The sequence below is a fragment of the Electrophorus electricus genome, chromosome 16 (assembly GCF_041902795.1).
Source record: "Electrophorus electricus isolate QZ-2024a chromosome 16, ASM4190279v1, whole genome shotgun sequence".
Classification (NCBI taxonomy): Eukaryota; Metazoa; Chordata; class Actinopteri; order Gymnotiformes; family Gymnotidae; genus Electrophorus; species Electrophorus electricus.
This window is the reverse complement of record NC_137512.1, coordinates 2,370,388-2,514,566: the sequence shown is the minus strand read 5'-3', so window position 1 is coordinate 2,514,566 and position 144,179 is coordinate 2,370,388. Positions and strand designations below refer to the sequence as shown.

General features: G+C 38.1%; 8 protein-coding genes and 3 long non-coding RNA genes across 28 annotated transcripts; 2 read left to right on the top strand and 9 right to left on the bottom strand.

Annotated features, from left to right (window-relative positions):
* Positions 1–4,324: 4,324 nt before the first annotated feature.
* Positions 4,325–17,532, bottom strand: LOC118242291 (uncharacterized). Its single transcript, XM_081698459.1, has 6 exons — positions 17,461–17,532; positions 16,916–17,243; positions 6,684–7,024; positions 6,303–6,419; positions 6,089–6,126; positions 4,325–5,958 (listed from the first exon to the last, which is right to left on the bottom strand). Exons 1-6 carry the CDS (start codon positions 17,528–17,530, stop codon positions 5,824–5,826), a joined length of 1,029 nt encoding a protein of 342 aa, XP_081554585.1. The 5' UTR covers positions 17,531–17,532; the 3' UTR covers positions 4,325–5,823.
* A 15,451-nt stretch (positions 17,533–32,983) lies between these two features.
* Positions 32,984–38,243, top strand: LOC145651626 (uncharacterized). 2 transcript variants are annotated; one of them, XR_014117388.1, is made up of 5 exons: positions 32,984–33,048; positions 33,194–33,538; positions 33,739–34,354; positions 34,528–34,571; positions 35,214–38,243. It is a non-coding gene; the product is annotated as an uncharacterized LOC145651626 (long non-coding RNA). The 2 variants fall into 2 exon arrangements; XR_014117387.1 differs by having other exon boundaries at positions 33,194–34,354.
* A 190-nt stretch (positions 38,244–38,433) lies between these two features.
* Positions 38,434–41,992, bottom strand: LOC118242284 (uncharacterized). Of its 4 annotated transcripts, XM_081698753.1 has the most exons (8): positions 41,915–41,992; positions 41,365–41,697; positions 40,709–41,056; positions 40,236–40,346; positions 39,983–40,020; positions 39,689–39,778; positions 39,285–39,381; positions 39,095–39,208 (listed from the first exon to the last, which is right to left on the bottom strand). In XM_081698753.1, exons 1-7 carry the CDS (start codon positions 41,982–41,984, stop codon positions 39,334–39,336), a joined length of 1,038 nt encoding a protein of 345 aa, XP_081554879.1. In that variant the 5' UTR covers positions 41,985–41,992; the 3' UTR covers positions 39,095–39,208; positions 39,285–39,333. The 4 variants fall into 4 exon arrangements, with proteins under 4 accessions (XP_081554877.1, XP_035388170.2, XP_081554878.1 ...); XM_081698751.1 differs by lacking the exon at positions 39,285–39,381 and having other exon boundaries at positions 38,434–39,208; XM_081698752.1 differs by having other exon boundaries at positions 39,073–39,381.
* Positions 41,993–53,451: 11,459 nt separating this feature from the next.
* On the top strand, positions 53,452–138,803 carry LOC118242262 (EF-hand calcium-binding domain-containing protein 9-like). Of its 13 annotated transcripts, none has more exons than XM_081698762.1 (6): positions 53,452–53,594; positions 57,294–57,387; positions 57,497–57,630; positions 69,764–69,912; positions 70,367–70,537; positions 70,808–72,446. In XM_081698762.1, exons 3-6 carry the CDS (start codon positions 57,621–57,623, stop codon positions 70,946–70,948), a joined length of 471 nt encoding a protein of 156 aa, XP_081554888.1. In that variant the 5' UTR covers positions 53,452–53,594; positions 57,294–57,387; positions 57,497–57,620; the 3' UTR covers positions 70,949–72,446. The 13 variants fall into 13 exon arrangements, 4 of the variants coding, with proteins under 4 accessions (XP_081554888.1, XP_081554887.1, XP_081554886.1 ...); XM_081698761.1 differs by having other exon boundaries at positions 53,452–54,121; XM_081698760.1 differs by having other exon boundaries at positions 53,452–54,121; positions 54,483–57,387.
* LOC145651739 (uncharacterized) lies at positions 61,293–67,154 on the bottom strand. Its single transcript, XM_081699334.1, has 8 exons — positions 67,038–67,154; positions 65,503–65,563; positions 65,004–65,348; positions 64,306–64,416; positions 64,166–64,188; positions 63,299–63,464; positions 62,239–62,584; positions 61,293–61,440 (listed from the first exon to the last, which is right to left on the bottom strand). The coding sequence occupies exons 1-8, from the start codon at positions 67,050–67,052 to the stop codon at positions 61,293–61,295; spliced, it is 1,215 nt and encodes a 404-aa protein (XP_081555460.1). The 5' UTR covers positions 67,053–67,154.
* On the bottom strand, positions 89,881–92,847 carry LOC118242257 (uncharacterized). Its single transcript, XM_035531977.2, has 5 exons — positions 92,640–92,847; positions 92,021–92,356; positions 91,542–91,658; positions 91,289–91,326; positions 89,881–90,514 (listed from the first exon to the last, which is right to left on the bottom strand). Exons 1-5 carry the CDS (start codon positions 92,845–92,847, stop codon positions 90,365–90,367), a joined length of 849 nt encoding a protein of 282 aa, XP_035387870.2. The 3' UTR covers positions 89,881–90,364.
* LOC118242290 (uncharacterized) lies at positions 93,535–99,009 on the bottom strand. Of its 2 annotated transcripts, none has more exons than XM_081698755.1 (6): positions 98,904–99,009; positions 98,391–98,738; positions 97,570–97,905; positions 96,237–96,353; positions 95,632–95,675; positions 93,535–95,517 (listed from the first exon to the last, which is right to left on the bottom strand). In XM_081698755.1, the coding sequence occupies exons 1-6, from the start codon at positions 98,959–98,961 to the stop codon at positions 95,395–95,397; spliced, it is 1,026 nt and encodes a 341-aa protein (XP_081554881.1). In that variant the 5' UTR covers positions 98,962–99,009; the 3' UTR covers positions 93,535–95,394. The 2 variants fall into 2 exon arrangements, with proteins under 2 accessions (XP_081554881.1, XP_081554882.1); XM_081698756.1 differs by having other exon boundaries at positions 95,641–95,675.
* LOC145651686 (uncharacterized) lies at positions 101,835–102,306 on the bottom strand. The gene is made up of 3 exons (XR_014117533.1): positions 102,190–102,306; positions 101,992–102,035; positions 101,835–101,868 (listed from the first exon to the last, which is right to left on the bottom strand). It is a non-coding gene; the product is annotated as an uncharacterized LOC145651686 (long non-coding RNA).
* LOC145651673 (uncharacterized) lies at positions 109,495–112,258 on the bottom strand. The gene is made up of 6 exons (XM_081698754.1): positions 112,153–112,258; positions 111,639–111,986; positions 110,818–111,153; positions 110,435–110,551; positions 110,221–110,258; positions 109,495–110,090 (listed from the first exon to the last, which is right to left on the bottom strand). The coding sequence occupies exons 1-6, from the start codon at positions 112,208–112,210 to the stop codon at positions 109,956–109,958; spliced, it is 1,032 nt and encodes a 343-aa protein (XP_081554880.1). The 5' UTR covers positions 112,211–112,258; the 3' UTR covers positions 109,495–109,955.
* LOC145651675 (uncharacterized) lies at positions 114,948–115,552 on the bottom strand. The gene is made up of 3 exons (XR_014117496.1): positions 115,436–115,552; positions 115,238–115,281; positions 114,948–115,114 (listed from the first exon to the last, which is right to left on the bottom strand). It is a non-coding gene; the product is annotated as an uncharacterized LOC145651675 (long non-coding RNA).
* On the bottom strand, positions 121,630–134,832 carry LOC118242304 (uncharacterized). The gene is made up of 6 exons (XM_081698758.1): positions 134,761–134,832; positions 134,216–134,543; positions 123,988–124,328; positions 123,607–123,723; positions 123,393–123,430; positions 121,630–123,262 (listed from the first exon to the last, which is right to left on the bottom strand). Exons 1-6 carry the CDS (start codon positions 134,828–134,830, stop codon positions 123,128–123,130), a joined length of 1,029 nt encoding a protein of 342 aa, XP_081554884.1. The 5' UTR covers positions 134,831–134,832; the 3' UTR covers positions 121,630–123,127.
* Positions 138,804–144,179: the final 5,376 nt, after the last annotated feature.

Sequence of the window (144,179 nt, the reverse complement as noted above, 5' to 3'; positions counted from 1 at the left end):
GAACTTGAATGCATATAACACAGTGACTGAAGGCTTTTCTCAGCAAAAATTATGTTTTGATCTACTGCCGTGCTACATAGTGTTGTTACTATGCATAAACATTTACCCAGTTACATGTATGTTAAAGATTAACCCTCTGAGGCCAAACAGGCAGCTAACGATGGGAAAAGCATGTTGTAATATTATAGGAATTAGAATGCAATACTATTTATAGAAAATTATATATTAATTACAACAAAAACATCTTGAATCTTGTGAGCTTTCACTTGTAGCTCATTTCATAGGGTCAGTGTTCCACAGAGCCAGAGGAGGGGGTCTGAAACCATTTCAGGTAAAAGCTTTAGCTGAACGCATTACATCAGCATTTCTTCAATTAGCTCAGATAAACGTAAAAGTAGCTCATCAGAAAAAAAGAACTTGAAAGGGAAGATAGAACAATCAGCTCTCAAGTACTGAAGTACTGATGTAGCCTTCTCTTCTTACAGCATAGAATGGTATGGATAAACAGTCCCACATACTCCAAAAGCTGTTACCAGGCAGATTATAAGGGGATCAATAGCTCTTGCTGTGTAATAGGAATAAATAAGAACTGCATTTGCATTGATACAAAAAATTCAAAGCACTATAATATCATAAAAAATCTCTAAACTTTTTTCAACTAAACCATCCAATTATCCACATAACCATACATATATAATTAACTAGGAACTGAATAGTGAAATAGGAGTAGGAACATTACAATAATTTAAATGTCAAATATTTAGTTTCTTTTGGGTATGATGTAAACAAATGAATAACAGAATTAATTTTTGTTAAGTTTATTAAATAAGGAAAGGCATAGATTACATAAATATAATGAAATGAAAAGACACACTAGCTGAAAATATATAATGGATTCAAACCCATACTCGAATATGGTTTTCCTTTGCTAAAAACAAGTGTTCACAAAATGTGTTCACATGTGATTTACATTTCTGGTCTCCTTTGCATATCTACATATGATTTAATGTTGTTATGCCAACACAACAAAGACAAAATAATTATAAAAATAGACAGGGAAGCACATTTGGTTTGTATTTTGTATATTAAAGTACAGTAATAAGTGATATGAAACAATAATGTGGTTGATGACTTCAAAACAGTAATAGAGCATTAGGTCCTTTCACATTTATCCCAAGTGACTTACAATTATGACTGAGTACAATTTGAGCAATTGAAGGTTAAGGCCATTGCTCAGGGGCCAAACAGTGGTGGGGCTTGAATCCACAACCTTCCAAAGACAAGCCAAGTACCTTAACCATTTAGCTAGCACTACCACATACAGCACACAGCCCTGCAGTACACATAGTTTAATACTTGATTTGTATTACAATGATACAAAAGAATAACTGGTCTTTCCTGTTCACATGAGTCTATAATATCTATAAAATCTTGACTGGGTTTGTAATGTCTGGCTTCTTCTGTATGTGTTACGGCCATTAATGTTCCATTTACTGCTCTGTTCTAAACTCTCTTACTTGACTAACTGCCAAATCCTGATACTACAGCAACACATCTCATGATATTTTTAGAAAATAATTTAAGATCACGTGTTTCTTTTTCTTCTTTCTCTTTTCTTATATGGCCATCTATCCTTACTCATAGGTGGATTAAAGCATCACTCATGATGACATCACATGACATGACATGACCCAAATCATCTGGCCAATGGGCTCACAGACTCATGACATGACCCAGATCACCTGGCCAATGGACACACAGAGTTACCACCAAAAAGGAAGAGCTCCACCTTTAATGGCAGTCTGGAGGGCTCCGTCAGGGGCCTTGAGTGTCCTTCCTTAGACCCTCAGCCCTTCACCTCTGCTTGTCCACTTGTCAGTATTATTGCCGCATTTTATTTAGCTTTGTTTAATCATGTCAGCTTTGTTTAATCATGTCAGCTTTGTTACATCTGTCATTTGGTTAGCCTTGTTACCTTTGCTAGCATTGCAATGTTGTGACTTTGCTAGTATTGTTACCATCTAAGCATACACTCTGCTTTCTAGTTTTGACTGTATCTCACCTTGCACTGTACTTCTGTGGTCTGTTGCCCAACGAGGTGTCAGCTCCCCCTGTATCTCCTAGGAGGGAGGTCTGGGTAGAATGTGCACATACCTACATTTCATCACCAGGTATTCTTATTGTCAAGACGGTCTAGTATATAGGTGGACACCACCGCCTGGATGCTTTGGACAGTGTAGTGAAGGGTAGCCGGTAGAATTCTTTCTGTTGTTCCAGTCTAGTTGGGATAGATGTTTAATATCTCAGTATAGGCTAGTCTAGATTGTTTGTTTTTTTCTTTGGTTGATATGCTTTCTCCTAGGTCCACAACACCTACCACCCACCCACCAAATAGAATAATGAACAGACAATTCAAAAGATCTATGAAATTTAAAAAAAATAAATTAATAAAATAATAATAATAATAATAATAATAATATTTTTTTGTGACATGAGCAGTTCCTCCACATTTGAAAACAAGATAAGATTTATTAAAACAGTGTGGCCTCAGGGTGAGATTATCATAAATATCTACAAAATGTACAAGCAGAAAAGGAATTAACAGAGCACAATTAGATTTCTGGATCCTGAGATTCCTTCAGACTATACTACATGAGAGGTTCAATGTGAAACCACTCATAACAAATCTTGACTCTCTACAGTACATCTATATTTCTTAGGATCAGTCATTCGCCCCTTATATCTGTTCATTCATTTTTCAGTAAAGTGTGCAGAAGGATCAGAAGCACAAATAAGAGCGCATCGTTATCTTAGGCAGTCTCACTGAAAGCTCGGGCATGTGTAAGCAGTCACGTCACCACTTCACCATCATCTCACCACCATAAAATAAAGCTTCATATTTAAGGATCCAGCACCGACTCTCAGTCTGTTTGTGCTGAACGCTGTGATTGCAAAAGCCTGTGTTGATAAAGGAAAGGAATGCATATGCATGTTGATGATGTCTGCATATTAAATAACCAAATTATCAAATTATAGACGTGGATGGGGACATTACATGAGACTTAAACATTTCTAGTCAATATTTTCCCAAATAGAAATTTAAACATTTTACACACTGTGAAGCAGAACTGGTGCTGTGTAAAGGCAGTACTTGCTAAATTTGTAAATTATGCTCATCAGCAGGGCAAAGAGATTTAATCAAATAAGATTTGGTCAGTAACAGTGGGACATCTGATATCAGAGTACATGCAGTCTTGAGGCCGTTCCTTCGCCCTGTGATTTCTTCCGGTTTTCCTCTCATTAAAATGCAGGGCAGCATAACTCAGCTCCACACTATCATGGTCCTATTGCAATGAACACGAACAGACTTAGGTTGTGCCTTCATCGGGACATTTCACCAATCCATGCCTTTGCTATTACCTGTCACAGGGTCTGGAGGGCATATCTACAAGTCATTTTAAAGGTCTGTTCATATACAAGCAGGCTTATCCATCCATGTGCACTCCAGCCATATGATCTGGGTGAAAGAGCTAGATGAAATAGCTGGGTGTTGTCCTTCATTAATATCTTTAATCAGTTCAGTAAGCAGAATGGTGCATCACAAAAATGGCACATATGTCTGTTGTATTATTTCTTGCATGCTCTGAGAATGCTACAGAGCATGATGGTTGTAAGGTTTTCGCTTCACCTAACACCCTTATATATATTCCCTCATTACAAAGGGGATTACAATTAAATTCAGCTGTACTATAAAGAATGTATGTTTACAATGAAACCTTCTCCTGCCATACACATATCGTAACTGTAATTATTAAAGCATGGCTCCTTTACTCACTGTAATTGTTGCTGGCAGTTTGAGCATGCATTGTGTTTGTCTGGGATTAGAAATTATTATATACAGTTATAATTAGATAATTGTGCAGGTCCATAAGGGCCACAACACCAGCCCTTTGTTCAGGCTGTGCAACATGCATTCAACTCAAAGGCGTCTTCACTCAAGATTTGGTCCAAGTTAATTAGCCAACATGCTGCCTGGGTTTTACTACAGCGTTCAGTATCTGAGCAGGCGGTCAACACCCAGCAGGCAGACACTTCATCAGCAAGCCTAGCAGGCAGACACCTCCTCAGCAAGCCTAGCAGACAGACACTTCCTCAGCAAGCCCAGCAGGCAGACACTTCCTCAGCAAGCACAGCAAGGTCCTCACGCTGCATTATTTGTCGGTTAGTCATTCTGTGAAATTCAAAATGTTGACAGGAGAGCAAGATGCCGTTGCAAGAGGAGGTATTATTTATTAAAGGAATAAACTCAAAAACAAACCCAGAAACACAAAAACCAAGAATGGAGAAAACAAAACACTACTTTTATTTACACAAATTATTTATTTATAGACCAGTGAGAATACCTTAAAGTTAATTATGTTGTATACTGGTAGTCAGAGTAAGGATCTAAGAACCAGGGTGATGTGTTCTCTTCTTTTGCTCCCTATGGGAACTCTGGCAGCAGCATTTTGAATCAAATTAGGATGTTTGGTCTTTTTTGGTAGTCATATTAGAAGGCCTTTATAATAATCAACCCTGCTAGAGATAAAAGGATGGATCAGTTTCTCTCGATTTGGCTTTATCAGGAAATTTCTGATATTGATGTTCTTAAGGTGTTAAAATACTGATTTAGTAACTGATTTTTCTGTGACTTCTAAAACTGAGATTAGAGTATATAAGATTGTGAGCTAGCTCTGTAGAGTTTAGCAGTTTTGAGCCTAACCTTTATTTAGCTGCAGAATGTTTTAGTGCATCCAGTTAGTGATGTGTGCAAGATACTTACAAAGACAGTCAAGGGAAGCATAGCTGTTTGGGGAGATGGCTAAGTAAATCTGAGTGTTGTCTGCATAGCTGTGGCAAGATAGCCCAAAAACTTGTAAGATTTAGCCAAGATGAAGTATGTATAATTAAAAAAGAGTGGCCCAAGACTCAAACCCTGGGTGACACCATAAGTCATGACATTATTTCAGAAACATTATTTCTAAATCAACAAAGTAATTTCTCTGTTTCAGCATAAACTGTTTCTAAGAGTCCAACCCACTACTCAGGTCTATCAATAAGAATGTTATGGTCTAGGGTATCAAAACCTGCGCTGAGAATGAGCAGTACATTTTTCAGGTGGTTTGCTATTGAATGGCATCATATCAAGCCACATCAGGCTGAAACTGATCTCAGCCACTCTGGCTTCTAAGATCCTGCAGAAACATCTTCACACACACACACACACACACACACAGGAAACCAGATTAGTTTTTAACACTGAAAAAAAGAACAAACCTGACCCTCGATTTAGCGATGTAATCTAAGTAACAATCAGATGCGAGTACACGCTGGTTTCCAACTGACCTCACCCTCTTTTCTTTATTTTGGTTTTGCTATATGAGAAGTGCATTACTGCGTAATTCAGCTCCTCTTCTCATAAGACTTATGGCTTATGAGAACTTTGAAGGTCATATGTGATCAAATTATATATTTTTTTGTCATTAATATGTTTGCATTTGTACATTGTTCAGTTATTTCTCAAACGTTTCAAAACACCCAAAACAACTCTGGGTGATAGAAAGTCTGGAAAGACACCAGTTCCATTTTTAGAATCTTCTAAAATGAAAACTGCATTTGTCATTTTTAAGATTCTCCCTTAGAAAGGTTTCCAAATGACAGTGAGACTGCAATGCTGAATTTTTTTATTGACAGTAATAAAAATTACTGAAAATAAAAATTTTCCTTAACTATGCTTAATTAATTACCAAATTAATACCAATAACTGACTTAGATGTCAGAAAATTAATCTGTAGCAGCAGAGTACAACACTTCAGAGTACACGCGGCGTTCAGTCTGTCCTCTCTTCTCCCGCCTTCGTCTGGTTTTCCCATCAATGAAATGTAAGGCAGAATAATTCAACTCCACAGCATCATGGTCCTGTGGAGATAAAATTAAAACATAATACAGTACTTCTGCTGCATTACAACTGTGATTTTGATTTCTACTCTTAGGTGATGTTATGTCATGCACAGCTGTATATGCAGCTGTTGCAGAGAGTTCAGTTTACCTGACTGGTGGTCTTCATTTTCATAACACCATGTCTCACTGTAGTGGGACAAACAGCAATTTTACAACTTTATCAGTTTTATGATGCAAGTCTTATCTTTCCAGTCTGTTTAAGTAACTACACTGGTTAACTTAAGAGATACATTTCAGGAGTAGATATTTCTGCTTTTAGGTGTTGTTTAAGGTTTAGCTACACAACATTAATAAACACTCACCACTACAGTGTTTATAGTTTATCCTTTTACAGATTAAAACTGCTTGAGCAGAAATGACAAGCACACACAATCCCAGAGCTGTTCCCAGGAAGATCACTACAGGATCCAGAGGACTAGCTTTGGTATAAAAAAACAAAACTGTAAGCAGATGCACACGTATAAGATCACAAATGTTCATGCAGGAAGCTTTTTGTGCTGCTGACCTCACCATCACAATCATCAAGTGTCAACAACAATTAGTATAATAAAATCAGTAGTCTAGATTTTAATGTGTCAGCTACCAAACAATATACAAAATACTGTAATGTTTAGCACTATTTAGGTAATAATACTAGATAATCATCTCATTAATAGATTCATTAAAACATTAATATAACTTACACATATATACTGTCGTTCCATTTCCAAGAAGGATCTTGCCACAGGTGGTCACAGCGCAGTAGTAAGTGCCAGTATCAGAGAGGCTGAGGACACTCTTGGAGAGGTCATACACACAGCTGTGTGGAGAAGAGCTGATCTCACACTGATGGCTGCTGTTGTGATGAGTGTAAATGATTTCAGGATGGGATTCACCTGCAGCAGCTCTGAACCAGAACACTCGGAGTTCTGCTGTTCTCCTCTCAGAGAGGATGGTGCACTGCAGAGACACTGACTCTCCTAGGGAAACCCTGCCCAACACTGGACTTTGGACCACCGATATGGTTAATTCTGGATTGCCTTTTCGAAAAAACAGAGATTCTGTAAGGTCCCTTAGACACACATAATATACTAGCAATAGCCAGGTACAGTACAGTAAGAGCCATAAACCGATTTATAGTAAAGCATTCTAACAGAGCTCTCTGGAGGCATTAATTTATTTACTTGTTTTAAATGTTATTGAGCTTGTACTGTAGTCCAGACATAGATTTGACAAACAAGTCAAGTACAGTCAACTACAGAAAAGTTGCTATCCAACTGTTCAAAAGAGAATCCAACTCAACTTTAAATCAGTGTAAATAATACATAGGATGTATGATTATCTGGTAATCTTGCCATCTTTAAAGCACCTTATAAAGAAAGGACTTTAACCCTAATCCACGATGCCATAAAGGCTGCCAAAGAGCTCTGGTAGAGATTACTGCACTGCACAGACACTGCATTTTGTGCTAACAGCAATAAATAGTATTAATAAATGCAGTGTGCGATATCTTTAGTAATTATAGCAATCTGTCAAATAAATCCTGAAGAGGGATTTAAAAACAGCAAGAGTCATCTGACTTTAGATGAAAAAATTAGATGACTACCTGTCACAGCTAAAAAGGTTCCAGTGGAAAACTCAGTGGTTTTCATCAGAACTACACCACAGAAGTAAAGTCCTCCGTCGTCTTTAGCAGCATGTAGAATAGAGAAGGAAATGTTGGTCTTAGTCCTCTCTAGCTTCAAGTGTGACTTATTGTACTCAGATGAAATGATGACTTCCATGAATGGACTCTGTACCGCAATGTTGAGAATCTGCACCCCAGTCTGTTTGTACCAGACCATGGATTCTGCACTGTGCTTCTTTGCAAATGTGCAATGAAATGTAACAGTTTCACCCAGTTTAGCTGAGATAAATGATGGCTTCTGGTAAAGATCCACAGCTTGAGCAAAGTCTAGAAAAAGAGTTGACGTTAGACTGAACTAAACATCAAAAAAGCTTTTGTGAATTTTGTTAAACATGAAAATCTAGAATCAACCTACAATGAAAAGGTGAACGTCTAGTACATTAAAAGGGCAGTAAAAATTAGTTTAGAAGGGCAGTAAAACTTACTTATAAGGTTCCATAAAATAAAAATCCAGACTTGAGCCATTTAGATTTTTTACTTGGTCCTTTACCTTTGCTTTAAGTAAATCTCCAAATATTTGAAGCCTGCTGCCCTCAGAAAACACGTCCCATTGGCTGTCACAGGTCACATGCCATTGTGACATTTCCATGCTCTTTGGGCACCAGAGACCAGTGTTGAAAAGAGCTTAGATAGAGATATGCAGAATACGAGTTCTCTCACTTGAGGTTTTTTGTAAAAATGTACTCATCAGAATCCATTTGAGGAAGAATTTGTTTAAATTAAAAATGTTGAATTGTGTTTTTAAATTATAATGTGGGCTAGAGTCCAATGTTCCATTGAATATTGATCTGAATATATTGTTCTAGGGCAGTTGCCCAATCCTGACAAATCGAAAATTAACACAATAACAATTTCACCCCCACCATTTCAACAGTTTAGGGTGTGTCATGCTCTAACTTACATATTTTGTTGATTACCAGATGACTGTCTTTGGGGTCTGTCTTTTGAGGCCAAACAGGCAGCTAACGATGGGAAAAGCATACTGTAATATTATCAGAATTAGAATGTAATACTGTATATAGAAAATTATATATTAATTACAATAAAAACATCTTGAATCTTGTGAGCTTTCACTTGTGTCTCATTTTATAGGGTCAGTGTTCCACAGACCCAGAGGAGGGGGTCTGAAACCATTTCAGGTAAAAGCTTTAGCTGAACGCATTACATCAGCATTACTTCAATTAGCTCAGATAAACGTAAAAGTAGCTCATCAGAAAAATAACTTGAAAGGGAGGATAGAACGATCATCTCTCATGTGCTGAAGTACTGATGCAGCCCACGTTAATGCAGTGTAATGTTTTAGCCCAGATGGCACCCACCTGCATAAGAGCTGAATTTTTTTAAAATGCTGTTCTACTCTTTTTTTTGTGACGTGTTTGATCTAAAATAAAATATCACTACAAAATAAAAGGAATAACTCCGAACAGTAATCCACATGCTGTCCCCAACAGAACATGATGAAATTAAGATTACAAACACACACGCGCGCGCGCACACACACACACACACACACACGCGCGCGCGCACACACACACACACACACACACACACACACACACACACATTTATTAACATGAATAATTAAAAATGTACATTCTTTTCCTTAAAAATATACTTCAGTATCAGTAAAAATATTAGGAATTGAAAATACTTAGGAAAGTACAAATTAAATGTTTAGCTTTCTAAGTCACTGTCACTGTGACGTGGGTGGCATAGAGGAATTGTGAGTCGAAGTTGCACTAAGAGGTTCTTTATTTTCCATTTTCAATAAAATAGCGATGACAAGTCTAGGTGTTGTCCAGGATCGGAGCAGTGTTACACCAGTAGACGAGCGTGGTCTTGACCACTAATGTGCAGCGCTGTCCCTCCGAACCTGTGGGTTTATAAATACTGCGCAGGGTTAATAAGATGCAGGTGTCTCCTGTCAGAACACAGCTGATTATGAGCGGGGGAGGCAAGTGATACGGTCCTGGTCTGACAGAGGCGTGTCCCCCCCGGTAGGGGACTGGACTACCGTGACAGTCACTTGCTAATTGTTCTATCTTGCTCGCTTTCTTGCTTATCTAGTAGCTAAGGCAGCTAACTGTAACTAAGGAAAATTGCTATAATAAAATCTTAACTACAGCTAACAGAATTATCTACTAAACCAGTAATATTTGATTAATTATCACTTAAATTCTTAAGTGCTGTATGGGCAAAAAGTAATTTCCTAAATTAAGTCATCCTTATTTATTTATAATAAATGCTTATTTCTTATATAAGTAATCCTTATTTATTTATAATAAATGCTTATTTCTTATATAAGTAATCCTTATTTAGTCAGCTTTTTACCAAGTGTTTCCAGAAATTGAGTGTACATAATGAGTGAGAAAACACATGGGAAATGTAAGTTAATGAAATCGGCGATGCTTCTTAACAGTGGAACTCGTCACTATTTGAGAGTACAAGCTGTTTTGAAGTTGTTCCTTCTCTCCATGTTTTCTTTTCTTATTGGTTTGCCTGTCACCAAACAGTAAGGCAACAAAGTTCAGCTCCAGGACATCCCTGTTCTGTGGACGATAGCAGGACGGCTGAACTGTAGGACCGTTATTGCACCTCAGTGTGACTCTGCAGCCACAAACCTGATGCTAAAACATCTACCAATGATGTAAAATATATTTGAGATAAATAATGGTACTTCATAGGCTGAATTTGTTGCCATGGTATCTTCTGGAAGTCTTACTGAAACTGAGAATATCTTTATTTATGTCACGGTACGGCCCCTCTCCCCTCAAGCGTGTGCATGCCTGTGCGTGTCTGTGCGTGTCCGTATTGCCACGCCCTCTTTAACAATGGCTAGAAGAGCATTAACATCAACAATGACCAACAGCTCTGCACACAATGACGAGGGTTTAAGTACACAAAAACACACAAGGTGCAGGTGTGTGCAGGCATGGTTACAATCAAAAACCCTCCCACTGCACGTGGCGGGCCAAACCACGTGATCCGTGAGAGGCGAGCATTCCGTGACACCCACATAATCATACATATGTAATTAACCCGGAACTGAATATTAAAATAGGAGTAGGAACATTACAATAATTAAAATGTCAAACATTTAGTTTACTTTTGGTATGATGTAAACAAACGAATAATAGATTTATTTTAAGTTTATAAAATAACTAAAGGCATAGATTTCATAAATATAATGAAATGATAAAACACTACCTGAAAATATATAATGGATTCAAATCCATACTCAGATCTATTGGTTTTCCATTGCTAAAAACAAAAGTGTTCACAAAATGTGTTCACATGTGATTCACATTTCTGGGCTCCTCTGCACTTCTACACATGATTTAATGTTGTTATGCCAACACAACAAAGACAAAATAATTATAAACATGAACAACGAAGCACATTTGGTTTGTATTTTGTATATTAAGGTACAGTAATAGGTGATAAGAAACAATGATATGGTTGATGACTTTAAAAATAGTAGTATAGAATTGGGACAGTTATGTCCATACACATACATCACAAGGCCCAGTAGTACACTTAGTTTAATACTTAATATTTACTACAATGATACAACAGAATAACTGGTCTTGCCTGTTCACATATGTCTATAATATCATGGTTGTAAACTTCCATGATACTTGTCTTGCTACCAAATCCTGATACTGCAGCAGCATATGTGATGATATTTGTGGAAAATCATTCAAGATCACATTCACATGTCTGTGATAAATGTTGCTTGCTAACATTTTCTAATATATTTAAACACTTACTCAGACTCAGTGTCATTCCATTTCCAAGAAGGATCTTGCCACAGGTGGCCACAGTGCAGTAGTAAGTGCCAGTATCAAAGAGGCTGAGGACACTCTTGGAGAGGGCGTACACACAGTTGTGTGGAGAAGAGCTGATCTCACTCTGACGGCTGCTGTTGTGATGATATATTTAATTCTGCATGATCTAGCTGTGTCATGATATGCATGATCCAAGTCTGTTCCTGTGACTCAGATGTTGGACCAGCCTCCAAACCCACCACTGGATGCCACAGCCGTGCCTCCAGACCCCCCGGACCCGCTGATCACCACATCCGCACCCCCAGACCCACCACTGCTTATTGCCACAGCCGTGCCCCCAGACCCCCCTGACCCGCCGCCACTCACTGCCACAGCTGTGCCCCCAGACCTGCTAGTTCCTGTTCCTGGAGTGGAAGAAGCCACTTCACAAGTCCCTATACCTCGTGCCAGGCCTGTTCCCATGGTTGCTCCTGGAAGTTCTGTAGAGACACGGACTCTCCTGAGACAACCCTCCCCAGCACTGAACTTTGGACCACTGATATATTTAATTCTGCATGATCTAGTCAAAATATATTAAATGTTTATAATTCAATATTTATTGCCCTAATGAACATGGAAACATAAAATAAGCTGTTTCTTTTCTGCAAATCATATTTGCAAAAAGGGGTCTTGTGACGTAAACAGCACAGAGGAAGCGAGAGGCGAGGTAGAACATACTTGTTCTTTATTTTCCATAAGTTCTCTATAATTACACAACCTGGATTAGGTTATAGGTGATAGGCAGATCTAGTTTAGTGAAAAACCTGGCTCCTCTCAGCTGTTCCAATGCTGCTGGAACCAGGGGGAGGGTATATGGGTACTGCACCAACAGTTTGTTGAGGCCCCAATAGTCCATGCAGGTTCTTAGGCCCCCGTCCTTCTTCTTTACAAAGAAGACTCTGGCTGAGGCTGGAGAGGTAGAGGGATGATGTACCCTTGTTCCAGAGCCTCCGTGATGTACTGGTCCACCGCCTGTTCCTCCTCCTGGAAGAGGGGATAGAATCTGCACCTGGGGGGTTTTGCCCCCTCCTTGAGGGTTATAGCACAGTCTCAGTCCCAATGGGATGGAAGCTGTGCTGCCTTCAAGGGTCTAAATACCTGCGCCAAGTCCTTGCGCTCTTGGGGAATGGAGATTGGTCTATCGGCTCCTGGGCTCTATATCGAAGTTGCTCGTAGCAACATCGCCTTGTTCGCGAAGCACTTCAGGCTGCATAAGGGCGGCCACCGCAGGACTCGATTCTCCTTCTAAATCACCTGCAGGTTGTGAGTAGGTTGTGAGTCATCAGCCATGGCAGCCCTAATGTGATAGAGTGGGAGAGGGATGGAAGGAGTGAAAAGGTGATGCACTCTGAGTGTCCATCTTGGGTGATGAGGAGTACACAGGGAGTGACATGTGTGATGTAGCCAGAACCTACCGGGCCCACGTCCAGGGCTTGTACGCTTAGCAAAGAGGGTAAAGTGATTGCCTTAATCACCAACCTCTTAACGAAGCCCCAGTCCATGACATTACTCGCAGCCCCCGAGTCAGCTAGGGCAGATTCGGAAAGCAACCTAAACTTATATGACACCTCTCCCGGCAGTTTAAACATGGAGCGAGATGGGGAACAGCTCACCGTGTTGTTGCCTCTCCACTGATCTCCCCTCTTGGGCTGTACCCCTGCTTCATCCAGCTGCATGGGCCCCTCCGGGTTGTCGTTCAGCCTCGCATAGTGGGGAATTCCATTGTATACACTGACATTTTTCTTGGAGGAGGCGGTCGTACCTAATGGCGAGGTGAACCACCTCGTTCAATGTGCTAGCCTCCTGCTTGCAGGCTAGTTCAGGCTGTAGTTCTGCCCTTAACCCATGGACAAAAGTGGCAGTCTACATGGGTTTGTTCCACCACGTCCCCCCTGCCAGAGTCTGGAACTCCATAGCGTACTCTGCTGCTCTGCTGATCTTAATCCCTGTTTTAAACGTAGCAGCATTTGTCCACAGAGCCTCCCTTGGCATGGATGGTTAAACACCGCTCGCATCTTTCCCATGAAACCCACGTAATCATTCAGTAATGCCAAATTGTTAGTAACCAGATCCGCTTCCCAGACGTGAGCATTACCCGTGAGCCTGGAGATGATGTACGATGCTTTGGCACAATCGGATAACTACAGCTGATAACCGAAAAACAGTTTGCAATGCACTATGAACCCATCGCAGGTTTCTGGATCACCTCCATATGCCTCTGAGGAGGCAATTAAGCCTCTTACCCCTTCAGGTATAGAAGGGCTGGCAGGGGAGGTAGTTCATCCCTCAGGGCTCAAGGCCAGGCGGTTAACAAACTGGCTGAGGGTCTGCACCATCGATCGAACTTCCCCGATTTCCTGCTTTTGAAGTGGCACCATCTGAACAACCAGCAGGGGAGTCCAGTTAGGACTGCTCGCTTCACTTCCTGAAGGCTGCACATTTTGTGATGTAGGTGGCGAGAGGCGAGGTAGAACTTACTTGTTCTTTATTTTCCATAAGTTCTCTATAATCACACAAAACAATTCCAGGTTGAGTATCCTTGTGGGTAGCATTTGCACCAATGCGCACTGAAGGTCTCGTCCGCTAATGCGCAGTGCTGTCTTTCTGAACCTGCAGGAATATATAGTGTATAGAGTATATTATTACAAATGTTTAGAAATTCTCCCATAAGACAAACATCTAATAGTATTTTGAATCAAATTTATTTGCTTTATTACCTGATACAGTCAAAAATGTTCCAGTGTTAAATGTAATTTTGTTGGACAGAAGCATTCCATAGTAGTATGTTCCTTCATCATCTGTAGTAGCCTTTGGAATATGCAGAAAAATACTGCTCTTTGTCCTTGTCACAATTAGTCCCTCCCATCTTCCGGGTTCCATGTTTTCCCTGTTTTGTGTATTTTAGTTCCATGCCATAGTTTCATTTTATCCACGCCTTCTTTGATTGCTTACACCTGTCCCTCGTTTCCAACTTAAGTTCATATATTTAAACCCTGTCATATGCCCTGTGTTTTGGCTGTTCATGGTTAGGTTTATTATATATAAATGCTTGTATGTAAGTTTGTACTCCATGCCTTTGTGTTTCTTAGCCTTTGTTATAGCCTGTTTTCCCCTGTTAGCCTTCTTGTGTTTTTGTTGATCATGTATCCCCGTGCTCTCTGTGTTGTTAAAATGACCCTGGACTGCTACAATGACTCTGGTTGTGGATTTGCCCATAATAAATCTCCACACATGCATCCACCTCCTCACCACCCACGTTTACAGTCCTTTCCACTTTAAAGCCAAATTTGTTGAATACAGGGAAAACAATAGTGTCTATCCATGCTTCCTGCATTCCAATATCCTGAGGCATTTATCCTGGTGTTTGCTTGTACCAAACCATATCTAACCCCACTGTTTTTTTTTTGTTTTTTGGGGGGTTTTATCTGTAAATGTGCACTACAATGTGACAGATTCCCCAGGCTTAGCTGAGACATAGGGAGGCTGATAAAGTGTCAGAACCTCTGGCTGACCTAAAAATGAGGTTTGACCTGTCCTAGCTTAGCATACATGGCAAATCTCATATTAGATCTGTGTAGATCTAATAGTAACTCTAAAAGCTTCCAGCAACAACATATTGTTTTATTACAAAGAGGACTACAATTAAGTTCAGCTGTATTTATTTCTACACTGAAACGTTTTCCTGCCATACAAATATTGTAACTGTAATTATTAATGCATGTTTCCTTTACTCACTGTAATTGTTGCTGTCAGTTTGAGCATGCATTGTGTCTGGGATTAGATCTTGCACAGAGAGATCTGAGCTCCTCAGAGTTCCTGTCACTATTTTTAGGACTCATATTTCACAAAAATATCTCACTTTTGACCGACCACTTTTATCTCCATGCTACCTCTGAAACTTGAGCAAAACAAGTTTCACATAGCATAACATTACTGCTTTTAAATGCTTTTAAAGTGATAAGAGCAGACCAGAGCATTTGCACACATTTCCACAAAAAAATATACAAAATATGAAATTACAATGTATAAGATATACCTGATTGATTTTTCTCACTGTAGCAGTGCTTTGTTTCTCTGGAGGGAAAAACAAAAAAACAAACAAACATCCATCTGCTTTCACTATGTGTAGTGAATATATCTTTTACCTTATTGAATAAAACATTGCACATTGTTTTTTATTGACATATTTAAACATATGGCTCTTAAAATACATATAATTCTAAAATGTCAAATATCTTTTTTTTTTTCAAATGGAGAAGGCACATTCAGTTATTTTAACACTTACCACTCCTGGGTCGACAATTTCTCCATTTACAAATTAAAATGGCTTGAGCAAAGATCACAATTAAGCAAGCTCCCAAAGATGCTCCCAGCCAGATCACTGCAGGACCAACAGTCTTGGCTGTAGAAAAGGAATGATCACAAAACAGGATGAAATGTTACTATTCTTGTGGTAGTGTCAAGGTAAAAAGCTGAGATAGCTCAAACACATTAACCATAAATAATCTGCAAACACACAAATAGGCCACACGTGATCTTTAATCTGTTTGTAAATATCAAACCATTTGAATAAAATAGTCTTTGGTGTCACTGAACAACTCAGTGCTGCTAATAAACAGAATGATGGATTTAAGGACTTCAGTTTGCACAACACTGCATTAATGTTAGCCTTATATTTAATACTGTGACTGTATTTCATCACATGACCAATGAATATAGAATTTTAAGAATTTCATACAATACCAAAAGGTATTTAGATGCTTACTCAAATCTACTGTCGTCCCATTTCCAAGAAGGATCTTGCCACAGGTGGCCACAGCACAGTAGTAAGTGCCAGTATCAGAGAGGCTGAGGACACTCTTGGAGAGGTTGTACACACAGCTGTGTGGAGAAGAGCTGATCTCACACTGATGGCTGCTGTTGTGATGAGTGTAAATGATTTCAGGATGGGAGTCTCCTGCAGGAGCTCTGAACCAGAGCATTCGGAGTTCTGCTGTTCTCCTCTCAGAGAGGACGGTGCACTGCAGAGGCACTGACTCTCCTGGGGAAACCACACCCAGCACTAGACTTTGGACCACTGATACTTGATATTTATCATTTTTATTTAAATATCCTGTTAAGAATAAAATACATAGACAATAAGACACAGCTATATAATCTATACTATATAAACATTTAGATTTTCCTACCTTTGTAAACATCATAAGTCATAAAAAGTAAACTGTCTGTCTTACATGCAACAAACCCTAACATATTTCAACATTCTTTAACATATTTCATATAAGAAAATATACACTTGGGTCATAACATAATAATGCACAAAATGTGCAAGTTATTTGAAAATTATTTTGGTGTTAAAATGAAATAGGCCTTTAAGAAAAAAAAGGTTATAGTGGCCAAAAGGTATAACTTCTTAGCTTTCACTGATAACAATGCTCCCTTTCCAAACACAATCTCAAACCTTCTAATACCACAGTAATACATGGCTTCATCTGAAGGTTCAATGCTAGAAATATTCAAATGACAGAACCCTCTTCCATTCACAACAAGGAACTTTGGAGGTTTAAATTCACTGTAGTAAGAGGAAGCCTCTACTGATTTCTGAGTCATGGCCATTATACGAGGCTCCTGTCCTGTTTTTTGCTGGGACCAAACGATGGGATCGGTGTTGTCCTCTTCCAGCAGAAAGCACTGGAGAGTCACATTCTCTCCAAATGCAGCAGTGGTCACAGAGTTCAGCTGATTGACACCTTTTGCCCAAAGAATGAAACCTTGGTTCATGCCAAAGGTTACTCTATAAACCATGTGCAAAGGTACTTATTTGTGCAGATGAAAAAGACATGTATCTTAGGAATGCATGTGCCTTCGGCTGAATAGGGCCTAAAACATTACTGAACGTGTAAATATTGTTGAGAGAAAAACTTTGAAAAATCTAGCATAATTACTGCAAAAGCAGATGGTACTCACCTATTTCACTAGAAAGAACCGCAGTGAGACACATCAGGACCATTCTCCAGATGCCCAGGTCCTGTTGCATGGTGTGTTTGCTTGATAAACTGCCGAAAGGTCAAACAGCTTCATAAGTTGACGTAAATTATTTACATCACATACTTCCTGTGTTTTTCCTCCAATTAGAAACTGTAACAAAAATGCTGTACAGTCCCCTTAAAAACATTTTTTGTGTCATATGTTGTTTCAGTTCTTCAAGTTAAGTTGTTTATTATTTGACACATTCGTGGGATAAGAGCTCTTTGATAGTTTTGTATAATAATATTTATTAGTATTTCGGACAAATTTATTATACAGTGGCAAACTATCATTATTCCACTGAAAACAGAGCCTTTCTCAATACTTCCAGTAAAAAAAAAAAAAAAAAAAAAAAAAAGAAAGAAAAAGATTCAGCTCATTTTTTCGACATCACAAAAATGGCTTTAACCTATCATGGTCCAATATGCTAATTAGAATGCAATGTAATGGGTAAAATACGCATAACATATTAATCACATGTCCCAGATCTTTAGGGATTACATAAAGTCCTATCCCCTAACTCTCCCCATTTATCTTCACTACCCATGAATGAAACTCACTTTGAAGCCCATCACATCACAAGCTTTCATCAATTAGACATTAGAAAGTATGAAACATTAACTGCCACCATAGTGACCTTCCTGGTGACCAACTGGTACTATATAGCATTACTGATACTATTAATCACTACTGATACTGCATGTTCAGTGTCACCAGTTCCACATTGTTTTACATGTAAGTTTTACTGTAATCATACAGCCAAAGAAACACCGCCAAATTAATACAGCTGAAAATCAAATCAGATCTGACTTGGTCTCTCTGGTGACTAAGGCCAGAGCAAACACCACTGGTACTGTTAATGCATGCTCAGTGTCTCTGGCTCCATCACTGCACTACTCACACTCAAACTCATTTACACTATACATACATTAAAACACACCAACAGTACCATACATGCATTAAGAAACACCACTGTTCACCTCCTGCAGCTAACACCACCTTTATAGTCCCTCTCTACACAGCTATAACCTACTGCACTCATTTATATTTCACCCCCAACTTCAACCACAGCAACCAGCTAGCACTTTTATCTACATATCTACCATCTATTTTCATCTGACAACTCCAACAGTACAGTTTTATCCAGTAGCCTCTTAAGCTAAACTCCAGCAGGGAAGTACTTGACTACAGACCTACTTGGCTTTATCGTTACTGGCATACTATGTGATCGCCAATCGTCATCAAATGCATATTTCATTAAATTCATATTTTGTGCTCAAATGGAATCATTAGTTCAATAAAATAAACTTCGCTCACCCTCTGAATACAACATCATGTCCTGCCTCGGAGCAGTAAATTGTTTATCTACAGCCAGTTTCCAGTCTCATACTTTATCCCAATACTGGCACTGCTAACTTGTAGCTACACACTAATCCTCTTTCTTTCTCTCACAAACCTGATAGAGCTTCTTCACACTTTTACTCCTGCATTTGAATAAGCAATTAAGTAACTGAATTTACTCAGTTGTTTTCTCTCTGTATTAGGTCTTTCTATTTCTGTCTGTTGTTAATACTTAACAGAGACTCAGTTCCTTTGCGTTATCTGCAGAATACCAAATCGTACCATACCATAGTCATAAATAACCATACCTTATTTATTCAACTTATTTTTAGCCTCATTTTCAGTCCATTCAAACAGTATTAGAATCAGAATCAGAGTTATTATGTTTTTCTTAATACTTTAATATTATTGAGTTTTCCAAACTATACCCATGCTCGAACAATTATGAGGTTCATTTAATGTGAGTAGCTGTCAGATTGTCAGGGGTATTAAGATGTGACAATGACTGTGGTCAGGATCTCTGTTTGCTAGCAGTAACATTAACTAGCCTTCAAACCAGATGACAAATATCATGCATAATGTTTAAATGTAAAGCCGAGTCTTATTGACAATGTTTTGTCATGTTTTGACGTGAGTCGCTCCTATTATTCTAATCACAGAGAATGACGATGTAAATCAAAACTAAAAAATAAATTAAAAGACTGAAAAACTATACCTGTCTACTTCAGAGTTAATGTCAGATGTAATTTTCAAATTTGTTTGTTTGTCTCTTTTCTTAAAACTTGTAATTCATTTTCATTATATTTAATTTGACTATTATACCTTAGTTTTAGTTATGTTTCAGTGACTGGAGATCAATTTTAATTTTATTGTAATTGTATTATCTTTCATTTGCATTCAACTAGTCACAGGGCAGAGACCCCACACACATGAGCACCAATCTCAGATCTCGATCATCCCACACCTACCAGTCCTTCCAATCACATCCTGGTTTACTTTCATCAGAATACTGATTATCACTTACACACACCTGTTTCCAAACCCCTCCCTCATACTTAAAGTCCTCCTCCACATGACACTTCAGGTTACCTGCTCATCCAGCCAAATACCTGAAGCAGGTCTGTGTGTTCTTGTTATTTTTGCTTGCTTTGTCTTGCTCTGAATTAAGCCAGCTCATTTGAATTTTGCTCATGCATTGTTTCTGTTTGCACAATGTCACAATTTTCATATTTAGTCATGTAGTCAGTTATTTTACCTCACTTTTCACAGAAGAAAGTTAAACAGTGGTTTTGTTAGAGTTTCCGTTTTCAAAAATGAGTTCATTATTGCGTGTTATGTTATCATTTAATAATCAACATATAAAAAATACTGATGATCAAAGACTTACTATCAAAATATTTGCTGAATAAATTTAAGACTGCCCTATCTGTGATGAATGTGAGCTAATTATGGCCTACTATCAGTAAAACACATTGCTAGCCATTTGCTGGCATTAATTAAATATTGAGAGTATTCTAGTACAATAAAAAAATTATACAAAAGCAGGTAGTACAGATAAGTGGACAACATCAACAGCTATCTATCTAAACATGCTAACTATCTAATCATCCTAACTATCTAACATTCTCATAAATCCATAATTGCACAGTTTTGGTGAACAGACGACTCCTCCTTGGAATTCAAGTCAGTCTAAGGTTCAAACAGGTACATATTTGTATTATTTTCCCTGTAGTGCCTCAATTTTTCAATAGTGTAGTATACTAGAACTAATAGCATGAAGAGGGTTTTGGCATTTTTGTGCAGTCGCGGAGACCTCTGAAGTTAGCACCACATTAGTGACATCACAATCTTACCTTGTCCAAATTATGCTGACCAGGTCATACAGAGTTAACCTAATCAGTGGTAGATTTGTTTAGAATTTATTGTTTGTGGAGTTTTTATGTGGTAGGTGTTCAGAAGGCAAAAGGAATACAACCACCACATATTCCAGTAGGTCTGAGCTCACTTTTTCGGTTCATCAGCATTTTATTACATCATTATTAGAACCGTGCACTATTAGTCGACGTGAGGCTTGTTTTGGATTGATGCTGGAATTACACACTGAGCTGCTCTCATGATTCCTTCATCCATGTGAGAGCTGAGATGTGACCTGAATGGGAGGCAGGGTGGTGTTTTACCAGATCAGTTGTTGAGACTGGGAGAGTCACTGCTAAACTGAGACTGATGGCTAAGAGACTCTTTGTATCATTTTCTTCTCTTTTTCACTCCTCCACTGCCCCCTCCTCCCTCTCTCTCTCTCTCTCTCTCTCTCTCTCTCTTTCTCTCTCTCTCTCTCTCTCTCTCTCTCTCTCTCTCTCACTAGGGGGAACAATAAAATTATAAAAAATTATACTTGTGCATGAATGTTCCTTACATTTGATCTAAATGCAATTAGTCAATGGAAATATATAAATATTAAATATATAAAAAGTAATATCTGTATAAATAGCATAAATTATATAATTTCTGCATGTATTATATTTATGAATATATTGATTTTTTTTGTTATATCACAGTCCAAATAGTGTTTGGTAATGTATGTCTTTTCAGTAAATAGTGTTGGTGTTGGTGTTGGTGTGTGTGTGGGGGGGTGGGGGGTGGGTGTGTGTGAGCATTCTTGATTTTACTTTATTTCTAAATATCAGTCATTGAGAACATCTGGTTTTCAAAATGTTGAAAGGCTTTTAAAAGCTTTCAAATGTAATTTTTTTTCATTCTCCATCTGATTTTAATTATGTTAATGTTGTGTGTGGATTTTATTGTATCTTGTGTGCTACACTACAGTTTTACTACAACTTCATATTTATTTAAAGTACACTGCAGGTTCTTCATGGAATATTCTGCATTTCTACATACTTATATACACATATGTATGCATTATTTATATATATATATATATATATATATATATATATATATATAACGGGGTTGGCTTTGGGCTTGCGTGTGTGTGTATATGAAACCCAGGCTTTGATGTGCTAGTGGTCACCCCAGGTTTGTGTGCTGACATGTTAAGGCTGTAGTTGGTGGTTTCACAGCTCTGTGCTGGTCTCTATTCTTTGCTCCCTCACCCACCCTCTATACCAAACAGTTTCTCTGCTTCAACTCAGTAGGCCACTTTGAACACCCCACACGACTTTCTCAGAACAACGACCCATGTTTCCCTCGTCAAAGTTTCCACAGGATGCACAGAGCTATTCTTAAAATGGTCATTTGTTTCAGAAACATTTCAAATGCTAAGCAAATCTATAATAAACAAAGTGAAAGTAGTTTTGCTTTGACCTTCACAGTAACTTGGATGTTTGGGTATTTTGATCGGCTAGGTTTCTGATAATTCAACAGATATCTTTTACTTCCATTTAGGTTTTTGCAATCTTATTTTCATATATTCATTCTTATGCATTTAACGCTTGGCTGAAAGAGAACATCTAGCATGCAGAAACCCAATTAGGTTAAACGTTTAACGTATTTGCTAGAATATAATTAAGTATCAAAAGTAAAACTTTAATTCCTCATGTTTGAATGGGAGTTTATTTCAGGGACACATGATTCAATGTGGGCAATTTATTTCAATCCAACCTATTTCTAATTTCAAATTACTATACTTAGATTTACATATGGGAGAATGAAATTGATTAAATAGAATTAAATAGATCTCTTTTAAGTGTAACAGGCTAACAAAAGAAGTGCCTGAACACCTAAAAATATTACAGCAGGGCATTGGTAGATAACTTGTTCTCTTCACCACCATTTTTTCGTGTGTGTGTCTGCGCATGTATGTTTGTTAAGGTACATTACTGAATATCCCACTGCCGATGGGTAACGGATAATTATATACACAGTTTGGAACTAGAATTGTGCAATATAATTGACTACTGAAACATGACCTTTTGTGACGGAACGAGGCTGAAGCAGGATGTGGGGACGAGGCACGTTGAGACAAATGCATTGTTAACACAGAACACCTACACTTAGCACACATGCTAAAGTATATCATACACCGACAAACATACGACAATACAAGAGAGATTTATATACACACTTGACGATTACACACAACAAGGATCAGGTGGGCGACAGGAGAGGGTGTGGCACTACAGACTAACGAACACACGCACAGAGATGTTTGAGGAGAAGGAAGGGGCTGTATCATGACACCTTTAGACTACATAAGTCATGTCAATTTTCAATTTTGGGATGAATTAGCAAACATTAGAGACTCAAAAAACAGACAGACAGAACTGCCAACAAGGTTTCCAACAGCAGACAGATAGACCAGAGTGTTTATTGTATTGACTACAAATGATTGCCACACACACAACAAGTGTCTCGCTCACTAGAAAGGCCATATGTGCCTTCATCCAGAACTCAGTTGAATGCTGGAGTTCAACTCTAGAAGCCAACTTATGAACACTCGCCAGATTCCCATAAAGTGTGATATATGCCAAGATGATGAACTGCTGTTCTGCATAGAAGTATAAATGGGGCTACATTATAACATGAATGGTGATCTTCTTAAAAACAGAAGCGTCACCATCACCCGTTCCGCTCAGTGCTCAGAGTCTCATGGCCTCATTCCTGTTTACTAGACCAGCGACACTCAAGCTGCAGGGTGAATAATACAGAGGAAAGCAGTGAATATAGCTGACAAATGCACACACACACACACACACACACACACACACATACACAGACACACACAGTTGGTATATTGGTGCGATAAATATAAACATGAAACAACAGATTTATTCAGATATAAAAACCAAAGAACCATAAGAATGGTTTTCTAGTAATGATTATGCAATACAAAAAAAATCAAAGATAATTGAAGTATATTAAATAATGAATATTATAGAATATTATGTTATATAGTGCAACAAAAACATTTACTAACCTTTTACATGTATGGCATTTAGCAGACACTCTTATCCAGAGCGACTAACAAACGTGCTTTGTCATTTACTCATAGAATACATCCTAGTACTATATAGTAGGTTATAGTCCAATATACTAATATACCAACACTGTAGAAATACAGGGATCAATGTTAATGCCTAGAAGTACCACATACATATAAACTCTATAACAGACAACAATAAGTGCAATACACAATACATTACAATGAGTACTACCGTTCCAGTTACTCATAGGAACAGGATTAGCAGTCATTTAAATATTCCACAAATAGTCTTCAGGCTGTGTTTCAGGACTGCAAAGAGACTCTGCTGTTGGGACAGCCAGTGGAAATTCCTTCCACCACCTGAGAGCCAGGACAGACCATGTATTAAGATATTTTATCTAAGGACATGTCTTGCTTTAACGTCCTCATGACTGACCCTGTGCATTGTGGATTAGTTAGTTATGGATTTGTTTTATATATGTGATAACAAGTGCACTGGTGTAAGTCTATGCAAAACACCTTCAGTCCAGACTAGGCAGATAAGGAGAGATCATTGTTGATAGACTTTACTCACACAGAGCTACTCCAGTTCATCAATAGCTTCTGTTAAGTGTACTCTCAACTCATCAAAGGTGATGCATAGTATGTTAGTATCTAAGTGTTAGTTACACTAAAGGTATTTATGTAGTTTAATTAATGAAGCCCAATAGTTTAATGCATAAAGTTTTTATGTATTTATTTTTATTTGCATAATATTATTTCAATATCATGTTTCAATCATTTTTGGTCTATTAGTTTTTACATTTATCGGCTGTTTCATGCTTATCAAATCAATATGTGCACTGTGTGTATGTGTGTGTGTGTGTCTGTGTATGTGTGTGTGTGTGTGTGTGTGTGTGTGTGTGTGTGTGTTTGTGTGTGTGTGTGTGTGTGTGTGTGTGTGTGTGTGTGTGTGTGTGTGTGTGTGTGTATTTAACAGTTATATTTGCTGCTGCTTTCCTCTGCATTGTTGACCCTGCAGCTTGAGTGTCTGGTAAACAGGAAAGTGGCAGCGAGATCTTGTCACTTTTGCAGTGAACAAAAACCACACCGATTGTTCCACTCTGATCTTCTTCTGTTGATAATTTCCATACTGTCATTCTACCTTTGGTGAATGTTTCTCACCAGATATCGCTGTACTCATGACACATCACTGTACTCATGTTAATAATATAACACCCCCCACTTTTTAAGAAACCTTTTTTTTAAATACATAAACTATATAATCTATTTGCTGCTTGTCTCTCTCCATCAGTGGTGCATTTCTAGCCACTGCTGTACTCTGGATGTTTGTGGATGTTGGACCACACTCATCTCAGCTGTGATGCTGACATGCGCAAAACTGCAGCACTAATGCTCCTGACACTAGAAAGAAACTTTTAAGAAACTAACCAATGATGACTTGCACAGAGGATGATTGACATTCTGCTGTTGGCACCAAATCAAATGGTCATTCTTTGAACATACATATGCATTGTGTATGCGTGCGTATGTGTGTTTTAAACTTTTAATGGATTCATTCATACTGCTAAAATACAGTTTTGTTTATTATTTACTATTTAGAGATTTGTCTCCATATATCTCTGTGTTCTGCTCCGGTAGGGAATAGATCAACACCTCAGCCTCCCTCAGCTAGGCTTTGCTCTACTAATACATGTAGAAGACTCTCAAATACATTTTGAAAGCATCTTTCTTAGCACAACCTGTATATTATCAGAGTGGTTAAAGCTTCCTACTCTGAAACTCCAGAGCCTGTTCTGGGTTCAAAAAGATGCTTTTCTGCTGCATAGTTCATATTTTTATTCAAGGTCATATTTTACTCACATTCTAATGCTTTTGAAATGATTAGTTGCTTTAGTGCAGACAGTTAGTGCTGCTTTTAAATGTTTCTGTTGGGTTTGGTCATGTGCATGACAGCTAAGAGCAAAGAAAAAAAGAAGCAAAATCATGTGTCCACGACATGTGTCCAGGGTGTAAGGCCTCACCCTGCGTGTGTCTGTGGAACAGATGCTGAACAAAACTCGGCCTGAACTTCCTGAAAGTGTTGACAGTTTTAAGGTCAAAGCTTGTTTATAGCAGTAGCCATATCATTTATGAAACTGTTAATCAAGAAGTGCTTATCAGTTGAAGTACATGGATCTTAGATCCCACCTTGTGGTCATGAACAGTACTGCATTTGCTATTCTTACATGCAGTTGTTATGCAAGTCTTTTTATGAGTGATCTGAAGAGATGTCATTCACTACACTCTGTGTGTTATACTGAGGTCTGGTACAATTTGGGTTAAAAAATATATATATATATATATTTTTATATAATAAGCTGAATAATGAAAGTGGTGAAGAATGTAGCTCCTTGACCTATTATGACATTAGTCTGAATGCCTCTCTCAGTCTTCTTGGATCTCATAATTACATCTGGGGGAAAAAGGGAATCCTAGAGTAAGTTAGTACTTGAAATAACAAGTATTTGTACACCCATGGCTACGGTGATGGACAGGAGAAGAACCATATGGGGATGCACAGAGCCCTTTTCTGTTTGCTGTTTCCTGCTTTCACTGAGTTTAGCAGCTCTCTATTTCAAACTAGACTAAAAATGCTCCCACATGCCTGTTTAACACACCTTCTGATGGTATTGGCTAATATTTGCATTTTTTTATATGTATCTGCATGTGTGTGTTTAGAGCTTCTTAACTCACTTAAGTCACAGAAGAATAAAGAATAAAGAGAAAAAAGGAGAAGGAGAATAAAACTGAGTGAAATGGAACTAAAACTAAAAGTATAACCAGCATCTACTCTGCAATGCAGCTCACGGTCTTCTCAACCCTGTAGAGTAACAGCTCTGTTTCAGCACCATGGACAGAGACACATCAACACTATGATGCATCTACAAAGTCAAATGTTATAGAAATTTCAACAAAAGTCCTTGCAGACACTGAAATATTTCCACTCAGCCTGCACAAGCTCTATTTTACACATGCTGCTTGAAAACTGTTCTTTGTGAGTTAAAAGGAAGAATGAAGTATAGAGTTAATTCTGCTTGCCTGTGGTCTGTGCTTATCAACCATAAACAAGGGTCTAATATTACAGAGTTCAAATGTAATTCAAAGGTGGAATTGCTGCATGTTCACTGCGTGGAAGACTCCAGCATCCTCAGTATCCACTCTTGGGATTCACATCTGAAGGCTGGAGTCACGGTGCCAGCTGGTGGTTAGGAGTTAAGATGGAAGATCTGATGATGAGAATTCACAGAGGGATTGTTGATGTGTCTTCTATAGTACGGTAACATCACCAAGGTCACAGATTGATGAGTAACAGGGAACAAATAATAAATTGGTTAAATAAATAAATGGGTGATACTGGCATGGAATCTGGCAGCCTAGCCGTCTGCTGAGGTGTGGTTTGTCGCACCATCAGTACAGTACTGAGCAGTAACAGAAGGAGATACGAGGAAAGTAAAAATAACAAATGTCTTCTGTCTACTTCTTTCTTTTTTCTCCACTTTTTGTATTTGAATTTTCTTTTTCTACTTTCTGCATTTAACAGAGAAGGAAGGGAGAAAAAAATCCTCCCAATTAAAAACAATAAGAAAAGGAAGCTTCAAAAAGAAACCACTCATGAGGTTTAAACTTTATAAGATACTGTTTTGACTTATGCAACACTAACACCAATATGTTATAACATATGTTATGTCTGCTGGAGACACCAAGACTTAACAAAAGTAGCCCTTTTATAAACACGCAATCACCTGCAGGCGATCACGCTGATGACTGATTTCCAGTGCGTTGTCTTCCTCTGGTGGCGAGAAGGTGATCATACACCCAGTCAAGAATACCTCTCATGTCTTATTGTCTAATATATTAAGTGATTGAACAGTCTTCCAAAAGATCAGAAAACTGCTCTATGTTGCTAAGATACATAGAAACAGCAAAGAGAACATGAACACTGGTACAAACATTATTGTAAAATGTATTCCAAATGTCTTTTCTGGCCAGCCAGTCACCCACAATTCTGTGCTTTGATTTGCATAGTTGTTTGCAAGCTAACACTAACCACCACATACCACTGAGAAATATGTGTCTGTCTCTTTCTGACAGACACAGTATCTTAGAGGATTGTAAAGTAAGATCCTGCTTGTTTGCTGCACAGAGACAACCTCAATAAAGTTTATGCTTAATTAGTATGATTATGATAACCCTTACATTCATGATGCATTCACAATGTTATAGCGGTTCTTTTATAATGTATATTATGTGTGCTGGGGACATTTTTGCAATCAAAATTTAATCTTTAAATATTTGAAATATTACCAAGGACCCTCCCAAACACATCTTCATAAGATGTCTGTGGACACCCTGCAGACCTTTGTCCTTCATGTCTGAAATATTGATCTTCACCAGTTCTGTATTTTCATGAGATATTTTGATTTAACTATCCTAACTGGCAGACCCCACTCCTGGTAGCAGAATGTGTAAAGCAGTAAACGTAGCCAACACAAAATGAGAAATTAAAATTCTGCACTAAATCAGTCTAATCTGGATTCGATCTTAGCTCAATGCTATGTATATGGGAAAGTACAACAAAAAGGAACAGAATTTTAAATGAAATATAAAAAAAACAGCAGTAGCTATTACTGTATGTGACTGCAAACACTATGTACTATTCGCTCACCTGGTAGAAAGTTCTCCTAGAGCTGTTACTGCTTTACTGTAAGTATTTAGACATAGAATTCTCATGAAATAACATTTCTGAATGTTCCATTTTTGAACATTTTACATTATAACTGTCACTCTCAATACAATTCATCAGCACTCTGACCTAGACCTAAAACATGAGTAATATGTATCCATAGGTGCTTATGTGGATCTACTGTTGAAAATGTCAAGGTAAATCTTAATGTTCAAGAGAATAAACACAATTTGTCATCTGCTGCAGCAAAACGGCATCTTAGCCTCCCCTTCAATGTTCTATATGATAGGCACATGTATTTTATGAAGGAATTGCCTTATGCAGAAAAATCTAGTTTAACCATGTAAAGGACACTAAGATAAATTAAGAGTGTAGAGTGTTGGTTAAAACTTTGTTATATATGTGTAATATTTAGCAGGATATTAAGGGTTATACACATCGGTCTACTTTTGTACAACACTGTCTTCATTATGCATGTCTGTTGCATGCTGTAGATATTCACTACCACCATGGTGTGCTGGTCATTAGCATGGGTCTGGCACTGGCTGTGTCTGTAGTCTGGAATCTCACTGTTTGCTCCAGCAGCAGGACAAGGAAGTGCTGCAAATGTGAGTTAATTCAGGTCAACAAACCTGTCAGTGATTTATCACTTGGTAGAATATCTGACATCTGTTTCCCTTTTTCATGACTTTCAAGGCAAAACAACCCAGTCAGACAACATCAAAGAGGGAGAGAGACCACGAGGCCAGGTATGCTACTGTATGCTTGTTTCACTGTACCTGGATCAGTTTTCATTTAACCAAATTCACCCAGTTGAGTTGCACTTTTTTCTTTGCTACCTACTGGGCTGCAACACAACTTCCCTTGTTTGTGTGAAAAGGATCCTGGTACTAAAGAGGTCTGTTATGCTGCATTACAGGTCTCTGAGGACAAGATGCAGAAAACAGGGCATCAACAAAATGAGTACACCCATGTGAGATTCTGGCCTGTTTGAGTGCAGGCCAGTTATATCACAAAACAGGCAAACTCATTTGGTTCACTGATAAATCAGTCATTCTCAACTACACCATCATTCACAAAATCAAAGTTCTCAGATGGAGACACCTGTAATTCATCCTACAAAATCAGGCCCTGTTCAGACACACCACACTCTCCCGTCTGCTCTGTGAGAGAGAAAACATTGTCTGTCTGTACATGGCTCAGTTCAACAACAAACACAGACATATGTCCAGATAATTTGTGTTTACACTTGATGTATATGTGGATAATCCCTGTCTCTATTGTCATGCATGCCCAAGTGTACTTAGGTTGTACGACACAAGTGCCAACACAAGCCAACCCCTGACCCTTATGTTTCTATTCTGATAATAACATGGCCAAGTTTTCAGAGTAAAGGTTAAGGGCCTGTGAATTTGTAAATATTATTATTAATCTAAATTAACTTTATTTGAATAACTTGTGTGTCATTTTCTAAATTAATGAATATTATATGAACACACACACAAACACATGTATGAATGTGGGCATAAGGTAAGTTAGCAAATATTAATTAATTTAAAATAATAATTTATTAATGTAAATAGCCTTGGAGAGTTAGAGATCAAAATAGATTTTTATGAGAAAGGCTGTTCCTTTATAAAACACTTGTGGCTGTTATAGAAGAGAAAGCTTCTATGATGATCACTTTATTTAAAGCAAAGAGGCACAAAGATACTTGCTTGACTTGGCTGTTTTTGGGGTTCCTGACCCTTTTCCACTACTGGTAGGCTCTATTGGGTGGAACTCTCCATGTACAAAATTGCTCAGAAGGTTTCGTTTTATTATTATTATTATTCAGTTTTCTTTCTTTCTACAGCTCAGATTGCTAATGGTAGTGTTAGAGTGGAGTGGACCTTTTTATAGCCAGTAGCAGAGTCACTCAAAAACCAAACCATGCCAGATGGTATGTGATTGGCTAATGCTGTAACACAGTGGGGTTCACTATTTTATGGAACACTATTGAAAATATGACAACAGCCAGACTATCTTAAAAAGGTTTTATTGTGTATGTTGTCTCATATTTAATTTTAAAGTAAAAAACAAAACAACAAGAATAATATTCTGGGATTATGAACTATGGAAGTCTATGTTAGGATTATGAATTGTAGAAGTCTTTGTAAGATCTGTTTTGCTGGTCCCATCTGTAACTCCACAACATCTTTGTGGAATTTTGTTTTAGAATCTGTAAACTAGCGGCAGCTGTAAAGGAATTATCAGAAGTATCTGAAAGGACTAATCAGTGGTTGTGGATGAGGAGAGCAGGTTAGTTGGGGAAATAAATAAACGTGGAATGGCTGAGGCCTTACAGTGTTTAGAGCAACATTTTCCCAAAACTTAGCAGATACAATTGCTGTTTCAGAAACATATGTTGTGTAAAGTATTAAAAATCATATAAATAAATCAATCAGATCTACATTAATAACAGGGATGAGGAATTAAATATTACTAATTCAATATAAACAAAAATGATAAATTGAGTTCTTGAGGGAAAGAGGAAGGTGTCACGGTATGGCCCCTCCCCCCGAACGTCTCTTTGTGTGGGTGTGTGTTCGTCAATGTGGCCACGCCCTCCCAGTGTCTCACACCTGCTCCTCATTGTGTCATTAGTATACGTGTATAAATGGTTATCGTTTATATGTCTGTATTGTTTGAACCCAATAGTCTGCGTGATATGTCGAATGTGTTATATGTGCAAATAAAACGTGTATTCTTGTTTATGCGGCTCGTCTCCGTATCCTGCTGAACCACCTGGTCACAGAACCACCGACCGACGTAGGATGCCTGGGAGAGGAAGTAAACAAAGGAAGGGTAGGAAAGGACAGAAACGCCCTCCCACAGCCCTCGCAGGGAAGCCCTCCATATTCCTGGGAACACTCCTGACTCCCACAGCAGGGGAGATTGCCACTGGGGGAGTTGGGGGGTGCCCTGGGTGTGGTCCAGGTACGGACCTGATGGGGTCATACAGACTCACGTCGGCCTAACGGGACTGGTACAATGATGATCCCCCAATGGAGGTGGAGGAGGTCCTCTATGGGGATTCACTCACTGCATGTGACATTCAGTCTATTGTCTCTGGGAACGACGAGCCTCCGGCATCTATGATGCCGCCCAAGGCTCTGCCCAGGAGGTATCGCCTAGGCTCAAGCAAGCCAGCCCATGCAACATACCTGCAGGTGACCTCATTCGAGGAGGAAACTCCCTTCTGTAGGGCTCACAGCCCTGGAACCCGTGTACCCGTACCGAAACTGGGAGTGTATACATCCCTTTGAGTATTGGTTTCCTCTAAAGACTCTGCCTTTAATAAATTGTCACTGCCAAGCAGTGAGACTAAAACATTATATTGTGCTTTATGAGATGTACACTATTCACAACCTCTGGGCAAATAAAAAGAAACTATTAAAGAAAAACAATGTTGAACAACATCATAACTATGTGTATACTAATTATTAGATCTGAGCACCACTTCTAAATGTGATTGGGGCCTGATTTGCTGTTGGTTGTTCTTGCTACTCTATAGGAAATAGAAGTGCAGATAATGATCTCTCACCCGAAACAGGGTGGTGGAGGGGTGCTGGTTGGATTATATTTGGCCAGAGGTGCTCCACTCAAACCACTAAACCAGTTCTATCACCTTATTGCGAGAACGCAGTTTTAGACCTTGTGGTCACTGTGAATATAGACATAGGAAAAAACTCACAAGTTTAGACTGATAGTGTCTGATAATACACTTCCTATAGGCCAATACAGAGGTGAAACTTTTTTAACCAAAATATTCTAATGCTCAGTGTTATGAAATACATACAAAAAGAAAACAGTGCTACAATAATACATTTCCAGTAACATGGGAGCTCCTATATTAAGCTTGTACTAGCAGACACCAAAATGGCTGTAAATGACAGATACCAAAAAATTCTGCAAAAACACTATGACCCATAACAATAAAAAATAGTAAGCACACTTACAAGGAGATTGAAACACAGCAACATAATCTGCCTAAATAATCTTGTCTGTGTAATATAGATATTACATTATGAAGACACTTATACTCTGCTCCTGACAAATGTGTTATTAAATCTTGAGTGCTTCAGGCTCACAAACCTTAGAGCTGTCACAGCAAGAGAGTCATGCACATTTACTCACACACACACACACACACACACACACACACACACACACACACACACACACATACAAGTAAGTATAAGTAAGTAACATGAGTCTCATCCACGTTTCTAGGAGTCCTACTCTGGGTTGGATGAGTGTAAGTGTGTTTAAAACCAAACAAGGTTGTAAGAATACAGGACAGAACAGGACCATATGACTTTTGCCAGCCAATGAGATTTTGAGTCATGAGACCTGAAAGCTCATGAAGTTTAATTAGTTTGTCAGTTGCTTTTTTTCAAATCGTCTCTTCTGAGGTCTGAGCGTTACTCTGCAATAATGATAGCAGTCTGGATACTTATATTTTTGAGCTACAAGACATGTACGGTTCCAAATCTTTACCAGTGTTTATAAATACATCTGTTACTGTACTTTATGATGTTGGATTAATAATCAATATACATTATTTGCTTTGGATGAACTTTTGTCCACATTTTTTTCATTATTGACTGGTTTTAATTTTATAGGTCCTATTCAAACTACAAACGCTGCTAAACAAGAAGTCATAAATGCACCTGGGAAAAAGATCACTCTTAACTGTACATTGAAAATGATATCCAGTGATGCTGTTTACATTTGGTACAAGCAAAGACTGAACCAGGAGCCTCAGCAAGTAGTAAAAATGAAAACAAATAAACAGGCCATATTTTCTTCTCCATTCAACAACTCCAGAATTACAATCACATGGATTAATAGCACAAATGTTTTGACTATTCAAAATGCTACGACACATGATGAAGGAATTTATTTCTGTGGAATACCAAATGCAACAACGGTTCTCTTTTCCTCTGCTACCTTTGGCAGTGTAACAGGTAATTAAATGTTTTATTTTAAACTTCTTAACACTGGATTATAACTAAAGCACCAAGCACTTATTGTTTTAATATCAAAACTACAGATGTTTTATGAAGAAGCGAATTAAAATCCTGAATAAACACGAAGAAATTTCAGTCAATAAAGTGCAAAGTGATATAAGATACAAATTTTATAAAAGCACCTGCTAATTCTTTAGTTGTGAAGTTGTTCAAGCATGTGAAGGAACCCAAGATGAACTAAGAGCTGACACTGTTTGTGTTTTATTGATGAGGACAAAAAGCCAAACAAACAGAGTCTGATTGTGCAGGACACTGCAGGTTAGATTCCTCAAAAACAGACCAGTCAAGCAAGTATCTTTCTTTTATCTTTAAATAAAATGATTATCAATGTTTTTTTTAACATCATTCAAGTTTCTGTACGATAGTCGCAAGTCACAAAAATCTAGTACAATCATCCGAATATCACCAAGAAAAACTAAGATTGTACAGTATTTGTATTATATTCATCAGCCTATCAAGAGTAATCCACATTAGTGTGTCAAATTTCAGCATCAGAGTCAGTTCCCCAAGGAATTGTCAACTCAAGGCTTATATTGGAGAATAATTATCTGAAAAAATAAAAAAAAAACAAAATTATTATATATAACACTTTAATTTCACTTTAATTTTATATTCAACTTAATATTTATAAAAATTATTTTACAGTAAATCTTGTAGTGATCTGTCTTGGAGCAGTGCTGGGAGTGTGTGCGGCTGTTATCATTGCTCAAGCTATAATCATTTGTAAGATGAAAAACTCTGAACACGGCAATGGTAAGTGTTCATAAAGGGTAGGGGGCTCAGCCTATTCTAATTCATGACTTCATACTATTTTTATCTTTAAGAAATATTGAAATTATTGATAAGAATTTTGCAACAAACCTGGCATACAGGTAATGTTCTCTGATCCAATAACATTTAATTCTGTATTCTTTCCCTAACCACAGCGAGACCTCAACAAGGTAGTGTGATGGAGAAAACCACCAGTCAGGTACAACTTATGCACTTGTGTTTTCAAGCCATTAAATATATAAATATAATGCTTAGCAACTAGCCAATCATAGACATGACAACAGTAGATGTTACATTAGCTACTTTTTTTAATTAGCATAAAATGACATGCACCCCATATTAGAAAAGTCCAGATTTGAAAGTAAGGATTTCTATTTAGTGATGTGGGTCTACCGTGATAAAATATGCTGTATCTCACATTATGAATATTTGTTTAATTGCTTTGTTTCAGACAAAGCAGACAAAGCAGAATGATGAGCTACTATAATATTAGTCTAATCAAAAACAGTATTAAGATCTGTAAATCTTAAAAAGCAATTTACTGACTTTTATCAATTTAAATCTATGACATCTTTTACTAAGAATGTTTCTGGCTCAGCTCAGCTTCCTCTGTTTCATATCTGTGGAGCTGAAATAGTTTATAGCTGTAGTCTATTTATGGAATCATTGACACACATGCATGAAGTTATTGTGGTGGAGATGTATGAGACATGCAACACTGCACTGCTGTAGAGGAGGAGGAGAAGGCAACTCACTGTCTCTGTGTTTCAGACTAGTAGTCATATTCTAAATAAGGATACGAATGACAGTAATGTTCACTAAACAATGTTCATTTCCACAGCCACATGATACTGAAGAGCTTAATTATGCTGCCATTCATTTCAATGAGAGGAAAACCAAAAGAGGGCAGGTGAAGAGAGGACAGCCTGAATACATCATGTACTCTGAAGTGAAACGTTCAGGTCTTACTGACTATCATCTAGATTATTAGGTCTCTTCCCTTCTATAATCCTAAATGAAGTCTGGATACATTATCTCTTTACTGGCACATTCAGTGTTGTAAAGGAGGTGCTGTGTAACTCTGTAATCTCTAAATCTTTTCTCTCCATTCATCTGCTTTCTCATCTTTAAGGTATGTTGTGTTTCTGTTGGTTGTGCCACATTTGTCTTAGAGAACCACTGTGCTCAAAAGTGGGTGACAGATAAAGAATATCCACAATGTTATGAAGCCCCAGATTGCTGATGTAGAATTAAAAGAAGATTAGGTTGTGTGCCGTCTATGAAAATGTGTTGTTAGGATGTTTTAGTAAAGTAGCGAAAGGTCGTGATTTTTCATTCGAGATGCTTTGCATGTTCTATAGGCTGAACCGGACCTGTAAATTGGAACTGATTCAGATTAATAAAGAAAAAAAATGTGAACCAAATTTAGTCCAAAGCAAATAATCTAGAGATTAGTAATCAAGGTTTAGAAAGTACAGTAACAGTATTAGTAACAGTATAAAGTACAGTATTATCATTTATGCCTCTTTATGTTATAATATTATGGAATATTCTAAAGCATGCACGTTTTTAAAATGATCATGGTCCTTACATAAAATCCTGAATAAATACTAATAAATTTCAGTCTATAAAGTGCAAAGTGATATAAAATACACATTTTATAAAAGTACCTGCTAATTTTTCAGTAGTGAAGTTATTCAAGCAAGATGAACCCAAGATGAACTAAGAGCTGACACTGTGTTTTATTGACCAGGACAAAAACATGGTCAATAAATAAAGCCTAACAGGCTGTCAGGCTGACAGTGCAGGACAGTGCAGGTTGGATTCCTCAAAAACAGACCAGTCAAGAAAGTAGATTTTATTGTCTCTTTGCTTTAAAAAGTGATCACAGAAGCCTAGATTTCAAGAGTAATTTGCTTTTTAGTACAGATGCATATATATTTGTGTTTGTTTGTGCTGTTGTTTCATTTTCCCTAAAATCTCAGAGTGACACTTGTATCCTGCTTTGTATATTGCCCTGCGCAGTCACATAAGTTATGAATGATTATTTTGTCTGTAGTTTTTTCTTTAAAATGCCCTGTACCTTTGTACAACACTATCTTTGGACAACACTATGCATGTCTGTTACATGCTGTAACCTTGTTACCTTTGCTAGCATTGCAATGTTGTGACTTTGCTAGTATTGTTACCGTCCAAGCATACACTCTGCTTTCTAGTTTTGACTGTCTCTCATCTTGCACTGTACTTCTGTGGTCTGTTGCCCGGTGAGGTGTCAGCTCCCCCTGTATCTCCTAGGAGGGAGGTCTGGGTAGAATGTGCACATACCTACATTTTCAGTTGTTGTTCTTTCTGTTGTTCCAGTCGAGTTAGGATAGCTGTTTAATATTTCAGTATAGGCGAGTCTACACCGCATTCCAGAGTATTATGCAAACTGGATTTATGTGTCATAAAGATTTAACTTTTTGTTTTTCACTTAAACTCATGGATGGTATTGTGTCTCAGGGCTCTTTGCATCAATGAAATCAATCTCAGACACCTGTGATAATTAGTTTGCCAGGTGAGCCCAATTAAAGGAAAACTACTTAAGAACGCCGTGCCACATTACTAAGCAGGCCACAGGTTTCAAGCAATATGGGAAAGCTAAAGGATCTCTCTGCTGCCAAAAAATGTCAAATAGTGCAGTGCTTTGAACAAGGTATGAAAACATTAGCTATTTCCCGAAAACTTAAGCATGATCATCGTATTGTGAAGAGATTTGTGGCTGATTCAGAGCACAGACGGGTTCATGCAGATAAAGGCATAATGAGGAAGGTTTCTGCCAGACAAATTCATGGGATTAAGAGAGCAGCTACTAAAATGCCATTACAACACAGCAAACAGGTATTTGAAGCTGTTGGTGCCTCTAGAGTCCTGCGAACCTCAAGAGACTTGCAGTTGTGCATAAACCTACTTTTCTGCTAGCCCTAACCAGTGCTCACAAGCAGAAACAGTTGCAGTGCACCCAAACATACATGAAGAATAATTTTCAAACAGTCTTGTTTACCGATGAGTGCCGTGCAACCCTGGATGGTCCACATGGATGGAGTAGTGGATGGTTGGTGGATGGCCACCGTGTCCCAACAAGGCTGTGGCGTCAGCAAGAAGGTGGCAGAGTCATGTTTTGGGCCAGAATCATGGGGAGAGAGCTGGTAGGCCCTTTTAGGGTCCCTGAAGGTGTGAAAATGACCTCGGCAAAGTATATAGAGTTTATGACTGACCACTTTCTTCCATGGTACAAAAAGAAGAACCTTCCGTAGCAAACTTATCTTCATGCATGACAATATCATGCTGCAAAGAATACCTCTGTGTCATTGGCTGCTATGGGCATAAAAGGAGACAAACTCATGGTATGGCCACCATCCTCCCGTGACCTCAACCCTATTCAGAACCTTTGGAGTATCCTCAAGCAAAAGATCTATGAGGGTGGGAGGCAGTTCACATCAAAACAGCAGCTCTGGGAGGCTATTCTGACATCCTGCAAAGAAATTCAAGCAGAAACACTCCAAAAACTCAAGTATAATGGATGCAAGAAATGTGAAGATGATATCAAAGAAGGGATGTTATGTTATCATGTAACTTGGCCTGTTGTTTTTTATTGAAACGGCTTTTGATTTCAGTAAATGTGACCTCTGAATGCTGCAAGTTCAACAAATGACCATTTTCAGTTCTTTACAACCTATAAAATGTTTTGAAACTCTGTTGTGCATAATAATTTGGAACAGTGCATTTTGAGTTTCTTTATTTTTGAAAAAATACTGTTATCATTAGGAGGTTTGTTTAATAAAATTTGATTTAAACTAACGGTTAATGACTTGAAAATTATACTGACTGTCATTTGCATTGACCATTTATGAAAATCAGATAAAAATATAATTTGCATAATAATTCAGAAAGCGGTGTAAATTGTGTTGTTTTTTTTGTTTGTTTGTTTGTTTTTTCTTTGGTTCATAACCTTACTCCTAGTTCCGCAACAACCACCACCCACCCACCAAATAGAATAACAAACAGACAATTCAAAAGAATGATCTATGAAATAAATTTATTATTTTTATCGTGACATGAGCAGTTCCTCCATGTTTGAAAACAAGATAAGATTTATTAATAGTGTGGCCTCAGGGTGAGATTGTCATAAACAGAGCACAATTTGATTTTTGGATCCTACATTTACATTTCTTAGGATCAGTCATTTGCCCCTTATATCTGTACATACATTTTTCAGTAGAGTGTGCAGAAGGATCAGAAGCACAGATAAGAGCACATCATTAGCTTAAGCTCACTGAATGCTCGGGCATGTGTAAGCAGTCACATTATCATTTTACCATCATCTCACTACCAGCAAATAGAGCTTCATATTTAAGAATCCAGCACCGACTCTCAGTCTGTTTGTGCTGAACACTGTGATTGCAAAAGCCTGTGTTGATTAAGGAAAGGAATGCATGTGCATGTCATTGATGTCTGCATATTAAACAACCAAATTATCAAATTATAGACGTGGATGGAGACTATGCATGGGATTTAAATATTTCTAGTCAATATTTTCCCAAATAGAAATTAAAACATTTTACACACTGTGAAGCAGAACTGGTGCTGTGTAAAGGCAGTACTTGCTAAATTTGTAAATTATGCTCATCAGCAGGGCAAAGAGATTTAATCAAATAAGATTTGGTCAGTAACAGTAGGACATCTGATGTCAGAGTACATGCAGTCTTGAGTCTGTTCTTTCTCCCTGTGATTTCTTCCAGTTTTCCTCTTGTTAAAACGCAGGGCAGCATAACTCAGCTCCACACTATCATGGTCCTATTGCAATGAACACAAACAGACTTAGGTTGTGCCTTCATCGGGACGTTTCACCAATCTGTGCCTTTGCTGTTACCTGTCGCAGGGTCTGGAGGGCATATCTACAAGTCATTTTAAAGGTCTGTTCACATACAAGCAGGCTTATCCATCCATGTGCACTCCAGCCATATGATCTGGGTGAAAGAGCTAGATGAAATAGCTGGGTGTTGTCCTTCATTAATATGCTTAATCAGCTCAGTAAGCAGAATGGTGCATCACAAAAATGGCACATATGTCTGTTGTTTTATTACTTGCATGCTACAGAGCATGAACGTTGTGAGGTTCCCACTTCACCTAACACCCTTATATATTTTCCTTCATTACAAAGGGGACTACAATTAGATTCAGCTGTACTATAAAAAATTTAGTTCTACAATTAAACTTTCTCCTGCCATATAAATATTGTAACTGTAATTATAAATGCATGTTTCCTTTACTCACTGTAATTGTTGCTGTCAGTTTGAACATGCATTGTGTTTTTCTGGGATTAGAACTTGCAGAGAGTGGAGTTGAGCTCCTCAAGGTTCCTGTCTATTTTTTTCACAAAAATATTTCACTTTTGACCTACCACTTTTATCTCCATGCTACTTCTGAAACTTGAGCAAAACAAGTTTCACATAGCATAACATTACTGCTTTTAAATGCTTTTAAAGTGATAAGAGCAGACCAGAGCATTCGCACACATTTCCACAAAAAAATATTACAAAATATGAAATTACAATGTATAAGATATACCTGATTGATTTTTCTCACTGTAGCAGTGCTTTGTTTCTCTGGAGGAAAAAACAAAAAAACAAACAAACATCTATCTGGTTTCACTATGTGTAGTGAATATATATTTTACCTTATTGAATAAAACATTGCACATTGTTTTTTATTGACATATTTAAATATATGGTTCTTAAAATACATATAATTCTAAAATGTCACATATCATTTTTTTTTTCAAACGGAGAAGGCATATTCAGTTATTTTAATGAACACTTACCACTGCTGGGTCGACAATTTCTCCATTTACAAATTAAAATGGCTTGAACAAAGATCACAATTACACAAGCTCCCAAAGCTGCTCCCAGCCAGATCACTGCAGGACTCAGGGCTGTAGAAAAGGAATGATCACAAAACAGCATGAAGTGTTACTATTCTTGTGGTAGTGTCAAGGTAAAAAGCTGAGATAGCTCTAACACATTAATCATAAATAATCTGCAAACACACAAATAGGCCACACGTGATCTTAATCTGTTTGTAAATATCAAACCAATTGAACAAAATAGTCTTTGGTGTCACTGAACAGCTCAGTGCTGCTAATTAACAGAATGATGGATTTAACGACTTCAGTTTGCACAACACTGCATTAATGTTAGCCTTATATTTAATACTGTGACTGTATTTCATCACATGACCAATGAATATAGAATTTTAAGAATTTCATACAATAACAAAAAGTATTTAGATGCTTACTCAAATCTACTGTCGTCCCATTTCCAAGAAGGATCTTGCCACAGGTGGCCACAGCGCAGTAGTAAGTGCCAGTATCAGAGAGGCTGAGGACACTCTTGGAGAAGTTGTACACACAGCTGTGTGCAGAAGAGCTGATCTCACACTGATGGCTGTTGTTGTGATGAGTGTAAATGATTTCAGGATGGGAGTCTCCTGCAGCAGCTCTGAACCAGAGCACTCGGAGTTCTGCTGTTCTCCTCTCAGAGAGGACGGTGCACTGCAAAGACACTGACTCTCCTGGGGAAACCACACCCAGCACTGGACTTTGGACCACTGATACTTGATATTTATCATTTTTATTTAAATACCCTGTTAAGATTAAAATATATAGACATTAAGACACAGCTATATACTCTATACTATATACACATTTAGATTTTTCTACCTTTGTAAACATCATAAGTCATAAAAAGTAAACTGTCTATGTCTTACATGCAACAAACCCTAAAATATTTCAACATTCTTTAACATATTTCATATAAGAAAATATACACTTGGGTCATAACATAATAATGCACAAAATGTGCAAGTTATTTGAAAATTATTTTGGTGTTAAAATGAATTAGGCCATTAAGAAAAAAAAAGAGTTATAGTGGCCAAAAGGTATAACTTCTTACCTTTCACTGATAACAATGCTCCCTTTCCAAACACAATCTCATACTTATTTGTGCCACAGTAATACATGGCCTCTTCTGACGGTTCAATGCTAGCAATGTTCAAATGACAGAACCCTTTTCCCTTCACAATAGTGAACTTTGGAGGTTTAAATTCACTGTAGTAAGAGGAAGTCTCTACTGATTTCTGAGTCATGGCCATTATACGAGGCTCCTGTCCTGTTTTTTGCTGGTACCAAACGATGGGATCGGTGTTGTCCTCTTCCAGCAGAAAGCACTGGAGAGTCACATTCTCTCCAAATGCAGCGGTGGTCACAGAGTTCAGCTGATTGACACCTTTTGCCCAAAGAATGAAACCTTGGTTCATGCCAAAGGTTACTCTATAAACCATGTGCAAAGGTACTTATTTGTGCAGATGAAAAAGACATGTATCTTAGGAATGCATGTGCCTTCGGCTGAATAGGGCCTAAAACATTACTGAACGTGTAAATATTGTTGAGAGAAAAACTTTGAAAAATGTAGCATAATTACTGCAAAAGCAGATGGTACTCACCTATATCACTAGAAAGAACCGCAGTGAGACACATCAGGACCATTCTCCAGATGCCCAGGTCCTGTTGCATGGTGTGTTTGCTTGATAAACTGCTGAAAGGTCAAACAGCTTCATAAGTTGACGTATCTTATTTACATCACATACTTCCTGTGTTTTTCCTCCAATAAGAAACTGCAACAAAAATGCTGTACAGTCCCCTTAAAAACATTGTCTTTTTTTGTGTCATATGTTGTTTTAGTTCTTCAAGTTAAGTTGTTTATTATTTGACACATTCGTGGGATAAGAGCTCTTGGATAGTTTTGTATAATAATATTTATTAGTATTTCGGACAAATTTATTATACAGTGGCAAACTGTCATTATTCCACTGAAAACAGAGCCTTTCTCAATACTTCCAGTAAAAAAAAAAAAAAAAAAAAAAAGAAAGAAAAAGATTCAGCTCATTTTTTCGACATCATAAAAATGGCTTTAACCTATCATGGTCCAATATGCTAATTAGGATGCAATGTAATGGGTAAAATATGCATAACATATTAATCACATGTCCCAGATCTTTAGGGATTACATAAAGTCCTATCCCCTAACTCTCCCCATTTATCTTCGCTACCCATGAATGAAACTCACTTTGAAGCCCATCACATCACAAGCTTTCATCAATTAGACATTAGAAAGTATGAAACATTAACTGCTACCATAGTGACCTTCCTGGTGACCAACTGCTACTATATAGCACTACTGATACTATATAGCACTACTGATACTGCATGTTCAGTGTCACCAGTTCCACATAGTTTTACATGTAAGTTTTACTGTAATCATGCAGCCAAACAAACACAGCCAAACTAACACAGCTTAAAATCAAATCAGATCTGACTTGGTCTCTCTGGTGACTAAGGCCAGAGCAAACACCACTGATACTGTTAATGCATGCTCAGTGTCCCTGGCTCCATCACTCCACTACTCACACTCAAACTCATTTACCCTGTACATACATTAAAACACACCAACAGTACCATACATGCATTAAGGAACACCACTTTTCACCTCCTACAACTAACACCACCTTTATAGTCCCTCTCTACACAGCTATAACCTACTGTACTCATTTATATTTCACCCCCAACTTCAACCACAGCAACCAGCTAGCACTTTTATCTACATATCTACCATCTATTTTCATCTGAAAACTCCAACAGTACAGTTTTATCCAGCAGCCTCTTAAGCTAAACTCCAGCAGGGAAGTATTTGACTACAGACCTACTTGTCTTTATCATTACTGCAATACTATGTGATCGCCAATCGTCATCAAATGTATATTTCATCTTGTTCATATTTTGTGCTCAAATCGAATCCTTAATTCAATAAAATAAACTTCGCTCACCCTCTGAATACAACACCATGTCCTGCCTCGGAGCAGTAAATTGTTTATCTACAGCCAGTTTCCAGTCTCACAGTTTATCTCAATACTAGCACTGCTAACTTGTACTTACACACTAATCCTCTTTCTTTCTCTCACAAACCTGATAGAGCTTCTTCACACTTTTCCTCCTGCATTTGAATAAGCAATCGAGTAACTGAATTTACTCAGTTGCTTTCTCTCTGTAATAGGTCTTTGTATTTCTGTCTGTTGTTAATACTTAACAGAGACCCAGTTCCTTTGCCTTATCTGCAGAATACCAAATCGTACGATACCATAGTCATAAATAACCATACCTTATTTATTCAACTTATTTTTAGTCTCATTTTCAGTCCAGTCAAACAGTATTAGAATCAGAATCAGAGTTATTATGTTTTTCTTAATACTTTAATATTATTGAGTTTTCCAAACTATACCCATGCTCGAACAATTATGAGGTTCATTTAATGTGAGTAGTTATCAGATTGTCAGGGGTATTAAGATGTGACAATTACTGTGGTCAGGATCTCTGTTTGCTAGCAGTAACATTAACTAGCCTTCAAACCAGATGACAAATATCATGCATAATGTTTAAATGTAAAGCCGAGTCTTATTGAAAATGTTTTGTCATATTTTGACGTGAGTCGCTCCTATTATGCTAATCACAGAGAATGACGATGTAAATCAAAACTAAAAAATAAATTAAAAGACTGAAAGACTGAAAAACTATACCTGTCTACTTCAGAGTTAATGTCAGATGTAATTTTCAAATTTGTTTGTTTGTCTCTTTTCTTAAAACTTGTAATTCATTTTCATTATATTTAATTTGACTATTATACCTTAGTTTTAGTTATGTTTCAGTGACTGGAGATCAATTTTAATTTTATTGTAATTGTATTATCTTTCATTTGCATTCAACTAGTCACAGGGCAGAGACCCCACACACATGAGCACCAATCTCAGATCTCGATCATCCCACACCTACCAGTCCTTCCAATCACATCCTGGTTTACTTTCATCAGAATACTGATTATCACTTACACACACCTGTTTCCAAACCCTTCCCCCATACTTAAAGTCCTCCTCCACATGACACTTCAGGTTACCTGCTCATCCAGCCAAACACCTGAAGCAGGTCTCTGTGTTCTTGTTATTTTTGCTTGCTTTGTCTTGCTCTGAATTAAGCCAGCTCATTTGAATTTTGCTCATGCATTGATTCTGTTTGCACAATGTCACAATTTTTATATTTAGTCATGTAGTCAGTTATTTTACCTCACTTTTCACAGAAGAAAGTTAAACAGTGGTTTTGTTAGAGTTTCCGTTTTCAAAAATGAGTTCATTATTGCGTGTTATGTTATCATTTAATAATCAACATATAAGAAATACTGATGATCAAAGACTTACCATCAAAATATTTGCTGAATAATTTTACGACTGCCCTATCTGTGATGAATGTGAGCTAATTATGGCCTACTATCAGTAAAACACATTGCTAGCCATTTGCTGGCATTAATTAAATATTGAGTATTCTAGTACAATAAAAAATGTGTGCAAAAGCAGGTGGTACAGATAAGTGGACAACATCAACAGCTATCTATCTAAACATGCTAGCTATCTAATCATCCTAACTATCTAACATTCTCATAAATCCATAATTACACAGTTTTGGTGAACAGACAACTCCTCCTTGGAATTCAAGTCAGTCTAAGTTTCAAACATCTTTGTATGGTACATATTTGTATTATTTTCCAAGTTTTGCCTCAATTTTTCAGCAGTGTAGTACACTAGAACTAATAGCATGAAGAGGGTTTTGGCGTTTTTGTGCAGTCGCGGAGACCTCTGAAGTTAGCACCAAATTAGCGACGTCACAGTCTTACCTTGTCCAAATTATGCTGATGAGGTCATACAGAGTTAACCTAATCAGTGGTAGATTTGTTTAGAATTTATTGTTTGTGGAGTTTTTATGTGGTAGGTGTTCAGAAGGCAAAAGGAATACAACCACCACATATTCCAGTAGGTCTGAGCTCACTTTTTCGGTTCATCAGCATTTTATTACATCATTATTATAACTGTGCACTATTAGTCGACATGCGGCTTGTTCTGGGTTGATGCTGGAATTACACACTGAGCTGCTCTCATGATTCCTTCATCCATGTGAGAGCTGAGATGTGACCTGAATGGGAGGCAGGGTGGTGTTTTACCAGATCAGTTGTTGAGACTGGGAGAGTCACTGCTAAACTGAGACTGATGGCTAAGAGACTCTTTGTATCATTTTCTTCTCTTTTTCACTCCTCCACTGCCCCCTCCTCCCTCTCTCTCTCTCTCTCTCTCTCTCTCTCTCTCTCTCTCTCTCTCTCTTTCTCTCTCTCTCTCTCTCTCTCTCTCTCTCTCTCACTAGGGGGAACAATAAAATTATAAAAAATTATACTTGTGCATGAATGTTCCTTACATTTGATCTAAATGCAATTAGTCAATGGAAATATATAAATATTAAATATATAAAAAGTAATATCTGTATAAATAGCATAAATTATATAATTTCTGCATGTATTATATTTATGAATATATTGATTTTTTTTGTTATATCACAGTCCAAATAGTGTTTGGTAATGTATGTCTTTTCAGTAAATAGTGTTGGTGTTGGTGTTGGTGTGTGTGTGGGGGGGTGCGGGGTGGGTGTGTGTGAGCATTCTTGATTTTACTTTATTTCTAAATATCAGTCATTGAGAACATCTGGTTTTCAAAATGTTGAAAGGCTTTTAAAAGCTTTCAAATGTAATTTTTTTTCATTCTCCATCTGATTTTAATTATGTTAATGTTGTGTGTGGATTTTATTGTATCTTGTGTGCTACACTACAGTTTTACTACAACTTCATATTTATTTAAAGTACACTGCAGGTTCTTCATGGAATATTCTGCATTATTACATATGTATGCATTATTTATATATATATATATATATATATATATATATATATATATATATATATATATATATATATATATATATATATATATATATAACGGGGTTGGCTTTGGGCTTGCGTGTGTGTGTATATGAAACCCAGGCTTTGATGTGCTAGTGATCACCCCAGGTTTGTGTGCTGACATGTTAAGGCTGTAGTTGGTGGTTTCACAGCTCTGTGCTGGTCTCTATTCTTTGCTCCCTCACCCACCCTCTATACCAAACAGTTTCTCTGCTTCAACTCAGTAGGCCACTTTGAACACCCCACACGACTTTCTCAGAACAACAACCCATGTTTCCCTCGTCAAAGTTTCCACAGGATGCACAGAGCTATTCTTAAAATGGTCATTTGTTTCAGAAACATTTCAAATGCTAAGCAAATCTATAATAAACAAAGTGAAAGTAGTTTTGCTTTGACCTTCACAGTAACTTGGATGTTTGGGTATTTTGATCGGCTAGGTTTCTGATAATTCAACAGATATCTTTTACTTCCATTTAGGTTTTTGCAATCTTATTTTCATATATTCATTCTTATGCATTTAACGCTTGGCTGAAAGAGAACATCTAGCATGCAGAAACCCAATTAGGTTAAACGTTTAACGTATTTGCTAGAATATAATTAAGTATCAAAAGTAAAACTTTAATTCCTCATGTTTGAATGGGAGTTTATTTCAGGGACACATGATTCAATGTGGGCAATTTATTTCAATCCAACCTATTTCTAATTTCAAATTACTATACTTAGATTTACATATGGGAGAATGAAATTGATTAAATAGAATTAAATAGATCTCTTTTAAGTGTAACAGGCTAACAAAAGAAGTGCATGAACACCTAAAAATATTACAGCAGGGCATTTGTAGATAACTTGTTCTCTTCACCACCACTTTTTCGTGTGTGTGTCTGCGCATGTATGTTTGTTAAGGTACATTACTGAATATCCCACTGCCGATGGGTAACGGATAATTATATACACAGTTTGGAACTAGAATTGTGCAATATAATTGACTACTGAAACATGACCTTTTGTGACAGAACGAGGCTGAAGCAGGATGTGGGGACGAGGCACGTTGAGACAAATGCATTGTTAACACAGAACACCTACACTTAGCACACATGCTAAAGTATATCAAACACCGACAAACATACGACAATACAAGAGAGATTTATATACACACTTGACGATTACACACAACAAGGATCAGGTGGGCGACAGGAGAGGGTGTGGCACTACAGACTAACGAACACACGCACAGAGATGTTTGAGGAGAAGGGAGGGGCTGTATCATGACACCTTTAGACTACATAAGTCATGTCAATTTTCAATTTTGGGATGAATTAGCAAACATTAGAGACTCAAAAAACAGACAGACAGAACTGCCAACAAGGTTTCCAACAGCAGACAGATAGACCAGAGTGTTTATTGTATTGACTACAAATGATTGCCACACACACAAGTTCTCAAGTGTCTCACTCACTAGAAAGGCCATATGTGCCTTCATCCAGAACTCAGTTGAATGCTGGAGTTCAACTCTAGAAGCCAACTTATGAACACTCGCCAGATTCCCATAAAGTGTGATATATGCCAAGATGATGAACTGCTGTTCTGCATAGAAGTATAAATGGGGCTACATTATAACATGAATGGTGATCTTCTTAAAAACAGAAGCGTCACCATCACCCGTTCCGCTCAGTGCTCAGAGTCTCATGGCCTCATTCCTGTTTACTAGACCAGCGACACTCAAGCTGCAGGGTGAATAATACAGAGGAAAGCAGTGAATATAGCTGACAAATGCACACACACACACACACACACACACACACACATACACAGACACACACAGTTGGTATATTGGTGCGATAAATATAAACATGAAACAACAGATTTATTCAGATATAAAAACCAAAGAACCATAAGAATGGTTTTCTAGTAATGATTATGCAATACAAAAAAAATCAAAGATAATTGAAGTATATTAAATAATGAATATTATAGAATATTATGTTATATAGTGCAACAAAAACATTTACTAACCTTTTACATGTATGGCATTTAGCAGACACTCTTATCCAGAGCGACTAACAAACGTGCTTTGTCATTTACTCATAGAATACATCCTAGTACTATATAGTAGGTTATAGTCCAATATACTAATATACCAACACTGTAGAAATACAGGGATCAATGTTAATGCCTAGAAGTACCACACACATATAAACTCTATAACAGACAACAATAAGTGCAATACACAATACATTACAATGAGTACTACCGTTCCAGTTACTCATAGGAACAGGATTAGCAGTCATTTAAATATTCCACAAATAGTCTTCAGGCTGTGTTTCAGGACTGCAAAGAGACTCTGCTGTTGGGACAGCCAGTGGAAATTCCTTCCACCACCTGAGAGCCAGGACAGACCATGTATTAAGATATTTTATCTAAGGACATGTCTTGCTTTAACTTCCTCATGACTGACCCTGTGCATTGTGGATTAGTTAGTTATGGATTTGTTTTATATATGTGATAACAAGTGCACTGGTGTAAGTCTATGCAAAACACCTTCAGTCCAGACTAGGCAGATAAGGAGAGATCATTGTTGATAGACTTTACTCACACAGAGCTACTCCAGTTCATCAATAGCTTCTGTTAAGTGTACTCTCAACTCATCAAAGGTGATGCATAGTATGTTAGTATCTAAGTGTTAGTTACACTAAAGGTATTTATGTAGTTTAATTAATGAAGCCCAATAGTTTAATGCATAAAGTTTTTATGTATTTATTTTTATTTGCATAATATTATTTCAATATCATGTTTCAATCATTTTTGGTCTATTAGTTTTTACATTTATCGGCTGTTTCATGCTTATCAAATCAATATGTGCACTGTGTGTATGTGTGTGTGTGTGTCTGTGTATGTGTGTGTGTGTGTGTGTGTGTGTGTGTGTGTGTGTGTGTGTGTGTGTGTGTGTGTGTGTGTGTGTGTGTGTGTTTGTGTGTGTGTGTGTGTGTGTGTGTGTGTGTGTGTGTGTGTGTGTGTGTGTATTTAACAGTTATATTTGCTGCTGCTTTCCTCTGCATTGTTGACCCTGCAGCTTGAGTGTCTGGTAAACAGGAAAGTGGCAGCGAGATCTTGTCACTTTTGCAGTGAACAAAAACCACACCGATTGTTCCACTCTGATCTTCTTCTGTTGATAATTTCCATACTGTCATTCTACCTTTGGTGAATGTTTCTCACCAGATATCGCTGTACTCATGACACATCACTGTACTCATGTTAATAATATAACACCCCCCACTTTTTAAGAAACCTTTTTTTTAAATACATAAACTATATAATCTATTTGCTGCTTGTCTCTCTCCATCAGTGGTGCATTTCTAGCCACTGCTGTACTCTGGATGTTTGTGGATGTTGGACCACACTCATCTCAGCTGTGATGCTGACATGCGCAAAACTGCAGCACTAATGCTCCTGACACTAGAAAGAAACTTTTAAGAAACTAACCAATGATGACTTGCACAGAGGATGATTGACATTCTGCTGTTGGCACCAAATCAAATGGTCATTCTTTGAACATACATATGCATTGTGTATGCGTGCGTATGTGTGTTTTAAACTTTTAATGGATTCATTCATACTGCTAAAATACAGTTTTGTTTATTATTTACTATTTAGAGATTTGTCTCCATATATCTCTGTGTTCTGCTCCGGTAGGGAATAGATCAACACCTCAGCCTCCCTCAGCTAGGCTTTGCTCTACTAATACATGTAGAAGACTCTCAAATACATTTTGAAAGCATCTTTCTTAGCACAACCTGTATATTATCAGAGTGGTTAAAGCTTCCTACTCTGAAACTCCAGAGCCTGTTCTGGGTTCAAAAAGATGCTTTTCTGCTGCATAGTTCATATTTTTATTCAAGGTCATATTTTACTCACATTCTAATGCTTTTGAAATGATTAGTTGCTTTAGTGCAGACAGTTAGTGCTGCTTTTAAATGTTTCTGTTGGGTTTGGTCATGTGCATGACAGCTAAGAGCAAAGAAAAAAAGAAGCAAAATCATGTGTCCACGACATGTGTCCAGGGTGTAAGGCCTCACCCTGCGTGTGTCTGTGGAACAGATGCTGAACAAAACTCGGCCTGAACTTCCTGAAAGTGTTGACAGTTTTAAGGTCAAAGCTTGTTTATAGCAGTAGCCATATCATTTATGAAACTGTTAATCAAGAAGTGCTTATCAGTTGAAGTACATGGATCTTAGATCCCACCTTGTGGTCATGAACAGTACTGCATTTGCTATTCTTACATGCAGTTGTTATGCAAGTCTTTTTATGAGTGATCTGAAGAGATGTCATTCACTACACTCTGTGTGTTATACTGAGGTCTGGTACAATTTGGGTTAAAAAATATATATATATATATATTTTTATATAATAAGCTGAATAATGAAAGTGGTGAAGAATGTAGCTCCTTGACCTATTATGACATTAGTCTGAATGCCTCTCTCAGTCTTCTTGGATCTCATAATTACATCTGGGGGAAAAAGGGAATCCTAGAGTAAGTTAGTACTTGAAATAACAAGTATTTGTACACCCATGGCTACAGTGATGAACAGGAGAAGAACCATATGGGGATGCACAGAGCCCTTTTCTGTTTGCTGTTTCCTGCTTTCACTGAGTTTAGCAGCTCTCTATTTCAAACTAGACTAAAAATGCTCCCACATGCCTGTTTAACACACCTTCTGATGGTATTGGCTAATATTTGCATTTTTTTATATGTATCTGCATGTGTGTGTTTAGAGCTTCTTAACTCACTTAAGTCACAGAAGAATAAAGAATAAAGAGAAAAAAGGAGAAGGAGAATAAAACTGAGTGAAATGGAACTAAAACTAAAAGTATAACCAGCATCTACTCTGCAATGCAGCTCACGGTCTTCTCAACCCTGTAGAGTAACAGCTCTGTTTCAGCACCATGGACAGAGACACATCAACGCTATGATGCATCTACAAAGTCAAATGTTATAGAAATTTCAACAAAAGTCCTTGCAGACACTGAAATATTTCCACTCAGCCTGCACAAGCTCTATTTTACACATGCTGCTTGAAAACTGTTCTTTGTGAGTTAAAAGGAAGAATGAAGTATAGAGTTAATTCTGCTTGCCTGTGGTCTGTGCTTATCAACCATAAACAAGGGTCTAATATTACAGAGTTCAAATGTAATTCAAAGGTGGAATTGCTGCATGTTCACTGCGTGGAAGACTCCAGCATCCTCAGTATCCACTCTTGGGATTCACATCTGAAGGCTGGAGTCACGGTGCCAGCTGGTGGTTAGGAGTTAAGATGGAAGATCTGATGATGAGAATTCACAGAGGGATTGTTGATGTGTGTTCTATAGTACGGTAACATCACCAAGGTCACAGATTGATGAGTAACAGGGAACAAATAATAAATTGGTTAAATAAATAAATGGGTGATACTGGCATGGAATCTGGCAGCCTAGCCGTCTGCTGAGGTGTGGTTTGTCGCACCATCAGTACAGTACTGAGCAGTAACAGAAGGAGATACGAGGAAAGTAAAAATAACAAATGTCTTCTGTCTACTTCTTTCTTTTTTCTCCACTTTTTGTATTTGAATTTTCTTTTTCTACTTTCTGCATTTAACAGAGAAGGAAGGGAGAAAAAAATCCTCCCAATTAAAAACAATAAGAAAAGGAAGCTTCAAAAAGAAACCACTCATGAGGTTTAAACTTTATAAGATACTGTTTTGACTTATGCAACACTAACACCAATATGTTATAACATATGTTATGTCTGCTGGATACACCAAGACTTAACAAAAGTAGCCCTTTTATAAACACGCAATCACCTGCAGGCGATCACGCTGATGACTGATTTCCAGTGCGTTGTCTTCCTCTGGTGGCGAGAAGGTGATCATACACCCAGTCAAGAATACCTCTCATGTCTTATTGTCTAATATATTAAGTGATTGAACAGTCTTCCAAAAGATCAGAAAACTGCTCTATGTTGCTAAGATACATAGAAACAGCAAAGAGAACATGAACACTGGTACAAACATTATTGTAAAATGTATTCCAAATGTCTTTTCTGGCCAGCCAGTCACCCACAATTCTGTGCTTTGATTTGCATAGTTGTTTGCAAGCTAACGCTAACCACCACATACCACTGAGAAATATGTGTCTGTCTCTTTCTCACAGACACAGTATATTAGAGGATTGTAAAGTAAGATCCTGCTTGTTTGCTGCACAGAGACAATGTCAATAAAGTTTATGCTTAATTAGTATGATTATGATAACTCTTACATTCATGATGCGTTCTAAAACGTTATTTTTGGTTCTTCTGTAATGTATATTATGTGTGCTGGGGACATTTTTAGAATCAAAATTTAATCTTTAATTATTTGAAATCTTACAAAGGCCCCTCTCAAACACATCTTCATAAAACAGTGTTACCAAGGACCCTCCCAAACACATCTTCATAAGACAGTGTTACCAAGGCCCCTCCCTATCTCATCTTCATAAGACAGTGTTACCAAGGACCCTCCCTATCTCATCTTCATAAAACAGTGTTACCAAGGCCCCTCCCTATCTCATCTTCATAAGACAGTGTTAGCAAGGCCCCTCCCTATCTCATCCTCATAGAATAGTGTTACCAAGGACCCTCCCTATCTCATCTTCATAAGACAGTGTTACCAAGGACCCTCCCTATCTCATCTTCATAAGACAGTGTTACCAAGGACCCTCCCCATCTCATCTTCATAAGACAGTGTTACCAAGGACCCTCCCTCTCATCTGCAGCCTAGAATTCAGGATACACCTCAGTTTACTCCATCTGTCATCCATCTTTGCAACATCCTGCCCATGTTTAGGGATATATGAAATATATGGATTTATGGAATTCATGAACCTTTCTTCCAATTAGCTCCTTGTCTGTATCACAGTTTTGCAAAAAGGGAAACATCTAATTGTGTACTTGTATTATTTTCTTGATATAATATTTTCTTGCAGCAAGTGAACAACCAAGGATAACACAGTTCATCTGGATAATGTTCTTAATGTTCTAAAGCACGATTGTCTTTATTCTTGTTTGAGCATGAATCATAGTTCCTGTCTGGTTTGTCACCCAGCATATCAGCAATGAAACAGTGACCTGTTCAGTAGTTCGCTCCACAAACACATCACATGATCTGTCGTTTTTGATGTCGAGGGTCCACAGGAAATTCAGATCTCATTGTGTCTCTTCTTAAGAAGTAGCACAGCTGGCAACATGGTCTTTATTTGGCTTATGATGATTTTTAGCCTCAATCAAACTTGTAAGTCCAAATTCCATTTTTTTAATATATTTTCATCCCATAAAAATCATATCTGTGAAAAGGCAGCTCCAAAGGTTCAGTTTGTTTAGGTACTTCTAATGATGGGATGAATATTTGGAGGAAATTCTCTTTTAAGTGTTTTTCTGTTTATGATGTTCTAGGTCACACCTACTCGGCGCACCTCAGTCAGCCTGCTTCAGTAGTGGTAGCTAAATCTGGTGATAATGTCACTCTACGGTGCTCGTTCCCAAAAGACTTCAATATTTACTCTATGTTCTGGTACAAGCAAAAACCAGGCAAGCAGCCGTATCCTGTCGTAACAGCACGGGCAGTCAGTGACCCCATATTTCATGACGAGTTTAACAGCTCACGTTTCAGGGTCAGTAAGTCAGAAAGCAGTCTTTTTCTGCACATCAGAAATGTACATGTCTCGGATGAAGCGGTTTATTATTGTGGAGTACTGATGTTCTTTGAAATTACGTTTGGAAATGGGTCACTTTTGACTGTCGACAGATTCACTACTAATGGTAAGATTACAAGCCGATTGAGTCTTTATGTGTGTTTTTAAACATGGAAATTCATAAAGCTCTCTGCATAATTCTGCACAACTAGTAGATATTAGATAGCAGCTTTCTTTACTCAGATTTACATTGTTTTCCAGGAGACAAAACAAATCATCTTATTCCAATTGTCATCTTCCAGTTTGGAGTAAAAGGCATCTTAGGGATATACATTACATATCTCTGCCTTAGGTCTATAGGAAATTAATGTATGTAACTTTTTATAATCTGTGTGTTTAAAATATTTAAAATATGTAGCATTTTAAAAGTTGTACATACATACACACATATAAACATAAACATGTATGCATCTGTCTGTCCTGCACAGATCGGATTTGGATCAAAGATTTGAACGACTTTGTCTTTGTTTGAATTTGTCTGTTGTCAAATGTTAAGGGTGAGTCTAGTTTGTCTAATGAGTTCATAAAGTCTTGTGGTGAGTCCTTTAGTAATGAGTGTTGTCTGAAGTCATAAGGTAATATTTCTCATCACTTTTATTATCTCAATTTTTTGCAGTAAATTTCTCTTTGAAAATCTGCAACAAGAAATCATTGTTTAGTATGTAAGCTTAAATTACATTAGACTGACACAGGGAAGTAAATTATCCAAGAAAGAGAAGAATCATACTTTGTTCCTTTTTCTTTATCAACCTCATCTGACAATTAAAAAAACAATAATGTTCATATTTGCAGAAGTCAGCTTTGGTTATATCCATGGAAATTCATTAAAGGTAGTTTCATAAAAAAATTATTTGGGGATTAAAGGTAACATATCCCAGTCCACACTTAACCCCTTCTAGTTATTGTGTAAAATCAAATCCAGTTCAGTTCAGTACACTGTTCAGTACACCTGAATGTCACCTAAAATAAGTTGTTCTAGACCACACATTTTCTGTATTCACATTTGCTGTGCTAAAACACTTCCTGAGATACATGATTACTAGTGGACTACTTAGTGTGTGTGTGTGTGTGTGTGTGTGTGTGTGTGTGTGTGTGTGTATGTCTGTGTGTGTGTGTGGCAGAAGCCAATTAGAAATGCCCACAAAATAATAAGCCTTAATATCCCAGTGTTATACATTTTGCTCTGTCAAACTACCGAGTGGCACTGCGTGATGTGCATGGAAATGTGCATGGAACTGTGGAGACTTCATCAGAACCTACAATTAAGATTTACATTATGTTTCATTTGTAGAGTTTGGAATTATAATCACAGTGATTCATGACAGTTACCTTTTTTGCCAGTGGTGGTCTAATATGATTTTTTTTCAGGAGTCAAGAATGAATACTAATCAAGAGTAATCTTTTTATTACAAACCAGACAGACAGTAACTGGTAGGCCCTTCGATAACTTAAAAAGCATAGCCCATAACACAGAATGCCATGCATTTAACACAGTCATTTTCTAGGCATGTTAGCTGGCCTTAAGCATGAACATAAAATATGTAATGATGCCAACACACACACACATTCTCGAAACCATTTGATTAAAAAGATAACCCTAATAAGTCCTGTTATTGAAGCCAAAAGTGTTTATTGTTTTATCTCCCTTTGGATTGGTTGGTTTAGCTTCCATGGTTACATTTGAGCTCCACTTAATGTTAATTGGTAGGAAATTTTAAAATGCAAATATTTTCTAAAATTAGCATGCACATTTGTGTAATGTATATTTAGAAATGCTCAATTAAATGACAGTGGTCAGATTATTCAATGCTGAGCTTCTGTGAAATGGCTACATTTATAATTATTATAATATTTATCTAGAAATAATTGCTTTTTCGGGATACGTCTGAAAATCTCCCAGATCATTTTATACATGTACATATACAACAGAGACTACTAGATTAACATACATGTACATATACAACAGAAACTACTAGATTAACATACATGTACATATACAATAGAGACTACTAGATTAACATACACATACATACAGCGGGTGAAATAAGTATTGAACACGTCACCAATTTTCTAAGTAAATATATTTCTAAAGGTGCTATTGACATTAAATTCTCACCAGATGTCAGTAACAACCCATCCAATCCACACATGAAAAGAAATCAAACCATAGATGTCTATAAATTAAGTAATGTGTAATAATGAGAAATGACACACTTACTGAAATGTGTTTAATACTTCGTACAAAAGTCTTTGTTGGTGACGGCAGCTTCAAGATGCCTCCTGTATGGAGAAACTAGTCGCATGCATTATTCAGGTGTGATTTTGGCCCATTCTTCCACACAAACACTCTTCAAATCCTGAAGGTTTCGTGCACTCCTTCTATGAACTCTGAGCTTTAGTTCCTTCCATAGATTTTCAATTGGATTCTGGTCAGGTGATTGGCTGGGCCATTCTAGCAGCTTTATTTTCTTTCTCTGAGACAAATTTAGAGTTTCCTTGGCTGTGTGTTTGGGATCATTGTCTTGCTAAAATGTCTACCCTCGTTTCATCTTCATCATCCTGGTAGATGGCATCAAATTTTTATCAAGACTGTCTCGGTACGTTTGTCCATTCATCCTTCCTTCAGTTATATGAAGCGTGCCAGTGCCATATGCTGAAAAATAGTCTCCAAACTTCACTGTTGTTATGGTGTTTTTGGGGTGATATGCAGTGCCTTTTGACCTCCAAACATGGTGTGTATTATGGCATCCAAAGAGTTAAATTTTGGTGTCATCTGACCAGACTATGTTCTCCCAGTATTTCACTGGGAGTTGTTGAGCAAACTTTAAACACGCTTCAACATGCTTTTTTTGCTTCTTTTTTTTTTGCAGATTAGTTCTGCAGTAAATAATTCATTTATAATTACAAGTCTAAGATGTCTAAGTGGTTGCTATCATGAGCACAGTATTAGCATACTCAAAACTCAATAGGGAACATTCAGTATATCTTGATTTTCTTCTTTGTTTATTTATTTTTGTTTTAATTGGTTAATCTCAAAACAACACTTCATTTGCATGAAGAGAGCACAATATCAGATGCTACAAATCTGAGCTCACAAGTGTGTTTATCATGTGAATGACCAAAGTGACCACCACTGAGCTGTCTAAACTGTCATCTCACCCCATAAAACCCTGGATGTTCTCTTTCAATCATTAAGTTTTGACTGTTGTTTGTTTGCTAAAATTTGCAATTTATTTTAGATCCCAGCCTGGATTAGTAGAAACATAATACACCTGGTAAGGCCAAAACAGGAACAGGAAAAGCTGAAGTTTTCCTGACTACCTAACTGAACAAGTAAGTCAAGTATGTGCATTTTCTCACATATGCAGTGGTGTACTGTTGTTTCCACCCCCATGTTCACACCTCCCACTCACTATTAACCATCCCTCCTCCACGCTCACAGGTCACACTAAACTATTGCTTCTGCTCCATGCTGTGGCTCGTATGTTTGCTTGTTGGATGGTTATTAGAGGGTCTGACCATTTGTTTGAGGAGACACTTGATTGGCCTGGACCTGTTGGACATAGATGCACAAAGGTTTCTAAATAACAAATACTCTCATTACACAGTATTTTTGTACAATATTTTAGGAATTTGGTAATTACACAATGAACGTTCATATTTTTACATCATGTTCGTCATTCAACATAAACCCGTCTTATGTCAGTTAAAATTACACATCTGTGGCCTCAAAAGGAAGCAAATTATTATGCTTGATTATCAACAGATTAATTTTGAAATTGAAAATCTCTCTTTTAAGATAAATTATTTGACCAGAGACTGTTAAGTGAACCATTTGAACCACGCAATGTGACGCAGGATAGGGCATCAGCTTTCGTACTGCAAGTTCCTGGACAATACATAATCCTGAAGTTAAACCTGGAAAAGAACAATAACCAACAGGCTTGGCGGGGGTTCAGTTGTCACGGTACTCTCCCCAATCTCCTGGAATCCAGACAGCAGGACGTGCATAAGCACCTTCCTCCGGGAAGTCCATTAGTTGCCGAGGGAGTAGCGTCCTGTGGTGGTTGGTCATTGTGTAACGTTGGTGGCCCGAGTGCTGACGGACATGGAGCAGGACACACAGACCCCCTCGTCTGTGAAAGACGTTTATTAACATAAAACATGGACAACAACAGTGCCACTCACATACAACATCTACGGAGAACATAACTAAATAATGAACACTAAACAATGAACACGTACACATCAATACGGGACAAGCACAAAACCACATTACTGCTACAACGATGTGCATATAAACTGATGTGAACACAAAGTAGCAACAATGACCAACAAACGAGAGCACACATGGACAGGTGTTTAAATAGACACACAAAACCTTAACATTAAACCCTCTACACGTGTGTGCAATCGGGGGCTGGTGTGGTTATAAACAGAGACACAGTACATTTGTGAATCCCCCTGCATGATCCGGGCCATACCATGTGACTTATGGGGAGGAGCAGTCCGTGACAGAAAAACATTGAATGAGATGTTTCCTGGCTTCCTTTATAATGGTCTCTACAAAATAGCAGAATGAACAGTGTGAAGAGGAAAGGTGATTTAAAAAAAAAACAAAAAACTGGCCCACACTTATTAAAATACTCATCATTACTCAACTTTGTCAACTTTGACACTTTATACAACACTAAATCTATTTATACAACTGTATGTTTATGTTCAACTGAGTGTTGTACTGTTATGTTCTTTGACCAAATATTTCAGTGTCAATGAATTCTGGCCTGTATTAGTAGAAACATAATACAACTGGTAAGACCAAAACAGGAACAGGAACAGCTGAAGTTTTCCTGACTACCTAGATGAACTCTCATCTGTAACAGTGAATGATCCCAAAGGTTCCCAAATATTCCCAACCTTCACTGATACTTATGAAAGGGAAGGGAGCTAATAATCTAGATGATAGTCAGTAAGAGCTGAACATTTCACTTCAGAGTACATGCTGTCTTCAGGCTGTCCTCTCTTCACCTGCCCTCTTTTGGTTTTCCTCTCATTGAAATGAATGGCAGCATAATTCAGCTCTACAGCTGGGAATGAACGTTTAGTGAGCATCATTATGAGTGATGTTGATTTACAATGTCTTCTCATCCAAGGCAGTGCATCACATGCATGTTCTATTGCTTAAGTCAAGTATGTGCATTTTCTCACATATGCAGTGGTGTACTGTTGTTTCCACCCCAATGTTCACACCTCCCACTCACTATTAACCATCCCTCCTCCACGCTCACAGGTCACACTAAACTATTGCTTATGCTCCATGCTGTGGATCGTATGTTTGCTTGTTGGATGGTTAATAGAGGGTCTGACCATTTGTCTTGAGAACATATTTGATTTGCCTGGACTTGTTGGACATAGATTCTCTGTAATATAATCCAGAGTCTTTGTAATTAGCACATGTAGGTTTATGCACACACGGGTTTGTAAAGTAACAAATGCTCTCATTACACAGTATTTTTGTACAATATTTTAGGAAATTGTTAATTACACAATGCATGTTCATATTTTCACATCACGTTCGTCATTCAGCGTAAACCCATTTTATGTCATCTAAAATGACATATCTGTGGTCTGAAAAGGAAGCAAATTATTATGCTTGATTATCAATGGCTTAATTTTGAAGTTTAAAATCTCTCTTTTAAGCTACATTCTTTGACCAGAGACTGTTAAGTGAACCATTTGAACCACACAATGTGACGCAGGATAGAGCATCAGCTTTTGTATTGCAAGGTCCTGGACGATACATAATCCTGAAGTTAAACCTTGAAGAACAATGACCAACGGGCTTGGCATGGGTTCAGTTGTCTCGCCATATGCATATACTCTAGATTCCTATGGTCCTATTCCTATTACTAAAAAGGGATGGTTAGCCCCTTCCAGCCAATGTCTCCATTTCTCCAGGGCTAATTTAATTGCCAACAGTTCGCATTCTCCTATCCCATAATTTTGTTCTGCAGGGGATAGTTTCTAGAAAAGTATGCCATTGGATGTCCCGTTACGTCTCTGAGAAAGTATGGCTGTGATACTGATGTTAGAAGCATCAGCTTCTACTATAAATGGGACCGTCAGATCTGGGTGTCTAAGGATGGGAGCCTTGGTGAAAGTCTCTTTTAGTCTGACAAATGCACTCTCCGGTGCTTGATTCCAACCAAGTTTATTAGAGGACCACTGAAGTTTCTTATGAAGTGTCAAAGTTTGCAAAACCCAGGAAACTCTGTAGCATTTTGAAGGTAGTGGGCAACGGCCAGTGAAGGATGGCTTCTATTTTTTTTTTTTTTTGTCATCCATTGTAACTCCCCCATTGCTTTCTACATACTGCAGGAATGTTGTAGTAGTGGTATGGAACTCACATTTCTCCCCCTTCACATACAGTCCATTCTCCAGGAGAAGTTTCAATACCGATCTAATATGTTGGATGTGTGTCTTAAGGTCGGGTGATTAAATGAGGATGTTGTTGATATAAGCAATAACATATCTCCCTATTAACGTTCGAAGGACATCGTTAATGAAGGCTTGAAACACCAGTGGTGCGACGCTGAGACCGTATGACATCACCTTGTGTCCTTTTGTGATCCGTATAAGGTTGTAAGCGCTACAGAGGTCAAATTTTGTGAAGAATTTTGCCTCTTGTAACTGTTCATGGGCGACTGGGATGAGCGGTAGTGGGTAAGCATACTTCTTGGAAATCAGGTTAAGGTTACGGTAATCGATGCTGGGGCATCTCTTCTTTACAAAGAAGAAGTCTGATGCCAGGGGGGGAAATGGATGGCTGAATGAAACCTTGCCTCAGTGCCTCTTCTATATACTGACCCATGGCACTCTCCTCTTCTTGGGAGAGAGGATATATGTTGCCTTGGGTAAGGTAGCACCCTCCAGGAGTTCAATAGAGCAATCACAGGAATGGTGAGGGGGCAACAGGGTAGCTTTCTTCTTGCTAAATATGTTAACTAGGTCCTGATATTCTTGAGGAGAAAAAACAATCCTGGTCATCAGCAGGACTCTCAGTCGTAATGGTGCAGAGTTTAAGTGTGGGTAAGGTCAAACAGTTCCTATGACAATAAGTCGACCACTGAGATATCTCCTTCTGGGGCTGTGATATACTGGGATTATGTTGTTCCAGCCATGGAGGGCCCAGAATGACTGGGAATGATGAAGCTTGTAGGACAAGAAACGAGATGAGTTCAGAGGAGAGTGCACTGGTGGAGAGATATGGTCCCATCTCCTACAGGTGAACCATCCAAAGCGGCCCGGTCAAGGGTCTTGGGTAATGGCTCTACAGGGATGTTCAGGTCTTGTACCAGATGGGCGTGAATGAAGTTGCCGTCTGCCCTGCAATCAAATAGGGCCGTTAAAATAGGTGATAGAGTGTGAGAGCCAACATAAACTGGCATCATAAATGACTTAGCAACCATACTAAGTTTGTGCTGGGTCACAACCTGAGCTTGTGGGGAGGAAGTCTTGCTTCCTCTATGATTTCGTGACGCATTACGGTTGGGTTTCAGATGACATTCCCTGACCAGATTACCTGCTGATCCACGGTAAACACATAGACCTTCTGGGAACCAGCGCAATCACTCCTCCTCAGATAAGTCACATTGCATTGACTCCACCATGCGTCCAAGTCTAAATTCTGATCTAGGACTGGGATGGGGGTAGTTGGCGCAAGTATTACCGGATCTCCATGGTCTTCGTTCCTGGAGGTAATTATTCAGATGGATTGCCAGAGCAATAAGTTGGTCCAACTTGAGCTCATCATCCCTGCAAGCAAGCTCATGCAAAACCTCAGAATTAAGGCCATTTCTAAATTGTACAATTAAAGCTGCTTTGTTCCACCCACTACCCACAGCTATGGTGCAAAATGCGTGTGCATAGTCAGCTACAGTTCAGTTGCCTTGGTGTAATTTGATTCTCCTTTTGCTCTTTCCCTCGTGTGCGTGATCAAAAACTGTCCTAAATAGAACGATAAACTCATCGTATGAAGAGGTTTGTACACTCTCCCATATGGCTGTAGCCCAATCTAGCACCTTGTCTGATAGATGAGAGGTAAGGAATGACATTTTCTCTTGCCTAGAACAGGGGGAAATTCTATTGCAGTATATAGAGCATTGTTGCAGAAAACCACGACACCTTTCAGGGGAGCCATCATATTTCTCGGGCTTACTCACTGTGAAGGTTGGCTGAGAACTGGTGACCGTGGCAGCTGAAACCAGTGTGTGGATTAACCAGGTAGAAGGAGTCATCATCTGTAGCCTGGAGGTAAATTCCCTGAGACAATGACTGAGTTCAGACATTTGTGTTTGTTGATCCGCCTGTTGTTTAGCGAGCGTGTCCATAGACTGCGTGAAACCCTCAGGCACCTGCTGGTGCTGATTGAGTAGCTGACCCTGGTTTGTAAGAGCCTCTTTCAATGCCTCTGAATCCACCGTCTGCATGTTAGTGAAGTATTCTGTGACGTGTCTGACAAAATCAGATGCTTGCAGATATGAAACAGGAGGTTGATTTATTCGTAGTTCAGGGGTTTTGGAATAATCCAGGATGAAGACCAAAAGACCATATAAAGGGACAATCCAAATCATAGAGAATATAACAGTCTGAGTCAGAAACCAGAAGAGCAATCACAAAACGAACCAGGCAGAAAATCCAAAAGGGTCAGACAAAATACAATAACAAGGAATACAAAGACAGGGTACGGTACACAGAAAGACCATCCAAAATAATGCTCAGTATGCTTCAGTAAACTGTCAGCAGTACTTTGCAATGAATGAGAGTTTGGAACAGTCTTATATACACCAAGAGTCAGGACACACAGGTAAGTTCAATATTCCAGTGACACTGATCTGATTGGACGCCTCTGATTGGCTGAGTCATTGACTGGGTGATGAACAAGTTGCTGGGTATTGTAGTCTGCTAGGGGATCTGGTGGTGTGACACATAAAGCTGTCTATATTTATTTATGCTTTAATAGTTTTAATTTGATATACACATTTTTTCTTTCATACTTTCCAAACAACAGATGTCATCTATGCATCTAACATCATTTATCTTAGAACTAAATTAGTTGTTGTTTTATTCTTTTAACATTAGTCATTTGTTTGCACATATGTACATATATGTGTGTGTATTGCAAAATGTCTTCAACACTCGCAGGGTAAAAATCTTCGACACTCGCAGGGTAAAAAGCTCCAACATTCACAAGTTGGACAGTAGAATAACTCAGCAAGACGCGTCTCCTGCTCGGCCAAACGGTCAGGAACAGCGCGGAACTCCAAACTGACCACATCCTCGGGAGTTCCAGCTCTTTTTATCTTGGGCTCATATAATGCAGCATGACTGAAGTCTTTAGCATGCAGATCCTTTTGGAGCAGACAAGAGAAGTCACACATACACACACACACACACACACACACACTCACTCATATAAGCATACAGAGACATAATATATTATATTACAAATTATATTACAAATATATTCATCCTCTCCATACTTTAAATTAAAAAAATTAATTTTATATATATATATATATATATATATATATATATATATATATATATATACACACATACATATACACACACACACACACACTATGGTAAGTAAATTGACCCACACACAAATGTTGATTTCAAAACTTATGCTTCATGATGTGTTTATATAGGATAAATAGATTGTGCAGATACCCAATGTATTAAGTATAACCCAAATGCTTTGTTTTGCACAAAATGAGTTTACAGAGAAGTGCTGATGCATGACATATCACAAGAGCTTTTTTTCTTTAGGTAAGTCACAGGGCCAGGCTGGGTTTCCCAATATTGATAAATCTTTTAGATTAATGAAGCACTTTATGAATGAGATGTGAAAAACATGTCTTAGTTTTGTGAGTGGTTCCTGAAAGCCTATAGAGTTGCTAAACTCTAAATTGAATCTGTTACTCCAGCAGTCTGTAGGAGCAAAGCAGTCAACATATTAGCTACTGCCTGAATTCATGTAATACAGATTAGATTTTACTCTTCATATTTCAGTGCAATCAGCAAAAGAACCATACGGGTAGCATACCTGATCTTGAAGCCTGTCTGCCTCTGGAAAAGCGTGTGTGACAAGATGAGATTTTACGCCTTGAAATCCATTGAGAAGAAAAGATGCGTCAGAGCCATTTCATTTGTGGACTGTTTTTTTTTTCACCTGAGTCAGCTCACCTCGGCAGTTCTTCCTTTTCCAGTTCCATAAGGTCAGAGTGACGTTGCAGATCACAGAGATCCCCAGTCCCAGTCCCATACCAACAACAGGCCAGAAATGCATTGGACACTCTTGGAAAGAGAGACCGGTGATTAGCACTGAGGAATGGCAACAGGTGGCCACAGCACAGTAGTAAGTGCCAGTATCAGAGAGGCTGAGGACACTCTTGGAGAGGTTGCACACACAGCTGTGTGGAGAAGAGCTGATCTCACACTGATGGCTGCTGTTGTGATGAGTGTAAATGATTTCAGGATGGGAGTCTCCTGCAGCAGCTCTGAACCAAAGCACTCAGAGTTCTGCTGTTGTCCTCTCAGAGACATTGACTCTCCTGGGGAACCCTCCCCAACACTGGACTTTGGGACTCTAGAACACTGATATGTTTAACTCTGTATGGCCTAATCAATATAGTACAGAATGTTTAAGATCTTTGTTGATCTTGTTTCCACTAATACATTTAGACTAACAAGGACTACCTAAGAAAGGTCAACGTGTTCATGATACAAGTACGAAAATCACTCTACTGAAAAAAACATCAAATCAAATCCCAATATTTAAACTCATTCTCCTTCAGAAGTCTTGCTTGATATGATGTATGTCATACTTTGAAGAATTATTATCTTAACGTACGTTATAATTGCTGAAAAAATGAATTGATTACCTGTCACATCTAAGAATGTAACATATGAGAACCTCATCACTTTCAAATCCATCATTACGCAGAAATACATTCCTTCATCGTCTTCAGTAACATGTGGAATTGTCAATGACATGCCACTTCTAATTATTTTGAACTTGGACTTATCAAGCGGAGGCGAAGCCGTGGCCTGCGTGCCTGTCAACACTGTTCCCACTCGCTGGGGGTCCTGGTGCTTTAGTGTTTGCTTGTACCAGGCCCACAGAGCCTGTCCAGACTGTGCTGTCAGACTGCAGTTAAGGGTGACATCTTCACCAGGCTTAACTGAGACAAATAGTGGCTCAGAAAGGTCCAAAGTCTGAGCAGGATCTATACAAAGAAATTGCCAGAGGTAAGTCAATAAAGAGAAAAAGAATTTAAACTAAGTTAAAATAATAATAATAATAATAATGCATCATTAATTAAAATCACCTATTGCTGGTAAGTTCAAACATTAAGGGCAATTGAAAAAAAAACTACTTACTTGTTTTGCAGAGATATAAAATAAGAATCCAGAATGGAGCCATCAGTGAAAAAGAAACAAACTTAACATGAGAAAAGACAACATGAGAAAAATGTCAGAAAGCAGCTGAGAGAAGCACTAGATTCTATTAGCTGATTGGTGGCAAGAGCTTAAATCTCATTGGCTGGCAACAGTCACAAGGTCCTGCTTTGGGTCTTTGTCATATAACCTTGTCTGGTCATCAGTGGACCATTGGTCTCCTTTATATGGAATTTAAATATTTGTCATTTGTAATTTGAGATCCCTAAACATGCCAAGAAAGTGCTGTTATGGAATAGGAAGATTAAGTGATATGATGTGCTGAGGGAAATTAACAAATTAACGTAATGACATATACAACATCACTAGATAAGCCATAATCAACCCCACGTTACAGAAAGCTACACCGCTACATAGTTATGCTCACAGCTATACTATAAGTATTTAATTTTTAAAAATGGTGATTTTGGTTTGTGTCAGGTCAACAACACTGGCACTCTCACATTAAAACAATACCAGGAAATGTAAACGCAATCTTCAGGAGAAAGAATAACAAAAACAGCTAACTGTACAGGTTTTCGTCCTGTATACTGTACGATAAATACGTTTGTCATAAATATCAGTATAACAAAGTGCTCAGTGCAGCAGGACACATATACAGGGCCAACTTTAACAAACTCAGCAATCCACAGTCTTATAAAGAACAGAGGCTGGCTGAGTTTACCTTGGTTAATACCAGTTACTAGTTAATAATTTTTTTTAATGACAGTGTCAAGCATGTGCAGCTATCTGATAGTAGCTTGACGCAGGTCACAGGGACATTGTATTATTAGCGTACTGACAAGTGTAATCACCCCTTAAAGACAAGTATCTGCTTCATAACACAACTGTGGCTTTGATATTATGATTATCTTTTTTTACATGCTAAGAATTTTAAAATTTGATTACAAATGTAAGATTACTGCATGCCTTTCATTGCAGAGCAGGATGTCCTTTCATTGTCTTTGGTAGTATTAAGGATATTCAGATAAACGCCACATGTAGTCTTCACTTTTACTGAATCTGATGAGATTTTGGTTTATCCATCTAGCACTTATCTTACTTCTTGGGGCTCCTGCATCAGTCATTGCTGGTAAAACACCTATTTGAGTCATCTCATCACTGCACTGTCCATGTGTCACTAAGAGTACCACTTCTGCCTACCATAACTGAGATGGCTGGTTCTCAGTCCACTGATGTTACTCTGGGTTTGAGCAGGAATTGTACAATAAAAATAAATTTGGTAAGGGACAACAGGACAAATATTAAACTCATGCAAAGTAATAATTGCTGGTGATTAATTCAAAATTAGTAAGTATTAAACAAAACAGAAATTACAACCATTAAGGACAGATGAAGATATAAAGATGAAAATCTCTTATATGCCTTGTACAGTAGTAAAATATTTATTCAGAATGGAGACATTGCCAAAAAAGAAGTTAAGCAAAACAAAGGTAAAGAGGAAGTGATTGACAAACCTTTGCTGGGCTCATGAGTTCATTGGTTGGCAAACGTCACATTGTCATTCTGAGGCTACTTGTGTTATAACCTCTTTTGGTCCTGAGGTAATAGAAAGAGTGTTTACAGGAGAAAAAGGTTTAAATGTTGAATTAGAAGTTTCCTATCTTCCTTTCTAATGGTCTCTACCAAACATCAGAATAAACTGTGAAGAGGAAAGGGGCATTTTTTTAAAAACTGGCCCACACTTAAAATACTCATTACTCAAAATATTCACATTTTGAGTGATTCCCTACATCAGTGGCTTTCACTGGACCTTTCAAATGTGAGCTTTAGAAGTTTGTAAGCAACTTTGATACATTACACATCACTATGTTTATGAGTGTTGTACTGTTATGGTCTTTGGCCAAATATTTCAGTGTCAATGCACAACTCTATGAGTGTTCTCCTCAATTAGATAGTTAGTCAGTTTGCTGTCTGCAGAAAACTACAGAGAGCCTCATAAGTCCCAGTCACTGTACATATTTTAATCAGACATATTGTGCCATGCTTTAACATTTGCTTTAACATTTTAACATTTAACTTTGCATGTTACCACTCATGGACAGCAAAAGGCAATATTTACTTTGGTCTGGGGTATTACTGCCAGAGGTTAATTCAGTTTGTATACAGTCTCTTATTAACTGCCCAACATAACTACTGCCAATAAGTGCCAGTTCAATCTCCCACAATCAGTGATACGTTGGTAATGTGTTGCCTCTGTTCTGTCCTTCCTCTGATCTTTCTCCTGTGTATGGTTTTATCACCAGGCTGCGTCTGTCTAACTTGCGGCATGTCAGATTAAAGCATTGGCGTTTGTTCATTAGTGTCACTCCACGTCTTGCGTGCTTCTACATCTGTTCTTCTTGTTTTTAAAGGCGTTATATCTTTTTTTCTATCCTCTGTCCACCCCCTCCCCTCGCCCAATGTGGCTTCTTACCACACCTGTGATGACTCTAAGTTGAACATCCGCACCCCCACTGCTGAACGCTGTTGTCTGCCACTCTGCCTCGCCACATCCTTCTCGTAGTCAAACATAACACCATGCACTTGAGCAATTTTCCCCAGTACTGCAGAGGTTGCGTGGTTTTGTTTTGTTTGGGTTTTTTGGGGGTTTTTTTGCGTTTTAGTTGCCCTGGAACCTTCACACTGGTCAGAATATAGAGAGAATATTTCTCAAATTCATACTTAGGCGCTGCGTCTCAAAATTAACATACAACACACACAAGTGTGCGCTTCAGTTTAGCGTGTATACTGCCACCCAGTGGTTGAGCAACTGGAACACCTTGCCTTGTTCCCACAGCGACGTTTTGCATGTCAGTACATGCATTGAAAGACATGATAATTGGCCAATATCTATTCCACCCTCACTGACATTTTATATCTAGATTATTGCTTCAAAAATACTTGAAGAGTTACTGTCTTCAAGGGCAGTTTCGCTGTGTGCTCTTTCGTTTTCTCTGCGTTGTTCAAAGTAAAATATATATTAAGTTACATGAGAACCTACCGTGACTCCCAGACTGCTGGAACTGAAGCAAATCACCCAGCATTATCAATTACGGACTAACATATACTTTCGCTCCCTTTTTTTCGGAGGCAGATACCTTTATCCTGCATTCCTGCCGCGTCGGATGAGTATTTGTTTGTTTCTCTGTTTTGAGAGCAGTGCCGTAGTAATATTGCTAATATTGCTTAACAGTTTCATTTACATGTTTTTGCCCCTACGGTTATCTTTGGTCATGCCAGATCACAGCATACTAAGGAAACATCCCCCGTGTTGACTTGAATTAACCTACATAATTCAGTATTTTATCCCTACTAATAGGATCCCTGTTAATAAACCAGTGGTGATGGTGTTGGGTTTAATTTGTTTGACATAAATCATAATTACTTGATTCCTTCGTGATGTAATAGAACCTGCCACGTTTTTAAAAATATATGTACTACTGTAACTGTCAGTAAACCGTGTAAAGCCCGATACTGCTGCCTGTAAACCGTGTAAATACCGATACTGCTGTCTGTAAAACCGTGTAAAATCAGGCGTTGCTGTCGGTAAACCGTGTAAATACCAATGTTGCTGTCGGTAAACCGTGTAAAGTGCGGCGTTGGTGTTTGTAAAACCGTGTAAAGTCCGGCGTTGGTGTTTGTAAAACCGTGTAAAGTCCGGCGTTGCTGCGCTTGATATGCCAAAAAATGAAGTTAAAGGATGGGGTTATGTTAACGTATTTGGATTTTGACACTGACTATTGTCTCCTTTCAGTGAGAAACGTTCAAATATTATTTGATTATTTCCAAAATTTGGATGCTCATAAGAAAAACACCTTGAATGGTACGATCCTTATTAAGATTGCAGATTCATCTCGTATCTTTTCTACTTGCTCTTCTTTTCCTTCTTGTTATTATTTTGTATTATCATCCAAAATAATCTATTTGTAAACATTTGTATGGAACAATAGCATGAAGATACCGCTGTATGTCATGTGTACGATATGTGAAGGACACGGTAGCTGCTGCGTGTGCCCAGTGGGACAGTGTGCTCACGCCAAATCATGAACAACTTTGTAATTTGATCTGAGCAATTAGCAATTAGCACGAAATCGGTCTTAAAAATGATTGTGACTGAACCCAAAATACAAGCACACGCATTCTATTTGTTGTAGTTGTTGTTCTGCCTAAATGCATGGCCTGACTGTCATCCTGCCTCCAGATGTGCAATTCTACCATTTCATGAGACATGTGAGCGACCTGGGCAAGGAGCAGATTATGATGACCTTTGACCTGCTGGACTGGAGTGCGAGTGGAGAGATCAGCTTTGAGGCTTTCCACCTGCTGGCCTGCATCCTGCTGTGCTGCGAGGTACAGGAGAGTCTCGCTAGCCCTGCACTCATTCCCACAAGTACCAGAACAGCAGCACCTCCATGTAATGCCACTAGAAACAGAGGAACAAGGAGCGGAAATCGCCTTCCATCTATATATACTCTATATATTTAATCTCATGTAGTAGAGTAGAAAGGGGTGTTTTTTTTGAACAGACATAATGTTGACTACCAAAAGCCATTAAAGTCTATGGGTAAAAATCAACCAACGTGAGCGTGAGGACGATGGCTCTCAAGTACATGGGCATTATTCAACCATATGTAAGTCTGATCAGTGCAACTGTAGAGCTGCATCTAGAAACAATGCTGGAATAATAAGCAGAGATAGAAATAACAATATGTTGGCTATATCAAGCCACTGTTACTTGATATAATATTATAATATCTGACGTGACATCTTATGAATCAGCCTTCTGTGTTTGTGTCTGGAGCAGTACCGTGTGGAGAGGGAATTCATGCATCACCACTCAGCACACATTTTCGAGCTGCTGGACACTCAGGGCAGTGGCAGCATCAGACGGGCCGAGCTCCAGGCGTTCGGTTTCCTCTTCAATGTGACAGGCAACGTTCTCTACAGAATCATCGATGAATTAGACATCCCTGAGGTACAGCTGAAGGGGAAAAACATCTGATATACAGTATATACTTGCAACAGAGTTTGACAAGAAATAAATGTAGAGCATCCTGGTGAACACTTACCCTGTTCTCCACCCCTCCAAAAACAAACAAATAAACAAATAAAAACTACTATGCACGGGGAGCAAAACCTAAGTGTTCTAGTATTGGCAAACAAGTGGCCTAGTTGGACTGGGTGAGCTTCCCCGTGTCTGTGGTGGGCTTATGGTAAACTGTATCCAAAACTTGATCATCTCCAGATCCTGTACTATAAGGAGTATAAGATATTTGTCATGGCGTGTGCTGAGATGAAAGCGGAGGCCAACAAAATGAGGAATAAGAAGACAGAACATGAGAGAAGCAAGCAGCATGAGTGCCAGCCACCAAGACACCTGACTTAACATGACCACGCTACTGAACATGACCATCCTACTGAACATGACCACGCTACTGAACATGACCATCCTACTGAACAACACAGACAAGGCCACTTTAGGTACAAATCACAGACAAATAAATATGTCTATATACTATGTATATTACCTACAGTGAATATAGAGTACCGCAATTCCTCCTCCCAAGATTTGTGGAGTTATTGTTCTGTTAGGATTTGTTGGTTTATGAATGCTACTGTCCAGTATTCCCAAACGAAGATGGCTTTCCCCTTTGGAGTCTGGCTCTTCCCAAAGCTTCTGCCTTAATCCCCACAGGAAATTTTTCCCACCACTACTACCTTTTGCTTGTTAGAGGTCTACACCTGGATATTGTAAAGCATATATTGCCTCAATGTCTGTTAATAGTGCTGCATAAGCTGTGCTGAATTGAATAAACATCCTTCCTTCTGACCATACATGAACGTCCTTTGAAATAAATGCACATATATCACAGAGGAAGAGTGACAATTCCCCATGACAGTAAAAGTGAGAATAAAGACAGCGCCAAAAGCATTTCCCGGTGCACCAGGCCATCCATCCCTGAAAACCTTTGTGGCCTTGGACACGTACAGATGAGGACAGCAGAATCACACTCTCAGCAGCATAACAAACCGGTTTATGAGTGAACTTCAGCTTCCACAGACAGGGGTGCTTGAAAGGGCTTTACTCAGCTCCTAGTTCATTCACGGCATTTGGCTGACGCTTTTATCAAAAGCAAATTTACCATTCTGACCGAGTACAACTGGTTAAGAGTCTTGCTCAGGGACACAACAGTGGCAACCTGGCAGTGTTTGGGCTTGAACCGGAACCTTCTGATTAATAGTCAAGTGCCTTAACCACTGCCTTAGTTCTTGCTGATTCCTCAGGGTAAGGAATCAACCGGATGCTTTTGTGTTACTATCATATGTCCTCACAATTGTTTCTAGTCTCATGGCATATGAGACTACCATAAAGTTGTTTATTTTAAACTTTGCTGCATTCAGAACTAGAAATATGTCAGGATCACACTCACACGCACACGCACACTGTTCACACACTATTCAGATACATGTTTTTCCTATTCAGGATATCAAAAATAGCACTGCGATTTTCACAACTGAGCATACTGCAAGAACCCCTGTAAAAATGTTTTCCATCTTATGGCTTCCATAATGCTCATATAAAAAAAACAGCCATTAGTTAAAGGACAAAAAAGCCTTACACTCACACCATATACTTACAAGTCCTTTTGTGTCTAAAATTCTGAGTGACTGTGCAAATAGTATCTCCTCCCATACGATGTCCAATTCAGCTGCATAGTGTCTCAGGAGGACTTCAGTTGCAGTTCCTCACATCAGTCAATAGAGGGCAGTGTAATAAAAAGTGCTTAAAAACAAAAAGAAAAAAGGAGAGAGAGACTCTTTCTAACACAGCCAGACTATGTGCTTCTCTTCTCTGTGCCCCGAGGTCCCACTCCCCCACAGGAGGCTCCTTGACTAGCTGTGTTAGCAAGGACCCTCCCTCTCATCTGCAGCCTAGAATACAGGATGCCCCTCAGTTTACTCCATCTGTCATCCATCTTTGCAACAACATATTGCTCATGTTTGGGGATATAAAAAACAATTAAAAAAACAACAATAATTTGCACAAGTCAATTTTGGTTAAGTCCATGGACATTCATTAAAGGTAGTTTCATTAAAAATGTCATTATTTGGGGATTAAAGGTAACATATCACAGTACATACTTAACCCCTTCTAGTTATTGTGTAAAATCAAATCCAGTATTCTAGTGTACTGAACGTGCCTGAATGTCACCTGAAATAAGTTGTTCTAGACCACATATTTTCTGTATTCACATTTGCTGGGCTAAAATAAAACACTTCCTGAGATACATGATGACTAGTGGACTATTTAGTGTGTGTGTGTGTGTGTGTGTGTGTGTGTGTGTGTGTGTGTGTGTGTGGCAGAGGGCAATTAGAAATACCCACAAAATAATAAGCCTTAATATCCCAGTGTTATAAATTTTGCTCTGTCAAACTCCCGAGTGGCACTATGTTATGTGCATGGAACTGTGGAGACTTCATAAGAACCTGGATTTTATGTTAAGATTACAATTAAGATTTACATTATGTTTCATTTGTAGAGTTTGGAATTATAATCACAGTGATTCATGACAGTTACTTTTTTTGCCAGTGGTGGTCTAATAGGAATTTTTTTCAGGACTCAAGAATGACTACTAATCAAGAGTAATCTTTTTATTACGAACCAGACGAACAGTAACTGGTAGCCCCTTCAATAACTTCAAAAGCATAGCCCATAACACAGAATGCCATGCATTTAACACAGTCATTTTCTAGCCATGTTAGCTGGCCTTAAGCATGAACATAAAAGATGTAATGATACCAACACACACAGATTCTCAAAACCATTTGGTTAAAAAGATAACCCTAATAAGTCATGTTATTGGAGCCAAAAGTGTTTATTGTTTTATCTCCCTTTGGATTGGTTGGTTTACCTACCAGAGAATGCTGTAAGCTTCCAGCTTCCATGGTTACATTTGAGCTCCACTTAATGTATTGGTACGAAATTGTAAAATGTAAACAATATTTTCTAAAATTAGCATGCACATTTGTTTAATGTATATTTAGAAATGCTCAATTAAATGGCAGTGGTCAGATTATTATTGAGCTTCTGTGAAATGGCTACATTTATAATTATTATAATATTTATCCAGAAATAATTGCTTTTTGGGATATGTCTGAAAATCTCCCAGTTCATCTTATACATATACATATACATATACATATACATATACATATACAACAGAGGCTACTAGATTAACATACATGTACATATACAACAGGGTCTAGTAGATTAACATACACAAACATATACAACAGGGACTATTACATTAACATACACAAACATATACAACAGAGATTAGTAGATTAACAAACATGTACATATACAACTCAGACTACTAGATTAAGATACACAAACATATACAACAGGGTCTAGTATATTAACATACACGTACATATACAACACAGACTAGTAGATTAACATACACAAACATATACAACAAAGACCAGTAGATTAATATGCACATACTTATACAACAGGGTCTAGTAGATTAACATACACGTACATATACAAGAGACTAGTAGATTAACATACAGGTACATATATAACAGAGACTACTAGATTAACATATGCATACATATACAACATAGACTACTATGTTAATATACACGTACTTATACAACAGAGACTACTAAATTAACATACATGTACATATACAACAAAGACTACTAGATTAACATGAATGTATGTTGATTTGCTTTGTTACAGACAAGAGTTGTAAATCAGGCCATGTGTTTATGTATAACAAAGTGTTAAAACCAAACTGATGACAAATTACAGGTGAATACTTTAAACTGAAATAAAATTGAAAATGGATTGCAATCCCAACCAATATATTTTAAAGATGTAAACAAATATAAAATATGCAGTTTAATATATCATGCATTGAAATATGTTACACAAATCCAAGTTTTCTTTTCCATTTCTCAATATGATACGTATTGTATCTTAGTATGATTAGACAGCTGTGAATGACAGTAAGTATGACTACTGTAAAAACAGAATACAGCTGTTTATGTCTACATAAACACTAGAGCAATGTCCATACAGAAATGGTTATTGTTACTTTAGGTAAATATTAAAAAAAGGTTTAATCATTCCATAATGAAACCATTATAATTAGATCATGAACACTGAACATTAAAATTAAAAATTAAAAAAGTGCTATAGCAACACAAACCCTTAAGACACTCACATACACTACCAGATGCAGTGCAGGATTAGTGCTGCAGTAAATAATGAATTTATAATTATGAGTCTAAGATGTCTAAGTGGTTGCTATCATGAGCACAGTATTAGCATATTCAAAACTCAGTAGGTAACACTCAGTATATCTTGATTTTCTTCTTTATTTATTTAGATATTTTAATTGGCTAATCTCAAAACAACACTTCATTTGTTTCGACCCCCATGTTCACACCTCCCACTCACTATTAACCATCCCTCCTCCACGCTCACAGGTCACACTAAACTATTGCTTCTGCTCCATGCTGTGTATCGTATGTTTGATTGTTGGATGGTTATTAGAGGGTCTGACCATTTGTCTTGAGGACACACTTGATTTGCCTGGACCTGTTGGACATAGATCTGTAATATAATCTAGAGTCTTTGTAATTAGCACATGTGTAAAGTTTATGCACACACAGCTTTGTAAAGTAACAAATACTCTCATTACACAGTATTTTTGTACAATATTTTAGGAAATTGTTAATTACACAATTTTCACATCACGTTCATCATTCAGCGTAAGCCCATCTTATTTCAGATAAAATGACACATCTGTGGTCTGAAAAGGAAGCAAATTATTATGCTTGATTATCAATGGCTTAATTTTGAAATTGAAAATCTCTCTTTTAAGCTACATTCTTTGACCAGAGACTGTTAAGTGAACCACACAATGTGACGCAGGATAGAGCTTCAGCTTTCGTATTGCAAGGTCCTGGATGATACATAATCCTGAAGTTAAACCTGGAAAAGAACAATGACCAACGGGATTGGCGGGGGTTCAGTTGTCACAGTACTCTCCCCAATCTCCTGGGATCCAGGCAGCAGTTTGGGACTTCTTCCTCTGGGAAGTCCGTTAGTTGCCGAGGGAATAGCATTCTGTGGTGGTTGGTCATTGAGTAACTTTGGTGGCCCGAGTGCCGATGGGCACGGAGCAGGTCACACAGACCCCTCGTCTGTGAAACACTAGAAAGCTGGTAGGAGGTTCTTTGATAACCATAAATCCACAGTCAGGTAAGTTTATGTCTACTACCTCAACATCTGATTTAAGATATGTTACGTATGTATATCCAGCCCATTGGCAGTTGGAATCTTTAACCACTCTGATGTTGTCTATTCTGCCCACAGAGATTTTCTCTGAAGAAACTCTCAACAATGCTTCTCACATGATTACCAGTGTCTAATATGCAGGACACTGCTACCCTACCAATTTTTAGATCCACAACTGGACATTTCCCTACCACACATTGAAGCAACCAGCTGCGTCTCATTTCAGTTTAGATGGACATCGAGGTGTTCACTCACATTGCCTGGCTCACAGCAGCAGGGGCGGATCATTTCCCTGAGCTGTTGACACTGGAGAGGACTCATCTTTCAGTGCATGGGGCCTGTGAGTATACTTTAACAATGTCTCCTGCTTCTCTGCACCTACAGGCTGCCCATCGTTAGTGGACCAATGCTGTGCTCTTGACCTCTCACCTGTTCCCCTTCCTTCATTTAAAAAAAAAAAAATTTAGGGTAAGGTCACATACTGCACTGGTCAATTTATCAATAGCTCCAATAACTTTGTTCTGCTGCTGTTTGAAAATTACATCTTGAAACAGTGAGCTTTAAGGAGGCGGATGCATGTGCGGAGAAGAGTGAGATTTATTAGGAAAAAATCCAAAGTTGTAGTCGTCAAAGTAGTTTACCGATCAGTTTACCGGTCAGTTTACAGATACAGAGAGTACAAGGACACATGATAAACAAAAGCACACGAGGGTAAACAGGAGAAGCAGGCTATAACAAGGAGGCTAGGAATTACATAAACAGACATGAATCAACAAAACAATGGTTCTGCTCACCTACATACAGATACAGACTTTCAAAAACATCCAAACATACATCCATTCAGACATTCAATGAACAGCCAAGACACAGGGAACAAGATAGGGTTAAATACATCAACTTAACAAGACTAGAAACGAGGAACAGGTGTGGAAAAAATGAGGGGCAGAGAAAATGAAAGTATGGGATGGAACTAAAATACACAAGACAGTGAAACCATGGAAGCGAGGAGGGACCAACCATGACATCTCTATTGTCACATCCTGTTTGTCAGGTATGTGGAGCACTGGGTGTTCTCAGGTGATGTAGTTTCAGTAGCTTCTACTCTTTACTTTTCTGTTACTGGCTTTGCAGTCCTCAAATGACCAAGTCATTTGGCTTCATCATACCCTTCAGTGAGAGTGGATTGAGGTTTGCCTCTGACAACCTTCAAAGCTCCCTGTCTAGGAAAATTGTATTTACACCCTGTATGAATTGATCTGAGTAGCAGCTGAGTATTTCACACTACATCTGGTGATTGCTTGGTGACAGAATTCAGTATTTTTGACAAAGGAGAGAACATGAGAATTGTCATGGATGGCTTCGTTTCCATCTTGCTTACGAGCACAGAACATGCACAGCAGTCATGAGATACTACACTTGTCTCTAAATCTTAAATAAGTGATCATTTGGCTGTTTAGACTCATGTGTAACCTCAACTATTCTAAGGATGGACCCCATATCAACGAGATGAACAAATCATCATGATCATCCATAGTCTCTAACCCCCAGAATGCATTCCACCTCCTTAATGAACTCACATACTGACCTCCCATCCATAATAAGGTCACCACTAAACGGTTGAATATGGCACTCTCTAGGTACATACACATTTCACGATGTTGACCTCTGACTTAAATTGACATTTGCTGTCATAATTTCATTTTGTTTTCTACTCAGCTCCTGCATTTGTGTTTGCAAATCATCCACTGAACCTTCAACCTGACCACCTGCACCATCTAGAGCATCACTCTCATCACCTGATCCTTGTGACATTGCGTAAGGTTTTCAGTCCAAATTTACATTTCTTTAAGACCTTAAGAAATCCCACAGTTGTTCAAAAACAAGTTAGAAGGGTATCCTGGTTATGCTGGAGGCATACTCTTGGTTGATGGAGAGATGATTAGAAGATTCAGATATGCAGATGGAACCCAGTATGAAAAAATCTAAAGGAGCACAAGATCTTTGACTTGTAATTAGAACACAAACTGTCTGCTCTGATGTCTGTGGACACCCTGCAGACCTTTGTCCTTCATGTCTGAAATATTGATCTTCACCAGTTCTGTATTTTCATGAGATATTTTGATTTAACTATCCTAACTGGCAGACCCCACTCCTGGTAGCAGAATGTGTAAAGCAGTAAACGTAGCCAACACAAAATGAGAAATTAAAATTCTGCACTAAATCAGTCTAATCTGGATTCGATCTTAGCTCAGTGCTATGTATATGAGAAAGTAGAACAAAAAGTAATAGAATGTTAAATGAAATATAAAAAAAAACACAGCAGTAGCTATTAGTGTATGTGACTGCAAACACTATGTACTATTCGCTCACCTGGTAGAAAGTTCTCCTAGAGCTGTTACTGCTTTACTGTAAGTATTTAGACATAGAATTCTCATAAAATAACATTTCTGAATGTTCCATTTTTGAACATTTTACATTATAACTGTCACTCTCAATACAATTCATCAGCACTCTGACCTAGACCTAAAACATGAGTAATATGTATCCATAGGTGCTTATGTGGATCTACTGTTGAAAATGTCAAGGTAAATCTTAATGTTCAAGAGAATAAACACAATGTGTCATCTGCTGCAGCAAAACGGCATCTTAGCCTCCCCTTCAATGTTCTATATGATAGGCACATGTATTTTATGAAGGAATTGCCTTATGCAGAAAAATCTAGTTTAACCATGTAAAGGACACTAAGATAAATTAAGAGTGTAGAGTGTTGGTTAAAGCTTTGTTATATATGTGTAATATTTAGCAGGATATTAAGGGTTATACACATCGGTCTACTTTTGTACAACACTGTCTTCATTATGCATGTCTGTTGCATGCTGTAAATATTCACTACCACCATGGTGTGCTGGTCATTAGCATGGGTCTGGCACTGGCTGTGTCTGTAGTCTGGAATCTCACTGTTTGCTCCAGCAGCTGGACAAGGAAGTGCTGCAAATGTGAGTTAATTCAGGTCAACAAACCTGTCAGTGATTTATCACTTGGTAGAATATCTGACATCTGTTTCCCTTTTTCATGACTTTCAAGGCAAAACAACCCAGTCAGACAACATCAAAGAGGGAGAGAGACCACGAGGCCAGGTATGCTACTGTATGCTTGTTTCACTGTACCTGGATCAGTTTTCATTTAACCAAATTCACCCAGTTGAGTTGCACTTTTTTCTTTGCTACCTACTGGGCTGCAACACAACTTCCCTTGTTTGTGTGAAAAGGATCCTGGTACTAAAGAGGTCTGTTATGCTGCATTACAGGTCTCTGAGGACAAGATGCAGAAAACAGGGCATCAACAAAATGAGTACACCCATGTGAGATTCTGGCCTGTTTGAGTGCAGGCCAATTATATCACAAAACAGGCAAACTCATTTGGTTCACTGATAAATCAGTCATTCTCAACTACACCATCATTCACAAAATCAAAGTTCTCAGATGGAGACACCTTTAATTCATCCTACAAAATCAGGCCCTGTTCAGACACACCACACTCTCCCGTCTGCTCTGTGAGAGAGAAAACATTGTCTGTCTGTACATGGCTCAGTTCAACAACAAACACAGACATATGTCCAGATAATTTGTGTTTACACTTGATGTATATGTGGATAATCCCTGTCTCTATTGTCATGCATGCCCAAGTGTACTTAGGTTGTACGACACAAGTGCCAACACAAGCCAACCCCTGACCCTTATGTTTCTATTCTGATAATAACATGGCCAAGTTTTCAGAGTAAAGGTTAAGGGCCTGTGAATTTGTAAATATTATTATTAATCTAAATTAACTTTATTTGAATAACTTGTGTGTCATTTTCTAAATTAATGAATATTATATGAACACACACACAAACACATGTATGAATGTGGGCATAAGGTAAGTTAGCAAATATGAATTAATTTAAAATAATTTATTAATGTAAATAGCCTTGGAGAGTTAGAGATCAAAATATATTTTTATGAGAAAGGCTGTTCCTTTATAAAACACTTGTGGCTGTTATAGAAGAGAAAGCTTCTATGATGATCACTTTATTTAAAGCAAAGAGGCACAAAGATACTTGCTTGACTTGGCTGTTTTTGGGGTTCCTGACCCTTTTCCACTACTGGTAGGCTCTATTGGGTGGAACTCTCCATGTACAAAATTGCTCAGAAGGTTTCGTTTTATTATTATTATTATTCAGTTTTCTTTCTTTCTACAGCTCAGATTGTTAATGGTAGTGTTAGAGTGGAGTGGACCTTTTTATAGCCAGTAGCAGAGTCACTCAAAAACCAAACCATGCCAGATGGTATGTGATTGGCTAATGCTGTAACACAGTGGGGTTCACTATTTTATGGAACACTATTGAAAATATGACAACAGCCAGACTATCTTAAAAAGGTTTTATTGTGTATGTTGTCTCATATTTAATTTTAAAGTAAAAAACAAAACAACAAGAATAATATTCTGGGATTATGAACTATGGAAGTCTATGTTAGGATTATGAATTGTAGAAGTCTTTGTAAGATCTGTTTTGCTGGTCCCATCTGTAACTCCACAACATCTTTGTGGAATTTTGTTTTAGAATCTGTAAACTAGCGGCAGCTGTAAAGGAATTATCAGAAGTATCTGAAAGGACTAATCAGTGGTTGTGGATGAGGAGAGCAGGTTAGTTGGGGAAATAAATAAACGTGGAATGGCTGAGGCCTTACAGTGTTTAGAGCAACATTTTCCCAAAACTTAGCAGATACAATTGCTGTTTCAGAAACATATGCTGTGTAAAGTATTTAAAATCATATAAATAAATCAATCAGATCTACATTAATAACAGGGATGAGGAATTAAATATTACTAATTCAATATAAACAAAAATGATAAATTGAGTTCTTGAGGGAAAGAGGAAGGTGTCACGGTATGGCCCCTCCCCCCGAACGTCTCTTTGTGTGGGTGTGTGTTCGTCAATGTGGCCACGCCCTCCCAGTGTCTCACACCTGCTCCTCATTGTGTCATTAGTATACGTGTATAAATGGTTATCGTTTATATGTCTGTATTGTTTGAACCCAATAGTCTGCGTGATATGTCGAATGTGTTATATGTGCAAATAAAACGTGTATTCTTGTTTATGCGGCTCGTCTCCGTATCCTGTTGAACCACCTGGTCACAGAACCACCGACCGACGTAGGATGCCTGGGAGAGGAAGTAAACAAAGGAAGGGTAGGAAAGGACAGAAACGCCCTCCCACAGCCCTCGCAGGGAAGCCCTCCATATTCCTGGGAACACTCCTGACTCCCACAGCAGGGGAGATTGCCACTGGGGGAGTTGGGGGGTGCCCTGGGTGTGGTCCAGGTACGGACCTGATGGGGTCATACAGACTCACGTCGGCCTAACGGGACTGGTACAATGATGATCCCCCAATGGAGGTGGAGGAGGTCCTCTATGGGGATTCACTCACTGCATCTGACATTCAGTCTATTGTCTCTGGGAACGACGAGCCTCCGGCATCTATGATGCCGCCCAAGGCTCTGCCCAGGAGGTATCGCCTAGGCTCAAGCAAGCCAGCCCACGCAACATACCTGCAGGTGACCTCATTCGAGGAGGAAACTCCCTTCTGTAGGGCTCACAGCCCTGGAACCCGTGTACCCGTACCGAAACTGGGAGTGTATACATCCCTTTGAGTATTGGTTTCCTCTAAAGACTCTGCCTTTAATAAATTGTCACTGCCAAGCAGTGAGACTAAAACATTATATTGTGCTTTATGAGATGTACACTATTCACAACCTCTGGGCAAATAAAAAGAAACTATTAAAGAAAAACAATGTTGAACAACATCATAACTATGTGTATACTAATTATTAGATCTGAGCACCACTTCTAAATGTGATTGGGGCCTGATTTGCTGTTGGTTGTTCTTGCTACTCTATAGGAAATAGAAGTGCAGATAATGATCTCTCACCCGAAACAGGGTGGTGGAGGGGTGCTGGTTGGATTATATTTGGCCAGAGGTGCTCCACTCAAACCACTAAACCAGTTCTATCACCTTATTGCGAGAACGCAGTTTTAGACCTTGTGGTCACTGTGAATATAGACATAGGAAAAAACCCACAAGTTTAGACTGATAGTGTCTGATAATACACTTCCTATAGGCCAATACAGAGGTGAAACTTTTTTAACCAAAATATTCTAATGCTCAGTGTTATGAAATACATACAAAAAGAAAACAGTGCTACAATAATACATTTCCAGTAACATGGGAGCTCCTATATTAAGCTTGTACTAGCAGACACCAAAATGGCTGTAAATGACAGATACCAAAAAATTTCTGCAAAAACACTATGACCCATAACAATAAAAAATAGTAAGCACACTTACAAGGAGATTGAAACACAGCAACATAATCTGCCTAAATAATCTTGTCTGTGTAATATAGATATTACATTATGAAGACACTTATACTCTGCTCCTGACAAATGTGTTATTAAATCTTGAGTGCTTCAGGCTCACAAACCTTAGAGCTGTCACAGCAAGAGAGTCATGCACATTTACTCACACACACACACACACACACATACAAGTAAGTATAAGTAAGTAACATGAGTCTCATCCACGTTTCTAGGAGTCCTACTCTGGGTTGGATGAGTGTAAGTGTGTTTAAAACCTATCTGGCACAGAAGCAAACCAGGAAAAGTCCCCCAGTCAGAATAGAGCTTCTCTTTCTTGGGAGGAGGGGCATAAAAGGGGAAGTGGTCAGGATGTGGGAGGAGCCACAGCCACCAAAAGTAACTGAGAAATACACTACAAATTTGTCCAAACTCTTTATGGAAAAGGTACGGCTTCTCAATGGTCAAAGGTTAACAGAGCCCAAATGACCTCTGGTGGCCAAACAGATTATAAAAGGGGAAAAAAAGACCTGGGCCTTTTGTTAGTTGTGTTCTAGCGATTATTCTGATTTCCAAGATATAACTTTTAATTTTTCACTGCCAGCTTCATCCTGGTTCCTTAGGTTATAATTCCACAACACATGTAAGTTATTTTCTTCAGCCACACCCAGCCCCACTGACACTATTAATGTGTGATCAGTGCCACCAGTTCCATGTGAGCTCTACACTCTAAACCTCCAGCAAACACAGTGTTACTCTACATACATTTAGCTACTGTACTGCCCCCATGCAGCCAATCACTTCATAAACTATAAAATCCATCACTGGTCTCCCCAGAAACTAAAGTCATACCCAGCCACACTGACACTGTTAATGTCTATTCAGTGCTTACTGTTTCATATAGATGTGATGAACTACACCACCAAGTATTCCCAAACACAGCAGTTCCATGCTGGTCTCCACAGTGACTAAGGCCTTGTGCAGCCTCATTAATACATTTAATACATGTTCAGTGGCACTGGTTCTATTTGCATTATGCATTTCCCTGTCTAGCCTGTACTCTCCTCACCCACAATCACTGACTAGTGTGATGGAAATTATTATTCGATCATGTATTATCATGTGATTCATATATAATCATGTTAATCCTTTCTCTATGTAATCCTATATGAATAGTTTAGTCTGCACATTCTGTCTTTGTATATTGTGTGAACAAAACGACTGCTGAATCAGCTGCTTCGTGATCTTGCATGTGTCGTGCGACTAATGCTGATAAAGAGGAACTAGCAAACTGTGTCCGTCCTGGTGCAACAGAGCATCCTGGTATGTGCAAAAGTGTTTAGCGCGATAAAGAGCAGGAAACGGGTAAATAGGATGAAAGGACATCCCTTCCGGGATGTGAAGTTTAGGTATAAGGAGCAGAGCCAGCCTACCCCTTTAGAGCCTTTGCTTTAGAGCATTAGCTCTCACACAGTTGTGTTTTGTATGTCTTATTTTCTTTATTAAATTACTCTTTTAATCACATCTGACTTGCTGTTTATTCAAAATTCCACCACACTAGTCCTTTCAGCTACTTCCTATAATTCCTTCACAGCTACATTTAGTTTAAAAACCCTAAAACCAAATTCCATAAGCAAAGATGTGGCAGTGAGATGTTGCAAACATCTGTGGTACAGCATTATCCAATCATGTTCCACCAGGTCCAAAAATGCCAAAAAGAATCTGCATTCAAATAATCTGAACTGTATAAAAAAGAAAAAAATAAATAATAATAATTAAAAAAAAGATTTAGAGCAAATTTAAATACTATAAACACTATTCTCAAATCACCCCTTTCTTTCAGTGGTGGTCTGTTACTTTAATTTATATAGACGTTGGGCTCAACATGTTTTAAAGAGATCAGACACTGCAGGTTGCCAAAAAAGGTTGTAAGAATACAGGACAGAACAGGACCACGTGACTTTCGCCAGCCAATGAGGTTTTGAGTCATGAGACCTGAAAGCTCATGAAGTTTAATTAGTTTGTCAGTTGCTTTTTTTCAAATCGTCTCTTCTGAGGTCTGAGCGTTACTCTGCAATAATGATACCAGTCTGGATACTTATATTTTTGAGCTACAAGACATGTACGGTTCCAAATCTTTACCAGTGTTTATAAATACATCTGTTACTGTACTTTATGATGTTGGATTAATAATCAATATACATTATTTGCTTTGGATGAACTTTTGTCCACATTTTTTTCATTATTGACTGGTTTTAATTTTATAGGTCCTATTCAAACTACAAACGCTGCTAAACAAGAAGTCATAAATTTACCTGGGAAAAATATCACTCTTAACTGTACATTGAAAATGATATCCAGTGATGCTGTTTACATTTGGTACAAGCGAAGACTGAACCAGGAGCCTCAGCAAGTAGGAAACAACTCCAGATTTACTATCACATGGATTAATAGCACAAATGTTTTGACTATTCAAAATGCTACGACACATGATGAAGGAATTTATTTCTGTGAAATACCAAATGCAACAACGGTTCACTTTTCCTCTGCTACATTTGGCTGTGTAACAGGTAATTAAATGTTTTATTTTAAACTTCTTAACACTGGATTATAACTAAAGCACCAAGCACTTATTGTTTTAATATCAAAACTACAGATGTTTTATGAAGAAGCGAATTAAAATCCTGAATAAACACGAAGAAATTTCAGTCAATAAAGTGCAAAGTGATATAAGATACAAATTTTATAAAAGCACCTGCTAATTCTTTAGTTGTGAAGTTGTTCAAGCATGTGAAGGAACCCAAGATGAACTAAGAGCTGACACTGTTTGTGTTTTATTGATGAGGACAAAAAGCCAAACTAACAGAGTCTGATTGTGCAGGACACTGCAGGTTGGATTCCTCAAAAACAGACCAGTCAAGCAAGTATCTTTCTTTTATCTTTAAATAAAATGATTATCAATGTTTTTTTTTAATATCATTCAAGTTTCTGTACGATAGTCGCAAGTCACAAAAATCTAGTACAATCATCCGAATATCACCAAGAAAAACTAAGATTGTACAGTATTTGTATTATATTCATCAGCCTATCAAGAGTAATCCACATTAGTGTGTCAAATTTCAGCATTAGAGTCAGTTCCCCAAGGAATTGTCAACTCAAGGCTTATATTGGAGAATAATTATCTGAAAAAATTAAAAAAAAACAAAATTATTATATATAACACTTTAATTTCACTTTAATTTTATATTCAACTTAATATTTATAAAAATTATTTTACAGTAAATCTTGTAGTGATCTGTCTTGGAGCAGTGCTGGGAGTGTGTGCGGCTGTTATCATTGCTCAAGCTATAATCATTTGTAAGATGAAAAACTCTGAACACGGCAATGGTAAGTGTTCATAAAGGGTAGGGGGCTCAGCCTATTCTAATTCATGACTTCATACTATTTTTATCTTTAAGAAATATTGAAATTATTGATAAGAATTTTGCAACAAACCTGGCATACAGGTAATGTTCTCTGATCCAATAACATTTAATTCTGTATTCTTTCCCTAACCACAGCGAGACCTCAACAAGGTAGTGTGATGGAGAAAACCACCAGTCAGGTACAACTTATGCAATTGTGTTTTCAAGCCATTAAATATATAAATATAATGCTTAGCAACTAGCCAATCATAGACATGACAACAGTAGATGTTACATTAGCTACTTTTTTTAATTAGCATAAAATGACATGCACCCCATATTAGAAAAGTCCAGATTTGAAAGTAAGGATTTCTATTTAGTGATGTGGGTCTACCGTGATAAAATATGCTGTATCTCACATTATGAATATTTGTTTAATTGCTTTGTTTCAGACAAAGCAGACAAAGCAGAATGATGAGCTACTATAATATTAGTCTAATCAAAAACAGTATTAAGATCTGTAAATCTTAAAAAGCAATTTACTGACTTTTATCAATTTAAATCTATGACATCTTTTACTAAGAATGTTTCTGGCTCAGCTCAGCTTCCTCTGTTTCATATCTGTGGAGCTGAAATAGTTTATAGCTGTAGTCTATTTATGGAATCATTGACACACATGCATGAAGTTATTGTGGTGGAGATGTATGAGACATGCAACACTGCACTGCTGTAGAGGAGGAGGAGAAGGCAACTCACTGTCTCTGTGTTTGAGACTAGTAGTCATATTCTAAATAAGGATACGAATGACAGTAATGTTCACTAAACAATGTTCATTTCCACAGCCACATGATACTGAAGAGCTTAATTATGCTGCCATTCATTTCAATGAGAGGAAAACCAAAAGAGGGCAGGTGAAGAGAGGACAGCCTGAATACATCATGTACTCTGAAGTGAAACGTTCAGGTCTTACTGACTATCATCTAGATTATTAGGTCTCTTCCCTTCTATAATCCTAAATGAAGTCTGGATACATTATCTCTTTACTGGCACATTCAGTGTTGTAAAGGAGGTGCTGTGTAACTCTGTAATCTCTAAATCTTTTCTCTCCATTCTTCTGCTTTCTCATCTTTAAGGTATGTTGTGTTTCTGTTGGTTGTGCCACATTTGTCTTAGAGAACCACTGTGCTCAAAAGTGGGTGACAGATAAAGAATATCCACAATGTTATGAAGCCCCAGATTGCTGATGTAGAATTAAAAGAAGATTAGGTTGTGTGCCGTCTATGAAAATGTGTTGTTAGGATGTTTTAGTAAAGTAGCGAAAGGTCGTGATTTTTCATTCGAGATGCTTTGCATGTTCTATAGGCTGAACCGGACCTGTAAATTGGAACTGATTCAGATTAATAAAGAAAAAAAATGTGAACCAAATTTAGTCCAAAGCAAATAATCTAGAGATTAGTAATCAAGGTTTAGAAAGTACAGTAACAGTATTAGTAACAGTATAAAGTACAGTATTATCATTTATGCCTCTTTATGTTATAATATTATGGAATATTCTAAAGCATGCACGTTTTTAAAATGATCATGGTCCTTACATAAAATCCTGAATAAATACAAATAAATTTCAGTCTATAAAGTGCAAAGTGATATAAAATACACATTTTATAAAAGTACCTGCTAATTTTTCAGTAGTGAAGTTATTCAAGCAAGATGAACCCAAGATGAACTAAGAGCTGACACTGTGTTTTATTGACCAGGACAAAAACATGGTCAATAAATAAAGCCTAACAGGCTGTCAGGCTGACGGTGCAGGACAGTGCAGGTTGGATTCCTCAAAAACAGACCAGTCAAGAAAGTAGATTTTATTGTCTCTTTGCTTTAAAAAGTGATCACAGAAGCCTAGATTTCAAGAGTAATTTGCTTTTTAGTACAGATGCATATATATTTGTGTTTGTTTGTGCTGTTGTTTCATTTTCCCTAAAATCTCAGAGTGACACTTGTATCCTGCTTTGTATATTGCCCTGCGCAGTCACATAAGTTATGAATGATTATTTTGTCTGTAGTTTTTTCTTTAAAATGCCCTGTACCTTTGTACAACACTATCTTTGGACAACACTATGCATGTCTGTTACATGCTGTAACCTTGTTACCTTTGCTAGCATTGCAATGTTGTGACTTTGCTAGTATTGTTACCGTCCAAGCATACACTCTGCTTTCTAGTTTTGACTGTCTCTCATCTTGCACTGTACTTCTGTGGTCTGTTGCCCGGTGAGGTGTCAGCTCCCCCTGTATCTCCTAGGAGGGAGGTCTGGGTAGAATGTGCACATACCTACATTTTCAGTTGTTGTTCTTTCTGTTGTTCCAGTCGAGTTAGGATAGCTGTTTAATATTTCAGTATAGGCGAGTCTACACCGCATTCCAGAGTATTATGCAAACTGGATTTATGTGTCATAAAGATTTAACTTTTTGTTTTTCACTTAAACTCATGGATGGTATTGTGTCTCAGGGCTCTTTGCATCAATGAAATCAATCTCAGACACCTGTGATAATTAGTTTGCCAGGTGAGCCCAATTAAAGGAAAACTACTTAAGAACGCCGTGCCACATTATTAAGCAGGCCACAGGTTTCAAGCAATATGGGAAAGCTAAAGGATCTCTCTGCTGCCAAAAAATGTCAAATAGTGCAGTGCTTTGAACAAGGTATGAAAACATTAGCTATTTCCCGAAAACTTAAGCATGATCATCGTATTGTGAAGAGATTTGTGGCTGATTCAGAGCACAGACGGGTTCATGCAGATAAAGGCATAATGAGGAAGGTTTCTGCCAGACAAATTCATGGGATTAAGAGAGCAGCTACTAAAATGCCATTACAACACAGCAAACAGGTATTTGAAGCTGTTGGTGCCTCTAGAGTCCTGCGAACCTCAAGAGACTTGCAGTTGTGCATAAACCTACTTTTCTGCTAGCCCTAACCAGTGCTCACAAGCAGAAACAGTTGCAGTGCGCCCAAACATACATGAAGAATAATTTTCAAACAGTCTTGTTTACCGATGAGTGCCGTGCAACCCTGGATGGTCCACATGGATGGAGTAGTGGATGGTTGGTGGATGGCCACCGTGTCCCAACAAGGCTGTGGCGTCAGCAAGAAGGTGGCAGAGTCATGTTTTGGGCCAGAATCATGGGGAGAGAGCTGGTAGGCCCTTTTAGGGTCCCTGAAGGTGTGAAAATGACCTCGGCAAAGAATAGAGAGTTTATGACTGACCACTTTCTTCCATGGTACAAAAAGAAGAACCTTCCGTAGCAAACTTATCTTCATGCATGACAATATCATGCTGCAAAGAATACCTCTGTGTCATTGGCTGCTATGGGCATAAAAGGAGACAAACTCATGGTATGGCCACCATCCTCCCGTGACCTCAACCCTATTGAGAACCTTTGGAGTATCCTCAAGCAAAAGATCTATGAGGGTGGGAGGCAGTTCACATCAAAACAGCAGCTCTGGGAGGCTATTCTGACATCCTGCAAAGAAATTCAAGCAGAAACACTCCAAAAACTCAAGTATAATGGATGCAAGAAATGTGAAGATGATATCAAAGAAGGGATGTTATGTTAACATGTAACTTGGCCTGTTGTTTTTTATTGAAACGGCTTTTGATTTCAGTAAATGTGACCTCTGAATGCTGCAAGTTCAACAAATGACCATTTTCAGTTCTTTACAACCTATAAAATGTTTTGAAACTCTGTTGTGCATAATAATTTGGAACAGTGCATTTTGAGTTTCTTTATTTTTGAAAAAATACTGTTATCATTAGGAGGTTTGTTCAATAAAATTTGATTTAAACTAACGGTTAATGACTTGAAAATTATACTGACTGTCATTTGCATTGACCATTTATGAAAATCAGATAAAAATATAATTTGCATAATAATTCAGAAAGCGGTGTAAATTGTGTTGTTTTTTTTTGTTTGTTTGTTTGTTTTTTCTTTGGTTCATAACCTTACTCCTAGGTCCGCAACAACCACCACCCACCCACCAAATAGAATAACAAACAGACAATTCAAAAGAATGATCTATGAAATAAATTTATTATTTTTATTGTGACATGAGCAGTTCCTCCATGTTTGAAAACAAGATAAGATTTATTAATAGTGTGGCCTCAGGGTGAGATTGTCATAAACAGAGCACAATTTGATTTTTCGATCCTACATTTACATTTCTTAGGATCAGTCATTTGCCCCTTATATCTGTACATACATTTTTCAGTAGAGTGTGCAGAAGGATCAGAAGCACAGATAAGAGCACATCATTAGCTTAAGCTCACTGAATGCTCGGGCATGTGTAAGCAGTCACATTATCACTTTACCATCATCTCACTACCAGCAAATAGAGCTTCATATTTAAGAATCCAGCACCGACTCTCAGTCTGTTTGTGCTGAACACTGTGATTGCAAAAGCCTGTGTTGATTAAGGAAAGGAATGCATGTGCATGTCATTGATGTCTGCATATTAAACAAGCAAATTATCAAATTATAGACGTGGACGGAGACTATGCATGGGATTTAAATATTTCTAGTCAATATTTTCCCAAATAAAAATTAAAACATTTTACACACTGTGAAGCAGAACTGGTGCTGTGTAAAGGCAGTACTTGCTAAATTTGTAAATTATGCTCATCAGCAGGGCAAAGAGATTTAATCAAATAAGATTTGGTCAGTAACAGTAGGACATCTGATGTCAGAGTACATGCAGTCTTGAGTCTGTTCTTTCTCCCTGTGATTTCTTCCAGTTTTCCTCTTGTTAAAACGCAGGGCAGCATAACTCAGCTCCACACTATCATGGTCCTATTGCAATGAACACAAACAGACTTAGGTTGTGCCTTCATCGGGACGTTTCACCAATCTGTGCCTTTGCTGTTACCTGTCGCAGGGTCTGGAGGGCATATCTACAAGTCATTTTAAAGGTCTGTTCACATACAAGCAGGCTTATCCATCCATGTGCACTCCAGCCATATGATCTGGGTGAAAGAGCTAGATGAAATAGCTGGGTGTTGTCCTTCATTAATATGCTTAATCAGCTCAGTAAGCAGAATGGTGCATCACAAAAATGGCACATATGTCTGTTGTTTTATTACTTGCATGCTACAGAACATGAACGTTGTGAGGTTCCCACTTCACCTAACACCCTTATATATTTTCCTTCATTACAAAGGGGACTACAACTAGATTCAGCTGTACTATAAAAAATTTAGTTCTACAATTAAACTTTCTCCTGCCATATAAATATTGTAACTGTAATTATAAATGCATGTTTCCTTTACTCACTGTAATTGTTGCTGTCAGTTTGAACATGCATTGTGTTTTTCTGGGATTAGAACTTGCAGAGAGTGGAGTTGAGCTCCTCAAGGTTCCTTTCTATTTTTTTCACAAAAATATTTCACTTTTGACCGACCACTTTTATCTCCATGCTACCTCTGAAACTTGAGCAAAACAAGTTTCACATAGCATAACATTACTGCTTTTAAATGCTTTTAAAGTGATAAGAGCAGACCAGAGCATTCGCACACATTTCCACAAAAAAATATTACAAAATATGAAATTACAATGTATAAGATATACCTGATTGATTTTTCTCACTGTAGCAGTGCTTTGTTTCTCTGGAGGAAAAAACAAAAAAACAAACAAACATCTATCTGGTTTCACTATGTGTAGTGAATATATATTTTACCTTATTGAATAAAACATTGCACATTGTTTTTTATTGACATATTTAAATATATGGTTCTTAAAATACATATAATTCTAAAATGTCACATATCATTTTTTTTTTCAAACGGAGAAGGCATATTCAGTTATTTTAATGAACACTTACCACTGCTGGGTCGACAATTTCTCCATTTACAAATTAAAATGGCTTGAACAAAGATCACAATTACACAAGCTCCCAAAGCTGTTCCCAGCCAGATCACTGCAGGACTCACAGTCTTGGCTGTAGAAAAGGAATGATCACAAAACAGCATGAAGTGTTACTATTCTTGTGGTAGTGTCAAGGTAAAAATCTGAGATAGCTCTAACACATTAATCATAAATAATCTGCAAACACACAAATAGGCCACACGTGATCTTAATCTGTTTGTAAATATCAAACCAATTGAACAAAATAGTCTTTGGTGTCACTGAACAGCTCAGTGCTGCTAATTAACAGAATGATGGATTTAACGACTTCAGTTTGCACAACACTGCATTAATGTTAGCCTTATATTTAATACTGTGACTGTATTTCATCACATGACCAATGAATATAGAATTTTAAGAATTTCATACAATAACAAAAAGTATTTAGATGCTTACTCAAATCTACTGTCGTCCCATTTCCAAGAAGGATCTTGCCACAGGTGGCCACAGCGCAGTAGTAAGTGCCAGTATCAGAGAGGCTGAGGACACTCTTGGAGAAGTTGTACACACAGCTGTGTGGAGAAGAGCTGATCTCACACTGATGGCTGCTGTTGTGATGAGTGTAAATGATTTCAGGATGGGAGTCTCCTGCAGCAGCTCTGAACCAGAGCACTCGGAGTTCTGCTGTTCTCCTCTCAGAGAGGACGGTGCACTGCAGAAACACTGACTCTCCTGGGGGAACCCTCCCCAACACTGGACTTTGGACCGCCGATATGTTTAAATGAGCACAACCTAGTTGAAAGGATGTAAATAATTTTATACATATTTGGACCATTAAGGTACATCAGAGCATGCCATCAACTCTGCATTTATTTACTGAAGATGAATATTTTATACATAACAAAATGTAGATAAAAATAATAAGCAAAACAGTCTTATTGCAGAACTAATATCATCAAAATTAAAATGTCTTTTGTAAAATCACATTTTTCTAAGAATAATAGAAAATTCTCCAGTTAAAATTTCTACCTGCATGGCTTTAAACACATTGAATTAGGGGTTTGTGTTGTTTTACCTTTCACAGTTAAGAATGTTCCCATGGAAAATGTAACTTTTTTCCAGGTAGACATTCCATAGAAGTACATTCCTTCATCACTGATTTTCATATGAGGAATTGTAAGTGAAATGCCACTCGAGATTCTCTCCAGTTTGATCCCGGAACTGTGGAACTCAGGTGCGACTTTAGCCTCATTTGTTAATATATTTACCACCTCCTGAGGCATCGCTCCCATTCTTTGTTTGTACCAAACCATTAAACTGCTGTGGTCATTGTCTGAAAATGTGCAGCTAAGCGTAACAGCTTCTCCTGCTGTCACTGAGACAAATGATGGTTGGTAAGACCCCAAAGATTGAGCCAGAGCTTCAAAATAAATGTAAGTTAGATGAGCACAATGGGAAAAATTAAAAAGTTCAAATAGCTAAATATCTAATAGCAATTACTCTAAAGAACAGCTTCTATAAAGCTTTTAAGTAAACATGCCTTCAGAACTTACATATTTTGTAGACAGGTATAATAAAAATCCAGAGTGGAGTCATTCTTAGATTGACACTTGGTCAGACTGCTTGGAAGTGGTTAGATGTTAAAAGCTCTAAATAGGCTTTGCTTGTTGGACTCACGTCATTGGTCTCCACATGTCATGAGACCTCTTTCCTCCTGCATGTTTGTAACACAGCTTGGCCACCAGAAGTCAATGGTGAAAAGTGAAAAAAGCTACTCTGGTAGAAGTCTTGTCTTGATGTCACGGAACGCTTGCCTCCCCCAAGTCACGTGGTTGGGCCTGCCATGTACAGTGGGAGGGCTGTTCTATTCATCACCACACCTGCAAACACCTACACTTCTTCTGTCTAAATGTATATAAACCCATGGCAAAGAGTGTAAAGTGTTGGTTATTGTTGATGTAGCGTGTGGATGTAACGTGTTGATGTTTCATGGTAATGATCCATGGTAATGTTATAAGTTTTCGATATTGTTAACTGTGTTCATGTTAGTTTACTGTCAACCATTTCATGTTCGTATTAACATTTGTAATGCTTGTGAGTGCCGTTATCGTTCCATGTGCATCTGTAAATAAATGTATGTCCCAGTCGCAGGAGTCTGTGGGTCCTGCCCCTCGCCTCGGGCCACCACACGTTACACTTGAACATAGGAGGTTTATTACAATAATTTTATCAAAAGAAAGAATTAGATGCAATTGAACTGGGATAGAAAAATACACATATAATAAATAAAATAACACATGATTGACTTAAGAAATCTATAAATATTGTAGAAACTGAAAAAATCTGTTTTCATGTCACTTGAGAAATTGTCTGGTTTAAAGATGCCATACAGAAATATCAACTGTTTCCCGAGCTTAACTTTGTATTTATGGATGTTTACCATTCTTAAATAGTCACACTGTGAATCACTTTATCTTGGCAAGTAAAATCTTTGTGGCCATTTCAAGCTTTCAAGTTTTTCTCAGGACGGATATATTCTGTGGCACTTTACATGTACATCATCAACTGGAAATATGAATCTTGTAGTTTGTTTGTTAATGGAGTCAGCAAGTTTAAAACAGCAGGAAGACTACACAAGCATGTATGATAAAGACAGGAGCATGTAGGCTAAAGTCAAGGTTACACATTTACAGTGCTAGGTGCTCAGCAAACATAGCCAGAAGCACACCACTGACTAAAACCATGTCTCTGAAAAATCACTTTAGCCATTGGTCCAAATATTTAGACTGTACAAGAATGGATGAGTGTCTACAAAATTAATGCAATTCCAAAATGGTAAAAAGCCAAGCACTCTCATAAATAAAGAGTTGTATTCTGTTCAAAACTTCTCTATATAGTAAACTTCTCAAATTTTTGCTATATAGTAACATAGCAAATACTGCAAACTTTTACATCAAAACTTTGTTCCCTTAGAGACTTAGGTGACCACTCAGTGATAAAAACTTCTCATTCATTTTGAAATGAATGATACATCTGTTTATCGAAAAAATGATTTAATGATCAGAAAGCCAAACAATTGCCTTTTGTAGCCAGATGTTATCTTGTAATGAAATCAGACACTGGGAGAAAACTGTGAGAGAAATTTGCTTAAATGTAGGTGGGAACATAAACATATTTGGGTGGGGACAAACTGAGTTTTAAATTTGTAAACTAAACCAACACCTCATAAAAGAAGTGCTCAAAATAGGGATGTTGACTGAAACAGTCAGATAGACTGACATTTGTTTCAGCTGCTTGTTTGTTTTTTGTAGCTCTGTCACACCTCCAGCAGAACTTTAGCATGTGTGCATATAGGTCTTGTGTTTGAGTCTTTGTGGGTCGATGTTTGAACCCAATAGCCTGCATGCTATGCTTGTATAAACGTATGTGTTTGTTCGACGAATTCGTCCCCGCATCCTGCTCAGCCTCTTCAGCACAACTACATACAGTGACAGGAGGGAATTTTAGGCAAGTTTAGAGGAAAGCCTGTGGACCTCACCTTGTCTGTGGGAGACATTTTTGCAGTGAACTTACAACACATCATTAAATGTCTCCAGGCGTGTACTCTTGTTACGTCTGTTTCTATTAGATTATAAAAGCCTACCACCCACTTCCCTCTAACTTCTGCACAAGGTACAGGGTCTTAAACTGTACTCTTGCTGCACTCCTTCAGAGATAAGCTTCATATAACACTCGCTCTCCAGTACAGAATGTCCCAGTAATGATGTACATAGTATTGAAGGTTTCCAAATTATGTTTACTTAAGGTACAGCTAGTAGAGAGCTATTAGTTCATTGGTCAGTAACAGTGGAGTACACACAGTCTTCAGGCTGTCCTCTTTTTTCTCTGCCTCTTGTGGTTTTCCTCTCATTGAAATGTAATGCAGCATAATTCAGCTCTGAGGATTGAGGGTCCTGTGGGATGGGCATAGGAGGTCAAACAGAACCAGTGACACTGCAGTGTAACTGTGACCTTGATTCTTTCATATATAAAGACATGGCATGTATGTACGGCTGTGTGACTCATACCTCTCTCACCTTTTTCCTTATTATAGCAGCTTGCTTAATTCTCACTGTAATAAAAAAAGTGCAATTCAATGGCTAGATTAGGATATGTTGTCTCCTTTATCCCTTATAGCAATTATCTATTTAGTAATTATGTATAATGTGTCACGGGAACCCCCCCCCCCCCCAAGTCACGTGGTATGGCCTGCCGCATGCAGAGGGGTTCACCCATGTTTGTAGCCACACCCCCGTGAAGACACGCACCTGTACCATGTGTGTTTGTCTATTTAAACCCCCATCAGTGCATGGTAATTGTTTGTCTGCTGATGTATGTAAAATACATAAGTGGTCATTTATTAGATGTGATTGTAGCCTGTGTTTAGTTAAATGTATAAGTCATGTCTGTCGTTAATGTTGTGTGTGAGTGCCACTGTTCTACATGTTTTATGTCAATAAATGTTTCACATCGAGGGAGTCTGTGCGTCCTGCTCCATGCCCATCGCCACTCGGGCCAGCGACAACGTTACATAATGAATATGAATATGAGATACATATGACCACATACAAATGTAATTTAATCTAATTTAAGGTGTCGTATAAGGTTTAGCTACATGTTAATAAACACTCACCACTACAGTGTTCACAGTTTCTCCTTTTGCAGATTAAAACTGCTTGAGCAGAAATGACAAGCACACACACTCCCAGAGCTGCTCCCAGGAAGATCATTACTGGATCCACAGGCTTTGCTGCAAGACATTAATTCTGAAAAAAACTATACACAAAAGAACTTGGGATAAGGTCAGACACATAAAAAAACTGATATATTGGTGGTTTTAACAACATGTACTTTATCCACAAGGCTCTGCACTGTGTGATTTAACCAGATATTCTTATTATTCAGTACAAATAAAAGGGATGTCAATGGATTCTGTAAAGAATTCTAAAGACACTGTGCATGTTTGTATATTGATGCGGCACGGCTCCCTCCCCCCAGACGTCTCGCTGTTTGTGTGTGTGTGTGTTCATTTGCATAGACACGCCCTTCCCGTGTATCACGCCTGTTCCTCGTTTTATGTCGTTACTGTGCATGTATATAAAGTTTTGTTCTGTCGTTGATATTTGTCCGTGTTTGACCTTACGTTAGCCTTTGTGCTGCACTGTCTTCCTGTTGTGTGTTAAATAAACGTCACCATGTTCTACACGGTTCGTTTGTACATCCTTCCAAGCCTCCCGGGTTACATGTATGAAGATTGTTTTAAAAAATACATATTAATTATAATATGTTTATTTAATTATAATCATTTTTATTTAATTATTATAATTAATATTGTAATTAATATTTTAACAAATATCACATCAGCTTCACTGCCCAAAACAAAAGCAATTAAAGTGTATTAGTGGTAATAGTAGTGAAAATCATTATCATCATCATCATCATCATCATCATCATCATCATTATTTGAAATAGGTAAAGTAAAATTTAATGTTGCATTTACATATAAAAAACGGAAAACCTAATTGGCAAATGTACAATACCAACATCTCAAAATGTACTTCTCATGCACATGTAATGCATGGCCCTGTTGTACATGTAGTTTAACTCACAAATAAAGGAGCTGTATATTTTATCTAAGAGCTTAGGCGTTCTCAATTTTTCAACAACAGAATAACTGGTTTTGCCTGTCCACATGTGTTTATAATGTCTGGTTTTGCCTGTTCACATGTGTCTATAATGTCTGGGTTGTGTTTGTAATGTCTGGCTTCTTCTGTACATGTTATTGACATTAATGTTTCATTTACTTGATGTGCTGTTCTAAACTTTCTTAATGATTCCATCAGCTTGTCTTACTGCCAAATACTGATACTACAGCAACACATCTGATGATATTTGTGGAAAATCCTTCAAGATCACATTCACATGTCAGTAATAAATGTGACTTACTAACATATTTAAACACTTACTCAGACTCACTGTCGACCCATTTCCAAGAAGGATCTTGCCACAGGTGGCCACAGCGCAGTAGTAAGTGCCAGTATCAGAGAGGCTGAGGACACTCTTGGAGAGGTTGTACACACAGCTGTGTGGAGAAGAGCTGATCTCACACTGACGGCTGCTGTTGTGATGAGTGTAAATGATTTCAGGATGGGAGTCTCCTGCAGCAGCTCTGAACCAGAGCACTCGGAGGTCTGCTGTTCTCCTCTCAGAGAGGACGGTGCACTGGAGAGACACTGACTCTCCTGGGGGAACCCTCCCCAACACTGGACTTTGGACCACTGATATATTTAATTCTGCATGATCTGTTCAATATATTAAATGTTTATAATTAAATGTTTATTGGTCTAATGAACATGGAAACAAAAATACTGGACTTTGGTCCACTGACATTGTTAATTCTAGATTCCCTTTTTGAAATAACACAGACTATTTAAGATCCCTTAGACATATACAAGATAATATACAAGAAATTACCAATAACAGTACCTTTTTATAATATTTTAATTGTAGTATTTTAATAATTTCGTTACTTATAAATCTTATAATAGTCTTATATTTGAATAGGAGTAAACTACATCAGACAGTGTAGTCAGTAGTCCTTACATGCACAAATCACATAGTCGCAATATAAAAAAACACAAAATTTGATATATATAATAGAGCACAATCTATATGTACCTGTGTAATACAACAGACTTGAGATAAATTTATTAGGCGATATCATTCAGAAAGAGCAGAGAATGCATGAAATTCTACTATTAAAGACATAGAAGAATTTGTTTATTACCTGTCACAGCTAAAAATGTTCCAGTGGAAAATGTGACTGTATTCCAGGTAGACATTGCACAGAAGTGCATTCCTTCATCTTCAGCTTTTATATGTGGAATTGTCAGAGAAATGCCATTCAAGATACCTTCCAATTTTAATCCTGAACTGAGAAATTCAGGTGAAATTTCAGCATCTCTCTTTTCTAACATTTTTCCAACCTCCTGAGGTATCTCTCCTGATCTTTGTTTGTACCAAATTACAAGATTAATACGAGAGTCATGTGGAAATGTGCAGTTAAGTGTAAGAGCTTGTCCGGATTTCACTGAGACAAACGATGTTTGGTAAAACCCCACAGCTTGAGCCAGAGCTTAAAAAAAAAAGTCACATGCAAAGTCAGATGAAGTCCAACAAGGGAAGAAATAACAAAGGTTTACTGAACTCATAGACTCATCAAATGTGTTCATTTATGATGACTAAAAACATCTGACAATCTGTAGCCCTCTTGTAAAACATCAGTTAAGTTTAAACTTACGTGTTTTGCAAAGAGATAAAATAAGAATCCAGACTGGAGTCATTCTCATAAAGGACATTACTGTTAATGAGGAGACAGCACTGACATTGTTGGCACTTGCTGCAAGATGTTCAAGATGTTCACCTCACTGGGCTCCACAAGTCACGAGATCTCTTAACATTTTCTTTCCACCTACCTGTTTGTAACCCAGTTTGGCCACAAGAAGTCAGTGGTGAAAAGATGTCAAAAAAGCACTCCAGGAGATGTATTGTCTTGTGTTGTCTTGTGTCATTTATACAATGATTACAATTGTAATATGATTAAAATTACAATTACAATGTATTACAATTTATTACAAATTACAATTTAGTTAAATTAAAGAAATTGTAAGAAAATGCAATTGAATCATGATAACTAATTACATATATATTACATATGTAAAGTATTTTTATCCTATCACATTACAGATCTTTAAATAGGCCAAATATATAAATATCAGAGGCAAAAGCAGAGAATAGTAGCTTTTTTCCGGTAGCTACTTGTATATTCATGAATGTTTACTATTCTTGAATAAATACTTTTTGTTGTTGTTTTGTTGTTGTTGTTGTTGTTGTTGTTGTTGTGTTCCCAGTTGTATGTAAACAAGATCATCAATACATTTAGTTTGCAAACTTTCCTTCAAGACCTCTGTGTCCTGGATCACTTAGCATGCTATATTGAGCTGATAGTGTGCTGATAGTGTTAGATTGACTGTCATTGGAGTTCATATGTTTAAATCAGCATGAACACTGCAGAACTGCCTATGATGGTAAACATGATATTATGAGATTATGAGATTAACCAACAATACAGATTTACATCTTGGGCTAAAGCAATAATATGTTTAGTACACAATACATTAAAAAACATTCTAGTTCAGCAGAAATACTTGCAATATACAAAAACAGATATATAGCCACAAATTATTGTGATGTGGGTGGCATGAAGGAAGCAAGAGGTGAAGTTGAACTAACATGTTCTTTATTTTCCATAATCTTTAAAGTAGCAATGACGAGTCTAGGTAGTCTCCAGGATCGGAGCAGCGTTACACCAACAGACGATCGTGGTTCTGTCCACTAGTGCGCAGCGCTGTCCCTCCGAACCTGTAGGAGTGTAAATAGGGTGCAGTGTTAAATGAGCCACAGGTGTCTCCTGTCAGAGGACAGGTGATCGTGAGTGGGGAAGGCAAGTGGTACGGTCCTGGTCTGGAGGGGGTGTGTCTCTCCCAGTAGGGGACCCGTCTACCATGACCATTAGATAATTCCAAAATAGAAAAATCCCGTGTGGTCAAAAATGTTTTATATTCATGTTTTTGTTCATTTTCTTTTATTCTTTGTAACGATTGCACACCCACACACACAGAAGAAGATCCAATTGCACCAGGTTTTATTTTCAGAAATCAAACAGATCTGTGGAATCAGGCAGGTAAGCGAGGTCGGGTTGGTCCAGGGTCGAAACACGGGGCAGAGTCTGGGGGTCTCGGTATCCCACATAGTGTTCGCAATACTTCTCGATGTGAACGCGGGAGAGGGAAGCTTATAAAGGGAGGCAGTAAAGAGGCGAATGAGAATCAGGTGTGTGCTAGAACACTGGTGAGTCAGATCTGGGGTGAGTGGGCGTGGCTGTGCAGGGCTGAGAGTGGTTACTGGGGTTCATAACATTCTACACAACTTGACTATAATAAAAATATTGCTCCAACAGCAAGTCTTATTTGAGAGAAAAAATTATTTCTGTCAGTTTCATTTCTATATATTACAGAAGCTTTTCAAATGTGAGTGCATTTAAACTACTAAGAAATGTTCTACACTTTTAATTATTGTAGACAATAATTAATTATGTCAAGTATGAAAACCTAGTAGAGATACTGATGCATTTGTGTGTGTATTTTGGAGGTCCCACACTAGCAGTAGTGTCTTGGCAGCTACGGCAGCGTTCATGAGTGCTGTTATGGGCATTGAGCTCAGCCTCTCAGTTTCCTTATCCTGCTGCTCTCGACCACAAACCACAGAGGCCAAGTTACAACACTCAGAGCAGCAAAAGCACACACATGACCTACAACAGTGTCATAAGTAGCATTACTACAATTCAGGATCGCCCACTTCCACATCAAACCTTCATTGTCTTAAAAATGGTGGCGAGAACATGAAGAATTCCATAACTCTCATTTCATTCTGATTCGCTGCCTCTCTTTGTAGTACCATCTACTGATTGGCTGTTCTTATAAGAGCTTTCCTGTCACTTCCCATTCACGTGCTCCTCCTCTTTTCTCTGTTGAGGTCAGGGAAGAGCTTTCACTCCCTGAAGACTAACACAGAGAGACTGAGGAGGAGCTTCTTCCTGCAGGCCATTCAGGCTCTGAATCAGGGCAACTGATGGAACTGATGAGACTACTCTGTATATGATAATCACGATAACACCACAAGAAAGGGAAATTTTAAAAACTGAAAAATTGTACATTGTTTATATGCATATTCATACATTCCCTCTTCATTCTTTATTCATCTGGACATATTTATTTATTCATTAATCTGCATCTGTTGTCCTGTTCTGTGTATTTTATGTATCTCTCCTCAGCCACGGTCAGAGCAGTCACAAAAAAGCATTTCACTGCCAGTTATACTGTGTATGACTGTATGTGACAAATAAACTTTGAACTTTGAACTCCTCGTGTCATCTTCTAAACTGTCCTATAAGAGCTCTCCTTCAGAGAGGCCTCACATGCTGCTAATGATGTGCTGTACATGCACGGCAGAATTTCCCCAAACTGTTCGTACCTGGGGAACGAGTGACAGAGAGCTAATGAACTAGTTTGTGGCCAGTAGCAGTCGAGTACAGCACTTCAGAGTACACGCTGTGTTCAGGCTGTCCTCTCTTCTCCTGCCCTCGTCTGGCTTTCCTTTCACTGAATTTTTTTGCCAGCATAATTCAGCTCCTCAACATCGTGGTCCTGTATGGAGTGCACATGAAAGGTTATGAAAGCACTGTTTGAGCCACAGAACTGCCGCAGTGACTGTGATTGCGACTCTTCATGTGTACAGGTGTGGCACATGTTCACCTGCCTGTGCATTACCTGACTGGTGGGTTTCTTTTTTGAAGTGTCTTGTTGAGGTCTCACTGTAGTGGGACAAAGGGAAATTCTTTGACTTCTCACTTCCTTTCTTCACTCTTTTTATTCAAACCACTTAATAAGGAATAATATTGAGCAACAAATCCTTTCACTTTCAGGTGTTGTATAAGACTTAGGTGCAAAGCTTTAATAAACATTCACCACTACGGTATTCACAGTTTCTCCTTTTATGGTTTAAAACTGCTTGAGCAGAAATGACAAGCACACACACTCCCAGAGCTGCTCCCAGTAAGATCGCTAGAGGATCCAGAGGACTGGCTTTGATATAAAAATGAGCAAAACTGTAAGCAGAAGCACACATGTAAGATCTCAAATGTTCATGCAGGAAGCTCTTTGTGCTGCTGACCTCACTATCACAATCATCAAGTGTCACCAATAATCACAATCATTAGTTACTATATTTACATATGGAGATAAATAAATGCATTTAATAAATTGACAAACAACAAAATTATCTGCATTCTACATATATAAAGCCAGAAGTAATACCATCTGCATTTGTAATACACATAAACACTACATACATCAGTAGTCTGGATTGTAATTTGTCAGCTACCAACCAGTATAATGATACATACAAAATACTGTACTGTTTAGCACTATTTAGGTTGGTGGTCCAAATAATACAAGATAATCATCTCATTAATAGATTAATTAATACATTAATATAACTTACACATATATACTGTTGTACCATTTCCAAGAAGGATCTTGCCACAGGTGGCCACAGCGCAGTAGTAAGTGCCAGTATCAGAGAGGCTGAGGACACTCTTGGAGAAGTTGTACACACAGCTGTGTGGAGAAGAGCTGATCTCACACTGATGGCTGCTGTTGTGATGAGTGTAAATGATTTCAGGATGGGAGTCTCCTGCAGCAGCTCTGAACCAGAGCACTTGTAGTTCTGCTGTTCTCCTCTCAGAGAGGACGGTGCACTGCAGAGACACTGACTCTCCTGGGGAAACCCTCCCCAACACTGGACTTTGGACCACCGATATGGTTAATTCTGGATTGCCTTTTTGAAATAACAGAGATTCTGTAAGGTCCCTTAGACACGCATAATATACTAGCAATAGCCATGTACAGTACAGTAAGAGCCATAAACCGATTTATAGTAAAGCAATCTAACAGAGCTCTCTGGAGGTCTTAACTTATTTACTTGTTTTAAAGTTTATTCAGCTTGTACTGCAGTCCAGACATAGATTTGGCAAACAAGTCATTGCCTAACTACAGAAAAGTTGCTATCCAACTGTTCAAAAGAGAATCCAACTCAACTTTAAATCAGTGTAAATAATACATAGGATGTATGATTCTCTGGTAATCTTGCCATCTTTAAAGCACCTTATAAAGAAAGGACTTTAACCCTAATCCACGATGCCATAAAGGCTGCCAAAGAGCTCTGGTTTACTGCACTCCAGATTACTGCACTGCACAGACACTGCATTTTGTGCTAACAGCAATAAATAGTATTAATAAATGCACTGTATCATATCTTTAGTAATTATAGCACTCTGTCAAATAAATCCTGAAGAGGGATTTAAAAAGAACAAGAGTGATCTGACTTTAGATGAAAACATTAGATGACTACCTGTCACAGCTAAAAAAGGTCCAGTGGAAAACTCAGTGGTTTTCATCAGAACTACACCACAGAAGTAAAGTCCTCCGTCGTCTTCAGTAGCATGTAGAATAGAGAAGGAAATGTTGGTCTTAGTCCTCTCTAGCTTCAAGTGTGACTTATTGTACTCAGATGAAATGATGGCTTCCATGAGCGGACTCTGTACAGCAATGTTCTGGAGAATCTGCGCCCCAGTCTGTTTGTACCAGACCATGGATTCTGCACTGTGCTTCTTTGCAAATGTGCAATGAAATGTAACAGTTTCACCCAATTTTGCTGAGATAAATTATGGCTTCTGGTAAGGATTCACAGCTTGAGCAAAATCTAGAAAAAGAGTTGAAGTTAGACCGAACTAAACATCAAAAAAGCTTTTGTGAATTTTGTTAAACGTGAAAATCTAGAATCAACCTACAATGAAAAGGTCTGTCATCTGAACATCTAATACATTAAAAGGGCAGGAAAAAATACTTTAGAAGGGCAGTAAAGCTTACTTAAAAAGTGCCACAAAATAAGAATCCAGACTTGAGCCATTTAGATTTTTTACTTGGTGCTTTTGCTTTGCGTTAAGTAAATCTCCAAATATTTTAAGCCTGCTGCCCTCAGAACACACGTCCCATTGGCTGTCACAGGTCACATGCCATTGTGACATTTCCATGCTCTTTGGGCACCAGAGACCAGTGGTGAAAAGAGCTTAGATAGAGATATGCAGAATACGAGTTCTCTCACTTGAGGTTTTTTGTAAAAATGTACTCATCAGAATCCATTTGAGGAAGAATTTTAAAAAGCAAGAATAAAAAGTTTATTTAAATTAAAAATGTTGAATTTTGTTTTTAAATTATAATGAGGGCTAGAGTCCAATGTTCCATTGAATATGTATCTCAATATATTGTTCTAGGGCAATTGCCCAATCCTGACAAACATATAATTAACACAGTAACAATTTCACCACCACAATTTCAACAGTTTAGGCTGTCATGCCCTAACTTACATATTTTGTTGGTTACCAGATGACTGTCTTTGGAGTAAATGTTTTATCCTGATAGGTATTTCCCATCTAGATAAAGTCTAGAGGTTTGTTGAATACATAAACATTTCTCTGTTTGTCTTTTCTAGCTAAGCTACATGTGTGACACATTTAATGATCACATTTACTAGAGAGGCTGTGGAAACTGAACAAGAAGTCATGGCCAAAAGTGGTAGTAATGCTGCTAGAATATTAATTAGCTGAACTTGAATGCATATAACACAGTGACTGAAGGCTTTTCTCAGCAAAAATTATGTTTTGATCTACTGCCGTGCTACATAGTGTTGTTACTATGCATAAACATTTACCCAGTTACATGTATGTTAAAGATTAACCCTCTGAGGCCAAACAGGCAGCTAACGATGGGAAAAGCATGTTGTAATATTATAGGAATTAGAATGCAATACTATTTATAGAAAATTATATATTAATTACAACAAAAACATCTTGAATCTTGTGAGCTTTCACTTGTAGCTCATTTCATAGGGTCAGTGTTCCACAGAGCCAGAGGAGGGGGTCTGAAACCATTTCAGGTAAAAGCTTTAGCTGAACGCATTACATCAGCATTTCTTCAATTAGCTCAGATAAACGTAAAAGTAGCTCATCAGAAAAAAAGAACTTGAAAGGGAAGATAGAACAATCAGCTCTCAAGTACTGAAGTACTGATGTAGCCTTCTCTTCTTACAGCATAGAATGGTATGGATAAACAGTCCCACATACTCCAAAAGCTGTTACCAGGCAGATTATAAGGGGATCAATAGCTCTTGCTGTGTAATAGGAATAAATAAGAACTGCATTTGCATTGATACAAAAAATTCAAAGCACTATAATATCATAAAAAATCTCTAAACTTTTTTCAACTAAACCATCCAATTATCCACATAACCATACATATATAATTAACTAGGAACTGAATAGTGAAATAGGAGTAGGAACATTACAATAATTTAAATATCAAATATTTAGTTTCTTTTTCTTCTTTCTCTTTTCTTATATGGCCATCTATCCTTACTCATAGGTGGATTAAAGCATCACTCATGATGACATCACATGACATGACATGACCCAAATCATCTGGCCAATGGGCTCACAGACTCATGACATGACCCAGATCACCTGACCAATGGACACACAGAGTTACCACCAAAAAGGAAGAGCTCCACCTTTAATGGCAGTCTGGAGGGCTCCGTCAGGGGCCTTGAGTGTCCTTCCTTAGACCCTCAGCCCTTCACCTCTGCTTGTCCACTTGTCAGTATTATTGCCGCATTTTATTTAGCTTTGTTTAATCATGTCAGCTTTGTTTAATCATGTCAGCTTTGTTACATCTGTCATTTGGTTAGCCTTGTTACCTTTGCTAGCATTGCAATGTTGTGACTTTGCTAGTATTGTTACCATCTAAGCATACACTCTGCTTTCTAGTTTTGACTGTATCTCACCTTGCACTGTACTTCTGTGGTCTGTTGCCCAACGAGGTGTCAGCTCCCCCTGTATCTCCTAGGAGGGAGGTCTGGGTAGAATGTGCACATACCTACATTTCATCACCAGGTATTCTTATTGTCAAGACGGTCTAGTATATAGGTGGACACCACCGCCTGGATGCTTTGGACAGTGTAGTGAAGGGTAGCCGGTAGAATTCTTTCTGTTGTTCCAGTCTAGTTGGGATAGATGTTTAATATCTCAGTATAGGCTAGTCTAGATTGTTTGTTTTTTTCTTTGGTTGATATGCTTTCTCCTAGGTCCACAACACCTACCACCCACTCACCAAATAGAATAATGAACAGACAATTCAAAAGATCTATGAAATTTAAAAAAATAAATTAATAAAATAATAATAATAATAATAATATTTTTTTGTGACATGAGCAGTTCCTCCACATTTGAAAACAAGATAAGATTTATTAAAACAGTGTGGCCTCAGGGTGAGATTATCATAAATATCTACAAAATGTACAAGCAGAAAAGGAATTAACAGAGCACAATTAGATTTCTGGATCCTGAGATTCCTTCAGACTATACTACATGAGAGGTTCAATGTGAAACCACTCATAACAAATCTTGACTCTCTACAGTACATCTATATTTCTTAGGATCAGTCATTCGCCCCTTATATCTGTTCATTCATTTTTCAGTAAAGTGTGCAGAAGGATCAGAAGCACAAATAAGAGCGCATCGTTATCTTAGGCAGTCTCACTGAAAGCTCGGGCATGTGTAAGCAGTCACGTCACCACTTCACCATCATCTCACCACCATAAAATAAAGCTTCATATTTAAGGATCCAGCACCGACTCTCAGTCTGTTTGTGCTGAACGCTGTGATTGCAAAAGCCTGTGTTGATAAAGGAAAGGAATGCATATGCATGTTGATGATGTCTGCATATTAAATAACCAAATTATCAAATTATAGACGTGGATGGGGACATTACATGAGACTTAAACATTTCTAGTCAATATTTTCCCAAATAGAAATTTAAACATTTTACACACTGTGAAGCAGAACTGGTGCTGTGTAAAGGCAGTACTTGCTAAATTTGTAAATTATGCTCATCAGCAGGGCAAAGAGATTTAATCAAATAAGATTTGGTCAGTAACAGTGGGACATCTGATATCAGAGTACATGCAGTCTTGAGGCCGTTCCTTCGCCCTGTGATTTCTTCCGGTTTTCCTCTCATTAAAATGCAGGGCAGCATAACTCAGCTCCACACTATCATGGTCCTATTGCAATGAACACGAACAGACTTAGGTTGTGCCTTCATCGGGACATTTCACCAATCCATGCCTTTGCTATTACCTGTCACAGGGTCTGGAGGGCATATCTACAAGTCATTTTAAAGGTCTGTTCACATACAAGCAGGCTTATCCATCCATGTGCACTCCAGCCATATGATCTGGGTGAAAGAGCTAGATGAAATAGCTGGGTGTTGTCCTTCATTAATATGCTTAATCAGCTCAGTAAGCAGAATGGTGCATCACAAAAATGGCACATATGTCTGTTGTATTATTTCTTGCATGCTCTGAGAATGCTACAGAGCATGATGGTTGTAAGGTTTTCGCTTCACCTAACACCCTTATATATATTCCCTCATTACAAAGGGGATTACAATTAAATTCAGCTGTACTATAAAGAATGTATGTTTACAATGAAACCTTCTCCTGCCATACACATATCGTAACTGTAATTATTAAAGCATGGCTCCTTTACTCACTGTAATTGTTGCTGGCAGTTTGAGCATGCATTGTGTTTGTCTGGGATTAGAAATTATTATATACAGTTATAATTAGATAATTGTGCAGGTCCATAAGGGCCACAACACCAGCCCTTTGTTCAGGCTGTGCAACATGCATTCAACTCAAAGGCGTCTTCACTCAAGATTTGGTCCAAGTTAATTAGCCAACATGCTGCCTGGGTTTTACTACAGCGTTCAGTATCTGAGCAGGCGGTCAACACCCAGCAGGCAGACACTTCATCAGCAAGCCTAGCAGGCAGACACCTCCTCAGCAAGCCTAGCAGACAGACACTTCCTCAGCAAGCCCAGCAGGCAGACACTTCCTCAGCAAGCACAGCAAGGTCCTCACGCTGCATTATTTGTCGGTTAGTCATTCTGTGAAATTCAAAATGTTGAGAGGAGAGCAAGATGCCGTTGCAAGAGGAGGTATTATTTATTAAAGGAATAAACTCAAAAACAAACCCAGAAACACAAAAACCAAGAATGGAGAAAACAAAACACTACTTTTATTTACACAAATTATTTATTTATAGACCAGTGAGAATACCTTGAAGTTAATTATGTTGTATACTGGTAGTCAGAGTAAGGATCTAAGAACCAGGGTGATGTGTTCTCTTCTTTTGCTCCCTATGGGAACTCTGGCAGCAGCATTTTGAATCAAATTAAGATGTTTGGTCTTTTTTGGTAGTCATATTAGAAGGCCTTTATAATAATCAACCCTGCTAGAGATAAAAGGATGGATCAGTTTCTCTCGATTTGGCTTTATCAGGAAATTTCTGATATTGATGTTCTTAAGGTGTTCAAATACTGATTTAGTAACTGATTTTTCTGTGACTTCTAAAACTGAGATTAGAGTATATAAGATTGTGAGCTAGCTCTGTAGAGTTTAGCGGTTTTGAGTCTAACCTTTATTTAGCTGCAGAATGTTTTAGTGCATCCAGTTAGTGATGTGTGCAAGATACTTACAAAGACAGTCAAGGGAAGCATAGCTGTTTGGGGAGATGGCTAAGTAAATCTGAGTGTTGTCTGCATAGCTGTGGCAAGATAGCCCAAAAACTTGTAAGATTTAGCCAAGATGAAGTATGTATAATTAAAAAAGAGTGGCCCAAGACTCAAACCCTGGGTGACACCATAAGTCATGACATTATTTCAGAAACATTATTTCTAAATCAACAAAGTAATTTCTCTGTTTCAGCATAAACTGTTTCTAAGAGTCCAACCCACTACTCAGGTCTATCAATAAGAATGTTATGGTCTAGGGTATCAAAACCTGCGCTGAGAATGAGCAGTACATTTTTCAGGTGGTTTGCTATTGAATGGCATCATATCAAGCCACATCAGGCTGAAACTGATCTCAGCCACTCTGGTTTCTAAGATCCTGCAGAAACATCTTCACACACACACACACACACACACACACACACACACACACACACACACACACACACACACACACACACACACACACACATACACACACACACACACACACACACACACAGGAAACCAGATTAGTTTTTAACACTGAAAAAAAGAACAAACCTGACCCTCGATTTAGCGATGTAATCTAAGTAACTATCAGATGCGAGTACACGCTGGTTTCCAACTGACCTCACCCTCTTTTCTTTATTTTGGTTTTGCTATATGAGAAGTGCATTACTGCGTAATTCAGCTCCTCTTCTCATAAGACTTCTTGCTTATGAGAACTTTGAAGGTCATATGTGATCAAATTATATTTTTTTTGTCATTAATATGTTTGCATTTGTACATTGTTCAGTTATTTCTCAAACGTTTCAAAACACCCAAAAGAACTCTGGGTGATAGAAAGTCTGGAAAGACACCAGTTCCATTTTTAGAATCTTCTAAAATGAAAACTGCATTTGTCATTTTTAAGATTCTCCCTTAGAAAGGTTTCCAAATGACAGTGAGACTGCAATGCTGAATTTTTTTATTGACAGTAATAAAAATTACTGAAAATAAAAATTTTCCTTAACTATGCTTAATTAATTACCAAATTAATACCAATAACTGACTTAGATGTCAGAAAATTAATCTGTAGCAGCAGAGTACAACACTTCAGAGTACACGCTGCGTTCAGTCTGTCCTCTCTTCTCCCGCCTTCGTCTGGTTTTCCCATCAATGAAATGTAAGGCAGAATAATTCAACTCCACAGCATCATGGTCCTGTGGAAATAAAATTAAAAGATAATACAGTACTTCTGCTGCATTACAACTGTGATTTTGATTTCTACTCTTAGGTGATGTTATGTCATGCACAGCTGTATATGCAGCTGTTGCAGAGAGTTCAGTTTACCTGACTGGTGGTCTTCATTTTCATAACACCATGTTTCACTGTAGTGGGACAAACAGCAATTTTACAACTTTATCAGTTTTATGATGCAAGTCTTATCTTTCCAGTCTGTTTAAGTAACTACACTGGTTAACTTAAGAGATACATTTCAGGAGTAGATATTTCTGCTTTTAGGTGTTGTTTAAGGTTTAGCTACACAACATTAATAAACACTCACCACTACAGTGTTTATAGTTTATCCTTTTACAGATTAAAACTGCTTGAGCAGAAATGACAAGCACACACAATCCCAGAGCTGTTCCCAGGAAGATCACTACAGCATCCAGAGGACTGGCTTTGGTATAAAAATGAACAAAACTGTAAGCAGATGCACACGGATAAGATCACAAATGTTCATGCAGGAAGCTTTTTGTGCTGCTGACCTCACCATCACAATCATCAAGTGTCAACAACAATTAGTATAATAAAATTAGAAGTCTAGATTTTAATGTGTCAGCTACCAAACAATATACAAAATACTGTAATGTTTAGCACTATTTAGGTAATAATACTAGATAATCATCTCATTAATAGATTCATTAAAACATTAATATAACTTACACATATATACTGTCGTTCCATTTCCAAGAAGGATCTTGCCACAGGTGGTCACAGCGCAGTAGTAAGTGCCAGTATCAGAGAGGCTGAGGACACTCTTGGAGAGGTCATACACACAGCTGTGTGGAGAAGAGCTGATCTCACACTGATGGCTGCTGTTGTGATGAGTGTAAATGATTTCAGGATGGGAGTCTCCTGCAGCAGCTCTGAACCAGAGCACTCGGAGGTCTGCTGTTCTCCTCTCAGAGAGGACGGTGCACTGGAGAGACACTGACTCTCCTGGGGGAACCCTCCCCAACACTGGACTTTGGACCACTGATATATTTAATTCTGCATGATCTGTTCAATATATTAAATGTTTATAATTAAATGTTTATTGGTCTAATGAACATGGAAACAAAAATACTGGACTTTGGTCCACTGACATTGTTAATTCTAGATTCCCTTTTTGAAATAACACAGACTATTTAAGATCCCTTAGACATATACAAGATAATATACAAGAAATTACCAATAACAGTACCTTTTTATAATATTTTAATTGTAGTATTTTAATAATTTCGTTACTTATAAATCTTATAATAGTCTTATATTTGAATAGGAGTAAACTACATCAGACAGTGTAGTCAGTAGTCCTTACATGCACAAATCACATAGTCGCAATATAAAAAAACACAAAATTTGATATATATAATAGAGCACAATCTATATGTACCTGTGTAATACAACAGACTTGAGATAAATTTATTAGGCGATATCATTCAGAAAGAGCAGAGAATGCATGAAATTCTACTATTAAAGACATAGAAGAATTTGTTTATTACCTGTCACAGCTAAAAATGTTCCAGTGGAAAATGTGACTGTATTCCAGGTAGACATTGCACAGAAGTGCATTCCTTCATCTTCAGCTTTTATATGTGGAATTGTCAGAGAAATGCCATTCAAGATACCTTCCAATTTTAATCCTGAACTGAGAAATTCAGGTGAAATTTCAGCATCTCTCTTTTCTAACATTTTTCCAACCTCCTGAGGTATCTCTCCTGATCTTTGTTTGTACCAAATTACAAGATTAATACGAGAGTCATGTGGAAATGTGCAGTTAAGTGTAAGAGCTTGTCCGGATTTCACTGAGACAAACGATGTTTGGTAAAACCCCACAGCTTGAGCCAGAGCTTAAAAAAAAAAAGTCACATGCAAAGTCAGATGAAGTCCAACAAGGGAAGAAATAACAAAGGTTTACTGAACTCATAGACTCATCAAATGTGTTCATTTATGATGACTAAAAACATCTGACAATCTGTAGCCCTCTTGTAAAACATCAGTTAAGTTTAAACTTACGTGTTTTGCAAAGAGATAAAATAAGAATCCAGACTGGAGTCATTCTCATAAAGGACATTACTGTTAATGAGGAGACAGCACTGACATTGTTGGCACTTGCTGCAAGATGTTCAAGATGTTCACCTCACTGGGCTCCACAAGTCACGAGATCTCTTAACATTTTCTTTCCACCTACCTGTTTGTAACCCAGTTTGGCCACAAGAAGTCAGTGGTGAAAAGATGTCAAAAAAGCACTCCAGGAGATGTATTGTCTTGTGTTGTCTTGTGTCATTTATACAATGATTACAATTGTAATATGATTAAAATTACAATTACAATGTATTACAATTTATTACAAATTACAATTTAGTTAAATTAAAGAAATTGTAAGAAAATGCAATTGAATCATGATAACTAATTACATATATATTACATATGTAAAGTATTTTTATCCTATCACATTAAAGATCTTTAAATAGGCCAAATATATAAATATCAGAGGCAAAAGCAGAGAATAGTAGCTTTTTTCCGGTAGCTACTTGTATATTCATGAATGTTTACTATTCTTGAATAAATACTTTTTGTTGTTGTTTTGTTGTTGTTGTTGTTGTTGTTGTTGTGTTCCCAGTTGTATGTAAACAAGATCATCAATACATTTAGTTTGCAAACTTTCCTTCAAGACCTCTGTGTCCTGGATCACTTAGCATGCTATATTGAGCTGATAGTGTGCTGATAGTGTTAGATTGACTGTCATTGGAGTTCATATGTTTAAATCAGCATGAACACTGCAGAACTGCCTATGATGGTAAACATGATATTATGAGATTATGAGATTAACCAACAATACAGATTTACATCTTGGGCTAAAGCAATAATATGTTTAGTACACAATACATTAAAAAACATTCTAGTTCAGCAGAAATACTTGCAATATACAAAAACAGATATATAGCCACAAATTATTGTGATGTGGGTGGCATGAAGGAAGCAAGAGGTGAAGTTGAACTAACATGTTCTTTATTTTCCATAATCTTTAAAGTAGCAATGACGAGTCTAGGTAGTCTCCAGGATCGGAGCAGCGTTACACCAACAGACGATCGTGGTTCTGTCCACTAGTGCGCAGCGCTGTCCCTCCGAACCTGTAGGAGTGTAAATAGGGTGCAGTGTTAAATGAGCCACAGGTGTCTCCTGTCAGAGGACAGGTGATCGTGAGTGGGGAAGGCAAGTGGTACGGTCCTGGTCTGGAGGGGGTGTGTCTCTCCCAGTAGGGGACCCGTCTACCATGACCATTAGATAATTCCAAAATAGAAAAATCCCGTGTGGTCAAAAATGTTTTATATTCATGTTTTTGTTCATTTTCTTTTATTCTTTGTAACGATTGCACACCCACACACACAGAAGAAGATCCAATTGCACCAGGTTTTATTTTCAGAAATCAAACAGATCTGTGGAATCAGGCAGGTAAGCGAGGTCGGGTTGGTCCAGGGTCGAAACACGGGGCAGAGTCTGGGGGTCTCGGTATCCCACATAGTGTTCGCAATACTTCTCGATGTGAATGCGGGAGAGGGAAGCTTATAAAGGGAGGCAGTAAAGAGGCGAATGAGAATCAGGTGTGTGCTAGAACACTGGTGAGTCAGATCTGGGGTGAGTGGGCGTGGCTGTGCAGGGCTGAGAGTGGTTACTGGGGTTCATAACATTCTACACAACTTGACTATAATAAAAATATTGCTCCAACAGCAAGTCTTATTTGAGAGAAAAAATTATTTCTGTCAGTTTCATTTCTATATATTACAGAAGCTTTTCAAATGTGAGTGCATTTAAACTACTAAGAAATGTTCTACACTTTTAATTATTGTAGACAATAATTAATTATGTCAAGTATGAAAACCTAGTAGAGATACTGATGCATTTGTGTGTGTATTTTGGAGGTCCCACACTAGCAGTAGTGTCTTGGCAGCTACGGCAGCGTTCATGAGTGCTGTTATGGGCATTGAGCTCAGCCTCTCAGTTTCCTTATCCTGCTGCTCTCGACCACAAACCACAGAGGCCAAGTTACAACACTCAGAGCAGCAAAAGCACACACATGACCTACAACAGTGTCATAAGTAGCATTACTACAATTCAGGATCGCCCACTTCCACATCAAACCTTCATTGTCTTAAAAATGGTGGCGAGAACATGAAGAATTCCAGAACTCTCATTTCATTCTGATTCGCTGCCTCTCTTTGTAGTACCATCTACTGATTGGCTGTTCTTATAAGAGCTTTCCTGTCACTTCCCATTCACGTGCTCCTCCTCTTTTCTCTGTTGAGGTCAGGGAAGAGCTTTCACTCCCTGAAGACTAACACAGAGAGACTGAGGAGGAGCTTCTTCCTGCAGGCCATTCAGGCTCTGAATCAGGGCAACTGATGGAACTGATGAGACTACTCTGTATATGATAATCACGATAACACCACAAGAAAGGGAAATTTTAAAAACTGAAAAATTGTACATTGTTTATATGCATATTCATACATTCCCTCTTCATTCTTTATTCATCTGGACATATTTATTTATTCATTAATCTGCATCTGTTGTCCTGTTCTGTGTATTTTATGTATCTCTCCTCAGCCACGGTCAGAGCAGTCACAAAAAAGCATTTCACTGCCAGTTATACTGTGTATGACTGTATGTGACAAATAAACTTTGAACTTTGAACTCCTCATGTCATCTTCTAAACTGTCCTATAAGAGGACTCCTTCAGAGAGGCCTCACATGCTGCTAATGATGTGCTGTACATGCACGGCAGAATTTCCCCAAACTGTTCGTACCTGGGGAACGAGTGACAGAGAGCTAATGAACTAGTTTGTGGCCAGTAGCAGTCGAGTACAGCACTTCAGAGTACACGCTGTGTTCAGGCTGTCCTCTCTTCTCCTGCCCTCGTCTGGCTTTCCTCTCACTGAATTTTTTTGCCAGCATAATTCAGCTCCTCAACATCGTGGTCCTGTATGGAGTGCACATGAAAGGTTATGAAAGCACTGTTTGAGCCACAGAACTGCCGCAGTGACTGTGATCGCGACTCTTCATGTGTACAGGTGTGGCACATGTTCACCTGCCTGTGCATTACCTGACTGGTGGGTTTCTTTTTTGAAGTGTCTTGTTGAGGTCTCACTGTAGTGGGACAAAGGGAAATTCTTTGACTTCTCACTTCCTTTCTTCACTCTTTTTATTCAAACCACTTAATAAGGAATAATATTGAGCAACAAATCCTTTCACTTTCAGGTGTTGTATAAGACTTAGGTGCAAAGCTTTAATAAACACTCACCACTACGGTATTCACAGTTTCTCCTTTTATGGTTTAAAACTGCTTGAGCAGAAATGACAAGCACACACACTCCCAGAGCTGCTCCCAGTAAGATCGCTAGAGGATCCAGAGGACTGGCTTTGGAATAAAAATGAACAAAACTGTAAGCAGATGCACACGTGTAAGATCTCAAATGTTCATGCAGGAAGCTCTTTGTGCTGCTGACCTCACTATCACAATCATCAAGTGTCAACAATAATCACAATCATTAGTTACTATATTTACATATGGAGATAAATAAATGCATTTAATAAATTGACAAACAACAAAATTATCTGCATTCTACATATATAAAGCCAGAAGTAATACCATCTGCATTTGTAATACACATAAACACTACATACATCAGTAGTCTGGATTGTAATTTGTCAGCTACCAACCAGTATAATGATACATACAAAATACTGTACTGTTTAGCACTATTTAGGTTGGTGGTCCAAATAATACAAGATAATCATCTCATTAATAGATTAATTAATATATTAATATAACTTACACATATATACTGTTGTACCATTTCCAAGAAGGATCTTGCCACAGGTGGCCACAGCGCAGTAGTAAGTGCCAGTATCAGAGAGGCTGAGGACACCCTTGGAGAAGTTGTACACACAGCTGTGTGGAGAAGAGCTGATCTCACACTGATGGCTGCTGTTGTGATGAGTGTAAATGATTTCAGGATGGGAGTCTCCTGCAGCAGCTCTGAACCAGAGCACTTGTAGTTCTGCTGTTCTCCTCTCAGAGAGGACGGTGCACTGCAGAGACACTGACTCTCCTGGGGAAACCCTCCCCAACACTGGACTTTGGACCACCGATATGGTTAATTCTGGATTGCCTTTTTGAAATAACAGAGATTCTGTAAGGTCCCTTAGACACGCATAATATACTAGCAATAGCCATGTACAGTACAGTAAGAGCCATAAACCGATTTATAGTAAAGCAATCTAACAGAGCTCTCTGGAGGTCTTAACTTATTTACTTGTTTTAAAGTTTATTCAGCTTGTACTGCAGTCCAGACATAGATTTGGCAAACAAGTCATTGCCTAACTACAGAAAAGTTGCTATCCAACTGTTCAAAAGAGAATCCAACTCAACTTTAAATCAGTGTAAATAATACATAGGATGTATGATTCTCTGGTAATCTTGCCATCTTTAAAGCACCTTATAAAGAAAGGACTTTAACCCTAATCCACGATGCCATAAAGGCTGCCAAAGAGCTCTGGTTTACTGCACTCCAGATTACTGCACTGCACAGACACTGCATTTTGTGCTAACAGCAATAAATAGTATTAATAAATGCACTGTATCATATCTTTAGTAATTATAGCACTCTGTCAAATAAATCCTGAAGAGGGATTTAAAAAGAACAAGAGTGATCTGACTTTAGATGAAAACATTAGATGACTACCTGTCACAGCTAAAAAAGGTCCAGTGGAAAACTCAGTGGTTTTCATCAGAACTACACCACAGAAGTAAAGTCCTCCGTCGTCTTCAGTAGCATGTAGAATAGAGAAGGAAATGTTGGTCTTAGTCCTCTCTAGCTTCAAGTGTGACTTATTGTACTCAGATGAAATGATGGCTTCCATGAGCGGACTCTGTACAGCAATGTTCTGGAGAATCTGCGCCCCAGTCTGTTTGTACCAGACCATGGATTCTGCACTGTGCTTCTTTGCAAATGTGCAATGAAATGTAACAGTTTCACCCAATTTTGCTGAGATAAATTATGGCTTCTGGTAAGGATTCACAGCTTGAGCAAAATCTAGAAAAAGAGTTGAAGTTAGACCGAACTAAACATCAAAAAAGCTTTTGTGAATTTTGTTAAACGTGAAAATCTAGAATCAACCTACAATGAAAAGGTCTGTCATCTGAACATCTAATACATTAAAAGGGCAGGAAAAAATACTTTAGAAGGGCAGTAAAGCTTACTTAAAAAGTGCCACAAAATAAGAATCCAGACTTGAGCCATTTAGATTTTTTACTTGGTGCTTTTGCTTTGCGTTAAGTAAATCTCCAAATATTTTAAGCCTGCTGCCCTCAGAACACACGTCCCATTGGCTGTCACAGGTCACATGCCATTGTGACATTTCCATGCTCTTTGGGCACCAGAGACCAGTGGTGAAAAGAGCTTAGATAGAGATATGCAGAATACGAGTTCTCTCACTTGAGGTTTTTTGTAAAAATGTACTCATCAGAATCCATTTGAGGAAGAATTTTAAAAAGCAAGAATAAAAAGTTTATTTAAATTAAAAATGTTGAATTTTGTTTTTAAATTATAATGAGGGCTAGAGTCCAATGTTCCATTGAATATGTATCTCAATATATTGTTCTAGGGCAATTGCCCAATCCTGACAAACATATAATTAACACAGTAACAATTTCACCACCACAATTTCAACAGTTTAGGCTGTCATGCCCTAACTTACATATTTTGTTGGTTACCAGATGACTGTCTTTGGAGTAAATGTTTTATCCTGATAGGTATTTCCCATCTAGATAAAGTCTAGAGGTTTGTTGAATACATAAACATTTCTCTGTTTGTCTTTTCTAGCTAAGCTACATGTGTGACACATTTAATGATCACATTTACTAGAGAGGCTGTGGAAACTGAACAAGAAGTCATGGCCAAAAGTGGTAGTAATGCTGCTAGAATATTAATTAGCTGAACTTGAATGCATATAACACAGTGACTGAAGGCTTTTCTCAGCAAAAATTATGTTTTGATCTACTGCCGTGCTACATAGTGTTGTTACTATGCATAAACATTTACCCAGTTACATGTATGTTAAAGATTAACCCTCTGAGGCCAAACAGGCAGCTAACGATGGGAAAAGCATGTTGTAATATTATAGGAATTAGAATGCAATACTATTTATAGAAAATTATATATTAATTACAACAAAAACATCTTGAATCTTGTGAGCTTTCACTTGTAGCTCATTTCATAGGGTCAGTGTTCCACAGAGCCAGAGGAGGGGGTCTGAAACCATTTCAGGTAAAAGCTTTAGCTGAACGCATTACATCAGCATTTCTTCAATTAGCTCAGATAAACGTAAAAGTAGCTCATCAGAAAAAAAGAACTTGAAAGGGAAGATAGAACAATCAGCTCTCAAGTACTGAAGTACTGATGTAGCCTTCTCTTCTTACAGCATAGAATGGTATGGATAAACAGTCCCACATACTCCAAAAGCTGTTACCAGGCAGATTATAAGGGGATCAATAGCTCTTGCTGTGTAATAGGAATAAATAAGAACTGCATTTGCATTGATACAAAAAATTCAAAGCACTATAATATCATAAAAAATCTCTAAACTTTTTTCAACTAAACCATCCAATTATCCACATAACCATACATATATAATTAACTAGGAACTGAATAGTGAAATAGGAGTAGGAACATTACAATAATTTAAATGTCAAATATTTAGTTTCTTTTTCTTCTTTCTCTTTTCTTATATGGCCATCTATCCTTACTCATAGGTGGATTAAAGCATCACTCATGATGACATCACATGACATGACATGACCCAAATCATCTGGCCAATGGGCTCACAGACTCATGACATGACCCAGATCACCTGGCCAATGGACACACAGAGTTACCACCAAAAAGGAAGAGCTCCACCTTTAATGGCAGTCTGGAGGGCTCCGTCAGGGGCCTTGAGTGTCCTTCCTTAGACCCTCAGCCCTTCACCTCTGCTTGTCCACTTGTCAGTATTATTGCCGCATTTTATTTAGCTTTGTTTAATCATGTCAGCTTTGTTTAATCATGTCAGCTTTGTTACATCTGTCATTTGGTTAGCCTTGTTACCTTTGCTAGCATTGCAATGTTGTGACTTTGCTAGTATTGTTACCATCTAAGCATACACTCTGCTTTCTAGTTTTGACTGTATCTCACCTTGCACTGTACTTCTGTGGTCTGTTGCCCAACGAGGTGTCAGCTCCCCCTGTATCTCCTAGGAGGGAGGTCTGGGTAGAATGTGCACATACCTACATTTCATCACCAGGTATTCTTATTGTCAAGACGGTCTAGTATATAGGTGGACACCACCGCCTGGATGCTTTGGACAGTGTAGTGAAGGGTAGCCGGTAGAATTCTTTCTGTTGTTCCAGTCTAGTTGGGATAGATGTTTAATATCTCAGTATAGGCTAGTCTAGATTGTTTGTTTTTTTCTTTGGTTGATATGCTTTCTCCTAGGTCCACAACACCTACCACCCACCCACCAAATAGAATAATGAACAGACAATTCAAAAGATCTATGAAATTTAAAAAAAATAAATTAATAAAATAATAATAATAATAATAATAATAATATTTTTTTGTGACATGAGCAGTTCCTCCACATTTGAAAACAAGATAAGATTTATTAAAACAGTGTGGCCTCAGGGTGAGATTATCATAAATATCTACAAAATGTACAAGCAGAAAAGGAATTAACAGAGCACAATTAGATTTCTGGATCCTGAGATTCCTTCAGACTATACTACATGAGAGGTTCAATGTGAAACCACTCATAACAAATCTTGACTCTCTACAGTACATCTATATTTCTTAGGATCAGTCATTCGCCCCTTATATCTGTTCATTCATTTTTCAGTAAAGTGTGCAGAAGGATCAGAAGCACAAATAAGAGCGCATCGTTATCTTAGGCAGTCTCACTGAAAGCTCGGGCATGTGTAAGCAGTCACGTCACCACTTCACCATCATCTCACCACCATAAAATAAAGCTTCATATTTAAGGATCCAGCACCGACTCTCAGTCTGTTTGTGCTGAACGCTGTGATTGCAAAAGCCTGTGTTGATAAAGGAAAGGAATGCATATGCATGTTGATGATGTCTGCATATTAAATAACCAAATTATCAAATTATAGACGTGGATGGGGACATTACATGAGACTTAAACATTTCTAGTCAATATTTTCCCAAATAGAAATTTAAACATTTTACACACTGTGAAGCAGAACTGGTGCTGTGTAAAGGCAGTACTTGCTAAATTTGTAAATTATGCTCATCAGCAGGGCAAAGAGATTTAATCAAATAAGATTTGGTCAGTAACAGTGGGACATCTGATATCAGAGTACATGCAGTCTTGAGGCCGTTCCTTCGCCCTGTGATTTCTTCCGGTTTTCCTCTCATTAAAATGCAGGGCAGCATAACTCAGCTCCACACTATCATGGTCCTATTGCAATGAACACGAACAGACTTAGGTTGTGCCTTCATCGGGACATTTCACCAATCCATGCCTTTGCTATTACCTGTCACAGGGTCTGGAGGGCATATCTACAAGTCATTTTAAAGGTCTGTTCATATACAAGCAGGCTTATCCATCCATGTGCACTCCAGCCATATGATCTGGGTGAAAGAGCTAGATGAAATAGCTGGGTGTTGTCCTTCATTAATATCTTTAATCAGTTCAGTAAGCAGAATGGTGCATCACAAAAATGGCACATATGTCTGTTGTATTATTTCTTGCATGCTCTGAGAATGCTACAGAGCATGATGGTTGTAAGGTTTTCGCTTCACCTAACACCCTTATATATATTCCCTCATTACAAAGGGGATTACAATTAAATTCAGCTGTACTATAAAGAATGTATGTTTACAATGAAACCTTCTCCTGCCATACACATATCGTAACTGTAATTATTAAAGCATGGCTCCTTTACTCACTGTAATTGTTGCTGGCAGTTTGAGCATGCATTGTGTTTGTCTGGGATTAGAAATTATTATATACAGTTATAATTAGATAATTGTGCAGGTCCATAAGGGCCACAACACCAGCCCTTTGTTCAGGCTGTGCAACATGCATTCAACTCAAAGGCGTCTTCACTCAAGATTTGGTCCAAGTTAATTAGCCAACATGCTGCCTGGGTTTTACTACAGCGTTCAGTATCTGAGCAGGCGGTCAACACCCAGCAGGCAGACACTTCATCAGCAAGCCTAGCAGGCAGACACCTCCTCAGCAAGCCTAGCAGACAGACACTTCCTCAGCAAGCCCAGCAGGCAGACACTTCCTCAGCAAGCACAGCAAGGTCCTCACGCTGCATTATTTGTCGGTTAGTCATTCTGTGAAATTCAAAATGTTGAGAGGAGAGCAAGATGCCGTTGCAAGAGGAGGTATTATTTATTAAAGGAATAAACTCAAAAACAAACCCAGAAACACAAAAACCAAGAATGGAGAAAACAAAACACTACTTTTATTTACACAAATTATTTATTTATAGACCAGTGAGAATACCTTGAAGTTAATTATGTTGTATACTGGTAGTCAGAGTAAGGATCTAAGAACCAGGGTGATGTGTTCTCTTCTTTTGCTCCCTATGGGAACTCTGGCAGCAGCATTTTGAATCAAATTAAGATGTTTGGTCTTTTTTGGTAGTCATATTAGAAGGCCTTTATAATAATCAACCCTGCTAGAGATAAAAGGATGGATCAGTTTCTCTCGATTTGGCTTTATCAGGAAATTTCTGATATTGATGTTCTTAAGGTGTTCAAATACTGATTTAGTAACTGATTTTTCTGTGACTTCTAAAACTGAGATTAGAGTATATAAGATTGTGAGCTAGCTCTGTAGAGTTTAGCGGTTTTGAGTCTAACCTTTATTTAGCTGCAGAATGTTTTAGTGCATCCAGTTAGTGATGTGTGCAAGATACTTACAAAGACAGTCAAGGGAAGCATAGCTGTTTGGGGAGATGGCTAAGTAAATCTGAGTGTTGTCTGCATAGCTGTGGCAAGATAGCCCAAAAACTTGTAAGATTTAGCCAAGATGAAGTATGTATAATTAAAAAAGAGTGGCCCAAGACTCAAACCCTGGGTGACACCATAAGTCATGACATTATTTCAGAAACATTATTTCTAAATCAACAAAGTAATTTCTCTGTTTCAGCATAAACTGTTTCTAAGAGTCCAACCCACTACTCAGGTCTATCAATAAGAATGTTATGGTCTAGGGTATCAAAACCTGCGCTGAGAATGAGCAGTACATTTTTCAGGTGGTTTGCTATTGAATGGCATCATATCAAGCCACATCAGGCTGAAACTGATCTCAGCCACTCTGGCTTCTAAGATCCTGCAGAAACATCTTCACACACACACACACACACACACACAGGAAACCAGATTAGTTTTTAACACTGAAAAAAAGAACAAACCTGACCCTCGATTTAGCGATGTAATCTAAGTAACAATCAGATGCGAGTACACGCTGGTTTCCAACTGACCTCACCCTCTTTTCTTTATTTTGGTTTTGCTATATGAGAAGTGCATTACTGCGTAATTCAGCTCCTCTTCTCATAAGACTTATGGCTTATGAGAACTTTGAAGGTCATATGTGATCAAATTATATATTTTTTTGTCATTAATATGTTTGCATTTGTACATTGTTCAGTTATTTCTCAAACGTTTCAAAACACCCAAAACAACTCTGGGTGATAGAAAGTCTGGAAAGACACCAGTTCCATTTTTAGAATCTTCTAAAATGAAAACTGCATTTGTCATTTTTAAGATTCTCCCTTAGAAAGGTTTCCAAATGACAGTGAGACTGCAATGCTGAATTTTTTTATTGACAGTAATAAAAATTACTGAAAATAAAAATTTTCCTTAACTATGCTTAATTAATTACCAAATTAATACCAATAACTGACTTAGATGTCAGAAAATTAATCTGTAGCAGCAGAGTACAACACTTCAGAGTACACGCGGCGTTCAGTCTGTCCTCTCTTCTCCCGCCTTCGTCTGGTTTTCCCATCAATGAAATGTAAGGCAGAATAATTCAACTCCACAGCATCATGGTCCTGTGGAGATAAAATTAAAACATAATACAGTACTTCTGCTGCATTACAACTGTGATTTTGATTTCTACTCTTAGGTGATGTTATGTCATGCACAGCTGTATATGCAGCTGTTGCAGAGAGTTCAGTTTACCTGACTGGTGGTCTTCATTTTCATAACACCATGTCTCACTGTAGTGGGACAAACAGCAATTTTACAACTTTATCAGTTTTATGATGCAAGTCTTATCTTTCCAGTCTGTTTAAGTAACTACACTGGTTAACTTAAGAGATACATTTCAGGAGTAGATATTTCTGCTTTTAGGTGTTGTTTAAGGTTTAGCTACACAACATTAATAAACACTCACCACTACAGTGTTTATAGTTTATCCTTTTACAGATTAAAACTGCTTGAGCAGAAATGACAAGCACACACAATCCCAGAGCTGTTCCCAGGAAGATCACTACAGGATCCAGAGGACTAGCTTTGGTATAAAAAAACAAAACTGTAAGCAGATGCACACGTATAAGATCACAAATGTTCATGCAGGAAGCTTTTTGTGCTGCTGACCTCACCATCACAATCATCAAGTGTCAACAACAATTAGTATAATAAAATCAGTAGTCTAGATTTTAATGTGTCAGCTACCAAACAATATACAAAATACTGTAATGTTTAGCACTATTTAGGTAATAATACTAGATAATCATCTCATTAATAGATTCATTAAAACATTAATATAACTTACACATATATACTGTCGTTCCATTTCCAAGAAGGATCTTGCCACAGGTGGTCACAGCGCAGTAGTAAGTGCCAGTATCAGAGAGGCTGAGGACACTCTTGGAGAGGTCATACACACAGCTGTGTGGAGAAGAGCTGATCTCACACTGATGGCTGCTGTTGTGATGAGTGTAAATGATTTCAGGATGGGATTCACCTGCAGCAGCTCTGAACCAGAACACTCGGAGTTCTGCTGTTCTCCTCTCAGAGAGGATGGTGCACTGCAGAGACACTGACTCTCCTAGGGAAACCCTGCCCAACACTGGACTTTGGACCACCGATATGGTTAATTCTGGATTGCCTTTTCGAAAAAACAGAGATTCTGTAAGGTCCCTTAGACACACATAATATACTAGCAATAGCCAGGTACAGTACAGTAAGAGCCATAAACCGATTTATAGTAAAGCATTCTAACAGAGCTCTCTGGAGGCATTAATTTATTTACTTGTTTTAAATGTTATTGAGCTTGTACTGTAGTCCAGACATAGATTTGACAAACAAGTCAAGTACAGTCAACTACAGAAAAGTTGCTATCCAACTGTTCAAAAGAGAATCCAACTCAACTTTAAATCAGTGTAAATAATACATAGGATGTATGATTATCTGGTAATCTTGCCATCTTTAAAGCACCTTATAAAGAAAGGACTTTAACCCTAATCCACGATGCCATAAAGGCTGCCAAAGAGCTCTGGTAGAGATTACTGCACTGCACAGACACTGCATTTTGTGCTAACAGCAATAAATAGTATTAATAAATGCAGTGTGCGATATCTTTAGTAATTATAGCAATCTGTCAAATAAATCCTGAAGAGGGATTTAAAAACAGCAAGAGTCATCTGACTTTAGATGAAAAAATTAGATGACTACCTGTCACAGCTAAAAAGGTTCCAGTGGAAAACTCAGTGGTTTTCATCAGAACTACACCACAGAAGTAAAGTCCTCCGTCGTCTTTAGCAGCATGTAGAATAGAGAAGGAAATGTTGGTCTTAGTCCTCTCTAGCTTCAAGTGTGACTTATTGTACTCAGATGAAATGATGACTTCCATGAATGGACTCTGTACCGCAATGTTGAGAATCTGCACCCCAGTCTGTTTGTACCAGACCATGGATTCTGCACTGTGCTTCTTTGCAAATGTGCAATGAAATGTAACAGTTTCACCCAGTTTAGCTGAGATAAATGATGGCTTCTGGTAAAGATCCACAGCTTGAGCAAAGTCTAGAAAAAGAGTTGACGTTAGACTGAACTAAACATCAAAAAAGCTTTTGTGAATTTTGTTAAACATGAAAATCTAGAATCAACCTACAATGAAAAGGTGAACGTCTAGTACATTAAAAGGGCAGTAAAAATTAGTTTAGAAGGGCAGTAAAACTTACTTATAAGGTTCCATAAAATAAAAATCCAGACTTGAGCCATTTAGATTTTTTACTTGGTCCTTTACCTTTGCTTTAAGTAAATCTCCAAATATTTGAAGCCTGCTGCCCTCAGAAAACACGTCCCATTGGCTGTCACAGGTCACATGCCATTGTGACATTTCCATGCTCTTTGGGCACCAGAGACCAGTGTTGAAAAGAGCTTAGATAGAGATATGCAGAATACGAGTTCTCTCACTTGAGGTTTTTTGTAAAAATGTACTCATCAGAATCCATTTGAGGAAGAATTTGTTTAAATTAAAAATGTTGAATTGTGTTTTTAAATTATAATGTGGGCTAGAGTCCAATGTTCCATTGAATATTGATCTGAATATATTGTTCTAGGGCAGTTGCCCAATCCTGACAAATCGAAAATTAACACAATAACAATTTCACCCCCACCATTTCAACAGTTTAGGGTGTGTCATGCTCTAACTTACATATTTTGTTGATTACCAGATGACTGTCTTTGGGGTCTGTCTTTTGAGGCCAAACAGGCAGCTAACGATGGGAAAAGCATACTGTAATATTATCAGAATTAGAATGTAATACTGTATATAGAAAATTATATATTAATTACAATAAAAACATCTTGAATCTTGTGAGCTTTCACTTGTGTCTCATTTTATAGGGTCAGTGTTCCACAGACCCAGAGGAGGGGGTCTGAAACCATTTCAGGTAAAAGCTTTAGCTGAACGCATTACATCAGCATTACTTCAATTAGCTCAGATAAACGTAAAAGTAGCTCATCAGAAAAATAACTTGAAAGGGAGGATAGAACGATCATCTCTCATGTGCTGAAGTACTGATGCAGCCCACGTTAATGCAGTGTAATGTTTTAGCCCAGATGGCACCCACCTGCATAAGAGCTGAATTTTTTTAAAATGCTGTTCTACTCTTTTTTTTGTGACGTGTTTGATCTAAAATAAAATATCACTACAAAATAAAAGGAATAACTCCGAACAGTAATCCACATGCTGTCCCCAACAGAACATGATGAAATTAAGATTACAAACACACACGCGCGCGCACACACACACACACACACACACGCGCGCGCGCACACACACACACACACACACACACACACACACACACATTTATTAACATGAATAATTAAAAATGTACATTCTTTTCCTTAAAAATATACTTCAGTATCAGTAAAAATATTAGGAATTGAAAATACTTAGGAAAGTACAAATTAAATGTTTAGCTTTCTAAGTCACTGTCACTGTGACGTGGGTGGCATAGAGGAATTGTGAGTCGAAGTTGCACTAAGAGGTTCTTTATTTTCCATTTTCAATAAAATAGCGATGACAAGTCTAGGTGTTGTCCAGGATCGGAGCAGTGTTACACCAGTAGACGAGCGTGGTCTTGACCACTAATGTGCAGCGCTGTCCCTCCGAACCTGTGGGTTTATAAATACTGCGCAGGGTTAATAAGATGCAGGTGTCTCCTGTCAGAACACAGCTGATTATGAGCGGGGGAGGCAAGTGATACGGTCCTGGTCTGACAGAGGCGTGTCCCCCCCGGTAGGGGACTGGACTACCGTGACAGTCACTTGCTAATTGTTCTATCTTGCTCGCTTTCTTGCTTATCTAGTAGCTAAGGCAGCTAACTGTAACTAAGGAAAATTGCTATAATAAAATCTTAACTACAGCTAACAGAATTATCTACTAAACCAGTAATATTTGATTAATTATCACTTAAATTCTTAAGTGCTGTATGGGCAAAAAGTAATTTCCTAAATTAAGTCATCCTTATTTATTTATAATAAATGCTTATTTCTTATATAAGTAATCCTTATTTATTTATAATAAATGCTTATTTCTTATATAAGTAATCCTTATTTAGTCAGCTTTTTACCAAGTGTTTCCAGAAATTGAGTGTACATAATGAGTGAGAAAACACATGGGAAATGTAAGTTAATGAAATCGGCGATGCTTCTTAACAGTGGAACTCGTCACTATTTGAGAGTACAAGCTGTTTTGAAGTTGTTCCTTCTCTCCATGTTTTCTTTTCTTATTGGTTTGCCTGTCACCAAACAGTAAGGCAACAAAGTTCAGCTCCAGGACATCCCTGTTCTGTGGACGATAGCAGGACGGCTGAACTGTAGGACCGTTATTGCACCTCAGTGTGACTCTGCAGCCACAAACCTGATGCTAAAACATCTACCAATGATGTAAAATATATTTGAGATAAATAATGGTACTTCATAGGCTGAATTTGTTGCCATGGTATCTTCTGGAAGTCTTACTGAAACTGAGAATATCTTTATTTATGTCACGGTACGGCCCCTCTCCCCTCAAGCGTGTGCATGCCTGTGCGTGTCTGTGCGTGTCCGTATTGCCACGCCCTCTTTAACAATGGCTAGAAGAGCATTAACATCAACAATGACCAACAGCTCTGCACACAATGACGAGGGTTTAAGTACACAAAAACACACAAGGTGCAGGTGTGTGCAGGCATGGTTACAATCAAAAACCCTCCCACTGCACGTGGCGGGCCAAACCACGTGATCCGTGAGAGGCGAGCATTCCGTGACACCCACATAATCATACATATGTAATTAACCCGGAACTGAATAGTAAAATACGAGTAGGAACATTACAATAATTAAAATGTCAAACATTTAGTTTACTTTTGGTATGATGTAAACAAACGAATAATAGATTTATTTTAAGTTTATAAAATAACTAAAGGCATAGATTTCATAAATATAATGAAATGATAAAACACTACCTGAAAATATATAATGGATTCAAATCCATACTCAGATCTATTGGTTTTCCATTGCTAAAAACAAAAGTGTTCACAAAATGTGTTCACATGTGATTCACATTTCTGGGCTCCTCTGCACTTCTACACATGATTTAATGTTGTTATGCCAACACAACAAAGACAAAATAATTATAAACATGAACAACGAAGCACATTTGGTTTGTATTTTGTATATTAAGGTACAGTAATAGGTGATAAGAAACAATGATATGGTTGATGACTTTAAAAATAGTAGTATAGAATTGGGACAGTTATGTCCATACACATACATCACAAGGCCCAGTAGTACACTTAGTTTAATACTTAATATTTACTACAATGATACAACAGAATAACTGGTCTTGCCTGTTCACATATGTCTATAATATCATGGTTGTAAACTTCCATGATACTTGTCTTGCTACCAAATCCTGATACTGCAGCAGCATATGTGATGATATTTGTGGAAAATCATTCAAGATCACATTCACATGTCTGTGATAAATGTTGCTTGCTAACATTTTCTAATATATTTAAACACTTACTCAGACTCAGTGTCATTCCATTTCCAAGAAGGATCTTGCCACAGGTGGCCACAGTGCAGTAGTAAGTGCCAGTATCAAAGAGGCTGAGGACACTCTTGGAGAGGGCGTACACACAGTTGTGTGGAGAAGAGCTGATCTCACTCTGACGGCTGCTGTTGTGATGATATATTTAATTCTGCATGATCTAGCTGTGTCATGATATGCATGATCCAAGTCTGTTCCTGTGACTCAGATGTTGGACCAGCCTCCAAACCCACCACTGGATGCCACAGCCGTGCCTCCAGACCCCCCGGACCCGCTGATCACCACATCCGCACCCCCAGACCCACCACTGCTTATTGCCACAGCCGTGCCCCCAGACCCCCCTGACCCGCCGCCACTCACTGCCACAGCTGTGCCCCCAGACCTGCTAGTTCCTGTTCCTGGAGTGGAAGAAGCCACTTCACAAGTCCCTATACCTCGTGCCAGGCCTGTTCCCATGGTTGCTCCTGGAAGTTCTGTAGAGACACGGACTCTCCTGAGACAACCCTCCCCAGCACTGAACTTTGGACCACTGATATATTTAATTCTGCATGATCTAGTCAAAATATATTAAATGTTTATAATTCAATATTTATTGCCCTAATGAACATGGAAACATAAAATAAGCTGTTTCTTTTCTGCAAATCATATTTGCAAAAAGGGGTCTTGTGACGTAAACAGCACAGAGGAAGCGAGAGGCGAGGTAGAACATACTTGTTCTTTATTTTCCATAAGTTCTCTATAATTACACAACCTGGATTAGGTTATAGGTGATAGGCAGATCTAGTTTAGTGAAAAACCTGGCTCCTCTCAGCTGTTCCAATGCTGCTGGAACCAGGGGGAGGGTATATGGGTACTGCACCAACAGTTTGTTGAGGCCCCAATAGTCCATGCAGGTTCTTAGGCCCCCGTCCTTCTTCTTTACAAAGAAGACTCTGGCTGAGGCTGGAGAGGTAGAGGGATGATGTACCCTTGTTCCAGAGCCTCCGTGATGTACTGGTCCACCGCCTGTTCCTCCTCCTGGAAGAGGGGATAGAATCTGCACCTGGGGGGTTTTGCCCCCTCCTTGAGGGTTATAGCACAGTCTCAGTCCCAATGGGATGGAAGCTGTGCTGCCTTCAAGGGTCTAAATACCTGCGCCAAGTCCTTGCGCTCTTGGGGAATGGAGATTGGTCTATCGGCTCCTGGGCTCTATATCGAAGTTGCTCGTAGCAACATCGCCTTGTTCGCGAAGCACTTCAGGCTGCATAAGGGCGGCCACCGCAGGACTCGATTCTCCTTCTAAATCACCTGCAGGTTGTGAGTAGGTTGTGAGTCATCAGCCATGGCAGCCCTAATGTGATAGAGTGGGAGAGGGATGGAAGGAGTGAAAAGGTGATGCACTCTGAGTGTCCATCTTGGGTGATGAGGAGTACACAGGGAGTGACATGTGTGATGTAGCCAGAACCTACCGGGCCCACGTCCAGGGCTTGTACGCTTAGCAAAGAGGGTAAAGTGATTGCCTTAATCACCAACCTCTTAACGAAGCCCCAGTCCATGACATTACTCGCAGCCCCCGAGTCAGCTAGGGCAGATTCGGAAAGCAACCTAAACTTATATGACACCTCTCCCGGCAGTTTAAACATGGAGCGAGATGGGGAACAGCTCACCGTGTTGTTGCCTCTCCACTGATCTCCCCTCTTGGGCTGTACCCCTGCTTCATCCAGCTGCATGGGCCCCTCCGGGTTGTCGTTCAGCCTCGCATAGTGGGGAATTCCATTGTATACACTGACATTTTTCTTGGAGGAGGCGGTCGTACCTAATGGCGAGGTGAACCACCTCGTTCAATGTGCTAGCCTCCTGCTTGCAGGCTAGTTCAGGCTGTAGTTCTGCCCTTAACCCATGGACAAAAGTGGCAGTCTACATGGGTTTGTTCCACCACGTCCCCCCTGCCAGAGTCTGGAACTCCATAGCGTACTCTGCTGCTCTGCTGATCTTAATCCCTGTTTTAAACGTAGCAGCATTTGTCCACAGAGCCTCCCTTGGCATGGATGGTTAAACACCGCTCGCATCTTTCCCATGAAACCCACGTAATCATTCAGTAATGCCAAATTGTTAGTAACCAGATCCGCTTCCCAGACGTGAGCATTACCCGTGAGCCTGGAGATGATGTACGATGCTTTGGCACAATCGGATAACTACAGCTGATAACCGAAAAACAGTTTGCAATGCACTATGAACCCATCGCAGGTTTCTGGATCACCTCCATATGCCTCTGAGGAGGCAATTAAGCCTCTTACCCCTTCAGGTATAGAAGGGCTGGCAGGGGAGGTAGTTCATCCCTCAGGGCTCAAGGCCAGGCGGTTAACAAACTGGCTGAGGGTCTGCACCATCGATCGAACTTCCCCGATTTCCTGCTTTTGAAGTGGCACCATCTGAACAACCAGCAGGGGAGTCCAGTTAGGACTGCTCGCTTCACTTCCTGAAGGCTGCACATTTTGTGATGTAGGTGGCGAGAGGCGAGGTAGAACTTACTTGTTCTTTATTTTCCATAAGTTCTCTATAATCACACAAAACAATTCCAGGTTGAGTATCCTTGTGGGTAGCATTTGCACCAATGCGCACTGAAGGTCTCGTCCGCTAATGCGCAGTGCTGTCTTTCTGAACCTGCAGGAATATATAGTGTATAGAGTATATTATTACAAATGTTTAGAAATTCTCCCATAAGACAAACATCTAATAGTATTTTGAATCAAATTTATTTGCTTTATTACCTGATACAGTCAAAAATGTTCCAGTGTTAAATGTAATTTTGTTGGACAGAAGCATTCCATAGTAGTATGTTCCTTCATCATCTGTAGTAGCCTTTGGAATATGCAGAAAAATACTGCTCTTTGTCCTTGTCACAATTAGTCCCTCCCATCTTCCGGGTTCCATGTTTTCCCTGTTTTGTGTATTTTAGTTCCATGCCATAGTTTCATTTTATCCACGCCTTCTTTGATTGCTTACACCTGTCCCTCGTTTCCAACTTAAGTTCATATATTTAAACCCTGTCATATGCCCTGTGTTTTGGCTGTTCATGGTTAGGTTTATTATATATAAATGCTTGTATGTAAGTTTGTACTCCATGCCTTTGTGTTTCTTAGCCTTTGTTATAGCCTGTTTTCCCCTGTTAGCCTTCTTGTGTTTTTGTTGATCATGTATCCCCGTGCTCTCTGTGTTGTTAAAATGACCCTGGACTGCTACAATGACTCTGGTTGTGGATTTGCCCATAATAAATCTCCACACATGCATCCACCTCCTCACCACCCACGTTTACAGTCCTTTCCACTTTAAAGCCAAATTTGTTGAATACAGGGAAAACAATAGTGTCTATCCATGCTTCCTGCATTCCAATATCCTGAGGCATTTATCCTGGTGTTTGCTTGTACCAAACCATATCTAACCCCACTGTTTTTTTTTTGTTTTTTGGGGGGTTTTATCTGTAAATGTGCACTACAATGTGACAGATTCCCCAGGCTTAGCTGAGACATAGGGAGGCTGATAAAGTGTCAGAACCTCTGGCTGACCTAAAAATGAGGTTTGACCTGTCCTAGCTTAGCATACATGGCAAATCTCATATTAGATCTGTGTAGATCTAATAGTAACTCTAAAAGCTTCCAGCAACAACATATTGTTTTATTACAAAGAGGACTACAATTAAGTTCAGCTGTATTTATTTCTACACTGAAACGTTTTCCTGCCATACAAATATTGTAACTGTAATTATTAATGCATGTTTCCTTTACTCACTGTAATTGTTGCTGTCAGTTTGAGCATGCATTGTGTCTGGGATTAGATCTTGCACAGAGAGATCTGAGCTCCTCAGAGTTCCTGTCACTATTTTTAGGACTCATATTTCACAAAAATATCTCACTTTTGACCGACCACTTTTATCTCCATGCTACCTCTGAAACTTGAGCAAAACAAGTTTCACATAGCATAACATTACTGCTTTTAAATGCTTTTAAAGTGATAAGAGCAGACCAGAGCATTTGCACACATTTCCACAAAAAAATATACAAAATATGAAATTACAATGTATAAGATATACCTGATTGATTTTTCTCACTGTAGCAGTGCTTTGTTTCTCTGGAGGGAAAAACAAAAAAACAAACAAACATCCATCTGCTTTCACTATGTGTAGTGAATATATCTTTTACCTTATTGAATAAAACATTGCACATTGTTTTTTATTGACATATTTAAACATATGGCTCTTAAAATACATATAATTCTAAAATGTCAAATATCTTTTTTTTTTTCAAATGGAGAAGGCACATTCAGTTATTTTAACACTTACCACTCCTGGGTCGACAATTTCTCCATTTACAAATTAAAATGGCTTGAGCAAAGATCACAATTAAGCAAGCTCCCAAAGATGCTCCCAGCCAGATCACTGCAGGACCAACAGTCTTGGCTGTAGAAAAGGAATGATCACAAAACAGGATGAAATGTTACTATTCTTGTGGTAGTGTCAAGGTAAAAAGCTGAGATAGCTCAAACACATTAACCATAAATAATCTGCAAACACACAAATAGGCCACACGTGATCTTTAATCTGTTTGTAAATATCAAACCATTTGAATAAAATAGTCTTTGGTGTCACTGAACAACTCAGTGCTGCTAATAAACAGAATGATGGATTTAAGGACTTCAGTTTGCACAACACTGCATTAATGTTAGCCTTATATTTAATACTGTGACTGTATTTCATCACATGACCAATGAATATAGAATTTTAAGAATTTCATACAATACCAAAAGGTATTTAGATGCTTACTCAAATCTACTGTCGTCCCATTTCCAAGAAGGATCTTGCCACAGGTGGCCACAGCACAGTAGTAAGTGCCAGTATCAGAGAGGCTGAGGACACTCTTGGAGAGGTTGTACACACAGCTGTGTGGAGAAGAGCTGATCTCACACTGATGGCTGCTGTTGTGATGAGTGTAAATGATTTCAGGATGGGAGTCTCCTGCAGGAGCTCTGAACCAGAGCATTCGGAGTTCTGCTGTTCTCCTCTCAGAGAGGACGGTGCACTGCAGAGGCACTGACTCTCCTGGGGAAACCACACCCAGCACTAGACTTTGGACCACTGATACTTGATATTTATCATTTTTATTTAAATATCCTGTTAAGAATAAAATACATAGACAATAAGACACAGCTATATAATCTATACTATATAAACATTTAGATTTTCCTACCTTTGTAAACATCATAAGTCATAAAAAGTAAACTGTCTGTCTTACATGCAACAAACCCTAACATATTTCAACATTCTTTAACATATTTCATATAAGAAAATATACACTTGGGTCATAACATAATAATGCACAAAATGTGCAAGTTATTTGAAAATTATTTTGGTGTTAAAATGAAATAGGCCTTTAAGAAAAAAAAGGTTATAGTGGCCAAAAGGTATAACTTCTTAGCTTTCACTGATAACAATGCTCCCTTTCCAAACACAATCTCAAACCTTCTAATACCACAGTAATACATGGCTTCATCTGAAGGTTCAATGCTAGAAATATTCAAATGACAGAACCCTCTTCCATTCACAACAAGGAACTTTGGAGGTTTAAATTCACTGTAGTAAGAGGAAGCCTCTACTGATTTCTGAGTCATGGCCATTATACGAGGCTCCTGTCCTGTTTTTTGCTGGGACCAAACGATGGGATCGGTGTTGTCCTCTTCCAGCAGAAAGCACTGGAGAGTCACATTCTCTCCAAATGCAGCAGTGGTCACAGAGTTCAGCTGATTGACACCTTTTGCCCAAAGAATGAAACCTTGGTTCATGCCAAAGGTTACTCTATAAACCATGTGCAAAGGTACTTATTTGTGCAGATGAAAAAGACATGTATCTTAGGAATGCATGTGCCTTCGGCTGAATAGGGCCTAAAACATTACTGAACGTGTAAATATTGTTGAGAGAAAAACTTTGAAAAATCTAGCATAATTACTGCAAAAGCAGATGGTACTCACCTATTTCACTAGAAAGAACCGCAGTGAGACACATCAGGACCATTCTCCAGATGCCCAGGTCCTGTTGCATGGTGTGTTTGCTTGATAAACTGCCGAAAGGTCAAACAGCTTCATAAGTTGACGTAAATTATTTACATCACATACTTCCTGTGTTTTTCCTCCAATTAGAAACTGTAACAAAAATGCTGTACAGTCCCCTTAAAAACATTTTTTGTGTCATATGTTGTTTCAGTTCTTCAAGTTAAGTTGTTTATTATTTGACACATTCGTGGGATAAGAGCTCTTTGATAGTTTTGTATAATAATATTTATTAGTATTTCGGACAAATTTATTATACAGTGGCAAACTATCATTATTCCACTGAAAACAGAGCCTTTCTCAATACTTCCAGTAAAAAAAAAAAAAAAAAAAAAAAAAGAAAGAAAAAGATTCAGCTCATTTTTTCGACATCACAAAAATGGCTTTAACCTATCATGGTCCAATATGCTAATTAGAATGCAATGTAATGGGTAAAATACGCATAACATATTAATCACATGTCCCAGATCTTTAGGGATTACATAAAGTCCTATCCCCTAACTCTCCCCATTTATCTTCACTACCCATGAATGAAACTCACTTTGAAGCCCATCACATCACAAGCTTTCATCAATTAGACATTAGAAAGTATGAAACATTAACTGCCACCATAGTGACCTTCCTGGTGACCAACTGGTACTATATAGCATTACTGATACTATTAATCACTACTGATACTGCATGTTCAGTGTCACCAGTTCCACATTGTTTTACATGTAAGTTTTACTGTAATCATACAGCCAAAGAAACACCGCCAAATTAATACAGCTGAAAATCAAATCAGATCTGACTTGGTCTCTCTGGTGACTAAGGCCAGAGCAAACACCACTGGTACTGTTAATGCATGCTCAGTGTCTCTGGCTCCATCACTGCACTACTCACACTCAAACTCATTTACACTATACATACATTAAAACACACCAACAGTACCATACATGCATTAAGAAACACCACTGTTCACCTCCTGCAGCTAACACCACCTTTATAGTCCCTCTCTACACAGCTATAACCTACTGCACTCATTTATATTTCACCCCCAACTTCAACCACAGCAACCAGCTAGCACTTTTATCTACATATCTACCATCTATTTTCATCTGACAACTCCAACAGTACAGTTTTATCCAGTAGCCTCTTAAGCTAAACTCCAGCAGGGAAGTACTTGACTACAGACCTACTTGGCTTTATCGTTACTGGCATACTATGTGATCGCCAATCGTCATCAAATGCATATTTCATTAAATTCATATTTTGTGCTCAAATGGAATCATTAGTTCAATAAAATAAACTTCGCTCACCCTCTGAATACAACATCATGTCCTGCCTCGGAGCAGTAAATTGTTTATCTACAGCCAGTTTCCAGTCTCATACTTTATCCCAATACTGGCACTGCTAACTTGTAGCTACACACTAATCCTCTTTCTTTCTCTCACAAACCTGATAGAGCTTCTTCACACTTTTACTCCTGCATTTGAATAAGCAATTAAGTAACTGAATTTACTCAGTTGTTTTCTCTCTGTATTAGGTCTTTCTATTTCTGTCTGTTGTTAATACTTAACAGAGACTCAGTTCCTTTGCGTTATCTGCAGAATACCAAATCGTACCATACCATAGTCATAAATAACCATACCTTATTTATTCAACTTATTTTTAGCCTCATTTTCAGTCCATTCAAACAGTATTAGAATCAGAATCAGAGTTATTATGTTTTTCTTAATACTTTAATATTATTGAGTTTTCCAAACTATACCCATGCTCGAACAATTATGAGGTTCATTTAATGTGAGTAGCTGTCAGATTGTCAGGGGTATTAAGATGTGACAATGACTGTGGTCAGGATCTCTGTTTGCTAGCAGTAACATTAACTAGCCTTCAAACCAGATGACAAATATCATGCATAATGTTTAAATGTAAAGCCGAGTCTTATTGACAATGTTTTGTCATGTTTTGACGTGAGTCGCTCCTATTATTCTAATCACAGAGAATGACGATGTAAATCAAAACTAAAAAATAAATTAAAAGACTGAAAAACTATACCTGTCTACTTCAGAGTTAATGTCAGATGTAATTTTCAAATTTGTTTGTTTGTCTCTTTTCTTAAAACTTGTAATTCATTTTCATTATATTTAATTTGACTATTATACCTTAGTTTTAGTTATGTTTCAGTGACTGGAGATCAATTTTAATTTTATTGTAATTGTATTATCTTTCATTTGCATTCAACTAGTCACAGGGCAGAGACCCCACACACATGAGCACCAATCTCAGATCTCGATCATCCCACACCTACCAGTCCTTCCAATCACATCCTGGTTTACTTTCATCAGAATACTGATTATCACTTACACACACCTGTTTCCAAACCCCTCCCTCATACTTAAAGTCCTCCTCCACATGACACTTCAGGTTACCTGCTCATCCAGCCAAATACCTGAAGCAGGTCTGTGTGTTCTTGTTATTTTTGCTTGCTTTGTCTTGCTCTGAATTAAGCCAGCTCATTTGAATTTTGCTCATGCATTGTTTCTGTTTGCACAATGTCACAATTTTCATATTTAGTCATGTAGTCAGTTATTTTACCTCACTTTTCACAGAAGAAAGTTAAACAGTGGTTTTGTTAGAGTTTCCGTTTTCAAAAATGAGTTCATTATTGCGTGTTATGTTATCATTTAATAATCAACATATAAAAAATACTGATGATCAAAGACTTACTATCAAAATATTTGCTGAATAAATTTAAGACTGCCCTATCTGTGATGAATGTGAGCTAATTATGGCCTACTATCAGTAAAACACATTGCTAGCCATTTGCTGGCATTAATTAAATATTGAGAGTATTCTAGTACAATAAAAAAATTATACAAAAGCAGGTAGTACAGATAAGTGGACAACATCAACAGCTATCTATCTAAACATGCTAACTATCTAATCATCCTAACTATCTAACATTCTCATAAATCCATAATTGCACAGTTTTGGTGAACAGACGACTCCTCCTTGGAATTCAAGTCAGTCTAAGGTTCAAACAGGTACATATTTGTATTATTTTCCCTGTAGTGCCTCAATTTTTCAATAGTGTAGTATACTAGAACTAATAGCATGAAGAGGGTTTTGGCATTTTTGTGCAGTCGCGGAGACCTCTGAAGTTAGCACCACATTAGTGACATCACAATCTTACCTTGTCCAAATTATGCTGACCAGGTCATACAGAGTTAACCTAATCAGTGGTAGATTTGTTTAGAATTTATTGTTTGTGGAGTTTTTATGTGGTAGGTGTTCAGAAGGCAAAAGGAATACAACCACCACATATTCCAGTAGGTCTGAGCTCACTTTTTCGGTTCATCAGCATTTTATTACATCATTATTAGAACCGTGCACTATTAGTCGACGTGAGGCTTGTTTTGGATTGATGCTGGAATTACACACTGAGCTGCTCTCATGATTCCTTCATCCATGTGAGAGCTGAGATGTGACCTGAATGGGAGGCAGGGTGGTGTTTTACCAGATCAGTTGTTGAGACTGGGAGAGTCACTGCTAAACTGAGACTGATGGCTAAGAGACTCTTTGTATCATTTTCTTCTCTTTTTCACTCCTCCACTGCCCCCTCCTCCCTCTCTCTCTCTCTCTCTCTCTCTCTCTCTCTCTCTCTCTCTCTTTCTCTCTCTCTCTCTCTCTCTCTCTCTCTCTCTCTCTCTCTCACTAGGGGGAACAATAAAATTATAAAAAATTATACTTGTGCATGAATGTTCCTTACATTTGATCTAAATGCAATTAGTCAATGGAAATATATAAATATTAAATATATAAAAAGTAATATCTGTATAAATAGCATAAATTATATAATTTCTGCATGTATTATATTTATGAATATATTGATTTTTTTTGTTATATCACAGTCCAAATAGTGTTTGGTAATGTATGTCTTTTCAGTAAATAGTGTTGGTGTTGGTGTTGGTGTGTGTGTGGGGGGGTGGGGGGTGGGTGTGTGTGAGCATTCTTGATTTTACTTTATTTCTAAATATCAGTCATTGAGAACATCTGGTTTTCAAAATGTTGAAAGGCTTTTAAAAGCTTTCAAATGTAATTTTTTTTCATTCTCCATCTGATTTTAATTATGTTAATGTTGTGTGTGGATTTTATTGTATCTTGTGTGCTACACTACAGTTTTACTACAACTTCATATTTATTTAAAGTACACTGCAGGTTCTTCATGGAATATTCTGCATTTCTACATACTTATATACACATATGTATGCATTATTTATATATATATATATATATATATATATATATATATATATATATATAAACGGGGTTGGCTTTAGGCTTGCGTGTGTGTGTATATGAAACCCAGGCTTTGATGTGCTAGTGGTCACCCCAGGTTTGTGTGCTGACATGTTAAGGCTGTAGTTGGTGGTTTCACAGCTCTGTGCTGGTCTCTATTCTTTGCTCCCTCACCCACCCTCTATACCAAACAGTTTCTCTGCTTCAACTCAGTAGGCCACTTTGAACACCCCACACGACTTTCTCAGAACAACGACCCATGTTTCCCTCGTCAAAGTTTCCACAGGATGCACAGAGCTATTCTTAAAATGGTCATTTGTTTCAGAAACATTTCAAATGCTAAGCAAATCTATAATAAACAAAGTGAAAGTAGTTTTGCTTTGACCTTCACAGTAACTTGGATGTTTGGGTATTTTGATCGGCTAGGTTTCTGATAATTCAACAGATATCTTTTACTTCCATTTAGGTTTTTGCAATCTTATTTTCATATATTCATTCTTATGCATTTAACGCTTGGCTGAAAGAGAACATCTAGCATGCAGAAACCCAATTAGGTTAAACGTTTAACGTATTTGCTAGAATATAATTAAGTATCAAAAGTAAAACTTTAATTCCTCATGTTTGAATGGGAGTTTATTTCAGGGACACATGATTCAATGTGGGCAATTTATTTCAATCCAACCTATTTCTAATTTCAAATTACTATACTTAGATTTACATATGGGAGAATGAAATTGATTAAATAGAATTAAATAGATCTCTTTTAAGTGTAACAGGCTAACAAAAGAAGTGCCTGAACACCTAAAAATATTACAGCAGGGCATTGGTAGATAACTTGTTCTCTTCACCACCATTTTTTCGTGTGTGTGTCTGCGCATGTATGTTTGTTAAGGTACATTACTGAATATCCCACTGCCGATGGGTAACGGATAATTATATACACAGTTTGGAACTAGAATTGTGCAATATAATTGACTACTGAAACATGACCTTTTGTGACGGAACGAGGCTGAAGCAGGATGTGGGGACGAGGCACGTTGAGACAAATGCATTGTTAACACAGAACACCTACACTTAGCACACATGCTAAAGTATATCATACACCGACAAACATACGACAATACAAGAGAGATTTATATACACACTTGACGATTACACACAACAAGGATCAGGTGGGCGACAGGAGAGGGTGTGGCACTACAGACTAACGAACACACGCACAGAGATGTTTGAGGAGAAGGAAGGGGCTGTATCATGACACCTTTAGACTACATAAGTCATGTCAATTTTCAATTTTGGGATGAATTAGCAAACATTAGAGACTCAAAAAACAGACAGACAGAACTGCCAACAAGGTTTCCAACAGCAGACAGATAGACCAGAGTGTTTATTGTATTGACTACAAATGATTGCCACACACACAACAAGTGTCTCGCTCACTAGAAAGGCCATATGTGCCTTCATCCAGAACTCAGTTGAATGCTGGAGTTCAACTCTAGAAGCCAACTTATGAACACTCGCCAGATTCCCATAAAGTGTGATATATGCCAAGATGATGAACTGCTGTTCTGCATAGAAGTATAAATGGGGCTACATTATAACATGAATGGTGATCTTCTTAAAAACAGAAGCGTCACCATCACCCGTTCCGCTCAGTGCTCAGAGTCTCATGGCCTCATTCCTGTTTACTAGACCAGCGACACTCAAGCTGCAGGGTGAATAATACAGAGGAAAGCAGTGAATATAGCTGACAAATGCACACACACACACACACACACACACACACACATACACAGACACACACAGTTGGTATATTGGTGCGATAAATATAAACATGAAACAACAGATTTATTCAGATATAAAAACCAAAGAACCATAAGAATGGTTTTCTAGTAATGATTATGCAATACAAAAAAAATCAAAGATAATTGAAGTATATTAAATAATGAATATTATAGAATATTATGTTATATAGTGCAACAAAAACATTTACTAACCTTTTACATGTATGGCATTTAGCAGACACTCTTATCCAGAGCGACTAACAAACGTGCTTTGTCATTTACTCATAGAATACATCCTAGTACTATATAGTAGGTTATAGTCCAATATACTAATATACCAACACTGTAGAAATACAGGGATCAATGTTAATGCCTAGAAGTACCACATACATATAAACTCTATAACAGACAACAATAAGTGCAATACACAATACATTACAATGAGTACTACCGTTCCAGTTACTCATAGGAACAGGATTAGCAGTCATTTAAATATTCCACAAATAGTCTTCAGGCTGTGTTTCAGGACTGCAAAGAGACTCTGCTGTTGGGACAGCCAGTGGAAATTCCTTCCACCACCTGAGAGCCAGGACAGACCATGTATTAAGATATTTTATCTAAGGACATGTCTTGCTTTAACGTCCTCATGACTGACCCTGTGCATTGTGGATTAGTTAGTTATGGATTTGTTTTATATATGTGATAACAAGTGCACTGGTGTAAGTCTATGCAAAACACCTTCAGTCCAGACTAGGCAGATAAGGAGAGATCATTGTTGATAGACTTTACTCACACAGAGCTACTCCAGTTCATCAATAGCTTCTGTTAAGTGTACTCTCAACTCATCAAAGGTGATGCATAGTATGTTAGTATCTAAGTGTTAGTTACACTAAAGGTATTTATGTAGTTTAATTAATGAAGCCCAATAGTTTAATGCATAAAGTTTTTATGTATTTATTTTTATTTGCATAATATTATTTCAATATCATGTTTCAATCATTTTTGGTCTATTAGTTTTTACATTTATCGGCTGTTTCATGCTTATCAAATCAATATGTGCACTGTGTGTATGTGTGTGTGTGTGTCTGTGTATGTGTGTGTGTGTGTGTGTGTGTGTGTGTGTGTGTGTGTTTGTGTGTGTGTGTGTGTGTGTGTGTGTGTGTGTGTGTGTGTGTGTGTATTTAACAGTTATATTTGCTGCTGCTTTCCTCTGCATTGTTGACCCTGCAGCTTGAGTGTCTGGTAAACAGGAAAGTGGCAGCGAGATCTTGTCACTTTTGCAGTGAACAAAAACCACACCGATTGTTCCACTCTGATCTTCTTCTGTTGATAATTTCCATACTGTCATTCTACCTTTGGTGAATGTTTCTCACCAGATATCGCTGTACTCATGACACATCACTGTACTCATGTTAATAATATAACACCCCCCACTTTTTAAGAAACCTTTTTTTTAAATACATAAACTATATAATCTATTTGCTGCTTGTCTCTCTCCATCAGTGGTGCATTTCTAGCCACTGCTGTACTCTGGATGTTTGTGGATGTTGGACCACACTCATCTCAGCTGTGATGCTGACATGCGCAAAACTGCAGCACTAATGCTCCTGACACTAGAAAGAAACTTTTAAGAAACTAACCAATGATGACTTGCACAGAGGATGATTGACATTCTGCTGTTGGCACCAAATCAAATGGTCATTCTTTGAACATACATATGCATTGTGTATGCGTGCGTATGTGTGTTTTAAACTTTTAATGGATTCATTCATACTGCTAAAATACAGTTTTGTTTATTATTTACTATTTAGAGATTTGTCTCCATATATCTCTGTGTTCTGCTCCGGTAGGGAATAGATCAACACCTCAGCCTCCCTCAGCTAGGCTTTGCTCTACTAATACATGTAGAAGACTCTCAAATACATTTTGAAAGCATCTTTCTTAGCACAACCTGTATATTATCAGAGTGGTTAAAGCTTCCTACTCTGAAACTCCAGAGCCTGTTCTGGGTTCAAAAAGATGCTTTTCTGCTGCATAGTTCATATTTTTATTCAAGGTCATATTTTACTCACATTCTAATGCTTTTGAAATGATTAGTTGCTTTAGTGCAGACAGTTAGTGCTGCTTTTAAATGTTTCTGTTGGGTTTGGTCATGTGCATGACAGCTAAGAGCAAAGAAAAAAAGAAGCAAAATCATGTGTCCACGACATGTGTCCAGGGTGTAAGGCCTCACCCTGCGTGTGTCTGTGGAACAGATGCTGAACAAAACTCGGCCTGAACTTCCTGAAAGTGTTGACAGTTTTAAGGTCAAAGCTTGTTTATAGCAGTAGCCATATCATTTATGAAACTGTTAATCAAGAAGTGCTTATCAGTTGAAGTACATGGATCTTAGATCCCACCTTGTGGTCATGAACAGTACTGCATTTGCTATTCTTACATGCAGTTGTTATGCAAGTCTTTTTATGAGTGATCTGAAGAGATGTCATTCACTACACTCTGTGTGTTATACTGAGGTCTGGTACAATTTGGGTTAAAAAATATATATATATATATATTTTTATATAATAAGCTGAATAATGAAAGTGGTGAAGAATGTAGCTCCTTGACCTATTATGACATTAGTCTGAATGCCTCTCTCAGTCTTCTTGGATCTCATAATTACATCTGGGGGAAAAAGGGAATCCTAGAGTAAGTTAGTACTTGAAATAACAAGTATTTGTACACCCATGGCTACGGTGATGGACAGGAGAAGAACCATATGGGGATGCACAGAGCCCTTTTCTGTTTGCTGTTTCCTGCTTTCACTGAGTTTAGCAGCTCTCTATTTCAAACTAGACTAAAAATGCTCCCACATGCCTGTTTAACACACCTTCTGATGGTATTGGCTAATATTTGCATTTTTTTATATGTATCTGCATGTGTGTGTTTAGAGCTTCTTAACTCACTTAAGTCACAGAAGAATAAAGAATAAAGAGAAAAAAGGAGAAGGAGAATAAAACTGAGTGAAATGGAACTAAAACTAAAAGTATAACCAGCATCTACTCTGCAATGCAGCTCACGGTCTTCTCAACCCTGTAGAGTAACAGCTCTGTTTCAGCACCATGGACAGAGACACATCAACACTATGATGCATCTACAAAGTCAAATGTTACAGAAATTTCAACAAAAGTCCTTGCAGACACTGAAATATTTCCACTCAGCCTGCACAAGCTCTATTTTACACATGCTGCTTGAAAACTGTTCTTTGTGAGTTAAAAGGAAGAATGAAGTATAGAG

What these genes read in the sequence shown, in the direction of transcription:
- LOC118242290 (XM_081698755.1), bottom strand. Translation starts at nt 98,961, where the DNA reads ATGTCCTTTATGAGAATGACTCCAGTCTGGATTCTTATTTTATCTCTT. An exon ending in TTTATCTCTTTGCAAAACAC is followed by an intron (nt 98,739 to 98,903) that starts GTAAGTTTAAAC and finishes TTTTTTTTTAAG; the next exon opens with CTCTGGCTCAAGCTGTGGGG. An exon ending in TAAGGAAAAAGGTGAGAGAG is followed by an intron (nt 95,518 to 95,631) that starts GTATGAGTCACA and finishes CCCATCCCACAG; the next exon opens with GACCCTCAATCCTCAGAGCT.
- LOC118242257 (XM_035531977.2), bottom strand. Translation starts at nt 92,847, where the DNA reads ATGCCTCAGGAGGTGGTAAATATATTAACAAATGAGGCTAAAGTCGCA. An exon ending in TGGGACGACAGTAGATTTGA is followed by an intron (nt 91,659 to 92,020) that starts GTAAGCATCTAA and finishes CCTTTTCTACAG; the next exon opens with CCAAGACTGTGAGTCCTGCA. An exon ending in AAATTGTCGACCCAGCAGTG is followed by an intron (nt 91,327 to 91,541) that starts GTAAGTGTTCAT and finishes TTTTTCCTCCAG; the next exon opens with AGAAACAAAGCACTGCTACA.
- LOC145651739 (XM_081699334.1), bottom strand. An exon ending in CAGACAGGCTTCAAGATCAG is followed by an intron (nt 63,465 to 64,165) that starts GTATGCTACCCG and finishes CTGCTCCAAAAG; the next exon opens with GATCTGCATGCTAAAGACTT. An exon ending in CTACTGTCCAACTTGTGAAT is followed by an intron (nt 62,585 to 63,298) that starts GTTGGAGCTTTT and finishes CATATCTGCAAG; the next exon opens with CATCTGATTTTGTCAGACAC.
- LOC118242262 (XM_081698759.1), top strand. Translation starts at nt 69,250, where the DNA reads ATGAAGTTAAAGGATGGGGTTATGTTAACGTATTTGGATTTTGACACT. An exon ending in TAAGAAAAACACCTTGAATG is followed by an intron (nt 69,386 to 69,763) that starts GTACGATCCTTA and finishes TCCTGCCTCCAG; the next exon opens with ATGTGCAATTCTACCATTTC. An exon ending in GCATCCTGCTGTGCTGCGAG is followed by an intron (nt 69,913 to 70,366) that starts GTACAGGAGAGT and finishes TGTCTGGAGCAG; the next exon opens with TACCGTGTGGAGAGGGAATT.
- LOC118242304 (XM_081698758.1), bottom strand. Translation starts at nt 134,830, where the DNA reads ATGCAACAGGACCTGGGCATCTGGAGAATGGTCCTGATGTGTCTCACT. An exon ending in AAACTATAAACACTGTAGTG is followed by an intron (nt 123,431 to 123,606) that starts GTGAGTGTTTAT and finishes GTCCCACTACAG; the next exon opens with TGAGACATGGTGTTATGAAA. An exon ending in AAATGAAGACCACCAGTCAG is followed by an intron (nt 123,263 to 123,392) that starts GTAAACTGAACT and finishes TTATCTCCACAG; the next exon opens with GACCATGATGCTGTGGAGTT.
- LOC118242291 (XM_081698459.1), bottom strand. Translation starts at nt 17,530, where the DNA reads ATGCAACAGGACCTGGGCATCTGGAGAATGGTCCTGATGTGTCTCACT. An exon ending in AAGGGAGCATTGTTATCAGT is followed by an intron (nt 7,025 to 16,915) that starts GAAAGCTAAGAA and finishes TCTGTTTTTTCG; the next exon opens with AAAAGGCAATCCAGAATTAA. An exon ending in TGGAACGACAGTATATATGT is followed by an intron (nt 6,420 to 6,683) that starts GTAAGTTATATT and finishes TTTATACCAAAG; the next exon opens with CTAGTCCTCTGGATCCTGTA.
- LOC118242284 (XM_081698751.1), bottom strand. Translation starts at nt 41,984, where the DNA reads ATGCAACAGGACCTGGGCATCTGGAGAATGGTCCTGATGTGTCTCACT. An exon ending in AGCATTGTTATCAGTGAAAG is followed by an intron (nt 41,057 to 41,364) that starts GTAAGAAGTTAT and finishes TAATCTTAACAG; the next exon opens with GGTATTTAAATAAAAATGAT. An exon ending in AAATTGTCGACCCAGCAGTG is followed by an intron (nt 40,021 to 40,235) that starts GTAAGTGTTCAT and finishes TTTTTCCTCCAG; the next exon opens with AGAAACAAAGCACTGCTACA.
- LOC145651673 (XM_081698754.1), bottom strand. Translation starts at nt 112,210, where the DNA reads ATGTCCTTTATGAGAATGACTCCAGTCTGGATTCTTATTTTATCTCTT. An exon ending in TTTATCTCTTTGCAAAACAC is followed by an intron (nt 111,987 to 112,152) that starts GTAAGTTTAAAC and finishes TTTTTTTTTAAG; the next exon opens with CTCTGGCTCAAGCTGTGGGG. An exon ending in TGGAACGACAGTATATATGT is followed by an intron (nt 110,552 to 110,817) that starts GTAAGTTATATT and finishes TTTATACCAAAG; the next exon opens with CCAGTCCTCTGGATGCTGTA.